Raw genomic sequence first — 143,863 nt, forward strand, 5'->3', positions numbered from 1 at the left:
AACGCGTCGCAAACAACCCGGTTGACTCCATCGTCATTAATCTCACATGGGCTGAGAAACCTTAAAAAGAAGCCATATTTGATTTGAATCTGGGGCGACACGTTATTGCTGCCACATAACCAACCACAGCGAGCACATCACAATAAGAAGTCTGAGTGGGAGATATTTATAGAGAAATACACGCACCAAAAATGATGATAATCTTGCCTCAACTGTTGCAAACATAAGACATCTCGTCTCCACTTCACAGCCCCGGGGCTCTTTTTAAGAGACAGTGTTTGTTTGAGCAATTGCCTTTCAATAATGGTTTTCGAAATGTTTTTGTGTGGGGAGCAAAGAAATGGGACAAGTGGAGTCGTTGTGTAAGTCTTCTCAAGCAATACTCTGTCACCTGCATCATTTCCACATGATCTTCTCAAGAGCTCAAGTAACGGAGTTGCACCTATTACTGTGCATTAGGTTGTAGTAAAAAACTTCAGTTTTATGATTCCTTTTTTTTTAATGAAAGCTTTTTGGTGTAGTATCCAATATTCCAAAATGCAGTTTTTGAAAGATATGAAATAAAGTATCTATTTTTATTAGAAACTTTTCAGAAGGGGTTAAGCTAAACGGTTTAGTTTGTTTCTTGCTTAAATGTATTGTGCACTAGCTGTTGAAAATAATTATCTCTTTTTTGCGCTGGTTATGGATCATTTGAGTTTGCGTCTGTATTCATCATGAGACGCGACCTGAGCAATGACAACTACCAGTGTTGCACAATCGAACCAATACAAATGAAGCACAATCACAGCAACTGGATCTTGGTGTCACTTTTACTGATACACCTGAGGACCAGTTTAGAACACAAATAATCTTAATTTGCTAACAAAAATGAAAAAAATGTGCCATACCCAAGGCCTGCTGGCTGACAGCCTTGTCCCAATTAGTCACAGCTGGAAGGCATCTCTTACCAGAAGCTCAAAGTGGATAAGGGACAGCTGTGATAATGCTGGATTGTTGTAAGTCTTTATGGGTTGTGGCCTGTTGTTGTTTATTGCAGTGCCAATATTTTTGCATGACAGATTGCATTCATTTGCAAACGAGGTTCATCTTACGTTTCCTCAGCAAAGCATCTGCAGCCTTTTTGGTCACTTGTGGTCTGTCCCAAAAAAGGCTCTCCAGCAAATCAGCCTCCTGTTTCTAGGCTCTACCTTGACAGGCAGAAATTTAGATGGGTATCAGGGAAACTCGTCCCTGTGGTACGGACAGATCGTCAAACTGTCCCCCAGCCGTGTGCAGTCGGAAGTCACCGGAAACCGATTAGTCTGATTTGCTTGTAGGTGAGGGACAACTAAATGGGCTGCTGACGTTCCATCTGATGTGAGTGAGGTGGCTGTCAGTTCCAGTCATGATCCAAAGCATGCGACAATGACAAGTTCATGAAAAGTCAACATGCTGAGGGCAGTGCGGATACAGTCTAGCGATGTCATGCTATTGATCCAGTTGAGAATCAACTTGATAAAGATACTTGTGCCATACTTAATTAAATCATTGATTTCCACTAATTTAGACTTAGTGAAATCCTAGCAGGGAAAAAGTCCTATTAGTGGAAGCAAGAGTTACCCATATATGTTGCAAAATCCTTATTTAACATATATGATGGTCCACTCCCCTGACATATATACAAAGTGATCACAGCTTCTCATGTTGCTTGGTGGGTGTGGGGTTCAAGTCCAGTTCATACATACTATATGTATATATATATATATATATATATATATATACACATGTCTGTGTGTATAAATATATACTATATATGTATATTCATTCATCTTCATAACATGTATATATGTATAAACCTTAAGTTACAAGAATATTTAGTCGCATTTAATGGGGCACTTTGTAAACTGTATAGCTTTGTGGGAGTCAAGGAGAAGTTTTGACTACCACTAAATTGCTGTGTATATGTGTTCACAGTCTTCAAAGTCAAATGATGGCTGAAACTTGGTATAGTTATCCCACATATAGGCTTTAGATTTGCACAAAATCTGAAAAATGGACTTTATAATGACATTATAACATGGACATCATATTGGCTTTGCTGAGCTGGCATTTGAGCACTGGTCTCAAGCCCCATGGTCTCTTCCCAATAGCTAACTAACTGCTGAGCTTCCGTTAAGACCAGCAAAGGATTTAGTTAAATTCAAAGACAGAAAGCAGGCCCCCGCACAGCCATCTGGCACAGAAGAATGATCTGGTTCCCCCCATGGATCCGAGTGGTGGTGCCCGGAGAAAAAATGGATGGCGCAGATAAAGCAGGCATTGCGGGGAGCTCAGAGATGTATGGCGGCACACATCGGCAGAGACGGGAAGACAGATGACTGGATTAGCGAGCGGCGCTGGAGCAGCGGCTGTCTGCAGGAGAGCTCGATCTAGGGAGCCCTCGCAGGAGCACCACAGTGACCTCCACCACGTTCCAAGAGCGATGTGTCGGCGGGCGACCGTCCGCAATGCCCAGCCTCAGTGCCTTCACATGCGCTTTTCCAGGGAACATGACGTTTCCTCTGCTTAACATGGCGCTGAACATTTCCTTTAAGCTTTCTTTAATAGGGGAGGATGTCCAGAGAAAACGTGCAACAGTTCTGAGCTCCACAGCTTAAGTTACGAAAGATGGACCAGTATTCTTCCTGGAAGCTTGACAGAATTAAATGAATAAAATGAAGTTTTTAATGAATTTTTTTTACACAACTCTAAGCTGAAACTATTGAAGTTTAATAACACCTCGGCTGTGAAAAATACCGACAGCGTAGACGTAATCCTCTCTTCTTATGAGGCCAGAAGTTAATGCAGATGCACTAGAAATACACCTAGATTACGGAAACCAAATTTCAACATTTAAATGCAAATAAACAAACAAGCCTGAGCTAAATTTTTTAATCCATTGTGTATTCTGTTTATACCTTTCATTTGACCAGTGGATTAAAAAGTCTGAAGTTTGAACACAACTCAAAAAGTGTTTTTTTGTGTGTGTGTGTGTGTGTGTGTGTGTGTGTGTACGCAAGTGATTATGTGTTTGCCAGAATAAATTCTGAGAGATTTCCAAAGGGCTGAAATGTTTTTCGCAACGAACAAATTAATGATCACTCAGCTAGTAGCCAGACTCTCGTGTCCCGCAGGGAGACTTGTGAGACATGACCATACAGAAGAGAGTGAATATATTATTTTTGCATTGTATAACTACCTTATCTGAATAAAATGTGAAGGCTAAAAGCCTAAACTATTGCTTGTGGATACAGCGCCATGTTGGTGTGTATTCTCTGTGTATACATACATACAAACACATGTATATATCAAATCTACTCCATATATGTATGCTCCAAAATCCTTGGAACAGTAACAAAATATTAAAGAAAATATTTGAAAACCACTACAGCAATGGATAACTTTCCAGGAAGAGGATGGGTACATTTTATGTTTGCGCACCATGAGGGAATGGTGTGTGACAAAAAAGAATCCGACAGAGACAGTTGGAGAGATGCACAGTTTCATGCATCTTGCAATTGCCAAGTCTCCACATCAGCAATTATGCCTGGGATGGAAGGGGTTCCAAAAAAAAGCTTTTACTGAGTGTAACGACTTGCCAAACATTATTGGAACTTTGATCAGATTAGGGTGCTCTGGATTTATGGAATCCAAGATGCAATATTTTGGCCAATAATAAATTGGTGTATTTGGCATTACAAGAGGGATGCTGTAGGAAACTGCAAGCTGGCCACCGGTGAAGCTTCCATAATAAAAAAAAACGTTCAAAAACTGCGTAAAGCTTATACTCATCAAAAAATTATTTACCAAATATATGAATAGTTTTAGTCCTACGAGCATCATGAATCCAGAAAGATTCCACTTGAAGGAACTGGTCCAACAGTGTGTCATTCAAAAAGTACTATGACCAGGATGGGAATAACTATGGAATTAATTATTTGTTTTATTTTGGTTTACACTGAATCATTATTAAAGTCTTTCACAGTTACATAGTAAATTTCAATACTGAAATTTGTTTTACATCTGTTTTTTGTTAATTTTCTGTTCGGTTGACTATATTAAGGTAGAGATGGTCAGAATAAGATATATTACACTCAATATCCTGAAATCCTGAGCAATGCTCACCTGACCTAAGGATTTTATAACCTGTGTTATGATAAATTAAATTCACTTCCCTGGCAGACAACCGTATCCAAGGAAACAGACTCCCATTTCAGCTATTTACACACATATATTCACCTAAGTCAAATAGATATATTGGTGTGACAGCAGTATTTCTGGGATTTCACTTTGCATCCTTCCAGTTACAAGCCCCGATTCTGTTGTAAATACACATGTATCTCCCATTTCTTGTACAAACATTTTGCACAAACTGCATTTATCACAGTTTTGTAAACAAGATACTTCAGTACAGCAGAAGTTAACAGCGAGATGTCGCCCATGAAATAAAGATAAAAGAAAAAGAAGTTCTAAAATCAGCTTTAAATCTTTCTGCACCGTCTCATAATCTTAGCGTATGTGTATGTGTGTGTGTATGTGTGTGTGTGCTGCTGAGTCTGAAATGGCACTAAACCTTAAAGATGTTCATGGGATGTGATCAAAAATGTCAGACCTCCAGCTGGTCTTTCAAAAATCGTCGGAAACGCCCGATAAATTTAAAGGGCAAGATTTGAGCCTCGTGATGAGCATAACACACATTGTCTGGGCAAATATATCTCCGTTTGGCACACTGGTATTGTAATAACCACTGTCAGAATATTTAGATGTGCTTTAATGATCTAATAAGAGTCCAGCTTCACTTTGAAAGAGTGATTATCATCAATAATTAAGTAGCTAAAAAGACCACGGCTGGAAACATCGGAGCGTAATACATTCCGTTTGAACTGACAGACCAAAGAATTGGTACAGAGGCCTTCCCTATCCTTTAAAGCTAAGCTGTGGCAAAGCCTTTCATTTATTTGTGTCTGTCTGCTGGATGTAATGCGGAAGAAAAGACCCGTGAAAGATTTTTACAATAACACAAGCACGCTCCATTTGCTTCTTTAACGTCAGGCTCGGAGGCTCCGTCCATGTTGAGATTTGTTGTATTAGAGACGTGGGCCGTGACAGCTGGCCCCAATCCTGGACGGCCAGGGGGACTCCGTGAGATCCTTTCCACCCCACCGATGTCCTGAATGTTGAAAGAGAGAACGGGCGGCTCTTCACTGGAAAGTGCCCCTCCGTGCACCAACGGGCACATGAAAGACCAAGCGCTTAGGGAGAAGACCACACTCCAAATCCGAACCAGGTTCTGGGATTTAAAACACTGGCACATGTTCTTACCTGTTCTGCCCTGAAAGGACCGTGAAGGGGTGTCGGCTCGGAGCCGAGCTATTCTGATCTCGAGAAAAATTTTACTAACACGCTCCGTAATGCGTGCATTTTGTGCTGGAATTTAACTGTCTTTTGTGCCACACAATGCACCTTTTTTCATTCCCCCTCCCCAAATATGAAAAAAAAAAAAAATGGCAAAAATTTAAAAGGAAAGAGTTTTTTTCGTCATTCAAAAGTGTCCACTGGACCATTACCCCGGAATACAAATTGATTGGCTGGAGCCAGAAAAATGTGGCTTGCAGTGATGTTCCATTGTGATTTTTTTTTTAAGACATGGCATTTTTGATAATTATTCTAATCCCACCAAGGACCTCTCAGTCTGAACTCACCCTTATCTCCCCTTCACAGTCATTCTCTCATTAAAAGGCAATCACAGGCCACCAACTCTAATAAACCTGAAAGTGCCCCCATAAAAAAAGAAAAAAGAGATTACAGCGGCACGCCAGCGCCTGCCTAACGTGACATGGGGAATGAAAATGACTTTCTAATCACTACAGAGCAAAACAAGCATTATTTTCATATAGCATTCATTGACTTTCCTCAAATCTCTTCTAAGAAAGCTTGTTTTCACCGACAGTCAAAATTAAGTTAATCTTTCATTTTCTAGCAGTAGGCCGACATTTTTTTGTGATTATTTGAATAATTGAAATAATTGAAAGCTGTTTTATCACCGATTCATTAAATAGTTTGAAGTACTTTGGCGGTTCTTTGTAGAAAGGTTTTGAAAAATATATTTACATGGTTTTACTTTTCAAAAAGGTGTACGTTTACAGCGACTGTCTTTTTTTGTTTCAGTAAATGTGTTTGTCCACGTTTAGTCTTGCAAGGGAATTGAGCAACTAACTTTGGTCTTAACTGTTTCCATTAACTGATTCGTTTCAGTATTTCTGTAACACAACTTCAGCTAGGCGGGATAAAACCTTTAAAAGGGTATATCAGGTAACTTAAATGTATCCAATTGCATAATATGATGAAGGGAATCAAGCTTGGTGATTTGTAAAAGTAGCAACGATGTTGCTTAACAGTAGAAGTACTTAGTAGTAGTACTTATTTGCTTAAATCATAAGTGTGCTGTGCTGGCAAAAATGTAATAATCTGTACAATAAAGAAATGTAAAACATTGATGCACACTGAGGATCAGTCGCTGTACCCTGTGATGGGCGCATGTGTGCTTGCACGGGAATTGCAAGGTAACAACGGTAGTACTGTGACATGCAACAATTAGGGGAGAACTAAAAGCTGGAAACATATAGGGCAATTAAAGGACAATTATAGCTTGTTGGAGGAAATGGGAGATACAAAGAAATGGAATTGGAAATGGACAAGAAAATGAACATGGACAAGGGAAATGCTTCCTGGCCATTATTCTAGTACAAGCAAGAGAGCAGGAATGGGGCGTCAGTCCAGGAGTCAAGAGAGAAACGTTATTTGTTAGCGATGCAGCTTATTTAAGTTATTGTGGGTTCTCATTGTAAAGACTGGAGTTTATCTACAGAAACTGTAGTTTAATTTTTTAATAATAATATCGCTAAGTCCTTCTGTGATGTTTTTAAATTAAATTTATTTTTACATTTATCTAGTCAGCTGACATTTTTCTCCAAAGTGACTTATAACATTACGCTACCTACAATATTTACCCATTTAAACAGCTTGGTTATTTTTACTGAAGCAGTTTTAGGGTAAGTACCTTTCTCAAGGACACTACAGCAACAGGTGGGACTCAAACCTGCGGCTTTCAGTAAACAGGTAGCAGTTGTAACCACTGTGCAACCAGCTGTCTCAATTGAGGTATATTTAAATTTAGACACATTTTCCCACCCATAGGCTACATGTTCCATCAACAGCATCATGAATGTTGAACTCATAGCTCTGTACTGACCCCAAAGCCATCAGACAAGGTGTTTTCATTCATAGTGGTCTTATTTCAGGTCACTTTTAAGTTATATTTGTCTGAAAAACTTCACAGAGTGTCACATACAGCCCCTCTGCAAACTGAAGTTTCCAGTGAAAATTTAATGGGGACATTTTTATACCATCCCAGCTCTAATAATGCTGTGAAACCAGAACATAAAAAGCCCATAAAACCATATGATCCCTTCACAGCTGTTCACAGCATCCCACCTCCACCCCACCTCAACCTCTACTCCCTGAGTGCAATGTCCTAAAAGGGGGATCAGTACCTTCTTCCATACAGCCAGGAGCAATTCCTACAGTGGAGTCCATAAAACATAGCCAAGCATCAAGTAGCCCATCACTCAGCAGCATCCAATTCAGTCCATGGCATCAAAATTCAACAATCTGCTGAATGATGACTCTTATGCATAATCATTTGTTCAAATAGGTTTGTATTTATTATCCTTAACTCAACAAGTGCCAGAAGGAAGAGTGATTTCCTTTGACTTTTTCTAGGATTTTTCTCATTTTTAAAGGGCCTTTTAAATACCATCAACAAACATGATGGTATTTAGAGATATTATGAACAGTACAGCAGAGAACAGTTTCCTCATAAATAGAGGAAGATCTCAAAATTAAGTAGTGTTAATGGCCTCAAAAACTCCCATGTATAACAGATGTAAAGGGACATCTGGGTAATGCAAATCTATCCATCCTCCATTCAGTCTCCTTTTTTAACTGCTGGGTGATAAAAATTGATGAAGACACAATACTTCGAAGGCCCTAAGAGAACGAAAGGAGCTGGCGTCCAGAGCGTCTCTCAGAAAATCATTATTCAGGCATCATCTTTGTGTCTCCGACAAAGCCGTGGAGTGCCTGTCTTACGGCGTGCCGTCAAGAAATTAATCATCCGAGGACCGGCGGTCTTCACACAATGGTGAATCTCGCACCTGTGCCAATTCCCATAAAGCACCCCTTCAGAAGGAAAATCGATCAGCTTTTCACAAACTGTTCCTTCTTATCCCCCCTTTACTGTATTCATATGAATTCACACAATGCAACCTGAAACCATGCAAACGCGTTTGTGCATTTTCTATTTAACTTTTCCTGTTTATATTTTTTTGTGGATCTGCAGCCCTTCCTGCCACCAGGCTAAAAGCCAAGCTTGACAAACACCACACTGCAGGAGCAGGTTTTAAACAAATTAATTCATCAGACAACCCTGAGCCAAGCCCTGGCTATTTTCGTTTATTTAAATACAACTCTCAGCATAGCAAAAATATAAGAAAACCTTTCAATCTGAACCTTAATCAGTCTTAAAATACATGTGGATTTTTTATAAAATTTTCCATTTATGCCTTTTATTCTTTTTATTATTGGCCTATCAGGAATTTATATTTGCCTCATGTATTTATTAATGACTTTACTAACCAAGGACCTGAAAAAGGTGACATTTTAAAGTGGCGCATTTTAATCCTAGTACTACAGATTAATATGATAATGTCAATTTTAGAAAAGAAGAGCAAATTTATGGAAATCATATGCCCTAAAAATACTTCGAACACCTCAAGTGAGAGAAAGCAGCTGTCATTCCTATTCAGATATCCGCAAATTTTTGCTTTGATTCTGAATTATTCATACAAGCTGTTGGCACGGCCATGTAGGAAGGCCCTCTGCTCAGACAACTCCAAGAAGGCTGCCTTGGGTTTCCCGCAATAAGGATGTACAGAGGTATATTTCCCTGACCTGACCCAAAGCATTATCATTTACATTTCCCAGAGTTCCATGTTCTCATCATAGTCCTTGAATGTTGCCCCTCGGTCGTTCTCTCTCTCCTTCTCCAGCCATCTTGCATCAACCTGCCAGCATACCTTTCCGTGTCCCTGTGTGGAACATCTCCTGACAGAGTGATGTAAAATTCATTCATTTCACTAGGAATATAGGCAATGAATTTTCTCACATGTTTTTGAGCATGCATTATTGATGTTGTTCCTTTCACAGTCATGTTGTCTCCTGCGAGCTCCTGGCACCATCTCCACAACCCATCACTTCACATAGAAGCATCTCTATCTCAACATCAACTGTGTCCCGTCTACCTGTTGGGTATCACCAGTTGATATGAGATGTACAAATGAAACTAAAGACCATGTGCTGTGTATGAACGTGTTATGCTGTCATAAATATGTCACTCTTTGTGTCAGTTCTTATAAGGATGTTGTGGTTTAGAATATTAGGGTGGGAATATAAGTAGCTGTTTTCAGGAGGAACAAACCTTACCAATATTCTCCTGTTTCTGCAAGTAAAAACATCTTATAAACATGAATATGTCCTACAACAACATATAATGTGGATATGTTTGTGTCTAAGGAGTGTAAACTAAAGACTGACTAATGTAATACGGTAGTAAATCAGCAGAATGATTGATAACAAGACTGATGTGATTATTGCAGCAACTCAGATACTAGAGATGCAAATGACTGACTAAGAGAAATGTATTTTATTGTTGTTTACATCATTTCAATTTTGCATAGTAACATGATATCAAACATAATTATCTCTTTCTATACCACACCGTGAATGCTGTCTTTCAACAATCTGGACTGAACAGCTAGACAAATACAAAGAACATTTCGTAGCCTCTTTTTTCCAGCTTTACAATGAATAAGGAGGGCATCTCATGCATACGCACGCTGACTAAAGCCGCTTGTCCTGAGCCGGAGCCTAACCCGGCAGCGCAGAGCACAAGACCAGAGGGGGAGGGGACACACACAGGATGGGACGCCAGTCTGTCGCAAGGCACTACCAAGTAGGACTTGAACCCCAGACCCACCGCAGAGTAGGCACAGGCCAAACCCGCTGCATCACCATGTGCCCTCAGGAGGGCACCTCTGAAAGTCTATCCAGTCCAAACACCGAAAGAAAAATCTTGTTTGTGGGGACAAGTCCATGTCCACAACCCCTGCCAAGTCAACAAAACTTGTGACCAAAATAGGTGCCAACTTTCATAGCAGACAATTCTGAGTTGGTGATTGCACCATCAGCGAAATGACCTTCTTTGTAAAGGTGCCCGCTGACACGAGGGACGAGAGCTGTGCCGCACTTTGGGGTTCTTATATATATCATTTACAGTGACTTGTTGGGTTCTCACTTTTGACACTTGGCTTCATTTAGGATGGACGACTGTGATTTTAAACAGTTGTCCCACAATGTATGACATATTACAGAGCGCATGCTTTTTCTACTATGCAACAGTTTTAATTCTCTTTTTTAATGTAATTAATGCATTTTTAACTTTTGTACTCCAAGCAAGAAATTATTTGGACTGTTAAAAGGATTATTGTGGGAGGTGTGTATGCCCTAACTGATAATGCCCCAATTAAATTAATACCTAATTAATTAATCTAATATGAACTAAACAATAAGTAATCTAAATTATGAACTTTCTCTGTTTAACTGTTACACAGTTCTGATTGTATGCAATTTCTATTCTTAAGCCATCATTCCCCTTTCTACCTATGTACAAGATTGGTCAAGATTTTAGTATTCAATGCAGATTTCAAAGGAGATTTTTTTTGTTCAAAAGAATACAAACACTTTTTTGAGAAGGACAGGTTGCATAACCTTATCTTTTTACCTTTTAGCTGAATAGACTTTATCCTTCCATTTCATGCTTGTAAAGAAAGCAGTAAGTGTTAGAAAAAGGAAGAGGAAAATGGGAAATGGCAAATACTATGAGTAAGTGTAGGGTTGGGGAAGACAAAGCTCTGGAAAAAGGTACAGTCAGCGAGAGGAGCTGGATGTAGTAATGATGTCAGCGTCCACAGGGGAGGCGTTAATGAACTAAACTGCACAAATCTTGCACTTCATTCATGACACTATTATTTAGCAACACACTTTTAAGCCCACCGAACCCCACCCTGTTATCTGTCAAGCCCACCTTTTCCACTGGTTCGGTTGAAGCTCAAATGTTGCTCTCAAGCACACTTACCCCTGATCTCCAGGCATATGCTGCATTGGTACGCTGATCCTTGCAGAATTATGCAGGCCATGAGTTCAGAAGGAAAAGCCTGCTATCCTCCGAACATGAAAATTTTTTATTTTTTTTTCCTTTTTTTTGACATGCGCCACTTCTGTGGCGGTACGAGCTTTGTACTCCCGTCTTAAACACTTCCCCCATGCCACCACCTCCCTTGCTGCCTTTGTGCAACAAATCATCAAGTAATTCATGTGATCTGAAGCTCAGCCACAGATCAACTTCAGCTCTAGAAGCAAAGCGGAATAAGACGTGAATAATGTCTTATAACATTGCCTTAAATGTTCCAAAGGCTTCCGCTGGCATTTCCCCACTGAGAAATGTTGAAAAGCCTATAAAGAGGAATTTTGCTGAACCTCTGCACTTATAAATTGGAAAACGCAAAGTCAGGGCAGCACGAGGACGCTTCATACGCGGAGGCTGTTTGTTGGTGTAACTACGAGTTACAAATGCATGATCGCCCTGGTTAACAAATATTTGTGGTAAACCGGGGGTCCAAATCATTTCAGTCTCATGTTTTCCTCTGTGATGACTCAGACTACCTCATCCTATCGTGGTTTTGCAGTTGCTGTGACGCAGGAATTTTTGGTGTTGCCCACATTACACACGCTCTAAGCCTTGTCTGCCTCGAGCGTATGACACCCTCACCCCGCATGTATGATTTTTGAAAATAAGAGCTCCCCTGTCCAGTTGCTAGGTGCTATGGGTCTAGACTGAGCTGTTTACTGTGCTCTCGCTGTCCAGAGATGGCTGTGGCATTCGTCACTCTTTTCCTCCATCTTCCTTCTCTGAGAAATGTTGCCATGCCAACCTTTAGATTCTATTATTCCACTGCGGCTCTTGACTCTGCCTGTCTACTTAACTCCCTTTTAAAAATGGAGCAAATTAAATCGCATTTGATTTCTTTCCCCTCACTCGTTTGTTCGCTTTGAGCAGGGCTTAAAAGCAACTTCAGACGTGCTCCTCTTTTTCACCTGTGGGTCAGAGGTTCAAGGGAGAGACTCAGTCAAGCAGGTGAGCTTGGTTGACGGAGGCAGCGAGGTCGACACCACGTGTCATACATGCAGCCCAAAGAGCGAAGTGCCTCTTATGTGGCCCCAACTGTGGGAAAACTGGCTGACCTTGATTAGAAATTCATGAGCTAGTGATTGAGCCCCACATCTCTCTCCATAGGCATCATATCATATCTTATCATATCAACCAACGTCAGCAACCGCTTGTCCAGAGTGGGGTCGCGGCGAGCCGGAACCTATCCCATAAACGCAGGGTGCAAGGCTAAAGGGGGAGGGGAAACACCCCTGACAGGATGCCAGTCCATTGCAAGGCGACCCAAGCAGGACTTAAACCCCGAACCCGCCACACAGCGGGCACTGGCCAAACCCACTGCACTAATATCATATCATATCATATCATATCATATCATATCACATTTCAACATGGCAAAGTTCCTGGTTTGCCAGGTGAAATGGAGCATACAGAGACTGCTGTTTAAAACGCATCCCATTATTTGTCACGATGTGATGACGTGTTGTCTGATATCTTATGGTTCGTGCACTGCTGACTGGCATTGTCTAAAAAATGTGTGTCTGTATTTGCATCCAAGTCATTAGTGTTGCATCAGGGTCGAGGGGGTGGCTGGGAGGTTGAGGGCGGGAGGGGGGCTGGATTACAAACTCCGACGGGGACCCGGGCGCGGGGCCCCCGCAGCCGAACCCCAGCCGCTCGAGCGCCGCTTCGCGTGCCGCAGCACTGCTGCCTCTCCGTATCTCTAATGACTGCAGCACTCCAGAACCTGGAGCATTAGGCCTGTGATATGTTTGCCTCTCCGGTTCGAGGCGCCATTTGAAGGTTTATCTGTGTATTGACACAGAAGGATTAGAGCGGTGTGAAACAAGCCAGGTTTATCAGCTCCAGACCTCCCCCACAGCCTCCTCTCAGAGGCGCAGTAATCCCTCAAAGAGACGGCGCACCAAACTCTGAAAACACAGGCTTCTCGCGCTCCTCGCCTGCGCCGATCGCTCCTTAAATTACTTCTCCTCTTCATGGCAGGACAATACACATGCAGCTATCGCAGTAAGATGCAAGTTTTTTTCATTGTTTTCAGTAATGAAACTGCCGCACCTCCTTTACTTCATAGCTGGTTACTATGGTAATAAGTTGCACTTGCGAGCACTCGTTTCTCTGCCGTCAGCGCGACACGAAGCGACTTTTTGGGGAAAGGGCAAACGGCGGAAAGTGCGCGATCGTGTCTCTCATCCCCCCGATGGGCACTGTGGAAATCACGCTAATTTTTTCACCCCGTATTAATTGAGCTATCTTTCGAAGCAGCGCTGCCGTCCCGAACTGAAAGGATTTCCCGTCGGCTGTAAACAAGCTGCAGTAGCGTGGCTCAAACACTTGCCACTTCCCCAAACTCCAACGCTCATCTTCTGCGTAATTAAACACAAAATGCCCATTCCCATAGATTATATACTATATAATAAGACAGTGGCACTGTCTACCGCTCGGTTTTTACCTGTATTACTATGAAACTCTACTAAACATCATCTACCCAATTATACAACTGAACAATTTTTATTGTATCACTTGCCTGTGTTTGTTTTTACCACCTTTATACCAATGCATATTAAATTGACCGTTCAAGTTACAAATTACTAACAAATTACCGACTCCGTTCTTTCTTCTTGTTGAGCATTGTCTCCCTACATAAGACTTGAGGAGGCCGGACGGCGGTCACAGATGAAAAGCTGACCGAAGATGATGACCAACTGCCATGATGGGCGGGACATATCATGCTGAGCTGGGAATTCAAGATACCATATAGCAACAATAAAATTATTACTTTTAAACTGGCTTAGAATTGTTACTTAATCTAGAACGCCCAAGAGGGGTGGGCAACCACTGGCCCTCGGCCCCCCAGAGGTTTTTTTTTTCTCCCTCGATTTTCATTTGGGAATTTTATTCCTCTCCTTCGTGGTCAGTAGGCTTACTTATAGCTCTATCAAAGTACTATATTATTCTAGTCGGTAGTCAAGTGCTTTCTTTGTTTCTTTATCTGATGTGTTTGTTTTCTTGCCTTATGCCTGTGTTAAAGTGCTCTGTGTCACTGTGTGAGAAGAGAGCTCTATAAAAATAAATTTAACTGAAGTGAATTGATCTTAAGGGTATGTACAGTGATCATGGGTACTGCACCAGGAAGAGCGATTCAAACCCTGGCCTTCTGAATACAACAACTATAATCACTGTTCTAAGTGTATAAAGTAGCACAGAGACACAGCAAGTAGAGCTGCTGTCTCACAGCGCCTGGGTGGTGCAAGGGGACGTGGGTTCGATCCCTGCTCAGTCTGTGTGGAGTTTGCATGTTCTCCCCGTGGGTTTCCTCTGGGTGCTCTGGTTTCCTCCCACAGTCCAAAGACGTGCTGTTCAGGTTCACCCATAGTGTGTGAGTGACAGAGAGAGAGAGTATGTGTTCCACTGATGTATGGATGAGTGACCCATTGTAAGTAGTGTATCTAACAGTATAAGTCACTGCGGTGAATAAGGTGTGTGGGCTGGTAACACTACATAGAGTTCATTGGAAGTCGCTTTGGAGAAAAGTGTCTGCTAAATAAATAAATGTAAATTATGTGACTTTGGAGCAAAGTCTCAGTTTGATGAATCAATAAAGAAATGCAAATTAAACATTTAAAGCCTAGATTTTCGGTCATAAGAACGTGTGGCTCTTTGCTGCTCGAGAACCGATGTCCACTTCAGCAGGTGCACTGCTCCGCTGGTCGGGTGTCTGCCACGGGGTTAAACCCGGAGGCGCCGTCTCCTCTGGCCCTTGTCGGACCTGGTCCCTGTTTACTCACATTACTTTGCTGGCGGAAGGCCGTTGCGGCACCGCATTCGGTCAACGGCTCTTCCGGAAAAGGCCCGCACCGCCTTGTTCTCGTGCTGAGAAGTGTTTGTAGGGGAAAAACACACGGAGGACTGTCGTTTCCCGCGTGCGCATTATCTGCAGCGGCGCCTGTGCAGAACGGGGATGTGGCGTGGCGGCTATCTCGGGGAAGCCGAAGCCCTGGGCTCGTAATCGGCAGGCGAGAGAGGAGCGGGATGGCGTCCAGCTCAGACCTTTAATCTCTCGCTTTCACACAGTCAGCAGCCTTGGCACTCGCCCCTCCCTTTCCCGGGGCCAAAACTCCTGTCCCTCCGTCCCTCATCGCCACGTCGGTCCAAGCAGCCAGACAGCCGGTGACAGGACTGCAGAGTTGCCGCTGTGGTTTTCCAAGCTGTCCCTCGCCGCTCTCGCGCATCGCCCTCCCGATCGGGCCGGGCGACGCCGCATTGCACGCCTCCTGCCCAGGCACAGAAGAAGCACTTCCGCTTATCCGAAAATTAACACTCCGCTGTTGGGGTTGCTGCTGATAATTTGTTTTTGGTTTTGCAAGCTTCGGGGTCCTATGGGAGGGGAAGAGTCCTGCATTCCTGTAAGCGATTGCTGTAATTACCATTAATAAAGGGAACCTCCAAAACCCGAAAAGTAGCAAGACGACGCCGGTGAGCGCTCTGTGTTTAACCTTGCAACATTGCTCCTGTTAATTACATATCACCGTTTCAAAGGAGATCTTCCAAATGCGGCAGTAGGTACTACATAATCACATGAATTCCTCGGAAGTAATTATCACAACAATTATAATAATGTGATATTGTGTTTCAAAGAAGATGTCGACCCGGGAGCCATTACATGCCCACGTGAACCCAACGGGGTGGGAGAGGACGGCTGCAGCTACTGTACTGTTACATTTAGTGCTTTCATCATTGCGTAAAATGGACCGTGTGGGTGTTCCAGGCCTCTATCCTCTTCATAAGGATTTTGTTATCATGAATTGCCAGATTTAAAGACTGATCTGCGCTCATGAGCTGCGCCAACTAGAACCCCCAGCTGAGTTTCCTGGTGGGCATATTTAGCAACTCAACCCCAAACCTTCTCGACCGGTTGCTGTTGCTCGGGGCCTGGGCCTTCCTGGACCGTCGATCTTCTCGTTCCCCCGACGCACAAGCCCAGTAAATCTGCATTTGGTAATAAGCAACAGACAAAATGTAAATGAGCTAGTAAAACATGGGCTTTGCCTGAATACTCCAACTGCTTCAGTGTTTGCAGGAGCCACAGAAGTGGAACTAATGCGCCTGTTGACCTTTCGCTGCCCTTCCCCCACCTGGCCTATGACCAGTGCCCTGAAGTAGTGTATCTTCACCATGCTGAAGTGAGCCTGGGAGATCTACACTGGTTAAACCGGGAGCAAGACGCGGGAATAGACCTTATAACTCTATACATGGCACTCACGTACGTACTCGGGTCGCACTGGCACTGTACCATCAGGACCATGCGGGCACAAAGGAGCACCACGTGTTCCTCATCTCCCCCGAGACATCTCGGCACGCTTCTGCACCTGCACTCCTCCGCATTGTGCGGATGCAAACTTATGCAGATGCGCCTCTCCCACAATGCCTCGCATAGCTAGACAGAGGACATGCTGGTGTGCTGGATCAGCAAAGGTTTCTCCAAGATCCCCAATGTGATTGACAGAGGCGACAGCGCCGCTATGGCTCCGCTGGGGAGCAAGGTCACTCAAATCCTTATACACCTAAAGGAATCCATTACTGGGCAGGTTTTCCACCAGTGTGCCCACAGGGGCTCGATGACTGACAGTCCACGGAGACTTGAGGAAGCTGCGGGGAACATATCACATCACGGTTCAATGTATGACATTAAACAGCTGGGTAACCCAAGTGCGGATCGAGCCCCATGCTACGCTTTCTGTTGGTCTAGCAAAGAGCAGCAAGTCACTCTAGTATCTGACCTGCCGCTGCTTTACAATCTGTGTTAAAGACCAATTTGAGACAAAATACTGCATACCCCAGTGCCACTGTGTCTCATCTCATCCACTTTTCCTTGTGCTGAGGTTCTGAAGCTGGCTGGTTCAATACCAGGGGCCTCCCAGTTGCATCTCCCTCCTCCAGCCTTCTAGTTATTCACCTCTATTGATTTTACTTTCGATTCTCCGCTGCCGTCACTTCTTCTCGAGAACGGAGGGTTTGTGACGGGGTGATACTTCAAAGGATTGTTAATTCCAATACAAATGCGACTCGTTGTACGCTTGCGGACATTCGGAGCGCTTGAAGCAGGAACGCTGGTCCAACGCGATTTTTCCAGATCGTCAACGAGAAGGCTGGGTTTCTTCCTCTCTGAGCTGGCGGTTTTCCGCGCTCTCACCGAGCAACCCGCACACATACGCGTCAAGCTTGCTACTTCAGTGTTAATAGTATCATCTAAATGACGATCAGGCTTTAACTTCGCTCAGCGAGACGGTTGAGCAACACTCAGTGACTCAAACCCATGACCACACGCAACAAGGAGGCCACAGGAATCTGTAAGATCATATTGCTGCATTTCTCCAGTGCCCTGCTGCAGTCATACATACTGTATCTACTGTGCGTGTGTGGGTCAGACTAATACAGTACAATAGGAATAGCGCTGGTGTCTACCAAGGTGTGGCACGGTAGGCCGATGCTGGAGGCTCATGCAACCAACTTTCAACATTCTTCCAAACCCCCCACTTGTCACTTCTACTTTATCAACAACTTCTGCTTCCGAAAGGCTCTTTTTTTCTCCCAACCATGTGCAGTAAACAGCTTTAGTCGTGGATTAGCGGGCCCACAGCCCCGCCTGGTGGATGCTCCTGTGCTGCATCTCTTTCAAAAACGTAAGCCTGCATCGTCATTCATATTTGTAGGTGGCAAATGAGACACTGACTCCATGTTACCGACTTTAAGGGGCTTAGACCTCCTGGAAACTGAGTTCAAGCGAAAGAGTAAGAGTAACTCCACACCTCTCGGGACTACGGTGCTACATTAATAGTAGCAATAACAATAAGAACCAATTATAATATAAGTAAATGCAGTAGTTATAGCAGCAACAGTAGTTTGCATTAGCACTGCTCCAAAGGACCAGTTGTTCTCCAGGTAGATCTCCACAGACTCCAAGCCAAGCTTTCATCTCTGGATTTTCACACATCACTCGGGTGTTTAATATATTCACAAGTTTAATATAACATGCGGCCTGCGCACATAGAGAAGCAGTGACCGGCCAAGGACTGCTGCATGGAGGTTCAAAGATGAGCCCGGAATCCAGCTGCTATTTCCGCATTCTCATCTTTATATGCGACACAAAATATATTCTTTGTGAACATTTTAAGAAGCATACTGCATATTTTCTCAAAGTAAGGTTAGTAATCACACTTAATGAACGAAAAGCTTCAGAACAAATATTCATGTTTAGAACCTTAGGGATAATTCAGCAACTGACTAGTAATGTTTACATTTCTACCCTGATTATTATTTATTCACTTAGCTGGCTTCTTTATTGAAGGCAATTTACAATGTCTGGTTTGGATTATAAGATACAGTAATTTACCCATTTATACAGCTGGGTAATTTTTACTTTGCCAGTTCAAGGTAAGCGACTTGTTCAGAGGTTCTGCAGACGGAGGGCTGATTCGAACCCCATGCTTAAAGTACAAGGCAATGGCTCCTGCTCCCATTATTACTCCAGAGGCCTGAGCTGAGATGTCAAGAGTGTGTTTAAGAAAAGCACCTCACAGTAGCACTTAAGGAAACATCATCAAGTGTTGTTAGGAGATAATTTATTACATTTCATAACAGTTTGTACAAGGCGTTTGTTGCTCAAGGCATCTGAACTCATCGTAAGAAGCTGCACACCTTTTGAAACCACAGGAAAGTGGGAGAAACCCATCGACACAGCAACCAGTAGTGATTCAACCCATCATGTTTGGCATTAGTGGTTCAACTATGACTTACTGTATAGAACTGATTGGAATTCCCACAGATGGGAAACCTGCATCCCGAAAGCTGCAAGTCGACATCCTGTAGTCGGGAACCTCGAGACACACTTCACACGTGAATGTGAAACTTGCCGGGAGTACGCAACTGCATAAAACCTATTCCTGCATTAACAGAATCCTCTTCGATAAGCAGGAAGGGGAGAAATAATTTGGACTAGTGGGGAGCAAATTAATTCATCAGAGTGAAACAAAAACAAAAAAGAGATATGCAATAAGAAAATATTTCACAGTGATTCCTGATAATTGAAGTACATAAAACATAAGACGTGCAAAAAAAAAAAAAAAGAGTTCTTGTGCGCAAGTATTAACCTTTTTCGAACACGAAGGGGAGACAGGACACCACTGAGTTGGAGTCCCCCTTCCTCGGCATCAAGTATTTCACTGACTTGTAGAGTTCTTGTCCCAATGGAGAATACATTCCCGCACCATTTCACCAGTTTATACATATCGATCCTGTGAACTGGTTGCAAGAGAGGTACTGCTCCACCACACCAGTTTATTAACCCAGTTATGGATAAGGAAGCTGCATGTGCACCTTTCAGACCGCATGCTCACGTATAAACTGGCGAACAGGTTCTCGTGTGCAAAACAGCAATGGGCTCTAAACAAGTGAGAAAAGATTGGGTTAAAGCTCCGATTTTGGTTCGCTGCAGGATGTACAGCGAGCCGCCGTGGACAGGGAGTGGGCCGCACGGGTGGCCGGACGACTACGACGTGCTTCTGAAGGCGCGGACCACCGCTCTCTCCATCTTCTCCTCACCCGCTACGGCCCTGCCTCTGTCTCCCATTAATGAAATCCCATTTTTAAACTTCAAAACCTTTTCAGAACAGTTTGTAAATCAATTCTATATAAGTCGCCAAGCTCATTAACTCACACCCAATGTGTACCTCCGTGTGTGTGTGTGTGTGTGTGTGTGTGTGTGAGTGCGTCAGTGTGTGTGTGTGTTTACTCACTAAACAGCTGAGAGGGTGTTCGGCTAAAGGACAACGCAGTGCACAACCTCGAAAAAATATCTGACCGATTATGATTAGTACTTTTCAGAACTCAATCTATTGTGACTACATATTAATCATAACTATGGCACAATCATCATAATAAAAAAATGTTTCTTGCCCGCTAATAATTTCACCCAGGTCCAAGCGGGAGAGCAGAATAATTCACGGAAAAGACTGTAGCCTCAAAATTTAGACATTGTGTGAGAAGTGGCACTAAAAATAAAAGGAAAAAAAATTTCAGAGAAACAACACGTTCTACAAAGAAAATAAGGCCCAAAGCTCCAAGGCACCAGTGCCAGTGAGGAAAGGACCTAACATTATGGGGTTGTGGGTTCGACTGCAAGGGCAGCACTGGGACTGTGAGCACCCTTCCTGTCCCTTCTTGCCCCGCCCACAGAGGGAGTGACTCCGCACTCGGTGAGCACCCCCACTGCTACACCTGTGGACCGGGGTCACCTTTGCAGATGAGGAAGCTCCAAAAACTGCCCACCCCTCCATGCAATCTTGGATGGCACCAACTTCGAACCATTACCAAACGTCCGTTAGCATCTACCCGGAGAAACCCGACCCCCAGTGCGTCTACATATTAAACTCATTAAAAACGAGGCAGCACTGCATATGCAACTTTTATATAAATTAGGCCACAGCTCCTCGCCGTCCCCATAAATCACTATGAATTCCGTGAGATCCGACTTGTCATATTCTTTTGCAATGAAAATGAAAAATAAAGATGCCATCATTAACAGATTTCGTGCTTACATTTTCAAACAGTAAAACTTGTCAAAAGTAAGGGGAGCTTTGAGGTATCGTGACAAATAATTGTAATTCTGCAATAATGCATAATAAATGTACTAACAGTGAGTCAGAAATAATTTCTTTGTCGCCCTCTAGTGGAGGAGAGAGGCGGCACACGCAGAATTCCTGTTGAGTGGTGTGCGTACGCAGTGTAAAAACCTAAATCATAGTGACCCTTAAAGAAAAGTCGAAGAAAGCTCGCTTTGGGGAACGGCATCATTGCAGCCCACAGAAAGGGGACAGCTAGTTCGGCCAGCATCAAAGAACACAGCCTGGTGCGAGCGTGTGCCTGCGTGCACGTGCATACGTGTGTATTTACACACAGTGACTGCGAGCGTCTGGCACACTGCCAGAACACGTGGCCGTACGTGTCAGATACGCAAGCGGCGACAACTCGTCGCTGAATTCTGAGCGCCAGGTCCTGCTTGCAAGACGAGCCCTCAGGCCCCAGAAGGTTCTAGGCCTGGCAGAAGTACTCCAGCACAATGCGGAGGTGGCTCAGGCGGTCCTTCAGGGACGTGAGGGACAGAACCGTGGTCTGGTAGGTCGGGTCCAGCTGCAAGACTGACAGCAGCCACCAGCACCACACTGGTCCATTAGATGATTCCTGCAGCGGTATGAGAAACACCGGCAGAGGGGTCAGAGCAGCACGGGAGAAAGAGCTCCAGAAAGGAACACGCTGCAGTGTCCCAGAGCGCAGTGGACAGGTGTTGGACGGACGCACCTGGATGTTGTCCTCCTTCTCCGGCATCGGCCCATATCGTCTGCTGATCTGCTCCTGGATGCGCCCGCTGAGTCGGCGGTACCACTCTTGGGCCTGCTGGTACACGCTGTCATGGAGACGCTGCAGCAGCTCCAGCTCGGCGCCTTCCACCTTCCAGGGAGAATGGACACAGACACACACACACACACACACACACACACACACAGCCTTATGCAACTCTGACTTGGCATTCCACAGAAGATTCCAAATACTAAGTGAGTAAATAAATATAAACACACACACATTGACTCAAAGTGCTCGTCCCGAATGGGGTCGCGGTGAACCGGAGTCTAAACCGACAACACAGGGCGCAAGGCTGGAGGGGGACGGGAGACACCCAGGAGGGGACGCCGATCAGCCACAAGACACACCAAGCACGACTCGAACCCCAGACCTGCCAGAGAGCTGGACCCGGCCAAACCACTGTGCCACCGCGCCCCCCAATAAAATATAAACATATAGATACAAAAACAAAGTTTTCTAACACAGCTGGCAGTATGTGTCATACGTCAAGAACAAGCTGTGCTCATTGCTGCATAATTATACTTTCAGTGTAAGATGGAGCCAAAGCCATAATTGTAGGGCAATCGTGGCTGAAAAAGAACACGTTCACAGCACCTTTAACTCCCCGATGACACATTACCTGCTCTGCCATCTCGCCTGCCTTGCACCTTTAATAGCTCTCGAAGTTTCGTGTAATTTACAGCTGGAAAGTGGGAGCGAGCACACGCCAGCGCTTCGGGGCACACCGGTCACGGCAAACGGACTTCCGCAAGATCCGGCGTGAGGTCAGGGGTCCCGCCGATGACGCGAAAGAAAGACGCTTCCCTGGCGTCTACGGCGGAACCGTCTGACCATAACCGCACCGCAAATGTTCACCAGCTCGGGTGTCCTACACACCCCGGAGCACCAGTTCTGAGGAGGAGCCTCACGCAGCTCCATGTAGGGACAACACACATCCAGGAAGTGTAATGTCTCCAAACTGACCCTCAATGTAAAGCTCAAGGACAACAGATTGCAGGGGAAAAAAAAAAAAACTCAAATATATAATATATAGGGTGTAAATACAAAACAAATAAGTTTCACAGACATCTAGGTTATTAATACTCAGAACAAATTATGGTTTATTTCTATCGCTATGTGATATCTGGTATGGAGAACGTTCACGTCTTAAAATGTTAATTGCAATAACGGGCCACTTTAATAACCGCATTTTCGACATTTTTTAAGGTTCAAATTTAAAAAATTGCCTCTGACCAGCAGGATTAAAAAGGAATCGCATGACTTGTGAATTGCTACTTTCAGCCTAAAACTACTGCAGCAATACTGTAGGAAAACTATTTTTTGTTCTTTCCTCAGTGTCAATTAAACAAATCTTTTTCACTAATTAATTTACCATAACAGTCACGCTGCAGTCTTATTCATTCCTCCAGGGCAACTTGCAATTCACAGTTTTCATGAATTTATATAGCTGGGTATTTTCAATGGAGTAATTATGGTAAGTACCTTGTTGAACGGTACTACCAGTGGTGGCAGGATTAGGATCTGAACTGGCAACCTTCAACACTGTTTTACTGTTCTGTCCCACGAATGGCGCAAGGGTGGTGCTCACCCTCTGGTCCTCCAGGAATTCAATGTCAGCCGTGTGGTAGCCATCCCTCTGGCCCCTCTTCAGCACCCGGAATCGACCGCCCCCGATGGTGTCCACGTAGGACCGCCCATCGGGCAGAAGGTCCAGCCCCAGGATCTCCAGCATGCAGCCATAATCCGCAAACCTGCACCGCAGCACATTTTCATTCTTAACACTTCAAATGTGGATGGATACATCTGCTCTCAGAGCAAAGTCGCAAAAAAAAAAAACATAAAGTGCAGATACCGACGGGCCCTGATCATTCCCCACAGTAAGAACACCGTCCTTTTCTACCTCTGGTCACTTGGTGGTTCTCCTCACAAGGGTCCAAAATCAAAAGTCTATTGGTTCTTGGTTTTGACTCTTATGTGGTGTAATAAGCCCCCCCCTCCTTCAGAACTGCTGAATCCCTTTCAGCACCTTTTTCAAACCCACTTCTCTCCACATCTTCTAACTGCTCCACAAATATATGTCACAACATGATGTCATAACCTGCTACCACCATGTATCTCTTACCTATTAGTTCTATAGGCAGCTACTTGGGTATTTAATGTGCGCTGGCAAAAGGGAGGTATCGATAAACAAGCTGTCCTTCAGCAATCGTGTGTTTGCTTCAAAAGCTCTTTGTCTGTAAACGAGCGAAGTGGAAATGTGGTTGTGCACGAACCACAGAGATCAAGCGAAGTGTCGGCATGTACTATACCCTTTGCCGGGCTCATAGGTGCACATTCCAAACTTCTTAGTGCCCGTCTCCATGCAACGGCGCATCATCAGGCGATAGCGGGGCTCAAAGACGTGCAGCGGGCAGGGGACGCCCGGGTAGGCCACCGTGCACACGAAAATCGGGATGTCCTTCGTCAGACTGCGGAACACAAGAGCAGTAACTACAATTATGTATATGGTACGTGTAACTGACAGACAGATCGATAGACAGCGGTAACCAGCAAATTCCAGTTACTAAATGCTAACGAAAAGAAGCTTATACTCTACAAACGGCGATGTGATACAACGAGTGCATCCGTTCAACGTGCCGCCACTCACTTGGAGAGCTCAGCCATCTCTGCATCGTGCACCTGCCTCCTCTCGGCCAGCTGTTGGGGGAACAGCTGGGACATGATCTTCTCCAGGAGCACCGTCGTCTTGTACTTCCTGTTCTTGAGGTACTGCCCGGGAGTAGTGGGGGCACGGCGATAAGGGCAGTGGAAATCATGGTGAATAAGGGTGTACATTTACTCGTTCATTTAGCAAATTAAGACACTGGGTTTGTACACTAAGCTACTAATGGCAATTTACCCAATTATTTGTAGGGTATTCTTACGGTGTCAATGCAGGCAAGTCCTTGGACCAAGGGTACTATAGCAGTAGCAAGAATTCGAGCCCTGATCTTTTGACCGCTAGATGGCAGGTCAAATCATTTCACCACCTGCTATCACACTTAATGCGATCGGTGGGAACATGGTCAACGTTGCTCTGACAGCACCTATAACTAAATAACCGCAGTGTGAAGGTGGTAAACAGTGCTTACCTCATGCAGGGGCTGTTTGCACAGTGGACAGCGGAGGTTGTGGTCCAGGCTTCTCTCGATGCAGTTTTTACAGAAAGTGTGACCACACGGTGTGGTAACCGGCTCATAGAACAGCCTGGTACCAACACATTGACCCAGAGGGACAAAGAAATGAGCAAAAATAGCACAACACCAGTTAAGACTATCACACCGCAATAAGGTATCGCCTCCAAACTGGCAGGGAAACAGAGCGACGGCGCTCACGTCGTGACGTGGAAAACCGCGTGTGTATAAACAGTGTGTTTACTGGAGAAAAACGAGCAGAAGGGCAACCTGGACATACAGAGTGACCGCTGGCGTCCACCCCGAATGACACCTCCGTCACACACGCAGCGCACCTATGAGGACTGCTCGACCAGTGCTTTGCGGACCATACAATACAGTCAAAGTGACGTTTGCACTAACCTGATGCAGAGTGGACATTCGAAGTCCGACACAGTGAGCACATTGAGAAACATCTCCTTCTCCTGACTCGTCTGTCCTGAAGGACCTCAAGGAAACAGAAATACGTCACCAGCCGCGTCGGACCAATAGCTGCATGAATGAGCGACGCTCTTAACAATGACCTACATCACTATGCAAAACAGTTCCGCAAGTCATTTTATTACATTTACATTTATTAATTTGATACATTTATCAAAACTAACTAACAGTATTAAGGTACTGATAGTGATTCAACCATTTGTACGGCTGGGTAATTATTATTATTATTATTATTATTATTATTATTAGTGTGGGCAACTCTTTTGTCCCTTACAGTTTACCTGTGTGTAAGACTGCAACTTGACAACCTAGACAATATATCTTTGTTCAAGAGGGACTTGAACCAACAACATTTGAGGGTACAAGTTACAGGTACTAGAATTGATGACTGGGTTGTCATCAGTCTCAGGGCCTGATGTACCCTTTCTTGTCCTCTCATCTCTCCTCATCATTAACTCTTCATCATCCTCTGCAGTAGGGAGGAAGGACACGGCCTGGCAGAGGCTAAGGCAACACTCGGCACTGGTGTGTGTGGTGTGCTTCACACTGCACGACGTCTGGGGGAGGAAAGTGGACCAGGAGATGGTCAGAGGGATGTGTCCATAAATTCCTTCTCCAAAGATAATACCATTAGCCACAATGTGCAGACAGCAGAGAGAGAGAGAGAGAGAGACAGAGAGAGAGAGAGAGACAACCACACCTTCTTGGAGTCCCTGAGCCCCTCTGGGTCCTGTCCCACATCCAGAGGACATCGCGACCCGTCCCTGATAGTGGGGCTCACGGAGCTGGTGATGGGGCTGGGGTCTCGGAGGCGCTCCGACACCAGCTGCAGGAGCCTGGGGACGTCCTCTGGAACCTGTACTCCCTCTGCCTCCAGAACCTGCGTGCATTCAAACGCAAACCACACCACTGCTGGGGGGGCACTTTGCGACCGATGCCGGAAGAAGGATTTTGGAAGACCGGGTCATCGAAACAGGAAAATATTCATTGAAACACAATCAGATTAATTAATTAAAGTGTGTTCAGTTTTGCTTAAAAACATGTGAACCCTATAGGGGTGGCCATTTTTGTATAAAATAGACATAAAAATGAATAAATGATTGCGATTTACACGCTTGATTCCACTTACCTACTTGGTTTAACCAAAGCACCGTGGGGTTCACTTATTTTTGCACCTGCACTACTTACATTTTTCATCTACGCACAATTTCCTCTAAATCAAAATATGGAATTGGTCATTACACACCTATTATGTCAGATGAGAAAGACTGCTTCTTATTAATTAACTGCTATGTGGTAAAACTAAGGGACGCAAGGGGTTTGCGTACTTTTATTCAGCACTGTATATTATACAGCAGGGTCATTTTTGCAGGAGCATTTCAGGGTACGCAGCTTTGCGAAAGATACAAGACCGGGAAGTGGGATTCAAACCTGGGTCCCTTGAGTGGAAGAGACCACTAACCACTACACCACCTGCTGCCTCATTCCGTTACTGGTAAATGCAGATCATATCAATGTAGCACCAAGTGTCACGAGTGGTGCTGAGCAGTGTGGGAATGCAGCCAGGTTCTCTCAAAACAACACTCATATCCTGTGGTTTGCCCTGAACCCTGCGAACCTGTGAATAGGCCTTTGTACACCAAAGCACCGCATTCGCACGGCTCACCATCGCTGCACCTACAGCCATCGGTAAGAAACTGAGTTGATGCGGGAGGAGGACACGAAACACTCACCTTCTTTATCTGGTTCCTGGCCGGGACGAAATCGGCCTGCAGTTTGAGGCAGCGGTGGTACTGAAATAAAGCATCTGATTGTCTTCCCATTTCCAGCAGCACATTCCCTTTTCGAAAGAAGCCCTGGACCGAAATGGAACAGTTAATCATTTTTTTTTTCTCATCTCATCTCCATTATCCTAGTCTGACTACAATAACGTGACCTTACTGGCCAAACTCCGCACATTCCATGTTACTGCACCTCGGTCCAGGTGGGACACGTGCGACACAGCTCGTCCAAGTCCTGCAGAGCGTCGGAGAAGTGCTGCAGTCCCATATTGGCTTCTGCACGCCATACCTTCAAACCCAGGTCTCCTGGGGCTATTGTGTGTGTGTGTGTGTGTAGGAAGGAGGAGAGACAAAAGGAGAGTGAGAGTAAGACATTTTTTCCCATGCATTTAAATACTAAATACCTACCAGGAACTGCTTCTGACCACATGGGAGTATGAGAACCACATGGACGATTCTGCTGCCCACTGATCATGGCACCTGCTACTGGTGTTGCAGTAGAAAAGAGGACAAACCAGGCACTGCTAGTTCCACATAGAAGGAATGCCTCTGACCTAAGTTACAGCGCCCCCTTTGGGTGTGTCCCTGATAATACCCGCTTCCACCCATTGGTACCTTCCAGAGTCCCGCCATTCCTGATTGACCAGAAAGGATAGTAAAAACATGTGTATGACACAGCGAAACGGCGTGATGCACATTCCAGATATGGGGCACGCCAGCCCAGATCCATCACCCTGTCGGCATGGACCGCGCATCGGCCCTCGGGGGTGTCTCACAGCGAGGCGGAAGGTACTCTCAAACTCAGGGGCTGCAGCAGTCTTGTGCCATGGGCTATAAAAAAAAAAAATAATGAACAAAAAGCCGAACGCCTATAAACAAGGCAGCACACCGAGGGGCCAAAGCGGAGAGCCAGAGGCTAAACTTGGTACAAAACTGATCCATTTCAACCCTGGCTGAAGGCAATATGGTCACTCCCTTGAGAAAAAACATTCAGCCTGAACTTCTTCATAAAGTTCACTGCTGCTCCCACACACGAAAGGTGCAATGTCACAAGTTCTCAGTTTTAACTCCCATTTGGTGCAATGAGCTCTCTCTTTCCCTCACAACTGCTGAATCCCTTCTAGCATTGAAAAAGGGTCTCAAAAATAAACACCTCTTTCAGACCCACTTTAATCCCGATCTCCTATGGGCTACATAGTGTAAATTTGCATTGCACCACCTGTCACAATCACCTCTGTGTTTCCCGAAGGACTCAGTTCTTCAGTCAGTTACTTGTTTCGCATGCTTCAATAATCATGTGCCCTGTCACTATTGCACAACAGCCTGACCTTTGACTGGAACCCTCTTTTTCAGCTCAACAGTGGTTGGCAGGAAAAGACTTAACGAGTCAGAGATTGTCATTTTGCCCTCCAGTTCCCAGTCTATGCTTGAAAACTGTTGACGAACCTGACAGTGAGCAGAACCAGCGCCGGGTTCCAAAAGAGCATCTTCAGAAAATTAATGACACTAAAGCTTGTGCTGTCTGCTCTTTAAAAAATATCCCCCGTGCAATACCATATAAAGTATCCTTTACGCAAAACAAAAACACAGCCGACACAATCCACGGGACACACCACAACGCACAGTTACCTGGGGTCTCACACCTTCCTGGGCCTTGAATATCACCGAAGCCTTATGCTGCCAACTCCTTTGTCTACAGCTACTTAAGGCGATAATCAATTTTACAATCATTTACCAATTTTGCAGCAAGATAATCTTACTATACAAATTCGGTATAAGTACCTTGACCAACGGTACAACAGCAGAAGAGCGATTTGAACCCATTACGTTCAGACCGGACGGTGGTGGCTAATGTACGTTACAGTGAAAGTCAAGTGAAATTAACTACCGGAAATAAAAGTTGATTTCTGGTGAGGAAAACATCACTGGAAGATGTTGAAAGACGCGAAAAGAGACATCGTACGTCTACATTCGCAGCGACCCGAGCCCATCCATCCATTTCTCAAGCGCTTGCGACTCGCTCCAAGACGACTCCTTGCCTGCGCATAACGGCATCGTTCAAGAAAAACATGAGGCTCAATATATTCAAACGAACATCAATTTAAATATTTGCAGGAGCTCTGCGATTTCTTCCTTTCACGGTCAAGAAGGGGAACTTAATTCTGCATCCAAGAGACGAACAACAATACGAATCGTAACTTTGCTTTTGCTGAACTGACGCTTTTGTCCAATCAACTTAACACAATGGACCCAAAGGTTGAAGGTTCGATTCCCCCTCCCCCATCCGGCTGTGGGCTTGAGCAAGGCACTTACCCTAAACTGCTCCAGTAACATTACCCAGCTGTATAAATCATGGGTCAATAATTGAAGGCAGACACATTGTTACAAGTCGCTTTGGAGAAAAACAGCATCAGCTAAATAAATCAGTGTAAATGTTCACCATAGCAGGGTACTCGTACAGCGTCGGCTCAGGGTGAGTACCTTGATGAGGGTCCCGCAGCAAGAGGGACCTTCACAATGATTGCCAGAACACTAGTTGGTGGCCCGCGGTAAAACGTACTCAGCTCTCATCGCCGGTACGGAATCAGACAGTGTGGAAGGAGGAGCGCAGAGACAGTTTAGATCATCTAAGTAACAAGAGGCAGAGGGACCTGAGTGCAGAGATGCCACAGGAAACGGGGAGATCGCTGCGGGGGGAGAGGTGGCAGCGCAGCGGCACGTCGTGGAAGGAAGTTGAAGGTGTGGAGCTGGATGATCCCGGCGGGACACCCAGCAGCAAACACGTTGTGTAATGTCGCGACGCACGTTATACAATGTACGCCTCGCCTGTCGGGGGGGGGGGGTGGTTGGTGTTGCGTGTGGCTTATGCAAGGCAGCGCCTCTCGGGCTCGTTAAATGTTAAATTAATTAATAAAGACATGATCATGATGATCCTTACCCAGCTGTATCCCCTCGCTGGCGATGCGCGCCGCCTGCGCGAACTCGCCGCCTCTGAGGCGCTCCAGCACGCGACCCCGCAGCCGCATCTCCTGCGGCCGGACCTTCTCCAGGAGCCCCGAGAGCAGCACGTTGTTGCCGGAGCCCCGCAGGTCCCGGGGCCGCAGTCTCTCCGCGCACACGGGGCACCTGCAGGGCTGGCTAGTGAGCGCGCAGCGGCGGCACAGCGAGTGGCCGCAGGACACGGTCACGGGCTCGCAGAGCAGGAACGCGCACAGCGGGCACTCCAGCAGGTCCATGGTGTCCCTCCCCGCGCGCTCCCGTCCGTCCGGCGGATCTCGCGTCAGCGCGGCGCGTGCCGAGCCGCGGACTCCCTGAGAGAACCGGAGCAGAACCAAAAGATAAAACAAAACAAAAGCGGCCGCGCTTTTTTTGTTTTCTAAAAGAAACGGCGGGCAGACCGTGTTCGTGCCTCAGTGGCGCGCAGCTCCCTCGCAGACGGCCTTTGTCACGCAGCCTGGAATCTGGATCCCTCCACATTCAGACACGTTCCCCACGGTCAGTCATAATGCACCCCTCGGGCTCATCAGACACCCACACTGGCACTGGCGCCCCAGGTGTGTGACAGTCAGACAGCCCTCGTTCTCGAGCTCCATCAACGCGTGAAACATCTGCTTGCACATCCGATGCAGCGATTATCGTTATTAATAGTGTTGTTATTGTTATTATTATTATTACACATACTCATACAGACCAAAGCTACTCTTGGCCAACCCTTATACAACTGGCGAAGCTGAGGTTCTGTCTCGACACCATTACGTTACATAAATAAAGACCACGTGATGCCCGGAGGCTTCTCCCATTGGCTGCGGTCGATCCTGTTGCGAAACAGCAAGCGGCTTGTTTCATAACGCAGCTACTGCCGTGGCAGAAACGGAGTGTGTGTAAATATTCGTCCGGGGAAAGGCCGAGTGTAGCAGGGGACGAAAATCTACATACCGCTACAGGAGTCAGCAGATAAATTAGACTTTGTGTATTCTAGACACTCCACGCAGTATTGGGATCACTCGCTCGCGACTGTCATGCATTGAGAACAGCGAGCGCTAAGAACAGCAGCATCGTCGCACGTTGCTGCAAAGAACGGTTATCAGATAAAACCATCATTTTTAAGTAAACTGAGTAACACAATAGTTTCCTTTTTTAAGGGTAAGGCGTAGAGTACGTGTCTGTTTGAGTAATAATCGTTCATTTTTTTCATAGAAACAAACAAAATACAAAGAAATGTATTCTTATGTGTTAATTTTGGCCGGAAATAAAATTTGATGAATCAAGCATCATTGAGCAAAAAGTATGGAATGGCTCAATCATTTAAGACACAGGGTGCAGTTTATTCCAGTGAGTTTTAACATATATTCCTAAGAATTCATTTTCTTCTGTGTACCTGGTCTCCATGTTTAAATTATTGTACTTAAATCCCATGTCCTTTAACTCAATTTTTCAGATCTGTGTCTAGTTTAATTTTTAGTACTGATACATGGGACCTGATGATGTGGTGGAAGTAGACACATACGTACGTTCTGGCAAACTGATTGTTTATTAACTAAACAGATACAGTCATCGGAACACCGGCACACAGCGAGAGGCCACTCCCGCGACGACCATGATTGTCGCGACTAAAACGTCCACTCCCGCGACTTTTTTTTATTGAACAAATCACACACTATACAAGAACGTTAACTCAGAACAGTCAACCTAGCCAGGGGGAATAATAATAAAAAAAAAAAAAAAACATCAAGACCTTAAGTCTAATGGCCTTCTTTTTATCACACTCCTCGATAGTGTTTACTTACACACACACACACACACACACAGAGACAGACAGAGTGACTGTCTGAACCGCTTGTCCCATACGGGGTCACACCCAGGACGGGACGCCAGTCCGTCGCAAGGCACCCCAAGCGGGACTCGAACCCCAGCAGACCCACCCGAGAGCAGGACCTGGTCAAACCCACTGCACCCCTGCATCCCCTTTTGATAGTGTTTATGTACTGCTTAATTTCTTTAAGAAAAACAGAAAACATAGGTTTTTTTTTACTAGCAAATTTTGACCTGTGTATATGATATTTAGCCAAAATGATTAATAAATTAATGATAGATGCTTGTTTCTCTGTACGTCTATCAAAACAAAAGAACCCAAACAGTACACATTCATAGTACAAAGAATCCTTACACATTTTATCAATAATAAATTTTAGAGACACCTTTCCATACTTTTTGGTATAAATTATACCAAAAAAAAAAAAAAAATAGAAAATATTATCCTATAAATAATAACGGCAGTGCCAAAAAGTGGTGAGGCACTATATTTTCTGGATGCAGGGTAAGGTTACAAAAAGAACAATTAACGTCAATCCCATCTTTGAATCTTATAAGGAAATGCTTGACAGGGTAGAATTTGTAGGTAATCTTGAAAGAGATTTCCCGAATCTGTTCGTTAAAAAGTATTTGTGAGTATCGCGACAACCCCGGTCTCGCGACTATCGTGATTGCGATCGAATGTCGCGACAGTGGTCGTCGCGGGGGGTTATTGCTATAGTCACGGGAGTGGTCGTGATAGTCGCGGGAGTGGATACACACACACATTTTCAGAACCGCTTGTCCCATACGGGGTCACGGGGAACCGGAGCCTACCCGGCAACACAGGGCATAAGGCCGGAGGGGGAGGGGACACACCCAGGACGGGACGCCAGTCCGTCGCAAGGCACCCCAAGCGGGACTCGAATCCCAGACCCACCGGACAGCAGGACCGTGGTCCAACCCACTGCGCCACCGCACCCCCCTGCGGGAGTGGATATATATGTTTAATAAGAGTCTCCCTTTTTCAGTTCAGTTTCAGCAATACACTGACTGACCCAACAAATATTATTCACATAGTCCCAACGCAACTGGATTAAGTAAACGTAGATGGGTTGTACACAATCAATGAAATTAAGTTGCGACATGGAAAAGTATTGTATTGCATAACTAATTTTAATTAAGTAAATTAAACAAGCAGTAAAAATCATGTTGAGTGAGCACCGTCTGTTAGAAGTCTAAATAAATAGGAACATTTTATTGCAGCGTGATCATCATCACTTTTTGATGACTGTTGACTTTCACTTGGACTTTATCATGCAATATAATTATGTTCTCATCGCAAACATACATGTATTAAATTGATTGTAAATGCATTGTTTTAGTATTTTCAGTAGAGCTACCTTCCAATTTTTTCAGTGTAACTACCTTTTAGTAAACGTAATGGATATATAAGTATGTCTCTTCTGCCTTAAGCCAAGGAGGAAGCTGTTAAAGCAATAAAGGCAAAACGACTGTAAAGCTCATCTAATAAAATCAAAATGGGATTTTCACAACACAGAACTTTTCTTTGCTGTTTAAAAGTTAGATTGCAGAGCTTTACTAATAGTTTTATTTAATCTGTGTTTGCCCTTGTTGTAAACAAATTTAAGCATGTGGCTTTGCTTCTATAGTCATGTAACTGCAAATAACATTCAAAGTATGTGAGCATGGGTAATGTCCAAAATATGGTTTAATTACATCAGTTAAGTCATTATCGTTTATTGTCAGTGCACATACTATTCAAAGTGTCAGGCTTCAGGTCACATGTTCAGTTTTGTAAACATGAAAACAGCTGAGTAATAATCAGTTGTATTGAAAGAACATTTTGAAATGACTCTAGATATGTAATGAAGAAACATTTTAAAGTTACTAAAATTGAGGTTGGAGGCTGAGCATGTCAAAAAAGAAGCAGAATGGGTTTATATGTTTATATTGCATGTTCTCTTTATGTTCATGTGGGTTTCCGCCCACAGTCAAAAGACCTGTGTTTCAGGTAAACTGGTGACTCTAAGGTGTATGAGTGTGTGTCAAATTGCTCTGCTGCCTCAATAGGTAAATAATGTAAGTAGTTTATACTGTAGTTTATCTACCAGTGTGTGGGTTCTTGAGGGGGTTGCTAGAGTAGTGCTTAGTACTTCTACTCTAGCTCCAAAGGTTGCGGGTTCAACTTTCACCTCCAGCTGTGCTATTCCTGAGCAATGTACTTAACCTAAATTTTCCAGCTGTATAAATGGGTAAATCACTCCATATTATGTCACTTTGGAGAAAAGCATCAGCTGAATCGAAAAAGGTTTCAGCTAAATGCTGCACTATTAGTACTTATTGTTTGTCTTGTGGGCAAAAAAGTTTGTTAAGTTTAAAGTTAAATTGCTAAATTAATGTACAGTAGATTAAAACTGTTAACTGTTAAGGTTTTGTCTGAATAAAAATTCACTTACCAGACAATGACTCTGATTATGCTGTGTCCTCACTTTATGTTCTTTTACATTTCAAGTAGTGTCCAGAAGATAACTTGTATGAGTTTGTCAACTCAAAAATGAAAGTGTTTAAGCGAAAAAAATATTGCCGTTGGCTTTCAGTTCGTTATAAATTCATAGATTATCGTTTTACTAAATGGCTTACAGACATAACTTTCAGAATTTACTAAATGACTTACAGGCATAACTTTCAGAATGTCCTCATAGTAACATCGCACTTGTCCAAACTGTTGCGGCCAAATTTTTAAACTGAGCAGTCAGTACCTGTAGCCTCTTGCTCTCTCTCACTCTCTCTCTCTCTATCTCTCTCACACGCACACACACACACACACACACACACACACACACACACACATACACTCACTCAATCATAGTGACAATGAGCACCATGGATACACCTCATTCAAGCCTAGGGATACAAGTGCAGAGCAGAACATTCTGTCCATAGACAGTCCATATATGTGTTGTCAAAGAGCTGTCATTGATTCAATAGCACTTAACAAAAAACAGCGATGTATAGACTTCCTTAAGAAGTGAGGTATAAAATAAATAAATATATAATTACATAAGTAAATAAATAAATAAAGTCAGGACTGGAAGAACAAGAAAGAAAGACAGAATGCATATATATATGCCAGTAGAAGGTGTTCTTTATAGGTGGTACAGTAGTAATGCTGGAGAAAGGGGAAGAGGACTGATTTGTTTTTTTCTATTATTATGGACAACACAGTGATCTTCACCTGGCAGATAAGAATGACTTGATGCCCAGACAAGTGACACAGTGTTACAGAGGTGACAGTGCTTTGTGTCTCAGGGTTTATATTTAATTTATTTGAATCACCTGCCATTCACTGACTGGATTTAAGTATTGTATCAGTGTCACTTACAGTATTGTATTATAATTTATTGACAATGATATTTACATTTTCTCATTTTACTAAAGGGTAAAAATCCTGGAACTCTATTTTGGTTTCCTTCTGGGGCAAGATGCATCGTCTTCTTTTATCTTCAGCTTCTAAAACCGATGGAATAATATTAAACCATTAGTTACAGCTAATGCTCACCAGGGACCAACATAAGAAACACAACATTGTAAGAAAAGAGGGATGTAATTATTTTAATGCTTTAATTTAAACACAAGAAGATTTTACAGATTTATTTTAATGACACTATTGCAGTGCTTGATGCAGTCAGTGACACTTTACTCCAAAGCAACTTAAAGTTATTTACTTATTATACAGCTGGGTACTTTTAATGGTGCAAGCTAGGATAGTCACTTAACCTAACAGCTGGAGATGGGATGCAAACCTGCAGCCATTGGGTCCAAAGGCAGCGACTCTAACCACTATGTTACTAACTACCCTCGATGACTCTGCCACCCTTGGTAGTCAATCTGAGTGTCGGCTGTATAATGCACTGTATTGTGATCTCAGACGCTGAACTCTGTTTCATCAGTTGTACACAAGTAACTGAGAAAAAAAAGCAGATTTCTCTCATTTCACTTTTTCTTTTTGCAGTTTCATCTGGCAGCACCAATGCTGCTGCAAGAGTTGTGTCTGATTTGCCAAAGCGTTCCCATGTATCTCCTCTACTCATTTCTCCACACTGGCTTCCTATAGCTGGCCGGATCAAATTGAAGACCCTGGTTATTGTCTACAAATGCATCAACAGAACTGCTCACAGCTATTTACAGGACTTGATCAACCGCTACACCCCAATCAGACCCCTTCGCTTGTCTGCGTCTGCTCGCTTGGAAGTCCCGTGCGCAAAAGTTAAAGCACGGAGGTTCTCGGTTCTGGCTCCGTTGCGGTGGAACGACCTTCCCCTCTCACTCAGAACTGCGGAAACTCTGTCTACATTCAAGAAGGATCTGAAAACTCATCTTTTCCGGACTCACTTCGCCCAAGATCTCTCCAGCTCATGTGTAACGTCAACGTTCATGCACCATAACTTTATGATCAACCCCAGATAAGCCTTCACACAGTCGCTACTCCTGCATTGTATGTAAATGTTTGTGTACCTTATATAACAAAAAAAAAAAAATTGTAGGAAGGTTATCAGGGTTCATCTATCCTGCGTTTTATCCACCTACTTGAGCGACGAACACCGGTGCACCAGGTGGAAAGTAACAAACTAGGTTTACTTAAGAACCACATGTCTGCAACTATGTCTCTTTCTCCTAATCTAATGTAATGCACAAATTTGTATTTCGCTGAGATATACGTCGCTTTGGAGAAAAGTGTCTGCTAAATGAATAAATGTTAATGTAATGTGTTCACCTGAAAGTGTCCTTACATCACACTGCCAAAGTGCACTTACACAACAGGGTGGCAGGCCCGCCCACGGACCTTGTATAACATCATGTTCACTTCCCCCAAACAACAGTGCTGAGTGCTTCGTAGTAAGTACGAGTACTTTTTTACATGATTCACCACATGCAGATGCTTTTCTCCAAGCAACTCCCAATTGAATTAATTAACACTATGAGTACCAACTTTTCACGGAGAGGCAATGAAACGCAAGAACGACAGTGTACAATACTCCACACAATCCTTCGTACGAATAAGCGCTCCATCACCCGTAAGCCCTTTATTTATAGGGGCAGAATGTCAATATACAATACAAACGCCACAAGGAAGCGGGTATCCAATCCGCACCCTGTCTTAACAGGTGGGAGACCAGGGCGTTAGTGGCTGCGACATCGTGTCGCAACGCGCCCGACCGGCGGTTCGCTGCGAGTCAGTGCCACTCGCTCATTTGTGTAGATCTGGACACAAGTCGAAACTATACAGTCGTTTTTAATTACCGGCACTTATTATGAACATTTTTTAAAAGGCACTTTTATCTTTTTTTTCAGATTTTATCTTTAATATACACCGTTCTCCCCCACACAGGCTTGTTGATTCATGAAAGCTGCGCGTGCCGGTGAAACGTATTACTCGCAGTACGTACACTAATAGTAATAGTACAGTAAATGGCTACTCGCAGTAACACTCGCGCAGCTTCCTGTCTGACAGTGTTAATTACTGGTGTGATGGAGCAGTCTGAGGAGGCGTCGCGCAGGCCTACATAATATTTGAAATGCATCGCACTATGGGTTTTCTCGGGCAATTGTTATTGTTTCAATTTGTAGAAAAATACATAACTGCAGAGGACTACGTCACACACAAGGAAGGGATAGTAGTCCTATAAGAAACTAGAGATAGATAAACATTCCCTTTTGGGTTTTTTTTTCCACATCTAACACTTAGTGAAAAAAACTGAAATATTACAAGATAACAAAATTAATACCATTAAAAGCAAATACCAAAACTCTTTTCGTTATTTTAAAAGGCTTTGGTTTCAGTACGCGAACGTGTGCTGTGATGGCCGAGTGGTTAAGGCGTTGGACTTGAAATCCAATGGGGTCTCCCCGCGCAGGTTCGAACCCTGCTCGCAGCGACATTACTTTTCTTAAACGTTTAAAAAAAATAAATTCTTACACGAGAACATTCCAACAGGTTTAATTCGATGCTAATACTTCTGGAAACCCTGAATGAAACACTTCTCAAGATTAATTTGAGCAGTATACGTCACACAGGAAGTAAACGGTGGACGGAAGCATAAAGGGCAGCACGTGGCACATCGAGTAGCGCTTCTCTCTCACGGCGCCTGCGTGGTGTGAGCAGATTTGGGTTTGAGCCCCGCTCAGTGGGTGTGGAGTGTGCACGTTCTCCGCGTGTCTGCGTGGGGTCCCTCCCACAGGCCAAAGACCTGCTGTTCAGGTCAACTGGTGACACTGAATTGCCTTTAACAAGTGTGTGTGGCTATCCTGCAATGGACTGGTGTGCTGTCCAGGGTGGAGTGAAGGACAACACTTCCCTCAGGACGAATAATTAAAGTTTTTATTCTTCTGATTATTTGTAGTCTGTGAACATTCCTCTGAATTGTAAAATACTACAATTATTATATAATGAGACTGCAATAAGGAAGAAATTTTAAGTATTGTATTGTAGCATATGTTGATAGCAGCATTACAAATTCACAGCTTACTGTTTTACAACATAAAATTTGTAGAATTATAAAAAGCATGATTAAAAGAACATAATATCTTTGAATAAAAAATAAGCTATATTAAAAACATTGAGTGTTAAGGTTTATTTAAATTTCATTTACTACCACCTGATGCTGTATCCTATGCCATTAAGAAATAAAAAACACAGGGGCTTCTGTCATTTTTAACTTTAATTAAGAAGGTTTTGTCTCACTTTGTGTTTCAAAAGAGGTTTTATCTGGACCCCATCCAGGGTGTACTCCTCTCTTCAGACTCTCGTCCAATGATTCTGGGATAGGCTCCGGACTGCCATGACCCTCACCAGGACAAGCAGTTACAGAAAATGGGTATTTTTCATGTCTTTGTCCAAAGCATTGTAAAATAAAGTTACTTACACATTAAGTTAGCTGGGTCATTTTTACCGGTACAAACCAGGCTAAGAACTTTTATCAAGGTTACCACAGGAATATGGACTTAAACCCTGGTCTTCTTTTCTATAACTGTCTTATAATTTGAAAGTATTGGACTGTGTTTGTTTTGTGTAAACTTCCTGCTTTAATCATTAATTTATACATTTATCTAAGGCTTTTCTGCAAAGTGACTTAAATTATTTACCCCTTTATACAACTGGGCAATTTTACTGGAGCAATTTATGGTAAATACTCCACATAAGGGTACAATAGCTGGAGGCAGAATTTGAACCTGTGATCTTTCACCACTATGTTCCCAGCTGCCACTTCTCTTTTAACTCTCTCAAGGCCCAATTAATACTAGCAGTAGGAAAAATCTGTACCAGCTAATGCTAATTTGCAACATTTGCCTGGAGCAAGTTAAAGTGCATCTTTGTTGCTAATACTCATATCAATTGTGGCATGTCTCTGAGCTTCCTGGCCTTAGACTCATTTCTGGTTTGCCCTTTGCAAATAGTAGTCCTTTTAGTAATTAACCATCTTTGTTATTTTCACCAATAAATTTTGACTCTGAAAGACAGCATTTTCAGGAAAATGGTTGCTGAAAGTCTGAAAAGACACTTTGTTAAAATGTATTAAAATTTATACATGCAGTTAAATGTATGGTTATTAAGGGTTGAAACTGGAACAAAAAAGTTACATGCATACAATTAATGAATATTAATATATGGATGTGTTTGTGTCTGACTCCTTTGGCAGCTTTGAGAAAATAACATTTTTAAACTTGGATGTTGTGTTGATAGTTTATTCATATTGAGTCTTCACAACTGTAATACACATTCCTGCAAAACTTCATGTATCCAAAATGTTCCCGCTTTATCTATAGTATTTTTTCACAAGAAAGTTTTAGTTATGACAAAAAAGTAGAAACAAAAATATGTATATTTAATTTTTTTTTTACATTATTACATATCTACTTGCTTTATGTCCCTTTCACATGATTCATAGTTGTGATATTTTCTCAGTTTATCACAAACATTATTTGGGTAACTCAGATACTGAGATTACCGTAAAAAGCCTGAATCAGGTCATCTCATCAATGATACTGCACATGGCAGCATCTTTGTCCCATAGTTTGTCCCTCTTGGTTACAGTTGCATTCCTGTCTAGAGGTACCCCCACACAACTGCTGCTTGCCTCTTCCACATCCATTGACTCCACTTTAAGTCTTGGGGCTCCACTGGCAGCTGTGGCCCCTGAAGGTTCATCATCCTGGGGCAAGTCATCTGGCAGAGAGGCCAGACAGGTCTGGATCATCTCCACCACGCGCTCCAAGTGCTTCTGAAAACGCTCGGCTGTCTCCAGGCGCTGCCGCTTCTGCACCTCCATCATGACGCGCAGCGTTTCTCGTGCCTGGTGCGGCCGATACTCATTTATCAGGTGATGCATGTGCACAAATAGCAGCTTCAGGTCCTCCAGCTTCTCCTCCCTTTTGATGCTGCCTGGGCTTTTGATCAATATATCCAACAGGTCCAGAAAATTGACCAAGATAGACATGTTGAGCTTCTTCAGCTCCTTCTTGTGATCAAACTGCATGGGGTGCAGGCGCTCGATGCCCTGGCTCTCTAAAGGCCGGATGATGAGGTCATCGCACTGAAACTGATTTCCGAACATCATGTAGCTGTCCCGAATCGGGGGCGGCGGTTTGGGTGCCAGACCTTTTCGAACATTTTCATCCGTATATTCCTTGATGTACTGCATGGGTGGCGGTGGCAAGGCGCTCACCTGCTGGGGCTCCCCCATGGTGGATGGCTGAGGACGTAGAATCAATACCAAACTATTATTAGCATACTTAACTTAAGGAAATAAGAAACACTGCTATTCACATGATAGTTAGTTAACTACATACATAGTAAAGAAAGGACTGGCAAATTTCATTTATACAATGATTAAGTCGTATTAATCTCTCAGCATGTCATTTTTAATATTTTATATGATGTCGTTATTATTGATTACCCAGATTTTCGCTTCGATCTTCCACTCGATCATATCATAATGTCAATGTCATATATGTTTGTATTTGGGGTTTGTGAGAAACCTACCATCTACTACCAGTGAACAAGAAAGACATCCGTATTACTAAAAGCGTGGCGTTTGAATAGTACGGTAATGTGAAATTTAATAGCAAAATATTAGTAAATAATACAACTCGGACGACGCGACACGACACACAGCAGCAACAACAATTATTGAATCTTCAGTTTTGCTAAGTCTTGGCTTTGCTACTACTTGTTAAATTATGTAAGCGAGATAGCTTACATTCACATTCCGAAATATTTTAATTTAGCTTACCTTTCAGATCACCTTCTTGCAACAAAATGTAATGTTTTTACACCTTCAATAAACACAAAACAGATTACTGTCTCTATCAGTCACGTAACCTCTACGGGTACATTCATTGGCTGTAGCCGGCAACACTCGTAATAGCCATTGGTTAGTTAGTATGGCCGCGAGAGTATTAAAGACATTGATTGGAGAACTTGAGCCGAAGAAAACGGAAAACTATTGGTTTAGGTTAAAAAAAAAAAAAAAAAAAAAAGGACATTCAAATACAAGGATCCCACAACGGTGCTTTTAAGGAATGTTCTTGAAGCAATCGAAAGCTGTTACTTTTGATACTTTTTTTTTTTTTTGTTGTGTATGTAAAATAATGTTATACAGTTTCTCGTATAAAACCACTCCTCCTTCCTGTTTATATGATGATCCTGCTTAAAAAGACAAGAAGCAGTTCCTCGGCAGATTTACTCCAAACGGCACATTCGACATGTGTAAAAGCAAAAAAAAAGGTGTGAGAAAACTTTTTACTAGTGACATTGGTTTTTAGAACTGAAAGGACGTTATTAAGAAATGCACAGAGAAGGAAAGAGGGCAAAGCAAATTAAGTATAGGGAGAGATCCGAGTTGAAGTGGGTTGGACTGGGTCCTGCTCTCCGGTGGGTCTGAGGTTCGGGTCCCGCTTGGCGTGCCTTGCGAGGGACTGGTGTCCCATCCTGGGTGTGTCCCCTCCAGCCTCACGCCCTGTGCTGCCGGGCTAGGCTCCAGCTCCCCGCGACCCTGTATGGGACAAGCGGTTCAGACAGTGTGAGATCCTAGTGAGCACTCTTGGCTTGTTAACTGAAGATGTAAAACTTATACAAAGAATGCCTCAGACACTAGAAAAGAGGAAGACTCACACCCCATCCGTACAAGAGGACTTGAGAGGATTGCTACCGAGAGGGCAAAGGTTACTCTGAATGAGTTATAATGTCAGTGGCAGAGAGTGGAGTAAAGGCACATACACTACAGCATCTTCATCAAGAGCTCTGCAGAATCCTGGCGTATACAGGCCCTTAACTAACGAAAAACCATGGTGATCCAGCTAAGCTTTGGTCATTTTTTAATTCAGCTGATGCAGCCAGGTAATTTTTGTAAGTATGTTGCCCAAGAGTATTGTATTGTAAGTGTCGTAAAGGGACAGTTTGTAGCGTATTGGTTAAAACTGCTTCCTTTGGACCCAAAGATCACAGATTCAAATCTCACCTCCAGCTGTAGTACTCTTGAGCATGCTCCTTCCACTAAATTGTTCCAGTAAAATTACCCTGCTGTATAAATGTGGAAATAATTGTAAGTAGCTTAGCAGCGTAAGTTGCTCTGGAGAAAAGCATCAGTTAAATGAGTAACTGTAATGCAAATTTCTGGGTCCTTTGGATGTGAAGCAGCAGCTCTAGTTGCAAGATATGAGAAAAGGTATGATGGTCTGATGAGAATAAGAAAGAGCTTTGGGGCACAAAAGTAACACTGTCCATGCCCCAAGAAATGCCATCATCCCAACTGTGAGGTATGACAGCAGCAGGATTATAGTAAGAGATACTTTTCATCAGAAGCAATGGGTTTCTTGTCGGAATGGTGCAAAATACAGGAAAATACTACAAGGCAACTTGTTCTGGTCTGAAAAGGGGAAAAAATGCAGTGAAAGAGCAATGCTGTGGTGACTCAGAAACAACATGGTGAGTGTCCTGGAGTGGTCCAGTCAAAGTCTTGCCCTGAATCATCATCAAAAATGTTTGCAGTACACAGATGTTGTCCAAATAGGCATACAGCAGGTAGTGTGGGATGAGATCTGGGCCGGACGTCCCGCTCACCCAGGGAAAAGTGCACACACAATACATTGCCTCTCCTTCCCGGTATAGTGAGGTCACTGCAAAGAGCCTTTCCTACATTACAGCATCCGTGCGACCAAGTATCCGGCAGTATAACTGGATGGGTAGGCTGGACTGTGAGCCTTGGTTGGCAGCCAGCCTAAGAGAAGGACAACTCTGACTCCAAACCCGAGCAGATGAAGCTTGTTAACCGTCAGGCCATCCATCTAGGAGAAGGACACTCCAACGTAACACCTACGACCCATGGGCCTCACTGTCACCGTCCCAGCTTGCTAGGCCATGGCAGACGAACCCCAGGTGTAAAGCGTAGGACTAGTTCTGTGCACACTGCACTCCACCTAAAAACTCCACTGTGCAGGCTCAAAGGGCACACCCATGTCTATGACCAACATCATCATGAAGCCCTGCAACAATGGGAAAGGGGCAAAACGGCAAGTGGAAGATGACACCGGAAGCCACAGTTTCGATCCTGCATACAGGTGGTCTAGATGTAAGGGTCGTCCGATGTTGACCCCGGAGACGACGACATAATTCGGTAGCACCCTGAATGACCAAGCAGCCTTCTTTAGGGACAGCAGTGCTTGCTCCACACGGAGAGGGGCCTAGAAAAGGTGGCCTAACCGAAGCTCATTGCAGGAATACCTTGGTGCCTGTTACATTGACCACAGCCAGTGGTCTGCTCTAGCCTCTGACCGTGAGGCCTGGAGACATACCATTCACCAGCCTGTTTCTTACTTCGAGAGCACACATGGGGTTGGTCTTGAGGACAAAAGGAGATGGAGGAAGAAATGTGACACTGCAGCACCAAACCCAGGACAGACTTTCCCTTGCAGCTGCTGCGGCCAGACCTGCCTGTCCCGTATTGGCCCCGCCAGCCATCAGCAAACCTGCAGCAGACATGGGCAGCTCCCTTCCTAAATCTTCATTCGCAAAGTCAAGCCAAGATGAGGTAGTATAGTGATGATTTACCATGATCAGGGCAGCTGGGAGCATATTGGTTAGCACTGCTGCCTTTGGACCCAAAGGTTGCAGATTTGAGTCTCACCTCCAGTTGTACCCTTGAGCAAAGTACTTACCCTAAATTGCTGCAGTAAAAAAGAAAAAAAAATTACTGAGCTGTATAAATGGGTAAATAATTGTAAGTAGCTTCACAGTGTAAGTCACTTTGGAGAAAAGGATCAGCTAAATTAATAAACGTAAGTGATCACTGTGTGGGCAGTTGTGAATTCAAGTGCAAAGCTTATTTACTGGTGCTGTATACACAACTGCAACAGGTGATTGGTGCTCATTCTGTGTCATGGAGACTGGAAAATGGACACTTGGGGGACATTACAACGGGGAGAATGAGGAGTCCTGCGAAGGAGGGAGTATATCAGAACACACAGGAGCAGGTATGTAGAACTGGAGACAAGAGCAGCCAGGTACTGTGGTGTGCACTGTTCGAGAATCCACAACCTGACTGTTGCCACGCTCTCACTTTTAAAGACCAGCTTGCTAAACGGGGTGATCTAAAGACTGGGATGCACTTCGGAGGACCTCTGCTGATGCTGCACATGACATTAGAACTTCCTTGAAAAGAAATTGATGGAACAAAGGATGCAGGTTCGAATCCCTGCTTGTGCTGAGTGCAATACTGGTCGGCAAGGTTCCTACTCGGATTAATGAGTTGTATAAATAAACAGCTTAGGAAACAAATGCAAGATAATAGCTTAACATCATACGATAAGCCAAGGTGCTTGAGGAAAATAATTAAACGTGCATCGTATGAAAAACAGGGTCAGTGTTGCCCAATGGAATGGCTGCGCAGGTCAAATAAAATTGCTAACTGAAGAAAAATGTGAGCGTGAGCTGTAACGGAGGAGCCACATTTGGAAAAGTTTGCACGCGGGGTCTTACATCTTGTATGGATCCGAATATTTTCATTGGAGCGTGACATTTTGAACACGTGAGGGGAGGAAGCGGCGCACCTTGTGCCCCGCGCCGGAAACCCGCATGTGAGTCTCTCCACGGCCTCTCACTGCTCAGTGTCGCTTGGTTTCTTCGTGCCTGAGTGAGCCAGTGAGTGAATGTGTGTGTGCGTGTGTGGGGCGAGCGCAGTGCTGGCGGCGCCCCATGTCATGTCTCACGGCCGCGTCCAAGATGAGCGCGCAGATCATCCTGGAGGAGTTCTTCTTTAAGAAGTCCCAGCAGAAGCGCAGGACGTCGCCGTGTAACTACAAGCAGCGCTACTTCGTGCTGAGCACCGAGGACCTCACCTACTTCGAGTACCGGCCCGGGGTACGAGCTCGGCGCGCGCGCGCGCGCGCTCCCCCTCGCACCGTGAGCCCGATCTTTGGGCGCGCGTGCGATTCGCGTCTACGTTCTAAAACATTCATTGCCGAGAGGGACGGGAAGTATATCTAATTGTACTTTGTGCCTGCATGTCTCAGTTTAATTGTTGTTTCTCGAGGAAAATCGATCTCCAGTACATTTTTTTTTTTTTTTTTAAATCAAGATGTAGCCTGTAAAGTTTTTTCTTTTAAAAATTCTATGGTTCGGTAGTGTGAATATCAGTGCTACCCTCCCTCTTATAATTTATATGTGGTGTAAATAAAATATGCATTTAAACAGGTGCTTAACTTTTCAGCGGTGATCCTTAATAGGTTTAATTCAGATTACTCCGGATAATCTTTAAATTAATCTTTAATTAATCTTTATTCCACGAATAAATGAACGAATAGCCTCTTGCACTTGATGTTTGCAAACAGCATCCGTACTAGAACTCTCTTTTTTTTGTAAATCTTAATTCATCACCTGTTGTTGGAACAACCTGTACATCACCTATTTGTAGCTGTTAGCCTGTTTTTTCTTCTGTAGGATCATTATTGTCTGTTATATTACATGAATCTAGACATTTAGCTTGTTTCTCAGTCAACATTTCTGCAGATATGCACACATACTGCTGTTGTTGGAATTTGGACCTGTAATGTGTGTTTGGAAGGGCACTGCAGTTATTTACATCTTTCAAAGCTTTATTTGCATAGATCAGCTGTGTTGCCCATAGTAATTAAAGCATTCAGCTTAAGCAAACGACACAGAAAGTTGGAAGTATGAAATATGACAATAAACTGAAATTGTGGGTATCAGATTTAAATATTTAAAAAAAAAATATTTGTTTGTTATAGACACTATGCCTCATCACGACCCAACATTTCACCTCATTTTTATTCCTGAAGTATTTAAATATAAAAGTTATTTGTCATTAAGCACATAAGCGTGGTCTGTTCTAACTCTGGTTTTAGTGTTTTTATACCTGTGCACTGGCGTAATGAACAAGAAAATACTAATCCATACAAATTCTTTCTATTCTTTTCCTAGAAAAAGCCAATTCTTAAAGGCTGCATTGAACTTTCTCACATAAAATGCGTGGAGATAGTACGCACTGAAATGTCCATACCTTGCAAATATAAATATCCTTTCCAGGTGAGCTCTTTTCCTCTGTTTCCTAGAAGAGTCAACATTTCAGCAGTTTAGTATTTTCTGTTACTAAGCATTTAATTTCATAAATTCATTCATTCATATTTCATTCCAACAAAATACCTTATAAACCTTATTCTTGTATCTGTTATAAGTGTACGCTAAACATTCTTACTATAGAGTTGGGTATATATTACTTTCTAATAAATTGCAAAGGCTTGCTGTTCACAAGTAGACTTCACTTTTTTGCAGTAATTATTTCATATTCTTGCTTTTTGCTTAAGTCATATAGAGTGTGCCGGAATCAAAGAGTAAAAGGAAAGTTTATCACAATTATAATGTATTTTGTTCGGGTTCATGTTTCTGTAACATTTCAGTAATATGATGGCTGCAGCTGACTCATACTGGTGATGTGATCCTCCTACTGTTGAACGTCATCTGGCAGTACAAAAGGACATCTGCCCTATTTATCCCTTAAATATTCATTTAGGAACAAGACTCTTTTTAGGTCATGATGTGCAGAATTAAACATAACACTGGACAAAATATGGAGTAATTTCTCAGTTTTCAACACTAGGAGATTTCTAGAGATCCACGTAATTTTTTAAAACGGAAAACGGTAGAAATGTCCACATAACATACGTAACATAAATATTATTCCCGGTTTTGCTTCCTTGTACCCTTGAGTGTTGGACTTTACATGATTCTCTTGTGCCTTTCTAGATCCTTCATGATAGCTACTACCTGTATGTGTTCGCCCCAGATAACGACTGCCGTCAGAGATGGGTCAGAGCTTTGAAGGAAGGTATACAACACTAGAAGTGTCAAAGAATTGGATTTTTTTTTTTTTTTAAATTTAGCATTATTAGTTATGAGTAGGGGCTTGCTCTCTGATGGGTCTGCGGTTCGAGTCCTGCTTGGCTGCCTTGCGACGGACTGGCGTCCCGTCCTGGGTGTGTCCCCTCCCCTCCAGCCTTGTGCCCTGTGTTGCCGGGTTAGGCTCCTGTTTGCCGTGACCCCACTTGGGATGAGTGGTTTCAGCCGGTGTGTGTGTAGTTTATGAGTAGGTATACAGTACCAATCAAAAATTTGAGCACATTTGCTGCAATCAATTTTTTATGAGGCAGTTGGTTAACAAGTGCAATCGGGTAATGAACCGATGTCTTCCAAGCTGTTCTGAAGCATTTCCTATAGAGGAAGGAAGATAACTACATCTCTATACAATTTATGGCCAGGTGTACTCACATTTCTGACTGGTACAATATCTGTATCTTACCAGAATATATGTTTATACTAGTAATCACTTTGAATATGTTTAAGTCATGTCATTTAAGTTACAGTGACATATGTATAAAACAATTTCATTGGAAATTTTATATGTATTTTCTCTCTTTTGAAGGGACCAAGAACAACACATTAGCCCTTATGTATCATCCAAACTTTTGGGTGGATGGGAAGTGGAAATGTTGTCAGCAGAATGAGAAAATGGCCAGGGGATGTATTGAGTATGACCCAAATGGAAACGGTATGTGTATTTAATTAAGAGGATGGATAAAGGGCAGTTAGAATGACATTGCCAAGGGTCTTTCAAATACTTAAAGAGAGATGCAACAGGTCCACAATATCTGTATAACTAAAACACCATGTTCAAGGAATTTTAATATGGAAAACCACCTGGCTCTTTACCATTACTCACTCGCTGTAAGATGCTGTCCTAGGCCCAAGGAAGTGTGCACTGCTATTTTATACCAATTTTTGAAATCTACACATGATTTCCAATAAACTAGGATTATAATAACACTTTTTCCCTTTTCTGTAGCTTCCAAAAAGCCTCTTCCTCCAACTCCTGATCTGCAGGTAAACACAATTTTCAGATGGCAAACAAACGTCCTTTGTGCTACCAGGGGCAGCTGGTAACGCAGTGGTTAGAACTGCTGCCTTTGGCCCTGAAGGATACAGGTTTGAGTCTAACCTACAACTGTAGTACCCTTGAGCAAGATACTTACCCTAAGTTGCTCTGGTAAAATTACCTAGCTGTACAAATGGGTAAAAAAAAGTGTATGTAGATTAACATTGTAAGTATTAGCGCTGGATAGCATGAGTGCAAGTTTGGGTCTATGACAATTGTCACTGTTGATTTGAAAAAACGTATCCACGAGTGTGACTGTTCATATACTAGGAATGAGTATGAGCTGGCGTATAATTCTTTGTAGAAAAAAGGTTTAACGGAATCCCTCATGTTTGGGTTTCCTAGCGTCGATTCTCAGACCCTGGTGAGATGGTGGTGGTGGCTTTGCATGACTTCATCCCTCAAGGGGCACAAGATATTGCGCTTCACAAGTATGAGGAATACATCGTCACAGACACATCGGACCCCAGCTGGTGGATGGTCCAGGACAAGAACGGGTAAAGTGTGCAGAGGTGCTGACAGCAGTTGAAGAAAAAGGCAGTCACAGGACAGTGTTATAAGATGAATGACACAGAAGCATGCTTATATTCAGCTTAGCTTTCTATATAATCGTTGTATATCATTATAGTGAGAACAGAGACAATTTTATTCCATGCGTTTGCCCGCAGGCAAGTGGGACTCGTACCAAGGTGTTACATTGTTGAGAAGTCTGCAGACAGCTTGGAGATATATGAGTGAGTTGGGTTCTTTTCAAGTTACCATCACATTGTTCTGTTATCTTTTTTAAATTTTAAATATTTAGACATTTGCTCTATATGTTTTTTGAGGTGGCATCAACAACTCTATGTAACTGTAACCCTGCAGGTGGTACAACAAAGACGTTACAAGAGCCAAGGCTGAGCAACTGCTGTTCCAAGAGGTATTTCGTGAGTGAAAAGTTTTGAATGATGTGAGGAGCATGGTCAGTTCATTACTGAATCATTGTCCTTGAGTGCTTTTCTTTTTATATAAGACCTGCTGAAGTGTTTTCTAAGTGTGATCTTCAAGTCAGAGAAGCTGGCTGTTCCAGCACTGTTGCAGAGCCAGTTCTGCAAAGTGTGCAGATGCAGGAAATGTGGAGCAGTGCTTTAGGCTGAACCTTAAAAACCGCACTTCAGCATCAGGATTTCCTGTCTCATTTATGTCAGGCGTTTTTTTTTTTGTTAAATTTCTGAAAGTTTACCTCAACCCCGTGATGCAGTTGCACTGGCAATTTGTTTTATTTAACACATTCTAGTTATTTTTCTTCAACAAGATTTTAGCTTTGTAGCGAGTGTAAAAAAAACATTTCTTTGCCCCGAATGTTCACAAAGAAAAATTTGGTTACTGAAAGGTCAACAGATTTCTTATTCCCTTTCTTCGTGTGGCCTGTTGTACACCACAAACAAAAAAAACAACTTAATTTGTGACATTGCTACTACAGTACTAGCATGTTTACTGGCATAGCCTATGGTACAAGAATCTAATGTTTTTGTGTCCAGGACCGAGAAGGGGCTTTCATGGTTCGGGATTCCAGGCACGCAGGTGTTTACACTGTCTCACTGTTGACTAAAGCCCCAGGGTAAGTTACCTCTATTACTTTCGTACCCACGCACGTTGGCTCGTGCATGCAATGAACTTATTTCATCTACAGTAACGTTTCACCTGTGTCTGTTTCTGCATGATCACACAGCATGTGTTAAATGAGTTGTTCACCTGATGCTTCAACTGTATTGCTTCCAGCATGACAAGCTGAGTGATCTGCAGCAGTTAGCTGGATTGCTTTACTGTTGTGCCCTTTGCATTTTAGCTTTGCTGTATATTTTTTACCAAGGCACCTATCTGTGTTCCTGTCTCATGTTACATGTGGTTGTGAATACCTAATGAAGCAGAGTTTTTTTTTTGAAGCCTTAAGATACTAAGCTCAATATACTCGTCAAGTGTAGAAAACACCGATAAGATCAAGCAGTGTATTGCTTTTTTGGCTTACTTTCAGATTTGAAAAATATTAGTGTCCTGGCACTGTCATCCATTCCTGAGAGACTCTCTTTTGAGCATATCTGTCCCTGTTTTTCCTGGCATGCTTAGTCTACCCCAGTTTAGCAGCTTGGCTTTGTCGCAGTGTTTCTGCACAACCCCCTGTTGTTTAGCCCACCTTCATGGTTTGTCTGCAGATCTAATGGGGAAAACCACCCCCGAGTCAAGCATTACCAGATCAGGGAGACAGGGGCAGAAGAGATCAAGTACTACCTGGCTGAGAAGTACCTGTTCAGCACTATCCCAGAGCTCATCCATTACCACCAACACAATGCTGCAGGTTAACTGGCTTGAGTTGCAGAGTTGACGTGTGTTTATCTGCTGTGTGACTGTGACTGTTGTAGCGGAGCTGTAGAGTTAAACACTAAAACTATACAATGGAAACAGTACAAGCAAGCATCTTGCTATTGATTAAAATATAAACATTTATAAATACAATAGTCTTTTTTTAATGCACAGATGCTGGTAAGGTGGAACATGGTATAATATGGAATGCATCACAAAGCATCAGTAAGGCCCTAGGTTAGATTAAAAAAAAAAAAAATGCCTCTTATCTTTGTAGTATCTGATTGTCCAAGCAATTGACAGAAATGGATATGCCTGTACAAGCATTGTTCTTTCTGATAGACTCACTACTTTCCTTTTCTCCACAGGTCTCATTACCAGACTGAGGCATCCCGTGTCCACAGGCAGAGAGACTGCTCCTATGACGGCTGGGTTCTCCTCAGGTCAGAGACTGAATCCTTTCCATCATCCTGTTCATCACCCAAAGGAACAGTCTTTACCTGTACCTGTCTGGCTTTGCAGCGTTATTAATCCAGAAACAACTGCATATTTACCCTGTTTTCAGTTTCATTCTCTTTTTCAAGCATTACTTTATAAAACATGAATAACACACCTTGCTTATATCCCGGATGGTTCAGTCCCAACCATACATTCTCACTGTCCTCTGTCCTGTTCAGATATGTGGGAGGTGGATCCCACAGAGCTGACGCTGGCTGAGGAGGTGGGCAGCGGACAGTTTGGCGTGGTGATGCTTGGCTACTGGCGACAGGTGAAGGTGGCTGTAAAGATGGTGCGCGAAGGGGCCATGTCTGAAGAAGAATTCAAAGAGGAGGCCCGCGTCATGACGTGAGTAAACTCGTGATCACGTTGATGTGTTTTCTCCTGGAAGGGAGTCGTCTGTAATCCAGAACACTGCTGCATCTTTTCATCGATATTTTTTCTTGTACATTGATGGATTACTATGAGAGCTGGAAACAGATTCCTGGAAATTTAGTTTTTTTTGTCCTTTACTGTTCTTATGTGAAACTCAACCACAGTATAAGAACTGAAGCATGAGTTAAGGGTTAGAAGCCTGCGGGTTCACTGTTAGTTACTTCTCTGAATAATAGGATAAAAACAATTCTGCTCAATACATACAGTACTGTGCAAAAGTCTTAGGCGCTTAGATATTTTACAAAAAAAATTTGTTTTAGATGGTTATTTAATGGGGGGGGTGCAGTGGGTTGGACCGGGTCTTGCTCTTCAGTGGGTCTGGGGTTCGAGTCCCGCTTGGGGTGCCTTGTGATGGACTGGCGTCCCGTCCTGGGTGTGTCCCCTCCCCCTCTGGCCTTACGCCCTGTGTTACCGGGTAGGCTCCGGTTCCCCGCGACCCCGTATAGGACAAGCGGTTCAGAAAATGTGTGTGTGTGTGTGTGTGTGTGTGTGTGGTTATTTAATGTCTTCTGCATTAGTGTCAATGGGAAAGAGCATATTTTAGATTTCCAAGCATTCCTTTTGCAAAAAGTTACAGTATTAAAGTAAGGATTTTGTATGTTGTTAAAGAAAGTAAACACACACACACACAGAGACACGCACACACAGAGAGACACACACTGTCTGAGACCGCTTGTACCGAGCAAGGTTGCGGCGAACAGGAGCCTAACCTAGAAACACGGTGCAAGACTGGAGGGGGAGGGCACACACCCAAGCAGGACTCGACCCCCAGACCCGCTGCGCCACCGTGACCCTGCTTGGGACAAGCGGTTGTTGACGATGGATGGTTACAAAGCTTTGTAGGAATTTTATTAATTAAGAGCATTATTTTTGGAAGCATTCTTACTTTACAGCTTTTTTTCCCAACCGAGTGCCTAAAACTTTTGTACAGTACAATCTGAGTGAAATTCAAATGAAACCTCAGCAGAAAGTGTTTAGATTTATTGCTTGATGGAACTACAAAATTATAAAATTATGACTTTATGATCTTGAAGGAAAAAAATACATTCAGGGATTTTTGTTTTTGTAGCTTGGAAAGGTTTTTTTTTTTTTTTTTTTTTTAATAGATGTTCTTGCATTAAAACTTTCATTCATAACATTGCTGGATAGATTCTCAGGGTGGTACTCATAGTAGGTTGGATCTCTGTTGTCAAAGCAAAATGTATCCAGTTTTTATTACGAGGCAAAGATAATTGCTTTTCCAGAGAGTTTTAAAATAATTCCCCCAAAATGAAGTATTGATCCTCATCCCTTCTTCCCATGATGGCCCTCTCACTCCCCTCCCCAGGAGGCTGTCCCACCCCAAGCTGGTACAGCTGTACGGCGTGTGTACGCAGCAGGCGCCCATGTACCTGCTCTTCGAGTTCATGGAGAATGGCTGCCTGTCTGACTACCTTCGCAGCAAGAAGGGCACCCTGTCACAGGAGACCCTTCTGGGCATGTGCCTGGATGTGTGTGAGGGCATGGCCTACCTGGAGAGCACTAACTTTATCCATCGAGACCTGGTAACACAACATTGCATTGTGTCAGCCACAGTGTAGTTGGAAGAGCATGCTGCAGTTTTTGAGTGTCCTAAGGATACTAAATGCACAGTTTAATAAACCATCAACAAAATACATTTAATGGAAAATTTGAAATCCAAAAAACTAAATCTGTTTGTCCTTCCATCCATCCATCCATCCATCTATACATTCTTCCATCTGTCCACCCTCTTACCCATAGATGTTTAGTAACCATTGATTTAGAAAGCGTAGTGATGACAAACTCAGTTTTCACGTCAAACACAGCCCAGTGTTCAAATATACATAGCTCCATATATTCAGCAATCACGTTAAAATAATGTGACATGTGAATTGTCATTGTTCACATATAAATAGCAATTTCTCCTGCTCCCTGATTCATGTGGTTGGGACAGATAGTAATTGCTTTGTAGACAGATTTGTTTATACTTAATTCAGGGCTTTGTCCCTTTCATTGATACGATTACAGTGGTGAAACACAAAGTGGAATCTAACAATATTGTATTTTTTTATGTTTTTCAGGCAGCAAGGAACTGTTTGGTTTCAGAGAGTCAGGTGGTGAAAGTTTCTGATTTTGGAATGACCAGGTAAGGTGGCAGTAAGGTGGCCAGGAATGTTTTTAGCCTGTCACCTTCTGAAAAATCTGCATTGAACAGAAAACTTTTTTTTAAAATTACAGGTTTGTTCTTGATGACCAGTATACCAGCTCCTTTGGATCCAAGTTCCCGGTGAAATGGTCTGCTCCAGAAGTTATCCATTACTCCAAGTTTAGCAGCAAATCTGATGTGTGGTCTTTTGGTAAGAGTTTTTTTTTTTTTTTTTTTTTTTTAAATAGCTTAATGTCAACAGTTTTGTGATTCCTGTTTAGCCTATGCTGGTTTTGTGTTGTGGGCTGTCTTCCGCGCTGTCAGCTCTGAGCTGCTCTAACGATATACAAATTAGGAGATTGAAATTTTGATTCGTGGAGAGCTCAGTTGGACTCACGGCATACTGTGATGTCACTAACCTGAGCAACAGCGAGGTGTGAGGTGAGAAAATTGCAGTATTTGGAACATGCGGCCCACGACAGACCGCTTTCATGTCTCCCACAGGCGTGCTAATGTGGGAGGTGTACAATGAGGGGCGAATGCCATATGAGAACCGCACTAATGGTGAGGTGGTGGAGGCAATTTCTGCAGGACTCAGGCTCTTGAAGCCCAGGTTGGCCCCAGAGATGGTGTACCAACTCATGGAGTGGTGCTGGAAGGAGGTATGTGAACAGAAACCGAAGGTGTACATTTAGCATCGATCGACACTTTTCCGTAGAGTACTGAAAAATAATAGCAAACCTAAATTTCAAATGGTAAAATAGTAGGTCTAATCATTTTTGTATCGATGTTTTGTTTTTACTGTTATTATCTAGATAATAACAGTACAGTACATACATGTGTCTGTGTGTATATATGTATATATACAGTACAGTACGCTTCATTCATTTAATCATTTGAGAATACACCTTCCTGTTCATTTTTTGTTTAATGAGTATATATGTGAATTACGTTTTCAAAGACACATAGATTATTGGTATGTTTGTATGACAAAATTCAATTTTGTGCTTTTGTGCACCTCAGCTTTTTTGTGCTATTAAGTGCTATTGCCAAAGTAAGGTAACTTTTATTCTATTTCTCTGCAAATATAGATGAACAGAATAGACATGTAACCTGTAAATATTTGTGTAAACGATGTTTAGTGGAGACAGAATCCCCTATGCATTATTCTTTCTGTATGTTTTTTGTAGAAACCAGAGGATCGTCCTTCCTTTGCTCTGCTGTATCATGAGCTTGCCACTCAAGCAGAACTATGAACTTCAGCTGAAATCATTTAGCTCAGAAACAGACTCTATAATTATATTTATACTGTATTTATTGTCTTTGTCTGTCACTGTACAAATTACATGCAATTGTATATGCCTGTTTAATAATGAGTGTGGTAGGATCGCTCGGCGAGGATTCGGCCAGCCTGCCGTGAGCCACTGTCTTAGATTATTTCAATTATCTGTGCAATATTTATTTTTTCAGAAGTATGCCTTATCCTAGGGGAATCAGTCCATATTGTTAAGCATTGTGCCTTTTACTTGTTATTTGTTTACTTTTGTTACTCCCAGCATTTACAACATTGAAATTTTTGAAGTATATATATTATTACCTTTATGGATTTAGGCAGTTCATATAAAAGTCATTTATACCTTGTGTTTTTGAAGTTACTTATGAGAAAATGTAACAGGTCTTTATACAGCCACTGTACTGCATGATGCGACAGATCTTTATGCATTTGCTGTATCTTACGGTGATCCCATAACAATGATATAAATGGAAAAAAAAAATCCAGTGGGTTATAATGAGATTATACATATTTTCTAGGTGCAGCTGAGAGAACTTCTGCTGTATTGTACTGTATCCATGAGTATTTATGTGTGCGCTGTCCTGGCTGTACTGCCTTCTCACACTTGGTCAGCTAAAGAGAGATTTCCCTGATTGATCTCTACAAATCCACCTAACATCCTGCTTCCACCACACAGGACAGTAGCTGCACTTTATCCTATAATATTCAGCAGAAATAAAACACCACACTGCAGCGGGTTTGACGGGGTCCTGCTCTCCGGTGGGTCTGGGGTTCGAGTTCCGCTTGGGGTACCTTGCCATGGACTGGCATTCCGTCCTGGGTGTGTCCCCTCTCCCTCCAGCCTTGCACCCTATGTTGTCAGGTTAGGCTCCGGTTCGCCGCAACCCCACTTGGGACAAGCAGTTTCAGTCAATGTGTGTGTGTGTGTGTGTGTGTGTGTGTAAAACACCACACTGTTCAAGTAAGTCTAATTTGCCCACTAATATTTGAGTGCTATTGCTGCTGTTTCCTTGCAGTACATCACTAATAATTTGCTCCTGGCTATCACTACATTAAGATGAAAGATAACCATAAAAATGCACTGACAACAAGTAAGTGTTATTTTCCATTCTGTAAGTTTTCTTTCTTTACAGAATAATAATGCAGACCTATTAGGTGAAGGAATGATGGAGCTATATGAACTAATCGTTTAAAGGTACGCTTCACACCAGTAGAGGGAGGCTTTCACCCAGATTTGGGCTGATCTATACTGTGTCTGTGTAAATCAATATACAGTATTGTATTACACTACTGTACTAACCCTAACCCACTTGGGTTCCTCAGAAAGAGGGTACCATAGATGTAGGCTACTCAGCTTTTGATGATGACGATGGTGATGAAGAGGATCATCGTGATTACTGAAAGTATGGAACATAAAGTTTCATTTTAAGTGTTTACCAACCTCCTTTACTCAAAGTCCTCTGAACTCGGATCACTGCATAATGCAAAAAAAAAAAAGTCACGATCAGGGGCAGCAGCATGAAATTACAGCAAAACTGAAATGAAATATTTTAAGTTACCGAACAGTTATGAGTTAAATGTGATTATTTATGATGGAGTGTGCGGAGCGTCGACGCGCATGAAGTGCACAAGGGTTTCTTTGCGCTGAGAAGCGCTTACGGTGATTATTAATTTAATGTTGAGATTGAGAGCCGGACGCATTCTTCGCAGGGGTCCGGGTCGGCGAGGTGGAGGGCGCGCGCTGGCTCGTGGCTCGTGGCTCGCGGCACGCGCGGGTCCCTGTCGCTTTAAGGCGATGCACTTGCAGCCATTTTCTGCTCTCTTTTGTGCTGCGGAGGAGAGCGGAGCATCACTGGGACAGCGACAGAGGTAGAGCCCCTCCGAGACGGGTTTCGCTGGACCTGTCTCCAGGTGCACCCTTCCTGGGACATGCGAGTTGCAGGTATGCGCGCAAACCGTGTAAAACGCGTGCGATCAACACTCACTGGCTCTCGAGAGTATGTGCTCGCGCACTTGTTGGCACGCGACGTCGCGGTGACGGCGGAGCGAGCCCGCCGGGTCGGTGGTGTGTTTCTCGTACGCGGCGCACCATCATCACTCACTGTGTGCCACATAACGGACGAACAGCAGGGACCGTTATTTGTCTGCAGTTATTTCTGAGGGAGGGAATTGCACCACCGAGTGTGTTGGATACTGAGCGCGTGCAGCTTTCAGTGTTTTTCATTTATCAAGACAGCAGAGATGAGTATCAGACTCAGAGAGAGCTGCGTCTGGAAGGGTGGGGTGTGTGTTGCTTCCTCCTCTAGACTCTAGACTCTAGCTCTAGGTTGTTAGGAAGGTATTTCTTCATTACTAGTATTATTACGTGTTATTTTTTTTTTCCACCGAAGCTGCACCAAAATACAAATCCAGAAACATTATCTTATATTTGGAAATGATTTAAAATAAACCTACCTACTACCTACCTAGGCTTCGGCGGATAGCGGAATATAGAGCCGCCGCTCAGAACCTTCGCGGTTCATTTGGCTGCTGTGTCTGTGTCCTGTGATGTCGCATTTATTCTGTACAACCTGGCGCTAATTTGGGCGCGTGCCCCCCCCTCCGCGCCCCCTTCTGAACGTTGATACCATAAGTCCGTTGCCTTCGAGCGGCGCGAGCCCCTCTCGCGCGTTGCGCGTTTAGGCCCGTCGTCGTGCCACTCCGCCGGAGCGTTTCAACAGACGAACCGTTGAAGGTACTTCAGTACATCTTTGCTCTTAATTTTATTCATAGTTTTGTCGAGGAAACGGGTCGTTATACTCCGTTTTATTGTAATACGTGAATATAATTCTCATCTGACATTGCGGTCGAGCGAGGTAAGTCTAAGAATACGGACGGGTAAGTACTGACTGAGTGAGTGGCACTCTTGAGTCTTGTGAGAATCAGAATCACAATTCTTAAAATTCAGATTTAAAAATAAAACGTATCTAGACTTTCAGGTGAATTATACCACTTTGCTTCATCCCCTACTTGTTATAGTAATTTATCAAATAATTTAATTTCCTTATGCAGTATCTCAATATGAAAGCAGTAGTAGTACTCATTGGAGTCATTTGATTTGGATCCGACCACCAGTACTCATAACTTGTTATAATTGGGTATTCACAAAGTTTATGGACTGAAACATGGTAACAATGTCTGTATCACTGCTTTCTTACATTAAACTTGTCTTTCTGTGCTCCTTGTGTTACTGGTAAAGTCAGTGCTCTGAAGCAGTCTGCTTTAGACTTTTAGTTTATTCAAGCACAAAATTCATTTGAACACATACATGATTCAAATTGTATGTTTTCGTGGTCACTGTACATCGAATCCCGATGTCATTACAGATTTCCTGTTTCTCTGATAGTAACTGTCTTCATATTTGTGTCCTTTATTGTGTATTCCTGCCATTTTAGATAGCCCTCACTTGTTGCTTTAACTCCCAGAAAGCTGAACACCCCAGAAAACCAGTGGCAGGAAAGGCCTGTGAAATTTTGATATAACTGTCATTTTGATTCCTTTGGTGAGACAGATTCTTTCATAACCCATTGCAGTGTCTCATTTCATAGAATGGGATAACCAGTAAACATCCTCTCTTAGCACATACAGTACAGTCTGATTTTGTGACAAAGCTCTTGGTTATACGCTCATCCCCAGTATTTGATATCTGGTTTTTCACTTATCTGTCTGCGATTATTAACGTCACATATGACTAATCAGTCTGGATTTTCATCTATCTGGTTTGTGACATTTGGTCCAGGCCTGTGACATATGGTCCGGCTCATTGAACTGAAACAGCATTTAAAAATTCGGCTAAAGTGCTGTGTGACAGAGACTGTGATGCACTGCATTGTGGGAACTGCGTACCCACAGTCTCCATTGTGATCTGGCACTGTAGGGTCTCACTTGCATACTCACATGTTTGTGTTTGCATCTTTTGAACCATTGTGCTTTAATTTTATAATCATTCATTTATTTAAATGTGACATATGGTCATCAGCTTCCTCAAGAAAGTCCATGCACACTATCAAAAGAAGTTTATTTTATGAAATAATTATTTTTAAAATTTAATTGATATGAACTAGACCCTTTAATTTATGCATTTATTTATACAGTGAAACAAAAAAAGTGTAAACATAAAATATAATAAAATAACAAAGTGCTTTGTTCTTTATTCCAAATGTAAACTTGAAAAAAACTGATATAGACATAGATATCAGAGATAGAATGGTAAGGATGTTTTTTTACATACAGCCCAATGTTTGCTGCTACAACCACTCATGATTGAAAAAAATGGTTTGTGGACACATGAACTGTTTTAAAAAGCTTTGAAGATGCATGGATGATTAAAAAAGGTTTCGGGATGTGATTGCTTAAAAAAGTTAAATAATTTTAAAGTAGTGTAAAATGTCAATACTTTTTCCTGGTGGTAATAGGCATCATTTTGGGTGATTTGCAGTGAATTTAGGATGAGATTGGAACAAAGTGGAATTTTTTTCCCCCCCATAAGAAAAAGCAGGCGTAAGTAATTTACTGTAATTACCTAGTTTTTAATATTCAGTCTGTTTCAGGAGCAATTTACGGCCAGATACCAGGGACAAGTGTATACATTTCCTTGTATTTAGCTTACATTATTTACATTTTGAGGGGCACGGTGGCATAGTGGGTTGGACCGGGTCCTGCTCTCCGGTGGGTCTGGGGTTCGAGTCCCGCTTGGGGTGCCTTGCGACAGACTGGCATCCCGTCCTGGGTGTGTCCCCTCCTCCTCCGGCCTTACGCCCTGTGTTGCCGGGTAGGCTCCGGTTCCCTGCGACCCCGTATAGAACAAGCGGTTCAGAAAGTGTGTGTGTGTATATTTACATTTTACACTCCATCCTTAGGGGTGTATGTTTTGTTAATTTCTGTTCACCTCTTTTCATTCTGGAAGAAAAGGGCATGAGGCAGGGTACACCCTAGTAGGGATGTCAGTCCGTCACAGAGTAATCACACATACCCTCTTTCAGTGACACATGTGTATAGTTTAAGCAACTTATCGTTTTTAGTTCACCTGAAACACAGGTCTTTGGGACTGCAGTAGGAAACCAGAGCATGAAGAGGAAACTTAAACACAAAGGGAACATGGAGGCTGCACACAGACTGAATCACATTTGAACTCATGTTGACACTGTACAGCCCAGGATCTGTGAGGCACCAGCTCTGCACACTACCACCATGTCAGCTTTTTTCTCTTGTTCTGTGTATGAAGTACTCTTTTTACAGTTTCCAAAATATAGATCTGTTGTCATTATTTTCCATAGTTTATGCTGCATTTTAGAGACATCATTCCTTATTTGTGGCCATCTCTCACTGTAAGAGACTTTTTTTTGTCCCAGAACCATGGCTAGACCTGTCAAGGGATGCACATGTTTTCAAGTGGTACAAAACCAGAAATAGTTTCTATTTTCTTTGTGATGCAGAGTGCATTAGGACTTTGCCCTGAGGGCCTCACCGAATGGTTTGGCGTTGATGAGACACAAATTCAACAGAATCGAAGCTGTGACCTTCCCCCACAGCCATATCAAGTTCCTAAAGCTCCCCTGACTGCCACAGCCTTATAGCTACTTAAGCTCACAAGTGTACCAAGCCATCAGTGTAATAATGTGTGTTTATGTCACTACCCTGTATGTGTATTTATGTGGAAAAGTCTGTAAGAACCTGCATTTTTTAATAAATTTCAAAAGGAAGCTTACTGCTGCTTGCTAAATCCCAAGTAAATGTTGTAAGCAAGGCTTCTATGTGGAATATAGATGACGTACAGCTCCAGGAAGATGACATTAAGGCAGCACAAGGCCTAGAGGTATCACATGAGGTCTTACGAGTCCTCTCTGTTGTCATAATTCAGTTTAATGTAATTTATTTTATAGAGCACTCACACAGTGACTAAGAGTGCTAAACAAAGGATCAGAGGCATAATGCAAGTAAATATTAAATGGCTGATGGTTGGCTAAAGAAATTATTACAGTAGTTATTAAAGCTGTACGTAAGCCAACTGGCCACAGAGGAAAGGAACAAAAATTTCTTAACTGAAAGGCAAGGGAGGAAAAAACCTCTGGTGAGTCAGTGTCAATAACTGTCCATTCCTTCTTGGCGTTCTATATAAAAAGACTTTTAAGTACAATTATTTATAACATTGTAACTAAAAGGGGGGTGCAGTGGCGCAGCTGGTTTGACCGGGTCCTGCTCTCTAAGTGGGTCTCGAGTCCTGCTTGGGGTGCCTTGCGACAGACTGGTGTCCCGTCATGGGTATGTCCCCTCCCCCTCCAGCCTTGTGCCCTGTGTTGCCAGGTTAGGCTCCGGCTCGCTGCGACCCTGCTTGGGACAAGAAGTTTTGGACAATGTGTGTGCGTGTGTGATTGTCACTAAGTGCTAATCTGTTGATGTCTCGGTTCGCATAGGTAGGTCTTGTCCGCCATGCAGTCTTCGACTTCTGCTACAATGGAGTACTGGTATCATAAGCTTTTTTCTTTAATTAGTGTTAATATGTAGTGTGTTGGACCACTGTGCGCTATAGAAGGAAGGAGACACTTGCTTTACAGAACTACTGAAAATGCATTGTCATGAAATTTAATAATTTCAGGAAGGAACACAAAGTGTACAAATAGTCATTGCAGCCTTGAAAGAAGAAGAAAAGCATAATTTTGGTAAGTCTAAACTTTACAGCTTGTTGTTTGACTTTCTTTTCAAGGCTACACTTTTGAGAAGATTATTTTCTGTCTTGCACATTTTTATAAGCAGAAAGGACACTTGAAGACCCTGTGGCTTGGTGGTTAATAGTTGCAACTACTATTGCGGTAAATGAAACTGTCTTGTAACCTAAAGCTTGCAGTTCCTAGTTTCAGTAGGGTCTCTACTGTTGTACCCTTGTATTGGACACTTGGGTTGTCTTCTATTAAAATAACAAACTATATTAGTGGAAGAAGCTTTAAAATCCGTTCTGGATACAGGTATCAGCTGAGAAAGTAAATAAGGATAGGACTTCTATGGTAGTAAATTTGAAAGTGTTAATGTTGAAAAGAGCTGGCCAGCCGTGTCAGAAATGCCAAGGGGAATGCTAAGGGGATTATTCTCAGGTGGTTGAGTCGACTGCCGGTTTGAGGAAGTGTACTCTGTCCCTGTCAATATGGTTTCCACCGCCCTCATGAAGTTATGGCTGCTGCTGTCGTAACCGGGTCTGCACTACACCTACTTATTTCTGTGGCTATTTGTTCTGATGCATTGGTTGGAAATTGAGACTTTGTTGTCAGTACTTCACTCTGTCCTGCTCTTTAATGTGTAGTTGTCACAGTTTGTCTTATCTTTGGAACATTGCTGTGATTAAACTTCACGCCACAAGCTTGAACGCAAATCACTGATGCCTTTATAATGAGGAGCATTAGCTATTTTTCTGGTTAATCTTAATGACTGGCACAATTAGACCAACAGGTCAAAATAGTGTTTTCTGGGATGCTACACATGGGGGGCGCGGTGGCGCAGTGGGTTCTGCTCTCTGGTGGGTCTGGGGTTTGAGTTCCGCTTAGGGTGCCTTGCGACAGACTGGCGTCCTGTCCTGGGTGTGTCCCATCCCCCTCCAGCCTTATGCCCTGTGTTGCCAGGTTAGGCTCTGGCTCCCCGCAACCCCGAATGGGACAAGCAGTTCAGAAACTGTGTGTGTGTGTGTGTGGGATGCTACACAGTACAAGTATCCTTCTATTTACCAATTGTGTTTATTGAAATTTTGTTATAATTGCTTGGAAGGACTTACGCCCTGTGTTGCCGGGTAGGCTCCGGTTCCCCGCGACCTCGTATGGGAAAAGGGGTTCAGAAACTGTGTGTGTGTGTGTGTGTGTGTGTGTGTGTGTGCTTGGAAGGATTAATTTGGTAAATCAAGGGATGCCCGTATTATTACTTTAGTGATACAGTGAAGAGTTGTGGGGACAGCAGGTAGAGGTTAACAGTGTGGCTTTGTGATCTGAAGGTTGCTGGTTTGAGTCCCACTATTACTTATGCTTAGTTACTTCAGTTAAATATACAGTTATCTAAGTAGATCACTACTGTAAGTTGGACAAAGGAATCAGCTGTTAAAAAAAATAATGCAAGTGCTAGGGGGCTGGAATTCTTCCTTTATGTGCTGCTTGGTCATCTGATAGATGGGGCTGGATTTTTTTAAAAATGATTTGACTGACAATTCCATAAAAAATTTCACAATACCTGGGCATTCTGTGTATCTTTTACTTTGGTTGCTCTCTCTGTAGCTGACTTTAGACTGCAGTCAGATCCAGGCTTCTGTGAAGCCCTATTTTTACCAGGAACTTCTATTTAAAACTTGTTTAAAAGTTATGTGATCAAACTAACCCTATGAAGCAGTCAGGAAAGACAGTTATTTATGCACTGAGCAAGATCTTATGTATGCATGCAGGTGCATAAGATAACGTATGCTTGTGTATACATCTGTTTTTTTGAGTTGCTGTTTTATTGTTTCCTCTTAGTGGATACACCCACCTTTATAATGGTACAGAAGCAGCAAATTAATTTTGCATTCAGTGAGCATAAGTACATTATTAATAAGCAATTATTAGCTTTTCCCAGATTTCTGCAGTTGTAAAGTTGCACTTGTCTCTCTAACTAGTCTGTTAGCAGTATTTGAGGAAGCCACACCTCTGTATTGTAGAACTGTGTGCCACCATGGCTTCACAGAGGAAGTCGCTGTTCTTACATCGATGGTCTTATGTCTTGGCTGTGATTGCTTCACTGGATGTAGGTTTTTAAAGCTTCCAGTCAGTTGTCTTGGGTCTTTTGCCTCGGTGTTGCTTGCATGAAGAAAACTTTGATGGCAGTGAGGACCTTCCGAAGCGGTCACAGGGACCCATGGGATAACAAGTAAACCCCCAGCAGGAACCCAGAAGGTGTCAGCTTGCCGTGACTTCCGCCCTCATGGATCTTCTGTAAGCTGTTTAAATAAAGCCGATTTTCAGCTGTGTCAAATGCGGTCAGTCAGATGTTAGCGAAACAGTATGGGGGGTTAGAGAGGAAAGAAGCACATGATGTTTGGGCAGAACTAGACAGGCGCCTAATGAGGCCTCAGTGGAAGCTCACATGAGACTCGTGACTTGAGGGGTGTGGTGGGGACATGGTTTCGAAGCCTGGTTTCTTTCATATGCTTGGCTTTTGCTTTTATATTTGGAGCATCCACTCTCCCTTTTATGTGGCTCTGAAAAGTTCTTTAAATCTGTCATGCTAACTTCGGCTTTTCTTTAGGCAACAGCTGCTGAAGTCATTGTTCAGAAAGACAGTCTCTGAGGTGTTTTGTACACCTAGCAGCTCATAAAGCAAACATGTCCTTTGTGATAACTGTGTTATTTCTCTTTGCTGCTCAGAGTGTGAACTGTACTGCTTACTGCAACAGTGCACATGTGGTTCATTCTGGACTTTAGTAAGGGTAGATTTGAATGAAAATCACTGTCTTATTAAGAAATCAACACCGCATCCGCAAAAATCTTCAAAATAAGCGCAAGTTCCTATTTTTGAGTCTTTCTGCAAAAAAATTAAACCATTAAATGTTTTTCTTTTGTGTGTGGTCAGCAGGGATAAGACTGACAGCATAGAGGTCTATTGTTAGACATGTGCAGTATTTTGAGGTTTTGGGAAACATATTAGAGAAGTATGACTCAGTATCCACTACTTTAAATTGGTAGGAAAAGGGGAAGTGCTGCTGGGAAGAGGAAATCAGCTCAGTATTCAAGGCGCTGCCACCTTGCCAGCATTTCTCCCTTGTGTGGCTAATTTGTAAGTTCTTGTCCTCACTGCTTGTCAATATTTCACAGGGTCCAGAGAAAGAAACTGGAATGCTTTTATGTGTCTGTAACTTTGACTTGGTACTTGGATTAAAGCTCAGTGTTGTCCATTTAACTGAGAAAGACAAACTTCCAGGTCCCTGCTTGAGGATCAGTCTTGTGTGGAATGTGGTGTTAGGACTGAATGACCTTGCACTGTAAACCCCCAGAAGTATAGAAGGTGCAGCTCAGTGGTGGATAACGTCAAATGTATACAAAGAAATCACCCAAGATGGGCACAAGGAGTATGTTCTGCTTTGTTGTTATATTTTCACCCCCTGCCTTGTATCTTTGCTTGTCATGCTCAATTACTACTCTGTATGAAGTCAGTCTACATGTCACCATCTCTTCACAAGAAGTTCAGCATGTCCCTGTGTGGTATGTGTTCTTACATGTGTCCACTGGCAATCTCCTGCAGACCGAGCTGTCCTGAGACTGAACAAGCATTGCCATGACTACTCACGTGACTCTGGAGGATGCCTTGTCCAATGTGGACCTCCTGGAGGAGCTCCCATTGCCAGACCAGCAGCCATGCATCGAACCCCCACCATCTTCTATAATGTATCAGGTACTTTTTTTCTGACTGTCAGAAACACATTTTTTTTTGTTTTGCAGAGCAATCTCATTCAAGCCAGACATGTAACCAGTACCCTGCATAATGCATGCTTTTTTATACTGATTTCATAATTTAATTTTGGGGATTGCAACTTCTTTTCTTGTATTATAAACAAGTATTATATTACTATGCATATTATGTAGAGGTGGCAAGTAGTGTAGTGTCTACAACTGTTGCCTTGCAATCCAAGACTCACGTTTGAACTGCCAGTCCCACTGCAGTTCTTATGATCAGTGCACTTTCCTGGAATTGTTACAGTAAAAATTAACCAGCTGTGTAAGTATTTCACCGTATGTCAGTTAGTATATAACCTAACATTCTAGGTTGCCTTGGACAAAGGTGTCAGCTAAATGCATAAATGTCATGTATATTTTTTAAATTAAAAACACAGGACTAATACGTAACAGGAATTATCACAAGTGATCTTTTTTTTAAATCTGAGAAATTGCATCATCCCACAAAACTGGTAGGAGAATAGTATAATATCCCAGTTAAAGAAGAGGGCTAAATGCATAAAGTTGTTTCGTCTGTCTATTTTAAGACACTTCCAGGTCAGTAACATAAAACAAATGTAAAGCCACTGAAAACTGATATGGCCTTTTGCGCAAAGTGGAATGCATTATTGGTCTAATGTCAAGTAGTGTTTCTATTGCACAGCAGTGTCAAGTAATGTTGTTTCATACCAATGACATAACTTTGTTCCACTTCAATCTCTACTGTGTCCATCTGACATCTGGTGGATATTGTAATAAGAAGTATAAAATGACTATATATGAGAGGTAGCATAGTGGTTACTGACCTAGGTTCAAATACCAGTCTTGCTGTACCCTTGATCATGGTATTTACCCTGAAGTGGTTGGGTAAGAATGCTCTGCTGTATGAATAGGTGAATCATTTTAAGTGGCTTAGTGTACAGGTCTTACATATGTCAGTCACCTTGGACAAAAGAACTAGGTAAATTAACTTAACATGTCACAGCTTATTCACTAGATGCCTTTTCATTTGTGTGTAAGCATGTCAAATGACTGCTTTACGTGTTTGCTTTTGGTCAAAACTCAAGAATGAAAGCATCTTATTTGTATTCTTCAGAAGGACACTGGTTACCCTGTTCTCTGCGTATAGGTTTCCTGAAAGATGATATTGTTTGTTTCCTACAGGCCAATTTTGACACCAACTTTGAGGACAGGAATGCATTCGTCACGGGGATTGCGCGCTACATTGAGCAAGCCACAGATCACTCAAGCATGGTGAGGATCATGCCCTGGTTGGGTAGAGAAGGGGAAGGAGATTAAATGAAACTCATTCAATGCTTGTAAACTTCTGGAGCTGGCAGAACCAGGAAAATGGCTGAAGTGGACAGTGGGCCTCTGTCCGATGTCTTTTGGATAGGCCACTTCTGTACATTTCATCATTTCCTCACTTAGACTTCAGTTTGGTTTAATAGTGGTGCTAACAGAGGTACAGACCCTCAGAAAGCCATCCTAATAAATAGGGGTTTGTTTTTATTTGGGTTTCTGCTTGTCTTTCTTGATGAGTGTTTGTAGAGACCACAGAATGCAAATTTCTGAGTGTGCTTCTGGATTTAAATGGTAGATATGCTCAGAATAAGAAAGAAATAGAAGCTGAGGGCAGTTTTGAATAAATTAGCAATGTTTGTGTTCCCCTATAAAGTAAAGCCAAAATGTAATGTTCCTTTGCATTTCACAAATTAGTTGATCACGTATTTTTTTAATTGCATTGATTTTAAAAACATTTTTAGATCACTTTTTTTCAAGTTTCCTTAAATGGTTGGAATGAATTCATGGTTTGTGAAATAATGGCTTGTTTATACACTTGAGGAGCTAATTGAGTTCACTTTTATAAATCTAATTGTTCTAAATATGTTAGAAATCAGATTGAATAAGTCTGATTGCCATCTGAGTGTACTGGGTTTGAATCTCCACCCTTACTGCAGTAGCCTTGATCAAGCCACTTAACCCTGAATTGCTCTAGTAAATTTATTGCCCTGTTGTATAAAAGTTCGCATCACTGCCATTTTGATAATGAAACACTGTAAATTACTTTAGACAAACACTAATAACTTTTTGATTCCTCATCCTTGTTTAATTTCAGAATGAGATGCTGGAGGAGGGACATGAATATGCTGTTATGCTTTATACATGGCGAAGCTGCTCCAGGGCTATCCCTCAGGTAATAACACAGAAAACACACACTCCTGCTCTGTAGCATATATGGGACTGACATATATCCCCTGAGAAATGAAATATGTTGCTAATGAATGATGGTGCACTTTTCTTGAATGCATACTGTGGACACACAAAGACAATCTATATTATTGTTAGAAAAATTCATACCCACTGCTCTGGGGCCATAAGTGGCATAGAAGTTAGAGCAGTGGCCTTGCAATCACTTGAGTTCAAAACCCCACTTCCACTGCAGTACCCTTGAACAATGTATTTGCCCTGAATTACAGTAAAAATGAGCTAAATGGGTAATGGATTTTAAATATCCTAACATTTTAATTTACTTTGGAGAAATGTGTCAGCTAAATAGGTAAATACTGTACTCCTGTAAAATTCCAAGAATTTTATATATGCCCATTGTTATAAGATAATGTGATTTAAATCAAAAGCATATCCTTAAATACACAAATTAACTGTAGTGTCTCTGTGTGTTTGTCTACCCTATGATGAACTAGCATCTCATCGGGGGTATATCCTAGTGCACTTTGCAGACTCTCAGACCAGGATAGACTCTAGACTTCTGCAACCCTGACACGTACGAGCAGTAAATGTTAGTTAGTTAGTAAGGGATAATAATAATAAGAATAATACCAACCAACGTCAGCAATTGCTTGTCCTGTCCGGGGTCGCAGTGAGCCGGAGCCTACCTGGCAACACAGGGTACAAGGCCAAAGGGGACATACCCAGGATGGGATGCCAGTCTGTCGCAAGGCACTTTCAAGCAGGGCTCAAACCCCAGACCCACCACACAGCGGGCACCAGCCAAACCTGCCGTTCTACCATGCCCCTTTATATTATAATAATAATAATAATAATAAGAAGAAGAAGAAGAATTTTGAAAAAATGTGTCTTGCAGGGGGGTGCGGTGGCGCAGTGGGTTGGACCGCAGTCCTGCTCTCCGGTGGGTCTGGGGTTCGAGTCCCGCTTGGGGTGCCTTGTGATGGACTGGCGTCCCGTCCTGGGTGTGTCCCCTTCCCCCTCCGGCCTTACGCCCTGTGTTGCCGGGTAGGCTCCGGTTCCCCGTGACCCCGTACGGGACAAGCGGTTCTGAAAATGTGTGTGTGTGTGTGTGTGTCTTGCAGGTGAAATGTAATGAACAGCCCAACAGGGTAGAAATCTACGAGAAAACTGTGGAGGTTCTGGAACCTGAGGTCAACAAACTTATGAAATTTATGTACTTCCAGGTAAGGACAAGAGTGCTAATTTTTTCTGTGTTTCAGAATAAAGACTGAAGATAGTAGTCGGTGATCATGCATGTGTGAAACCTAGGGTGGATTTTCTCAGGAAGTGGAACAGGAAGTTCACGTGTATTTTTGTCTGCCCTACCAGCGAAAGGCCATTGAACGTTTCTGCAGTGAGGTTAAACGTCTGTGTCATGCTGAGCGAAGGAAGGACTTTGTGTCAGAGGCATACTTGCTCACGCTGGGAAAATTCATCAACATGTTTGCTGTGCTGGATGAGCTGAAGAACATGAAGTGCAGCGTGAAGAATGACCACTCAGCTTACAAGAGGTGTGTGCAATGGATTGAACACAAACCCAGTTTATATGAATGGAAAACACACCACACAGATCACAAATATAGCTCAAATTAGTAGTTTGGCAGAGTATTATTATCAAGTGCATTTAGACAGCCAGTAGCATAGTGGTTATAGCTGCTGCCTTTGGAACCAGGTTTGATCCCCACCTCTGGCTGTAGTACCCTGGAGCAAGGTGCTTACCCTAAATTGCTCCAGTAAAATTACCCAGCTGCATAAATGGTTAAATAATTGTAACCTTAATACTGCAAGTCGCTTTGGAGAAAAGCGTCAGCTAAATGAATAAATGTTCATATGAGTGCCAGCATGTTCTGGATGTGTGGTTGTCTGCAGGGCTGCCCAGTTCCTGAGAAAGATGGCAGATCCACAGTCTATCCAGGAGTCTCAAAATCTGTCTATGTTCCTGGCCAACCACAACAGGATAACTCAGGTATGCCAGTGTACAGGTTTCAATGTAACCTTTAGCCTCTGTGTGTGTGTGTGTGTGTGTGTGTGTGTGTGTGTGTGAGTGAGTGTGAGAGAGAGACAGTTTGCGCATATGACACTCCCTGAGAATGAAAACACTCAGCACCATGTTTTCTGCAGTGTTTGCATCAGCAGCTCGAGGTTATTCCAGGCTACGAAGAGCTTCTTGCTGACATTGTCAATATCTGCGTGGACTACTATGAGAACAAGATGTACCTGACACCCAGTGAGAAGCACATGCTGCTGAAGGCAGGGTCTCACTCCTCCTCTTTCATTAAGTCCCTCTTACCTTCTTTCTTTTCTTTTTTGCACCTCTTGAGAACCTGTGACCACCTGTTTCTTTGTATATGCGTGTGATTCAGGTGATGGGCTTTGGCCTCTACCTGATGGATGGGAATGTGAGCAACATCTACAAGCTGGATGCCAAGAAGAGGATAAATCTGAGCAAGATTGACAAGTTCTTCAAAGTTAGTGTTTATTCTTTTTTCCATTAAAGGCAAAATAGAAGTGCAGAGCTTTCAGCACAGTGTTTCACTGCATTGTCCAGTTTAGTTCTCTTACTGTTAGGCTTATGGGTTCTTTCCTAAAACAGCAGCTCCAAGTTGTGCCCCTGTTCGGCGACATGCAAATCGAGCTGTCCCGCTACATTGAGACCAGCACACACTACGAGGAGAACAAGTCCAGGTTACAAAGCAAATGACTCAATGCAACTTAACAGAATGAATCATTTACATGGAAGGATGGGAAAGTGAACATCTTGCATCCTTTCCTCTCCACTATCTTGTAGGTGGACATGCACTCAAAGCAGTGTTAGCCCTCAGTACAACCTTTGCGAGCAGATGGTGCAGATCCGGGAGGACCACATCCGTTTCATTTCTGAATTGGCTCGCTATAGCAACAGCGAGGTGGTAACAGGTTCGGGGCTGGACAGTCAGAAGTCAGATGAGGAGTACCGTGAACTGTTTGAGCTGTCGCTCAGGGGCCTGCATCTGTTGTCTAAGTGGAGCTCACATGTAATGGAAGTGGTGAGTAGCCGGATGTCTATTCTAGCTGGAGGTTATTGCAACCAACCTGGTTCTCCTCCTGCTCCTTTTCACAAGATATATTGACATTGGCATTTCTGAATTTATGAGATACATTTCTCCACAACGAATAAAAAACTCAGTATGGAAAAATCTATTCAACAAAGAACTTTAGATTCAAATACATCATGATTAAATCACTGCTTGTTTGGTTCATATATCCATTTAGCTAGTAGTTACTCAAGTAGCTGCCTGTAGAAGTGATTGATGCGTGGTGCATTATTTTATGAAGTTGTCAGGAGATAAGGGTAGATATGGACCCAAAAGAAATTGATTTTGAGAACCTTATTAAATTTTGAGAGAGATTCAATTCTGACAAGAGGGGGAGCCCAATTCACCACACTGAGCCCATAATCAAGAATGTACAGACTTTCAGTTTTGGACCCCTCCTGATTGAGACCTCAGAACAGCTGAAGGTGGAGGAGTATAGCATTCTTGCTGAGTGTACGAATTGATCAGGTTCTGTTGGTCCTGAGGTGTAGGTTCTGTGACTCTTTTGGCTGGAATGTGATTTGGCAAATAGTAACCAGAAATTGCAATTTTCAAGAATGAAAATAACATGAAGCTGACCTTTGCATACTGCACTCTTACCATATCTGACCCTGCTGTGTCCCCAAGAGATTGATCGGGAGAAATATTCATGAAAATTGGTGCCATGCGTGGTTTCAGCATCAGCCTGGCAGTATGGATTGTTTTTTATTGATTTTATTGAAAAAACTGAAAAGACTTTCTCTGTTTTCAATCTCCAGTACTCCTGGAAACTGGTACACCCCACTGACAAGTTCTGCAACAAGGACTGCCCTGGAACTGCGGAGGAGTATGAAAGAGCCACGCGCTACAACTACACGAGTGAGGAGAAATTTGCCCTAGTGGAAGTGATCGCCATGATCAAAGGCCTGCAGGTCTTGATGGGCCGCATGGAAAGTGTGTTCAACCAGGCCATCCGGAACACCATCTATGCCGCACTGCAGGACTTTTCGCAGGTGACACTGCGGGAGCCACTGCGGCAGGCTGTGCGCAAGAAGAAGAATGTGCTGATCAGGTATGGTATGGGGGTGTGTAGCCAAAAAAATAAAGTGGGTTTCTTTATGTAGAGTTGTGTAACATTAATATTTGTTACCACCTTTACCCCAGTGTCCTTCAGGCAACTCGGAAAACCATTTGTGACTGGGAAGGGGGGAGAGAACCATCCAATGACCCTTGCCTCCGAGGGGAAAAGGACCCTAAGGGAGGGTTTGACATTAAAGTGCCTAGGCGTGCTGTAGGTCCCTCTAGCACCCAGGTGAGGGGGTAACAGACTTAGCTGGGTTCTGAAAACTCGGGGTTGCTTCTCCGTGACTATCTTTGCATGGAGTTCTTTGACCTACATGTCTTCTGCTCTCCCTCAGTTGTATATGGTACGCACCATGTTGGAGTCTCTGATTGCTGACAAGAGTGGTTCCAAGAAGACACTGCGCAGCAGCCTGGATGGACCCATTGTCTTGGCCATTGAGGAATTCCACAAGCAGTCCTTTTTCTTTACCCACCTGCTCAACTTTAGTGGTGAGGCTCTGCCTTTAACTCCACAGTGCAGGTAACAGAATCTGCTGCATGATATGTCTGACTGCATTGGTGTGCTCTGTGTTTCTTGTATGCATCTGCACAGACTCTCTGCAGCAGTGCTGTGACCTGTCCCAACTCTGGTTTCGTGAATTCTTTCTGGAGCTCACCATGGGTCGCAGGATCCAGTTCCCCATTGAGATGTCCATGCCGTGGATCCTCACTGACCACATCTTGGAGACCAAAGAGCCCTCCATGATGGAGTAAGAACTCAGGACTTTTTAGACATCATAAATGAGAAATCAGTTTAGCACTGTTTTTAAGCAAAATTTTTGTCCTGCAATTTGTCATGGACCTATTCTCATTTTCTTCAGGTATGTGCTGTATCCATTGGATCTGTACAATGACAGTGGTTACTACGCATTGACCAAATTCAAAAAGCAGTTTCTGTATGATGAAATTGAAGCTGAGGTAAAGTTCCATAGAGTCTCACTTTTCAATATGTTGTTGTTTAAATTGTGATTATGATTGAGTTTCTGTTTTCTATGTTAAAGTAGAGGTGTAAAAATGTCATGAAGTCATATTCATGATTTGGAGCCTATCTCTTAATTAAATGGTTCTATTTTAGGTGAATCTGTGCTTTGACCAGTTTGTCTACAAGTTAGCGGATCAGATATTTGCTTACTACAAAGCCATGGCAGGGAGGTAAGATGCCCCAGTCATTTCCAGTATTTGAAATAGCCATAGAGAATCATGGGAAATTAACTGTGGTTTTAACCCTTTCCAGGCAAACTTGGCAAATTAGCATCAGCTGGTATAGATTTTTCCTACTGCTAGTATTGATTTGGCCCTGAGCGGGTTAAAGGAGTGAACTGGTTAGTTGGGTGTGGTTCTCGTAGCCCATGTTATTCACTTGCTCCCTTCAGTGTACTTCTTGACAAGCGCTTTCGGGCGGAGTGCAAGAACTATGGTGTCATTATCCCTTACCCACCTTCCAACCGCTATGAGACACTGCTGAAACAGAGGCATGTGCAGGTGAGCTTGAGTCTTTATCGTTGTCTCCTCATCTTCATTTTCACATCTCTTAGCAGCAGGACTGGTTTTTCAGTTTGAATAAAATGTATTTATTTTTAGCACTCTTCTAAACAAGGTAACACAGAGTTCTAAACACACATGGTTGACACAGAAGTGACGACAAAAAGAATGCAAAATTAAATTAAACATAGAAGACAGTTTGCTAATGTACTCTTTTGAAATGACTCTTCTGAAAACCATTGAAATGAAAATGTTCAGCTCCCATGCAAATGAATTGAAGGGGATACAAACATCAGTGGCTGTTTATTACAGTGGGTGGGTAAGGGGTGCTTCTAAGGGTAACAAGTTCAGTTTGACATAGTCAGCATGGACAGAAGATAAAGCAGTGTCAGGTAAACTAATTTGGTACAGTCGGGTTAGTTTGTTGCCAAAAGCTTCTCAGATGACATGTTTTTGGCACCTAACAATAAAAGAATCTCGGAAAGGAAAGAAACAGGAAATTGATAACTCTAGTGTTTATGTATATTTCTTGTTTTACTCCATGTGGTGCAGCAGCCTTGTTAACAGACAGAGCAGTATCTCATACATACCCTTTCGTCTCTTCTTAGCTCCTGGGTCGCTCTATTGACTTGAACCGTCTCATCACTCAGAGGATCTCAGCTGCCATGTACAAATCCCTGGATCATGCCATTAGTCGGTTTGAGAGTGAAGATTTAACCTCCATTGTGGTGAGGAAAATTTTTTTCAAGTGACAACCCACCTTAATGTGCTCTGACGATGAGCCGTGAACAAGTCAGGTTATCCCTCTTCAGCACTCCTCTCCTCCTGTCCTATCTAGGAACTGGAGTGGCTCCTAGAGGTAAACCGGCTGACACACCGGCTGCTCTCAAAACACATGACACTGGACAGCTTTGATGCCATGTTCCGTGAGGCTAACCACAACGTCTCGGCACCCTACGGTCGCATCACCCTGCATGTGTTTTGGGAACTGAACTTTGACTTCCTGCCCAACTACTGTTACAACGGCTCCACTAACAGGTGTGTGCGCATGTGCGTGCGTGCGTGTGTGTCAGCTCCCTTGAATTCTCATCTGCTGGTTTGATATACTGAGCATTTTTTTCATATTTTTCTTGATCAACGCAAGTCAGACATGTGCCTTTTCAGATTTGTTCGGACAGCCATTCCCTTCACTCAGGAACCACAGAGGGACAAACCAACCAATGTTCAGCCTTATTACTTGTATGGATCTAAGGTGTGTAGTCCCTCCAGAGAGAAAATAATTGCAATACTTTTTTATCCGTGTGTGTTGATGTATGTATGTGTCTACAGAAGTGTATTAATTTATATGTGTATTTGAATGTGTACATATTAAAATCTATAATAAATATCAAACCTTGTGGGACATTTAAGAATGGAAATGTGATTGTATGATAAGAGAAACTGATGTTCTGTTGTTTTCTATTGCACAGCCTCTGAACATTGCATACTCCCACATCTACAGCTCCTACAGGAACTTTGTTGGCCCCCCACATTTCAAAACCATCTGCCGTCTTCTGGGTTACCAGGGCATTGCCGTGGTGATGGAGGAACTGCTAAAAATAGTGAAAAGCCTGGTATGTAGTCTTACACTGTCTTTGTCCCTTACTGATTAAGTCGAGTTGTATGTAGTCCTATACTGTATTTATATTCTTTAATTTGATTATTTAATTTGACAATTTAATACACAAATTGTATTTTCTATGAGATGTACGTTGCTTTGGAGAAAAGCGTCTGCTAAATGAATAAATATAAATGTAATTTCCATATCTCTCAGCTTCAAGGCACAATCCTGCAATATGTGAAAACTCTCATAGAGGTCATGCCCAAGATTTGTCGACTTCCACGACATGAATATGGGTCCCCAGGTAAGCTTTGTGTGAAACCACTTTCTTTATCAGCCTAATCTATCTAGCTTTTGCATTTACCAGAAATCCACCAATGATACAAAACTTCCCATCCTATTTCCTGTGAGATTTATGTTGCTTTGGAGAAAAGTATCTGCTAAATGAATAAATGTAAATATATGTAAATGTAATCTTATTGACCCACTCTGTTACAGTGAGCTTGGGTTAGAAGACAGCAACGGTAATAGCGTTAGAGTTCTAGTTTTTGTTTGATGCGATGGCTTATGCGAAATTACATATCAGTAAGAAACAGACATGTTCAGAGGGGTGTGTATTAAGAGATGCTGCATCTGTGCAGGCATCCTCGAGTTCTTCCACCACCAGCTGAAGGACATCATTGAGTATGCTGAGCTAAAGACAGATGTTTTCCAGAGCCTGAGGGAAGTGGGAAACACGATTCTCTTCTGCCTGCTCATTGAGCAAGCACTGGTGAGTCAGTGAGCATCCCTCCCTCCTGCATTGTCCTTGTGGGTTGGTAGTAAGGGGTTGATCTGCATACACAGACAGCAACGCAGTCTTTTCTGCGCTGTCCATGGTCCTGCTCTATCACGCACTTCTTCCATCTTCTCCGCATTCCCTGACTTTAGCTGTGTATGAATGGGGACACATTTACAAGTTAATCCAACAAGAATGAGGGGAGTGGCTTCCATTTGAATTTTCTCTTCAGCAACCCAGTGCCTGAAAAACTAGTGTGTTTGCCTTTTCTTCTGTGCTGTGCTTGTAGTTTTTCCATGGGCCAGTGTAAACTTGAATCACTAGTATAGTTACCCTGAATGTAAATATGAAGTATTTCGAACTGCCAGGCAGAGTGCTTTAAAATAATTCCTGGATCATCACAATTTTCACACATCAGTCACTAGCCGCATGTATCCCCTTTCACGTTGCTTGGGTTGCATCCAAGTGTTAATGCAGAATACCAATTTGCAGAATCTTCTCCAGGTGCATTCTTTCAGTCAGTAATGCTTTTTAACGGTGTAATTGTGTATCTCAAATTCAAGTCACATCAGAGGATCGAAATACATAAAAACATGAAGTAAATCTGAGTGTTTACAGAGGTGTGCTTTTTATATGTGTATCAGGGGTATGAGTAACTCACACACACATTGTTAGAAACTTTTTGTCCCAACCGGGGTCGCAGCAAGCCGGAGCCTAACCCAGCAACACAGGGCGCAAGGCCAGAGGGGGAGGGGAAACACCCAGGACGGGATGAGTAACTCTCATTTAGATATTTAAGTTGTGAAACATCTCTGTTTCTCATTACATGCTGGCAACTTCTAAAGGTGGTAAGAGAATAGGTCACTCTCGTGCTGATAAAAACAGTCATTGATTTCAGTTTCTTTTTCTCACTCAGGTCACTTATTTCATTGTTGCATTGTTGTAAGATTGCCATGGAAACAAGGGAACTTTTGACAGTGCCGAAACTTTAACCATGTGTAACATACTGTTTAGACAGATGAAGTCACTATAAAATAAAATTTAAAAAAACAAAAACTAAGTGTGGTGAAAAACAGGAATTGATATCTTCTGTTGTATCACAACAGCAGAACAAAGAAGGTGCGTTGGTTAGTGTGAAAGACACACCCTCAAACTCCTTTGCTTCCATGGTGATAAGGGCCACACTTTTCTGGCCACTTGAGACATGTCACCCTGCAGCACCTTTGTCACTTTTTCCCCACTTATTTTTTTTCTCTATTGATTTGCTCACTCCATCTACATTTTGCAACTTGTGTACCTGTGTTGCCCATTGCATAGCATGCTGGGATGTCTGCACTCTGCTGGATTAAGCCTGTGCTGCTGAGCTTCTGCTGAACTTCTGGATGGCAGCCATAGGTCCAGTCTCTCTGTTGGATGTTTTGTTTTTGTTGTACAATTTTATGTTGTCGGTTTTGTTGTGTTTTTTTTTTCTTCTTTTTGTCACGTGTATGTATTCTGGGTATTTTGTAAGCAAATAAGAACTGAAAACTGGGCAGGGTGACCACCGTTGTCCTGTATGCTGGCTCTGAATGAATGTCTTGGATCCACTCAATGCCTGCCATTCAATCTTGGCAGAGTGCCAAATTACAACTCCATCAGTGTCTTTATTTTCATTTCTCACTCTCTTTATGTTTGTCTCTATTGTTGGATCTGGAAAAGTCTGCTCCCAGCACCTGACTGAAACATCTTTGTTACAGTGGTTCTTTCCCGAGTTATACTACTCCCTCTTTCGTTTCTCCCAGTCCCAGGAAGAAGTATGTGACCTCCTTCATGCAGCTCCTTTCCAAAACATCCTACCCAGGGTGTACATCAAAGGTTATTACCCTCCTTCATTTTTTTTAAATGAATGTCAGCATCTCGTACTTAATTTTACTTATCTGTAAAGTGAGAGTAATGTGGAAAATAAATTATTGTTTTTTTGTTAGTGTTCACTGATGGTGAAGTCACCATGAATTGAAAGTGTGTGATCAGGCACAGATAGGACAGGACAGTGGAGGAATGACAGCAATTGACCAATATCTGATTGACTGACTTCTGTCTACAGAGGGAGAACGTCTCGAGGTGAGGATGAAGAGGTTGGAGGCAAAGTACGCACCTCTTCACTTAGTGCCTTTGATTGAGAGGCTGGGAACCCCACAGGTGAGCCACAGCCAGGATCTGTCTCTCCCAGCCACAGGAATCCATCCTTCCCCTTCACCTCATTCTCATGAGCTCACTCATAATATGCCTGGTTGTGCTGTTGTGGAACAGAATGCAGGAACTTAAGAACTATGTAGTAACTGACTGGAGAAAATTGCAAATTTGTGTTTGGTATCCTGAGTTCAATATTTAATAACCTAATTTAACAGCTTAAATAGTGTACAAACACCTGACAGTTGATGTGTATTTTGTTGCTTGCAAATTTCCCTCTTGGAGTGTTCAGCTTTAACTTACGTTTCGAGACAATATATTTTTAGTTTGTCATTTAAAATTAGTTTTTAATGTAGCTTGAAGTGGGGGGCGCGGTGGCGCAGTGGGTTGGACCAGGTCCTACTCTCCAGTGGGTCTGGGATTCGAGTCCCGCTTGGGGTGCCTTGTGGCGGCCTGGTGTCCCGTCCTGGGTGTGTCCCCTCCCCCTCCGGCCTTACGCCCTGTGTTGCCAGGTAGGCTCCGGTTCCCCGTGATCCCGTATGGAACAAGCGGTTTTGAAAGTGTGTGTGTGTGTGTGTGTGTGTGTGTGTGTGGCTTGAAGTTTTCAAATAATACAATTTAAAATGTTATGGGCAGTATTTATTTTTTCATTACTATATCTAAAAACCTATGTCTATATGGCTCAGAATTTTACAATCGCTGCTTCAGAAAGTACCTCTGCACTGATTCTTTCCCCCATCATACACATCATTGCACATCATTCCCGACAGTGCATTTCTTTAAATTCAGTCTGTAAATGATTATTAATGTTAATAAATAGTATGACATATTTTTAAGTTATTCCTTTTTTTAATACTAAACATTTTGTTTGTGAGAGCCGGTTGTACATGTTAACACTGGAGAGGGCTTGGGAAGCAGCAGTGTTCTGAAATTCCCACCTGGAAATTAACACTCCAGCAGACACAGGCACATTAAAACTGCTTGCTTATTTTTGGTTTCCTTTCCAGCTTCACTGAAACTGAGGTAACAGTATTCTAAATATTTCCATAAACATGTAGAAAGGACCATTTTGCTTCTACACTGCTTGGAAATTCAGCATAATGAAACAATATTTGCTTATTGTGGTTATAACAAATTAGTCTCAGGCTGTTGGTTTACCGCCATTCTTTCAATAGTAGCCATATCCTTTTTTTGTTTAGGGACATGTGTAGAATAATGTTCTCTAATATTTGAATCTCTTCTCTCCCTCCTAGCAAATTGCCATTGCCCGTGAAGGGGACCTGCTCACAAAGGAACGGCTGTGCTGTGGTCTGTCCATGTTTGAGGTGATCCTGACGCGAATCCGAAGCTACCTGCAGGACCCGGTGTGGCGCGGGCCGCCCCCAACCAATGGTGTTATGCATGTGGATGAGTGCATGGAGTTTCACCGCCTCTGGAGTGCCATGCAGTTTGTCTACTGCATTCCTGTGGGCACCAATGAGTTCACCGCAGAGTAGGTGTTGTCTGAGTGCAGCACTGCCAACTCCAAAAAGCCTTTATCCAGATATTTACTGACAGTAGACCACATCCATGTCACTTGTATACTAATGTTAAAAATTCACCAATATCTTACCAGCATTCCTTTTCTGCTCTAACACATTCAGAAACTTAAAAAAAGCTCTGGATTTGTGCCCCGATAGGCAGTGCTTTGGAGACGGGCTAAACTGGGCCGGATGTTCCATTGTGGTTCTGCTGGGCCAGCAGCGCCGATTTGACCTGTTTGACTTCTGCTACCATTTACTGAAGGTGCAGAGGCAGGATGGCAAAGATGAGACCATAAAGAATGTGGTGGGTAGAATGTGTATGCTGTGAACACACAGACGGAAATTAAATTAATGTGGCTATAAGAGCATTAACACACACAGTTGGGAGGTTGGTGTGAATGTGTCTATTTGGCTTCTTTGGAACTCTAGTTAGTTGCCTCATGTAGCTTTGAAAACTCAAATGTCAAAGTGCTAACTGTCAGATCTTTAATAGCTGACACAGACTGCTAACTGACAATTAGCCTGAAATGACTCACTTTTGCAGCTAGGTTTGTAGTTTTAATTTGTTTACTTCAAAGAAACTTTTCATGTAATGTTTCTGTTATTGTGTCCTCCCCCTGTAGGAACATATTCATGTTTACAATGAGATGCATGAAATTATCACTAAATGGGGAAAACTGTACATATATAGACAGACTAAAAATTCCAGACTTTGAATAAAAATATTTGCTGGTATGAGAGCATGTTTCTCCTTCTGTCCTGTCCAGCCCTTGAAGAAGATGGCAGACCGGATCAGGAAGTACCAGATCTTGAACAATGAGATTTTTGCCATCCTCAACAAGTACATGAAGGCAGTTGAGACGGACAGTTCGACAGTAGAACATGTCCGCTGCTTCCAACCCCCAATACACCAATCCCTGGCCACCACCTGTTGAAACCCCTACCCCACAGGCTTTCCTGAAGTCTATTGCTACAAAACCAACCCTCCACTTTAGTTCAGTTCAGACTTTTTTTTTTTTTAAGTTTTATAGGTGAGGGACTGACTTCCTGTAGATTCCTTTTGCTGCTCTGTTCATACGGGAGATAGTAGTAGCCAAGAATGATGCAAAAACGGAACAGTGGAGAAGAGGTCTAACATTTCTTCTGTTCATATGGCAACTGACAGAACCACTTCCCCAGACCTTAAAAAACTGTCTCCCATATGAAGAAGGAATGTTAGAGCCCTTCTTCTCTGTTCTGTTTTTGCATCATTGTTGGCTAGAGGGCATGTTGCCTTTTTTAAAGACAGTAAGAGGAATACACTCCCCCCCCAAAAAAAAAAAAAGTTCTGTTGATCACTGTGGATTCAGCATGCAGAAGTTGAATGACAGGAAGTTTTGTGAAAAGATAAAATGCATCTTTAGACAGCTTCAGGAAATAGATGAATATAAATGGATTTGACAATATGAAGAAAAAAAATAATGTAATATATAAATTTTGGTTTCTTAACTGCATATTTTCTTCATGTTTTAGACACTGTAATGTATATGCCATCTTTGTTTCCTCAGTCAGAATAGCAGCTTCTTGTAAATATTCTATTAAAGTCATTAATGTTACAGTATAATAATGTATTTTATGACTTAGCAGCAGTCTGACAAATTGAAATGAAATTAATTTACCTCAATGGTCTGACTTCAGCAGTGAAATTTGGTACGTTGCCTTGTCAAGATTATTCTTATAAGATTATGATGATTATTGTTATAGCTGCAATGAATCGGTGTCTTGTCCAGGGTGTACTCTTTTTAGCCTTACACCATATGCTTTTGGGGATAGGCTTTGGACTGTTGCAACCCTGACAGAGTGGTTAAGGAGAGTGAGTGAGTGAGTGAGTGACCCCTGTTATAAAATACTTTTCGTTAAAGGTACTCTACTTAGAATTTTTACCCATGTATAAGGGTGGATGCTTCACAAAAGTTAGAGCTAAGTAGCTTGTTCAAAGCATTTTGCTGCAGGACCTGTAGAGTTTTATTGGCAGTCTTCAAGTCAGAAATTATTGTTAAGCCCCATTTCGATAAGCAAAGTGGCAGCTAAATAAATAACAATAATAAAACCCTGCAATACCCATGTGTTCTCTTCAGCTGTTGTGCCAGAGTTCTGAAAAGCTTCAAGTGAGAGCAAACCTGCCTTGAAATAGCAAGAAGGAATTTCAGTAAAATGGCTAGGCTTCTGAACCACTCCTTGTGTGAGTCAGAGACCATGGTCCTTTGGACTGGAATGATGGAACTCTGGAACCTGCTCTAGTATTTAAAAAGACTGGTGCAAGTGTTTTAATTCTGTAATCAAAAATATGTCACCAAAACAAAAAAGGTGCTGTTGACAAAGAACAGCTGCTATACATGGTAACTGGATACAATAGATGCTTCTCTGCAAGAAACTGATGAAATTTTGAACTAGAGTATTTTAAGCATTTGTGTTTAGTTCTCCAATTTCATATATTTTAGGATTTCACTTCAGTCAAATGTGCAAGGAACTGTCAAGCAATGGGAACATTTGAGTGTGTTTTATACTAATTGACTATATCCACTATATCTTGTTCATTTGTGTTTTTTGCGGTTGGATTTTTAATTTAGTTAGCAAAGTTTTATGTTCCATACAAATGCAAAATAGTGGCATTGTTACCCATTTTAAGACTAAAACCATTTTCCTCAGATTAAGATGGAGCCACACTTCCTCACAGTGAAAATTAAAACATATATATTCCATTTCATTTTGTTTGGTTAAGTTGTTATAAAGAGCTGTCTTTGCAGGGATATGAGTAATTCAGAACTATGAAAGACAAATTCCATCATGGGTTCCTCTATTCATGTTATGATATTAACATTACCCCCTTCATTGTCACCCTTTTATTCTGATGGAGGGAAAGTCTTTGAAATGAGCCATGTCAGTATTAAGTATTGTTTACTTTATCAAAACAAAGGTACATTTTTTTAATTTATATTATATTGAAAGACACATTCTAAGAATAAAACATCTTTGCAATAAAAAAAAAATGCATGGCAATTGTGAAGTTATAATTCCAGTTTTTGAATTTGTATTGTTTTTTGTTTGCCTTCTGTTAAGGTATTTACAGATTTTCATTTAGAGTAACTTAATTTTTTTTCCTTAGTTTATTTATTAATAAAATATAAAAAAATTAAAACCATTAGCATGATTTGTGTACTTTATTTTTGCCATGGCTCTTTGTGACATGAATTTTGCTCATGATGTACAAGTCCTCATGTTCTAAAATGTCACTGAAACAAATGGTCGAGCAATGGAACTTAACTATTGTATTTTGATTCAATAAAACTAATTAAACCTGACTGTTTCTTGGTATTTGATGTACTGCAAATATCTTTATGGGCAATGTATGATTCTGTTAAAAGTCAGGAAGCTGGTATCAATGAGTTTCATGAAGCAGGACAGTATTACATTACACTCTTCAGATCAGTTACCTTGGTCTCAATGTTCAAAATATTTAGTTGACACTATTGTCCAATTTTATTTATGGTGTTAAATTGACCTATTTCCACAGTAAGGTATTTGTACAGTCAACTCACGGTAAAATGGGAGCGTGCCACAGCAGGAAAGGTTCTACTAGAATTCCATAGCAGGCCTGAGCTGACCATGCTTCTGTGCTGGGGTGGACAGTTGCAGCCATTTAGCTCCACTGTGTTTTTTTTTTCTTTTTGGAGCTCTTTCACTTCTACTTTAATCAGAGCTTGTTATAGACATCTTTTCCAACTAAACATTACTGTCTATCATTGAACAGGCTTCATGCAAAATAATTTGAAAGTGCTGCATTGATTGATTTCTAGGCAATATCCATTTATGATAAACATGGAAGCTGTATTAATAACAAAGGAAATTGCACAAGCCAGGCTTCAGCAGCACAAATACAGCAGAGCAGTGGCAAAAGACACTGCATTATAAATATCATATTGATATGAAGTGTACAAATAATTCATTATTAAAATATTGTACTGGGAGAAGGATGAGCTATAAAGCCTAATGGCCATTGGGAGGAATGACCTCCAGGAGTGCCCCTTGGGACAGCACAAGTGGACCAGTCTACTGTTGAATGTGTTCTTCTGTTTAGCCTGGGTGATGATCCAGGGTGGCCAGGAGTTTGTACAGACAGAGCCCTTCTCAGTATCACCCCCCTCCAGAGTGCACACCAACTTCCAGAAGAGAGGCAGTCTTGTCGATCAGTTCATTCAGTCTCCTGGCATCACCTGGAAAAAAGTGCCTCTATAGAACACAGACCACCCTCCGTAGACAACAACAAACAGTAATAAGGACGAAACCCGCTTAAACTTTATAAACAACCGCTGCTAAACAATCCATATTCCTCCGAACCACAAGTATCTCTCTTAAAACGAAAGTGGACCTTTAAATACTGGGCGGGTCTTCAGTGATCTCACGTTGCCTCACGATTGGTGGATCCGCATTCAAACCACCCAATTGTTTCAACCATTCGAATCTCCGATTGGCCACAATTTTCGATTTTCGAGGAGGCGGACCGCCGATTGGATGCGACCTTCTGTTTAAAATTTCAGCGGGTTAATTTTGAAAGTTTTTTTTTTTTTTGTCTCGCTTATGTTTTGGTGTATGCGCTGTCTGAATTCCACCACTCACCGCCGTACCAAGCACTGATCTTCTCAAACCCAGTTTTCGCTTTATAACCCTTTCCTTGGCGTGGGCGATGTCGTTTCCAAGAGCTCCGATTAAACGATTCAATGAACACGTCGGTAAGTTATATTATACAGGCAGTGAAATGAATTTAGTTTGTGAGGTACAGATACGATTAGCATAGCTAGTAACGCCGGAGTTAGTACTTCGCGCTTTTCTAAAGACTTTCTAGTTTTCTTTACGCGTGTAATTGCTTAATATTAGAATACTTACTACTGGGCCATGTAGCTGATAGTGGTTTGAATTGTGTTTTAGGCTGCGCCCCGCCGCCGGGCACCTATGAGGTGAAGAATGGCGAGTTGAAGGGGGCAGCGTCCTTCCACAGGGCCGAGCGCTTCAAGGCCACCAAGCCGGGTACCACCGCTTGCTTACTCACTTTTTTAATCACATTTATTCCCTGTCTAGACAGTAGTAAACTAAGTACTTGCTCTTTTCTCCCAATTTTATAGCAGTCTTGTAGTAATTCAAGCTGAGTTTGTGCGAAATGGGCCTCACAGGATGGGATTCGGACCAACAACCTTCACCGTTCACGTCTCGAGTCTTGAACGGCTCTTATTTGAGCTGTAGGTTCAAGTCACTTCAAGTTCAGGTTGTTTTTGTTGTCATTCCTCTAGAGTCTATACATCTTCTTGTATGCAGTGGAACGAAATGTTTTTCATTGCAACGAAATGCAAAACACAGAATGGGGTTACAGGACAAAACAAAAAAGAGGCCTGTACTGAAGGTGGTTTGCAGTGTATGGAGTTATGCTGGGTTAGCTGTTTGAGTGTGCTGGGTGAGTGTTGGGAAGCAGCAGGGTGTTGAGTAATCTAACTGCCTCCTGGAAGAAATTTGCGGCGTCTGCTGGTGGTGGCACGGATACTCCTCTAACCTTCTGCGAGATGGCAAAAGGGCGAAAAGTTTGGTCGGCCACAATGCTGGCGGCTTTGCAGGTGCAGCGGTTGTTGTTGTGTGAGGTCTCGATGGTGGGTAGACAGACTCCGATGATCTTTTCTTCCGTTCTTACAACTCGCTGTAGAATCTTGCGGTCAGCAGGTCAGGCCGCTCTCTATTGTCCCCCTGTAGAAGGTGGTGAGGATGGGAAGGGGAGTATCTGGCTCTCTTCTTCCTCTGTAGGAAGTGGAGGTACTGCTGGGCCTTATTAGCTTGGCAGGTGGTGTTGAGTTCAGGAGAGATTCCCTGTCAGGTGCATACCAAGAAACTTGGCACTTTTGACTCTCTCCACAGTTGTTGTAGCTTTCCCATTGACAGGAGTGAAGAACAACAGATTATGTGGAATGGGAATGTAACAATTTCCATAATTTTTGCAGTAGGCAGACTGTGCAATTGGGTGGTGTACCTGATTAGTATCATTGCCATCCCTCTATAGCACTCTTACTTAAGGATATTTGCTCTCTGTTGCCCCACTGAAAATTGCCCAGCTCCACGAGTGAGTAAATAGTTTTTAAAAAGCTTAATGTACAAATGTAACATTATAAATGGTTAAAGTGTCAGCTAAGTGATGACACACATGCTTGATTTATACATATATTTCAGGTGCTGGGCAATCTATGGCAGATTCCTTAATGTCTCCCATACGTCGGACGATGTCTGCAGATGGCCTGGTCAGTTTACCTGTTTTTAAAGTGCTGCACTCATCATTGGGCAGCATCTTTTGACTGTGCAGTGTGTCCTTGGGTTATGTTACATTTATTCATTTAGCAAGCACTTTTCTCCAATGTGATGTACATATTACAGAAAATACAATATGTGCATTACATCAACAAAGACTTGGATGCAATGCGTGATTCTAAAGCATAGTTTACTTTCCACCATATGACCCAATGTTCTACACACATAGCAGCATAAATGTTTATACAAATGAGATGCGAGATTGCTGTATTGTCTCTTCCGTCAGGTTGATGGATCAAGTGTAAAGAGAGAGAAAAGCAGTTCGAGGGTGACCTTTAAACATCAAAAATTGTTGGAGCAGGAGGTAGGTGTATTTTCACCCCGAGCCCCTGTACAGCTCTAGTTTAATTTGATCGTTCAATATGCTTGTCAGGTGAGTATGCTTTATATTTATCTGTTTTCAGTGAGAGAAATGCAGTGGTGACATTAGAGGAGCCCATGTGTTAGGTGTTCAGATCATTCTCTCTAGAAAAGTTATATGTTGAGGTCAGAAGGGAAGGCTTTAGTTGAGTACATTGTGACATGCTTTAACTTTGGAATACCCCTCACACTTTTGACCTTCCTTCTGCCCTTTAGATCCGCTCCCTGGTTCAGCATCGAGGAGAGCAGGACCGCAGGCTGCAGGCACTGGAAGAGGAAATGAGAAAGATGGAAGCAAAGCTGTTGGCAGCTGTGCGGGAGAAAACAGGCTTGTCTGCCAATGTGGCTTCTTTAGAGAGACAGCTGGGAGAGTTAAAGAAAGTCAACGAATTCTTGAAAAACAAGGTATTGCTTGTGTGTAACAGAAATGTGATTTTGCTCCTGCTTTGAATAGAATTTATCGGAGACATGGTTGCAGCAAAGCCAAAACAAAGAACTGAAAGTTAAGCCATTTGCAATGTTGATTTACAGGTTTCTGCAGATGCCTCAAAAAAGAGGATAAATTCTCTCTCTTTAGAGCTCATTGAAGCAAGAAATAAACTAGATGCCAAGGATAAGGTTGGTAAAAGCATATAGGTGACCTTTAGACTTCTAAAAATGATCCACCCACTGAATGTCATTCTAAAATGTAATTTTACCCAAAGCCACTTTAAGTGTTGTTGCATTTTTGCAGGAGTTGAGCTACCTTCAGATCAGCTCAGAAGGACAGGTGAAAGTCTTACAATCAGATCTGGAGGCCTCCCATGCCAATCTGGGAGCCCTACAGGAGAGAAACAGGGACCTGGGTAAGCAGAACTTGCTGTATATTGGGGGTAAAACTGTAAGTTCTCAGTGATGAGATGTGTGATGTTTAACTTTTTTCCCTCCCCCCCACAGATAACCTGTACCATGAAATTAAAGGTCATAATGAGGAGCTGGAGAATGAAATGGATAAGTTGCATGGTAAGGTGGCATGTATCTGTCTATTTTGCTTATGTTTCTCAACTTCTACAAACTCATTGACACCCAACCCCCCCAGCTGTCATCCAGGAACTGCGAGAAGAGATTAAGGTGCTGCAGGCTTATCTGGATACAGCCAATGAGGAGATACAGGTTTGCTTTGCTCTTTATACCTATTCTTAAATACTAAAATATGTCTTAAAGTGCAAGACAAATTCCTTGTATGTGTGAACATACTTGGCAATAAAGCTCGTTCTGATTCTGAATATCTTACACTGTCACTTTTGTCTTCCATAGTGTCTGCGTTTGAAGTTACAAGAAAAGTCATCTGACACTGACAGTAAAGTTGTGGAATCATTGGTCAGACTTGAGTAAGAACTTGTCTCCTTGGCCTGTAATCCAGTACAACTAGCATTAGTCTTTGGTATCTATAAAAATGTATAAAGGCTTACTCTAAGCTTCTTGAATCTTTTAATATTGTACAGAGAGCTTGAGAAACAGCTAGAGCAGCATGTTCAAGAGCTTTTGGAATGCCAGAATGATCTTGAGGTTAAGAAACAGGAGCTCCAAGACTCCAAGGATGCATGTCAAGAGAAGGAGAAGCAGCTAGAACAGTGTACTCTGGAGCTGCAAATTTCCAAGAGTGCAGTGGGGCAGCAGGAGCAAGAGCTGGCCAGGTTGAGGGATGTACTGCGGCGTACTGAGGAGGAACTGGACCAGAGAGTTGCTCTCCTTGGAGAGAGGTGTGTGGTCCTGGAGCAGGAAAGAGGTACAACTTTATTGCACTTTTTTCTGAAGTTCCAGGATCTTGTCACATAGTACAAATATTTATTCCTAAATATGCAATTGGATTGAATGGTGTAGTATTTATGCAGTTGCATAATGAACTTTTTGAAACATTTTGAGCGCTATACAATTTTTCTACTGTCATCCAGGATGAGCTGAACTAAATCATCCTTCTGTTTAGGAAGGACACAGGAAGAAGGCCTGAGGAGGGTGGAGGAGCTTAAAGCAGAAATATGTTCACTGCAGGAAAAGAGGAGGAGTGACAACGAGGCACACAAGCAACTTCTACAGTCTCACGCAGCCCTGAAAGAACTGTTGGAGGAGGAGAAGGTGACCCCTGATGTTTGTGTTTTGGGCTGCACATCAAAGCCATTTTCAGGCATTTTGGTTTACTGGGTTTAGTGTAGTTCAAGGGGTTTTTGTCTGCTGTACATTGGCATGTTTTAGTGTTGAACTTACCACACCTGTGTGTGTCACACATTCCTGTTGTCCTGCAACAAACCTGCTGTCTGCCCTCCCCAGTTGCGGTCAAGCTCACTGATGGCTTTCACCGAGCGTTTACAGAGTGAGATGGAGACAGAACGTCGTCAGTTAGAGGCGGAGCTGGAGGAGGCACTAGATGAGCTTTCACAGCTGGAGGCTCAGGAGCAGCGTGATGAGGAGGCAATTCAACGCTTGGAGCAGGAAAACCAGGAACTGGTGCAAGAACTGAAGAATGTTCAGGCTACTCTTGAGAGGTCAGCAGCTGGAAAATAGTGGGTTTCTAAAGGATCAGTGTTATGTAGCTGGCCTTATATGAATTTCCTTTAAACTTAAAACTATCAGTCATTTATGCCTGATAGGTGTACAGACTTGGTCCATCAATACATTGTTGCAGCAAGCTGAAGCCTTACCCAGCGTCACAGGGCAGAAATGATATTTGTAGAACCAGTTTACATAATTTTTTGTCAAAGTAGGTTATCCTGACTTTCGAAGTCTAGTTGGTGGAGATTTTTTAATTATTCAGTTAATGATAGATTTTATGGAGGTATTCTTCATAAGGAGCTTTTCAACAGCTGAGGTGGGAATTACCCATGTGCCCCTAACAGAAAGGATACGGAACTGGCAAGTTTGGAAGAGCGTCACCTGCTGGAAATGAGGAAACTGGAAGAGGAGCACAGCGTGTACTTAAGAAAGATTGGTGAACTGGCCTCAGAGCTGGAGAGGTAATGGGTAAAACTTTGTGCTTTACCTACTTTGTGTCACATATAAGGTAAAACCATTTGTTCCCCATGCTGGGGTGCTATGACAAGTGACCATACCCTGCAGCAACAAGAAATCGATGAGTGAGTTGCAAAACTTCAAGGATCGATGCCAGGAGCTAGAAGAAGAGGTGAAGAAGGTGACCCAAGAGTTAGAGAAATGCCATGGGTCACAAGACATGGCCAAAGAGGAGTATACCAAGTAGGTTTATAAAAATCTAATTTGGGATATCATCTCCCTTAGACAGGCTTTACAATGCAAACTAAGTATTTTGTAGTGTAGTTTGTCTGTTTATTTTTGTTTGTTTGTTTATTTTTGTTTGTTGTTATGTTTGTTTATTCCGCTGAATAAATATTAACTTGCCTTGAAGGAACAGCAGTTAAACTAAGACTTTCAAAAGCTAAGCTTTCAACAGCTTGTTTACTGTATTTTAATATTTATTAAAGGGTGCCCTTTTCTTGGTTTGTTATCCGTGTAGTGACCTGGTTATGCTTTCTAGGGTCTTGTTGGATGCTCAAACTAAATTGGATGAAAGGGGTGCAGAGCTGAAGAAAGCTTCCCAGGGTCACAACATGGAGGTGAACCATCTTAAAGATCAGGTGGAACAGGAGAGGAAGGAGAAAAAGGAACTTCAACAATTGCTGGAACAAGAACGATTGGAGCGGCAATTGCAGAAGGATGAATCACTGGACATATGTGTTGAGGAAATAAAAGAGCTCCGTGTCCAGGTAGAGCACTTGGAGCAGGAGAAACAGGACATCAAAAGGCAGATGGAAGAGGAGAAACTGGACCTCCAGAAGCAACATGCAGCAGAGCTCCAGAAGAGGTGAGACCTGATCTGTCATTTGGGGAGTAAATCACAATTTCATTGTATTTAAGATTGTTCCATGTCAAATCTTCATAATCCCAGTTTAACATTCAATTCCTTTCAGTGTTGCATCCATGGCAGAAAATCTTTGGAAAGAAAGATATGAAGAACTCTACGCCAAAGTCAAACCTTTCCAAGTAAGAATTTTGATGATATAGTTGTGTGGGTAGGGTGAAATAAAGTATTCAAACAATTTTTTTTTCTTTTTTTTTCCTTTTCTAATGATATGGTCTCCATTTATGAGGCTGAAATTGTATAGATTCAGCTGGTTCACCTTTAACATTCTCTTTCCTTCAGGAACAGCTAGATAACTTTGCAGCCGAACGGGACGCCCTGATGAATGAAAACGGCGCCACACAGGAAGAGTTGAATCGTCTGGCAGACGCTTATGCCCGTCTCCTCGGTCACCAGAATCAGCGACAGAAGATCAAACATATCGTGAAACTGAAAGAGGAGAACATTTCTCTAAAGCAGGTAATACCTCGTGTCCTACATTTTTGAGCATTTCTCATACAGATGTTATACAATTTATTGCAACTGAAATAATTACACTGGGTCCACAACTTCCATTAGGGATTAAAAATTGTATTGGAACATTTTTTGTTTTAATCAACTACATCGCAATCCATGTAAAATTAATACAGATGTCCCTCACTTTATTCATGACTTAGCTTGTGAAGTTTTTATAGAATCTGTAATCTGTGTATAAAATCTTATCAACTTGCAGGAAGTGTCAAAACAGAAGACTCAAATCACAAAGCAGAAGAAGGAGTTGGACCAGCTAAAGGCACTGGGTGCGCCACGCAAATTTGACCGAAGCAAAGCCTTCAGACATGAGAGCAAGGAGAACCAGCAGCCCTCTGAAGTGCTCAGGGAAGGTGAGAATGGTTTCACATTGATGAATATGATGGGATCACATCATACTTTTATGATAACATGGTCTTTTATTAATCCCAGCAGGAAAATTCAATTCAAATTCTGCAGTTAGCCATCTTTGTGACCTGTTTCATGACCTCCATAAACATGTCCAGAACCATTCTTGTGTGAAATTTCGAAGTTTTCTTCCCCCGCTTCTCCCTTTCCTCCCCTTTCAGGAAACTGAAAAGTACACAAGACTCCTGCAACAACTCTGGAATCCCTTCTGTGGAACTGTGTCCTGGGCTGAATGTTTCAATTGGACAGGCTGGGGCTGAACACTTCAGTGGTGTGGTGGACAGTTGAGTTTAGCGGTTGTGTTTGGAGAAACTGTAGCAATGAATGAGTCACACCTGTCAGGGTGTGTGGATATGAAAGTGCTTGTTTTCATGTTAGTGGTGTTTTGTATAAGGGTGAAATGTTTCCAGAAGTAATGGCAGTGTGCATCTGAAGTCATTGAAGTCTCATGATTATGTATTGAGCCTGGATTTGGAAATCATGTTACATAAGACTTAAATCTCACTAGTTTGTGCAGGCAGGTGGTCACCTGTAAGTTTAGCTTTGATTAGTGTTAATTATGACCATTTCCTTACCAAACATTCACATATTGTGAGAACTATTGTGACATTGTAACCTGAATGTGAAATATACTATTTTCATATGAACACATCCTGTTTTTGTAGTGTCTCTAACCCCTTTTCTGAAAGGTTGTTTTATTGGGGGTGGCATCTACTTTTTTGGTTACCAGGCAACAAATCACTTAATTTTTTTCTGATAGACAAAATGTTTATAAATTGTTTATTTTATTCTTTTGGCAATTACAAAATCAAATTTTAAATTAAACTGATTTAATATATAATTTGTGTTGTCCTCTGTGTGGGGTTTAATTATACAGTTATCATGCAAGTTTATATTGATTCATTTAGGAGGTGGCTAGCCAAAGCACACTAGTCAAATGTTTACTGTACCTTTATGCCTTTATTCATGCATGTTACTTTGGAGAAAAGCATTTGCTACATTTCATAGAAATGCAATGGAACAAGTCAAATGTGAAATGGTGGGGGGGAAACGAAGGTTGGTCTTTCTCAGTTTTATGTTATTTCTATGTGAATAAAAGGGTATGTACCATGAAGCTCCATTGAGGATCCCAAACCAATTCATTACTCTTCATCTGGCATGTTAATGTGGTATGAGTGTGCTACCTCTGGGGTTTTCTGTGTAGCCGTTGGTAATTTGCAATAACCAAAGGTGTTTAGTGAGGGGGTGGGGGGAAGATACTGTACACAATATTTAAAGTATTCTATACTTCAGATGTGCCCCTAACAACAAGCAGTATGTATCTATGCTACACCTGTGCAAAAAAAAAGTGAATGAACCTTCCTGCTGAATCTTCACCAAGGGACTATCATAAAAATACCAATCTCAAAGTAATTGCTGGCCTAAATGTTTTATTTCAGCTTTAATGCATGACTGTTACAGTTCATTATATAATCAAAAAGTCAATCCAAGTTTTCTAGGAAACTTTTTTTTTTTTTTTTTTTTTCCCCTCCCCCTCTTTTAGCTCCATCTAAGCATGTGCACCATATAAATGGGCATCATATAAAGCCTTTGCCAGACCAAATGATAAAGAATGGAGATGGGTGAGTAATACACAAATAACATTCAAATGTTTATGGAAAAAGATGCTGTTAACTGGGAGGTGTGAATGAGTTTCCTAGATACATGTAACTGGCACATCTGCTGTCACACTTTATTCGGAGATTCAGCTCACACAGCTGTAAGATTAGATCCAGGAATTCAAACAGATACAGAAAAGGTGTGTAGTCATGTTTTTCTTACCTATAATGCAGGACTTGAGTGTTAATGTAGTGCAATGCCGTATGTGTAATGTAAGCAGGGTCCAGCAGAGGGCGATGCAGAGCTGTAACAGTTGAACCTCTATTGTTCCCTATGGCAATTCTTGAAACAAGACTAATACTTGTTCTTTGGCCTCCTTCAAAATGACACACTGTAAGTCTTTATTCTAATGGACTTATTGGACCAGCTAAAAGCACTGGGTGCCCTGCCACAGAACAGAAAATATGCATACATGTATTCCTTTCCTGAATTATATTTACATATAGGGGGCGCGGTGGCGCAGTGGGTTGGGCCACAGTCCTGCTCTCGGGTGGGTCTGGGGTTCGAGTCCCGCTTGGGGTGCCTTGCGGCGGACTGGCGTCCCGTCCTGGGTGTGTCCCCCTCCCCTTCCGGCCTTACGCCCTGTGTTGCCGGGTAGGCTCCGGTTCCCCGTGACCCCGTATGGGACAAGCGGTTCTGACAATGTGTGTGTGTGTGTATTTACATTGTCTTATTGCAATTAATGGTCACGTTCCATCTTTGGTGCACAGGCAACGCTTCGAGCTGAATCATCACGTGAGCAATTATCACATAACTAGACCCAATTTTTCCAGTTCCCTGCAGATATTTGACCTGATTCTACATTTGCCAGATTCTGTTTCATCAGTTTCTATGCTATCTGGCGTCCAGCAGACCTACCAGTCCTGTTCTTCACACTTTTGGTCAATTACACACACACGCACATACTAATTAACACAGATGTGAACTGCAGAGGGTCTCCACGGCAGGGTGGTCACATGAATTGTGAGAGCACGTTTCTACCGCACTGTGCATGATGTCCATTATTTTCCAGGTTCCTATGGAGCCCTTACGCTTTCTGTGGAGGGAGGGAGTCGAAAAGGGCAGAACAGCCTGTTGCTGAGTAACCAGCGGTGGTGTGGCCTCCGGTTACTTTCTCCTTGATTTTATGCATTTCAACCAGTGAAATATGTTAATACTGTATAGATTTGGGGGGCGCAGTGGTGTGGCGGGTTCAGCCAGTGCCCGATGTGTGGCGGGTCTGGGGTTTGAGTCCCTCTTGGGGTGCCTTGCGACGGACTGGCATCCCATCCCGGGTGCGTCCCCTCCCCCTTCAGCCTCGCACCCTGTGTTGCCGGGTAAGGCTCTGGCTCGCCATGACCCCGCTCGGGACGAGCGGTTGTTGGTTAGTTGTGTAGATGTGAGAATTTGATGCATGGGCTCCAGAGGCGCTTGGTGACATAGCCGCTTGTAACATGAAGGTTGCTGGTTCCAGCTCTGGGCAGCTTCTCTAATGCCCTACAGCAAGGTGCTGTTGGAGTTTACCTATTTCTCTTATGTAATTATTGCTCTTACTATGATTTACTTTTGATTATTACATTATGATTTATGTTTTACTTTTTGATGTACTTTTTCTTTATTCTTCACATGGTATTCATCTCTGCATATTCATTTGTCTGTGACACGTCCTGGTTTCTGTTCATTGTGAGTTTCTGGGACAGATTGTTTCTGCTGCTGGTGAAATTCCGCTCTACTAGAAGTGGCTGAAGAAGATCCCAGAAGTTCTTTGTGTCTGGTGTAAGGAGATAACATTTATTCATTTAGCTGACACTTTTCTCCAAAGGAACCTACACCGTTCATCTACCTGTAATTACTTGCCCATTTGTACAGCTGGGTAATTTTTACTGGAGCAATTTTTAATGAGAAATATCTTAGTTAAGAGTACTAGAGTCAAAGGAAGCATTCAAACCTGCAGCCTTTGGGTCCAAAAGCAGCAGCTCTAACCTCTATGTTACCAGCTGAGAGACATGCAAGTGTGTGCACCATGATGGGTAACATCTGGTGAGAACTAATAAACTAAGTTTTTAAGCTTATTGTACCTTGTTATTGAAAACTCGAATAAACCAAAAGTGAACAAAGTGAATATGGTCGATTCCAACAGTACGTATCCTTGCTATTACTCTATTAAAATATCCAGCTGGTTAGATTGCCATGGTGTCACACCGGAAGGAAGCCGTTGGACCAAAGTGCAGAGCACTGGAGTTTAATAGGAGAATCCAGGAACCGTAGTCAAGAACCAAGCAAAGGGTCGCTGACGTACAGACGTGATCCTGAGGACAATCCAAAAGCCATAATCCAGGAAACGGGTAGAAGATCGTAGAAACCGTTGAGTTCTTTAAAGACTAGCAGAGGAAACGGGAGAACAGGGTAGAGGACGGGTGGAATGGGAAAGGCAGGCGAGGTAATGAGCAGGGCTGAAGCAAGATTCCGCGTCTTCTTGTGCTTAGAGTCGCCCGTTTATGCACCCATCCCCTGATCCGCAGCAGGTGATCCTCGTTGCACTGAGGGGGGCGTGACATAAATACAGTAAACTGCTTTGAGTGAAGACTTAGTGAAGAGTAGGAATGTTTGATGGTGTAGATTCAACCTAAAGTGCACTGAATATTAGACGGCAGGTCGTGTGGTGGTTAAGGACAGGGCCTTGTCTGGAAAGGGCCCTGATACACTATATTCCTTCTATGAAAGGGGTGAAACCTAAATATATCAAGCTTTTTCAATAAGAATTTTTTTTTTTTTTAAATGCTGTTTTGGATAAGTGTAAACGAACAAAATGAATCAGTTAAGTCTTAAAATGAAAATGAGACTCCTTAAAGTCTCGACATTCATCAGTGTGCGTACCATTAGACACGATCAACACATCAAGCAGGAACAACAGCGAACGTCCTGGGGAATTTGACACAAAAGACATGGAGCGAGAGACTGTCTGGGAATTTGAATGTTTTTTTTTAAAACATTCTTGCCAAGGCTGGCTGTCTGACTTCAACCACCTAGGGAAAACTACACTGGGAAGCGTATAATGTCGAGCACCAAGGAGAACGTACTTCTAAACAGCCGCTTCAATGCAAGGAACATCAAAAAGCGTGTGACATTGAAAATAACTTAGGTTAAAGTGGATGCCTCCCTTGGGCAAGATTACGTAATCGTACCCTCACCCCCTTCCTCGTGACACGTACCATTTTCATTAGAAAAGACTCCTATGTAAAACTCTTGAAAGATAATCAAATTAAATATTCTTTGCTTTGAAAAGTGTCATCATAAAGTCCTTTGTTACATCATAAACCACTTCTAAAACATTTTGAGTAGTATTTATGTAAATGTTTTTTGGGAGGAGGGTTAAAATACATGTATGATTATCACTCACGCCGACTGTTAAAGTCACTGTTTGTCCTATTAATTGTGGCACTAAAAGGCAACGAGAATATAAATAGTCAAGAGTTATTTGCACTGATTTGTTGATAATTGCAAGGGCTGAGTGCCAAATGGATATGGCATTCAAACAGTGTTACATTTTTAATAATGTTGACAGCATAATTCATTTGGGTGACAGATACTTACGATATTTCAAATAACCCAGTAAGACAGTTGAGTCTTAGCAACAATTTAAGGGCATTAAAGGCACCTATATCCTTTTCCTCCTGAGAAATGTATTGTGGTTGTGGTAAAATAGCAGCATTTTGGCCGAAATGGCTCCCAGGACTATAAAGAAGTTGTTACAGATAATGACGCAATTTATAGAGGAGGGTTAGACAAGTTCACCTGAGGAATATTCCAATAACCAGAGCTTTGTACACTTTCAATGAGGACCATGTTCTGAGAATGTCAGAAGTATAATTACCATAGTTATGTCATATCGGTACAGCAACAACTGCAGACGACAGTTACGCTCCCGATCATTTTTGTTCCATATTCCTGTTGCTAACCCTAATTAATTCCAGTGTATCTGTGTACACATATTAATGTTAATATGTGGTGGAGTGCATGGTCCTGTCGCCTTCTTTCTGGCGGGTAATATGGTAATATCGCATAATTAAATTAATAAAAATGAAAATATGGCTAAAAAAATAAACATGTTTTTAAATGTGTTTTTGTTGTATAATAACGTATATTTCATAGTGTATTTCCTAGACAAAGTCTGAATTCATTTGACTAATTTCAAGGACAATGTTACATCACAAATTATACCAGCATCATTATACCAACGGCTACGTCTCTCATTAGTCATGAATTTTGAGTCCCAGCACAACAATAGAATTTCTCCACTTCATAGAAGTTGAGAAACAGCACATTTTTCAGTAATGCCACTGTGTGTCTGTTCTGTTCATTGATGGTGTTCAAACTGATTAAGTATTTAAGCGGAACAAAAAATTAACTGTAAATTAAATCTTAGCGTTTTTCAAAATTATAATTGTGATTCGCTAAGCTGTTATTCGGGCCAGCAGGTACTGTAGTGGTGGAAGAGGTACTTAATCCTGAACTGATGCAGTAAAAATTACCCAGCTGAATAAACAGTCATTTTTTTCTAAGTAGCTTAATATTGTGAGATACTTTGGAGAAAAGTACCAGCTAAATGGGTAAACAGATACTGTACTTGTCTAGAATCCCAAAAAATGTTATATATGCCCTTTGCCACAATATAATGGGATTTAGATTAAATGCATATCCTTAAATACATAAGCATTTTCTTTTCTGCTCTCATTACTCATTGCTTGACAAGGAAGGACAGACATTTTTGCTAAATTACAAAGTGTTACGTGAATTCTAATATTAAAGGGTTGTGTTACATTCATACGCAGTCTGACCTCCGGATGAGTTTTTCCATATTTCCATTTCGTTGAATGAAATCAGCTGAGCATCTCGAGATCCCTGAAGGCCCTCCTTTACGGGCATGCGGGCCGCGGAAACGCCACTAGATGTCAGACGTATTCCAGCGCTGGCGACTCTTCTCCCGCTTGCCGACGCCGTGTAACTCTCTGCCTTCTCATTTCGGGTCACCTTTGGTGAATGAGGGAGATCAATGCCCCGTTAATTAAAAAGATCCCCTTTGAGAGAGTCCTTAAGCTGGCCTTGTTAAGGGAAAAAGTGACAATGCACACTTCCCATGTTTGAGATCAAGGCCCTGAATATGAGCGGGCATGTAAGGTGGGATAATAATGAGCTCCGCTCCGGGAACCTGTACAAGGAGGCTTTATTCTGAGCTGTCCTGCTGCTGGTGATGGGCCAAAGGCGGACAAAAAAAACGACCGCTTCAGATTGTCGTTTGCTGGGCCGAGGACCCCCCCGCGGGCGTGCGTCAGCTGCCACGACGTGCCACTAGCTTGCTTTCAGCCGCGACAGGGTCTCCTGGTGTCGGACCTCTCCTGTCGGAGCAGTGGCAGGCGCTAATCCCGCTGCGACCTCTGCCTTGACCCCCCAAAAGCCCTGTCACCCTGTCTCTTCCGCAAGCACCAGAAATTAAGACACTCCCTGTCTTGTTGTCCCCTTGCAGAGACACACACTGCTCAGGTATAATGAGTAAAGTCCTGTGCAGACTTTCTTGCTGCGAACGATCAGATGTTAGAGCAACTGATTAATTCTGACAATGTTGATTGATTAAGTTGACTTGTATGAGCAGCTATTGTGCTTCTCTTTCGGTCTCTTTGCTCTTTCTCTTATACACTTTGCGTGTGTGTGTGTGTGTGTGTGTGTCTGTGCGCGTGTGTGTGTGTCATTTATTTTGCCGCTTCCAGCTCGGAAGAAAATGCAGAGAGGCCCATCACAATGACAGAGTGTTTAGACAAGACTGGACGACAGCTAGGGAAACATGACAACTGCACAGTGCTGCCAACTGATGTGTGTGTGTGAAAGTCAGAATTTTTGTCTTACTGCCAACTACGTAAAAGTGACATCTTCGAAATTAGCATATCGCTGAACCCAGCTAACCTTTTGTCTCCTCTGTCTCATGTCGAAGTTCTACCTCCGCTAGATGAAGTGGCACACAGTTAGGCTGCGGCCCAGTGATTTCGCGGATGAGCGATGGGGACCCGAGTCTGAGATCAGCCCATGGGGGCAAATTGTTCCATTAAACCTGCTGTCTTTAGTTGCCGATGTGTTCGCTTCTTTCCTTAAATGTATTTCTCATACATGCACGGTATACGGTATGTTCAGGTGGTGAAGTGGTTGGGCTGCTGCCCCTGCACCCTAAAGGTTGCAGGTTCAAATCCCACTTCCTCCTACAGTGCCCTTGCCCAAAGCACTACCCTGAACTACTGCAGTAAAAATGAAGCGGCTGTTTAGATGTCACGTCCACACTCACAACTCAACTGACAACACCTGATTAACCGCTCACCCTTTAAAAGACCCTCCTAGCTCCCATACCTTTTGCAGAATCTCGTCAGGGACAACCGTCCTTCTTCTTACTCCTTGCTCATACGCACCTCCAGTTCTCAGTTCACGTTCTACACTTTTGACCCCTAGCTTTGTTTCTCGACCACATCCACGCGGATCTTCGTTTCAACTCCGATCGCCGTTCGACCGACTCTTCACTTCATCTCCTGACCTCGCCCATGGATACCCGTTCTGACCCCGACCGCCGATCGGCCGACCCTCCGCCTGTCCCCAATACCGAGAACAACTTGCCTGATCCTCTGACTCCAGACGAATGACTCCGCACTTGGGTCTTTCTGTCCCGGTTCTCTCGGCCTGTTGTGACAGTAGACAGGTAAAAAAATTGCAGGTAACTTAACATTGTAAGTTGCTCTGGAGAAACTTGTCAACTAAATAAATAAACTCAACATTCCTTAGAGAGGTAAACATTTCAGTAAACTACACTGAAACGGTTTATTCACGTATGCAAGTTCTTGAGTTCACCTTTTTAAGGAGATGTTGACTGCTCATAAACAGCCGAACAATTTCAAGAAAATGCAGGAGAACCAACCACACAAGAGTTTCCGCAAAGTCACTGCTCCGGACCTCAGTCCTTCATCTGAAATGTAGACGTGTTTGTAAAATATCGGTATGTGTCCTTCTTTAGTCAGTGTCCTTATTGTTTTGCGTTTTCTTGACGTCTTGTTAAATTCCATAGTCTTGCTGAACTCATTAACCTGCTCTGCAGATTTAAACATATAATGAATTTCATTATCTGTCTATTAATTTGCAGCTGTGAAGTAACCATATTAATTAAGATTATACTTGTGTTGAATGGTTATTCCTGGGGAAATAATAAGTATGTCCTTGCTTCTTGGTTCATTGTCTTCGGATCTGCTGTTATGTCACAGTGATGTGCGACCAGCAGAGACCCCCCACGGACCAGTAGCATTGGGATGTATTAGTGTTTGGCGGTGGGGAAAATATTGAGGGCAATAACTGGTGAAGCTTCGAAATATGGATTGTTGGATGGGATATGAATGGGTAGAAGACATCGTGGGCTCAATGGAATGTGCCAGAGCAGTCGCACCAAATGTGGTGAATAGATTTAAAAGGATGAGCAGCAGAGAGGCGCTGATGCTGATTTCCAGCCCCTGAAGCGCACGTCTGGTGTCCGCCCTGCGACAGAAGGAATCCGGGGGTTATTGGAGAACAAATGGAGCGGACTGTAATGAGTTTCATGGCGTGAGGAAAGGGAGCAGGGATCATGGGAGGGTTAATCGATATGTACGCATGCCACCCCCCCCCCAACCCTGCCCACGCTGAGCCCGACGTGCAGGTTAATCGATACGCTTGCATCACACCCACGGGGCCTCGCACGCCTCACTCGCGCTCGGAGGGAGGAACGCCATTCCCTCACTGACAGTAAACCGGGAAAAGCCAGCGTTTGCACTCGACTCTGAAATATATGGAGGATTTACTGAAGACACTGGACTCTTTTATTTGAGGGTGTATATATATAGAGCAGGAGGCTGAGATTTCTCATGGTTTTTATTAGGTTCGGGAACAACTGGAATGCCTTCACTGAGGGCACAGCTGTACGAAAGGTCAGACTGAATCAATTTGCTGGCCTCCCTCGGCTTCATCTCCTTCTCCCTGTCCTCCGCAGGTGTGGAGAGGCTGTGGCACTGGGTAGGCACCAGGCAGGTGCCGCACTCCAGGGAAAAGGTCAGACTCCGGTGCGTTAATGATGCCAGGAGCCGGCCCCTGACTGCGCCACACGTGATGGGGCTGTGGAGGTGAAGACTGGCAGCTTCCCACCACGTGTTCCCACATAACGCACAAGGTGACTCCCACTTTGCGGAGGTACTGAGCAAGGAGAGAACTTAGTTTGAGCGATCCTGTTGATCCAAGCCCCAAAACGGTATTGCACCAGCGCACAGAGAGGCGAATAGCGACGCTTAGAATTCGCTTATTGGTGCAAACTGTACCCCCTGCTGTTGTACTCAGGAGGCAGAATTTGCTTTCCTGCTGCATCTGGCCTTGTGTGGCTGCCCAATGGGTTCCCCTAGGGACCGACAACCGCTTCTGCATCTCCATGTTGCTCACATTTCCCATCCCACAAAAAGTGAAGGCAGAAGGGTCTGTGCACCTCCTCTGAGCCTCATTAGGAAGCAGAGCGGGCGAAATCGTCCATACTTTGGTCATGAAAATGGATAAGTGAAAGAAATCGATGCAGCGGAACCAGGAGTTGTGGGTCAATAATGCAAACGTCCCGTTCTTTGATATGAAATGTACATATCTGAGGTGAGCGCAACTGACTGCGTTGCCATGCGGCTTTAGGTTCATTCCGGCACTGATATGGAAACCCCACGAAAAGGAGGGCAATTGAAATGCCTCTCCATTATAAGTGGTGAGTGGGCAGTGGCCCTTTGAGCTACACCTACACGATTTGATGCACCCGGGCACCTCATACGTCTACGTCTCTGTAGGATTCAGAGCACCCCAGCTTAGTTGCATGACACGTGCATCAGCCCATAGGACGGTGAAACAAGGCCTCAGTGTTTCCAGCCTTCGAGGATCCGCCGGAGGGGTTTTACCGCTGCCGACCGAGCACTTCAGCAACAGAGGTTTGAATGAAAACATGATCGTTTCCCATCCTGCCTTTGCACTTCCCTGTTAAACACACACTTGAGAGACACCACTACTGAAATAATTTTCAGCTTTTGAGATCATCTACACTAAATGGACCACTCTTGACAGAATAATGTCTCTATTTTGCTAATGTTACATGTACTTTGGATTCTCTTGTGCATACAGTTCACAAGTTCACTCTTAATCCCGCTCTGGTTGAGTCTCCTTGAAAAAATCTCCTGGAGGAAAATTAGCAAAAAGGAAACGAATTAAAAAATGTGCAAACCATGCATACAGTGTAACTATATCCTTTGATCGACTTTATGTGTACGTTCAGGTGATTACACACTGGAGCCTACAGGTCATACATTTTGACATATTTCAGATGGCTGACTTAAGAAAGAAAATGACAGAGTTTTCTTGTGAAAATAAATGAAGGTATTATTTTTGAATAGATGAAAATATTTGAAGATGAAAGTAACTTTATGCAGTTACTCATGTAATGTACAGTAAACTGGTTCACATGGTGGAATGTGACAAATGGACTGTACTCTAGAATCACATGTCTGCAGCCAAGTCTCTCCTGCTGATGTAACGCACTTTTGTATTTGTTTTGTATTTGTTTACAGTGAATAAATGTGTATGTAATATTTTATCACAAATTAACATATAGAGGAAAATCTAAGAAATCATGTTCTGTTTGTTACTACTCGCTAAGAGGAACCTCTCTGCAGGTTCTTCCTACCACATGTAACATGTATTCATCTGATGACCTCTGCCTTGTTCACTTGCTAGTTTTTAACCTTTCTTTGCCAATGCCACTCTTTTCATATGTACATAATATTTCCCTTCTCTTGTCACTCATGTCTCTTGTCACAACCATTGGTTTTATTCAGAAACAGCTCACGCTTGTCAAGCTTATACCTACGCTGGCCACTCAGCTTATTAACATAACAGGGACCAGAAGTTTGTTTGTAATTCATTCTGTTTGTAACTCTAAAACCATTCTTCCCACTAAGTCATAATCAATAAAAAATTAATAGTACATGGACTAATAATACATCGCTTGATTCATTCATGGGTTAGGGTCTATAAAAATCTAGTTTGTAGCTAAAGCAACTTAAAAATACCTTCTAAAAAGCTGTTAATATTTTCATTAATTTCAAGCTGCATTAAAATGAAAACGGATTTACCGTGGCCAACAAGGGCCATTTAATAAGAATGTATTCAATAAAGGTAACTCTAAGCATCATTGCTTCAAAGGCAACTCTTAGTGAGCACTTTTATGTTCTCCAGGGTAGGAGAGGGTATGGAAGTTAATGACCTTTGCCTTTTTTCCGCATGTCTTTGGGTTGTTAGAGGAAACACACGTAAACATGGGGAGATCAAGCAAAGAAGCAAATTCTGCACAGGTACAATGACTCAGAAAGAGTTATATTCAAACCCAGGTCCAACTCCACAGCCTGGGAGCTGGAAAATGTACAATATTTATGTCTTTGAAAATTCATATCCGGACTGTGTGTTACACAGGGAGTCAGAATATTTATGTCCGTGGCCAGTGAGAGCAGTTGGGGAATGTTGTAGAAGCTTCTGCCAACTTCAGCGATAATCCTGTGCAGCATCTCTCGTGCTTTAATGTGCTGACGAGTCTTTCTCGCCCATTTCACCGAGCAAAAGAGCCGGGGAAAGAATGGAAGACGAGGGCTCTCCTTTTGTCTGAAAGGCCTCCCCAGGAACAGATACAGCTTTGTGAGCTTAATTTCATTGTTCTCCGATTTTCCCTGGGACACGACTGAATTACCTTCGCGCCGTTTGGATTCTCGCAGTTTGACGTTTTTGTCTGTGCGAGGGAGATTTTGCACGGGCCACCCGAGGAGCCCGCGTGTCCTGCTGTTTTTCTAATTTCTGAAATTAAGTCTTGCTGCAACTTCAATTATGCCTAAGCGAGTTCCAAGGGCAAGGCAGGACGGGGACATGTACCACAGAGTCAAAGTATATTTTTGTCATTAAGTTTATCTGTCGCCAGCCCTCCTGTCGGGTTTTATTGTTCCATATAAACACTTTTTAAGGGACACCCATCATCCATCATACCCTGATACTTTCTCCTGGGTTTGGAGCACACTTTCATTCAAAGCAGCCATTGTGGTGTTTAAACAAAAAATAACATTAAATTAGTGAAGACCATGCAGTTTCCATCAGCTCCTTCAATTAGAGCCACAAGGCATGCTGAAAAGAAAGGTGTCTGAGGAAAAGACTAAAGTGAAGCAGATCTTGTTTTCGAACACCTCCTGCTTGACCATTTCATTGGACGGGCCAACCCGGGTGCGCACGTCCGCAGCGTAGCTTTATATGGGAATTATTCATGTAAATCAGCGTTGTGCTCTGCAGGTGTATTGCCTTTTTCCATTTGGTACGGGGTAATGAGCTCCCAGCTGCTGCTCACGCACAGCACGGACCCTTTGATTTGGAAAACAATAGAAGAATTGCATGGTCTTCACTGCAACTTTAAGTAACCCAATCTCAGAACTTGTAATGTATGCATACTGAAGTTATGGCAGATGAAAGGAGAGATGTAGCCTGTAACTTGTATTACGTGCTTGAATGTGTTTATTAAAATGCGTTATTATGGTGAAGAAGGTAGCAAGTTCTCCCGAGACGTGAGTTTGGATGTGGGTTTGACTCCGATTGAGTTTCTGTGGTTTGCATGGTGCTCTTGTTTCCACCCACGATCCAAAGATGTGTTTCAGGTGAACAGATGACACCAAAGTCAATTAGTGTACTGTATGTGCAGTCAAATGTGTGTGTGCGTGTGTGTGTGTGTGTGTGTGTGTGTGTGTATTTGCCCTGTGATCTGTGACGCACTAGTGTCCCATCTGGGGTGTGTCCTGCCTAACACTGGACTCTAAACCAGTTGCTGAAACCAGGAGAATGTGTGTTTTGTTACACTTATGTGTAACTATGAAGTTGTTTCTTACTTCTTAAATGTCACTGGTTTTGCTGCCACAGGTGACCAGAATCACACTCACCTGCTAAATGCAAAGGGCACCGTTTCTTCATGAGAGCATCCAGGTTCAGTGTAAACTTGTGGGAAGTGAGTGGAGATATGAATTTATCAGCCTTTTAATTGTGTGTCTGCAGTAGGTGTGTGTTTGCATTTCCTCTGTGTGCAAGGGTGGGTTTTTTGTTTTTCTTACCTCGGTTATCAGAGATGACAAGATCACATGTATCTGCTGTGCTGCCCGAAAGCTTAATGTGAGCTCTTCAGACTGAGAATTCAAAACAATAATACAAACAAACAAAAACAAATTAGAAAACAGTTATAAAAACAATAGAATGAGCTCTGCGTGCCTGGAGGAACATCCGTCTGACGCAATGAATACCGGCTGTGAGGGGTTTTGAGTACTGCGTGTTTCTGGGTCAGGTATAGGGTTGCAGTGAAAAAGATTCCTCACCACTAACATGATGATCATGCAACATCCTGGGAACATGACATTCATCTAGGACCCTGTTCAAGGTTCGAGTGACAGGTCTCCTGCACTGATGCTCCATAGTGTGGGTTTATTGAATTTAGCATCATTTTGGCAAGGACAGTTAAGAAGATGGTCTGGAAATATGAAACTGTCTGAGGTGGTCACCTCTTTGAAATCGACATTCTAGTCCCGAAGATTAGCAAACTATGCGTGATGTGTGACAAAGAAGGTGCCCTTATTGAGAACATGTCAATGAATCCCACTAGTGGCTATTTTCAGTGTCCATTCAGCTCAGGCTGATTACTATTTATTTAGCTAATGCGTTTCTCCAAAGCACCTTCCAAAATTTGTAAAATGTTTGTAAGGTTTGTGGTCTAAGCTAATTACAATAATTTAACGTTTGTGCAGAACGTAGATTTTTCCTGGAGCAATTCAGCGGCTTGATCAAGTGTGAGAGAACTGGAAAATATCTATATAGAATGGGATACGTGTGATTTGCTTTGTGTCTTAAAAACCTAGAGCATAACCTGGACCCTCTTTCTAGTGCAGACCCCTCTACGAGGGATGGCGGACACTGATCCACAATGGCACTCAAGAACAATCTGATTACGACAGTATAGTTAATCGGTCTCGTATTCCCTTAACTGCATGAAGCTGTAAACCCAAGAATGACTGGAGATTTATTTCAGCACCTCCAATTTCAGGAACGTTTCAAATGAACCTTACCCTCTTAACCCACATTTTTCTCCAAAGCAGTTTACAGTGATTTACTTATTTTCACAGTTGCATGATGTTTAAGTACCTCGATCAAGGATGTTACGAGAGGTAGGATTTGAGCCAAATTCCCTGGAGTACAAGGGAGTGGCACCAACCACTGCACTGCCTGCCAATACCTACTAACCCAACTAACCTGTTTGACAATATCTATTAACCCCAATTTTAACCAACCTAAATTGTGGATGCCAGGAGAGAGTTGAGAGTAGCCCTCGAAATCTTGACATCTGCTCGCCATTGCATTTTTGTTGATATAACACCATCTGGTCAGCCCGAATAACAGTTTTATCGTCTTAAACTAAACTCGCAGGTTTAGGTGTCACTTCTTCCTTCACTGCTGCTAGACCAGTTCTAGACCTGCTCCCCAACCAAGGTTTTATAGTGGGAGATGGGGTTCAAATTTAGGTCCTTTGATGGCCTCCAGGCTCTGGCAACTTTTCCACCTCCTTGTGCTCATATTCTCTAACTTTTATCGACTCGGGACTGCAGTTTGTATCTCACCAAAACATAACTGTGCTACTTATAGACATAAAATGTTTAAACTTGCTGCCTTTCGGGAATCTCGCGGTTTATTTGTTCTGCGTTCTTGTACTGCTGTATTGTCGCGTTTTTAACACATTAGCCTTATGTTCATTGCAGTTAATCATGTTTATAAAGCTCTCAGTGGGGTTTTGCTTTGTTAACCATATGTGTTGCAGCAGTCTCATTGAGCAGTATTGAGTCCTGTCACCAGTATGGCTAAACAGGCACCAGGCTCATATTTCCTTGTAACATTGTTATTGTTCGGATTCATTTAACACCAGTTCTTTTGACACTAAACCCCATTTCTCAGATGACTGATGTATGAGTAAATCTAGAGACAAGCTTTTAATGTTGTTCAGCTCTTCCCATTTTTTTCGTGCGGCATTTTTCCTGCGCTTTTTTTCAATGACAACCCGATCAGTCTTCTTTTTACCGTTTAGTCAATTATTCATTATTTTGCTGCCGTGACTGTCAGCAGATTTGCTGAGTAGAAGAGCTTTGTTTTTCTGAATAAGGAATTAAAACTGGTGCCTATTAAGTGCTGGGAAGAGATTGACCAACTGGATGGGTTGTGGTGGGGTTTCTCCACTGACGGCAGACCGCGGGGATCAGCAATCAGTGTTCTCTCTGTGATCAATACTTAATGTCAGTGTTTTCCCCTTTAATTGAATCTCTTAATTCAGTCACCTGTTGTGCCCCTCCTTTATTGAACTAACCCCCATCCAGGGAGCAGTCAAGTGCAAGTAAAGGCTGAAGGGAAACCAATCCTATAGCTTTGACTTTTTTTCAGGGATTTAAACTACGTTCAGTTTATTGGGTGCTATGTGGACGTGGACCGCATGAAGCTCATTGGGGTCTGGGAGTTACGGCTGGGCGACAGAGAGAATCTGATCAATGTCCCCTCCACTCACTGGATTCTGGCTCCTCTCAGTAGGACGGGATTCCAAACACCATGTGCAGTATCTCCTGCCCCTTGCCTGCTGTTAATTCCTGAGTTTCCATTTAGGAGGCGATGGAATATTTTCAAAGGCGGGTGATCGGAAGGCTTCTGACTCACTCTTCTCTCTGAACTACCAAGTGAAATGCCAGACAGAGAGCTGGTGGTGTCTCGGCCCAGATGGCCCTCCCCTCGCTCAGCCCGTTTGATGTGAAGCTGGCTGGCGGTCAAGGGTGCGATCCATGTACACAGGCGCTGGAGCTCAGAGGGACCCCATCTGCTGTCACCCTCCTGCAGGGTCTCAGAGAGCATTTCAGGGATTCAGCCTTGATCTGACATCCGCCTGTATCAAGCTCTCTGGGTACTTTCAGCCAGTTCCACACTGGCCCACTTCCCTTGGATTCATTGTCTCATGCTGGAAGGCAGAGGGTGCTACAATGGTTCAGAGTCTGAATTCTCGACTAAAAAGTTGCCCGTCGCAGACCCGGTAGCAACACTATTACGTACAGTTGATCAATTATTGAACTGCTTCTATAAAAAATGGCTGATGGAGCTGCTGTTAATTGCAGTCTGTGCAAGAAGCTTTGGGTAGGAACTCAGAGAACTGTCATGAGGTAAAGGCATCCTCATTTGAAATGTCACCATCAGCAGCTTCCTATAAAGCTGTTTGCTCTTGTTATGTTGCTCTGTTGCAGTTTGTGCCAGGGTCAGTTAGCAACTGTATTTAACGAATTTACAGACTGTTAAAAAAATGTCAAATTAACAATGGAATAAAGCGCACAGTTATTGACTATAATTGCTATCCCAGTGGCAGCATTTTCAGATTAGCCTTTTGCCATTATTTCATAACATTATATCATTAATATCACAGGTACTGAAAAGCTAAATGGATTATGAAAATTGGTCAAATTTAAATAATCTTCTCATATTTACGAAAATGAGCGAGCGCCTACTGCCAAGTCTAACTTCACATATGCCATTCCTTTTAAAGTGTCACTGTGTTTATTGAGATATACTGTACAATAGGGTTTTTAATGTGTTGTATTAATATTTCTTATTTTATTAAATGGGATGAAAGGGGTCATGGCAGCCATTAAGCAGATTACTGCTCAGTGTTGGGTAAAGAAGACGCAATAAAGTTAAAAGTTAATGCTGCCATCTTTGCAGAAAGGGTTGATGGGAAAGGAATCCGAGAAGCAACCAACACACATAATTCAGATAGGTAATGTCTGATAACTGTGGACAAGATAGATCTCTCCTGGCACTATTACACAGTGTCTCGAGGTGTGCGGGCACATTTATGTACATTATTTATACCCTGTAATGAACACCATAATGAAAAGTGGACACAACTATAAATATAAGCCGGCAACATAATGTGCAGGATAATCATCGGGGCAATTAACGTGTCTCGCAGCCGTACGTGGGGAGAGGTTTTTATCCTGCTCAGAAATATATTTTATCCAGCGGCATCATACCTGAGCATACAATAAAATTCAGCAAAATGTCCTGTGGCTTTTGGTAACTATTAAATGTACCATAGTCCTCATATTAGAGTGTAAGCGCTACACTGGCAAAATTACATTTGACTCGTTCAGAAATAAAGATTACATTCTGACATTTGATGTTACATTAATTAACAAGCGTTGAAAGTCAATGAAATATGCAAAACAGTGAAAAGGTTGAAATAAAAAAAAAAAAAAAACATGAAGGTCCATGAAATATGCAGAAAGAGTGAAAAAATTTTATTCAACATGACAATGATATGATGAGGTTACTCCGGCTTTTTTCCAATTTGAGACAAGATTGTTACTGAAGCGATTTCAAGGTTTTTTTTTTTTTTTCCCTTTTAATCTAACCAAGCCTAGTTAACCGTAGTAAAGACATCAGCTGAAAGTAGCGAAGCTGTGCAAGACCGCAGCGGACATTCATTCAGCCAACGCCTTTTTCCAAGGCCAGTTAGAAAGGCATTTTTGTATAATGAGCTACTTGCAATTATGTACCATGTAAAGGGTGCGGGGCTGCAGGGTATCGAATTTGGAGCCTTCAGATGGTAAGGCAAGAGCGGAGGCCCCAGCGCTACCCGCTGTGCCGCTTTGAGGTATACGCATCGGTGGAGTTCTTAAGAGCCGCATTCGTCCCCAGTCTTAGGGAACTTTCAGGAACACCTCCTTTTCTCGCATCTTCTGGATAAACGTCTCCCGCCAACCAGAAGTGTTTAAGGGAAGCCATTTGTTCATTCGCGAGGTGTTTCTCCTTCGAGTGGCGGGGGAGAGATTGTTGTCGGCGCGTGTCTGCACCGAAGCGCCGATCGGGGGATGATGGGAAAACGCGTGTGCTGAAGTGACCTTTTGAGCCACTCACCGATAAACTGCTATTACCGAACAGTGTGGCTGGCAGCGCTAATCTGTCAGAATCGCACCATCTCCCTCCCGCTCGCTCCCTCTCTGTCTCTCTCAATCTCTCATAACTGAGCTCTGTTTCTGCTGCCCTCTCTCTCACACACTCTGTCACGGGCAGACTGGGGCGTGGAACCCGCCTGCTGCTAGTGCAACATTCTGGGAGCGCCCAGGTGAGGATCTTTCATAACATGCCGCCATTCATGCGCACGTGCTCCTGAGGCTGCTGTGTCACGGCCCAGAGCTGCTCACAGAAGTTCTCTCTCATGGAGAAAGTGGCAGCTTTGTGAGAGGGCATTGTTCATAAAGCGGGCGGTACGGTGGCACAGCGAGTAGCGCTGCTGTTTCACAGCGCTTTGGTGGTGCGAGAGGACATGGGTTCAATGTCCACTCAGCTTGTGTGGAGTTTGCATGTCCTCCCTGTGTCTCTGTGGGTTTATTCTGAGTGCTCTGGTTTCCTCCCACAGTCCAAAGATATGGTGTTCAGATTCCCCCATAGTATGTGAGTGACAGAGTGTGTGTTCCATTGATGTATGGATGAGTGACCCAGTATAAGTAGTGTATCTAGCAGTGTAAGTCTTTGGGTGCTCTGGTTTCCTCCCACAGTCCAAAGATATGCTGTTCAGGTTCCCCCATAGTGTGTGAGTGACAGAGAGAATATGTTCCACTGATGTATGGATGAGTGACCCAGTGTAAGTAGTGTATCTAGCAGTGTAAGTCACCTTAGCGAATAAAGGGTGTGGGCTGATAACACTACATAGAGTTTGTTGGAAGTTGCTTTGGAAAAAAAAAAATCTGTAAAGTAAAATGCATTGTTGTTAATACCAGTCAACTGCTTTTCATTAATGGCCATTATTACCCATTAATTTCTGTTTTTGTTTTTTGCATAAAGTAGAAAAAAATAGATATTTAAAAAAACTGCATGCACATTCAGCTGGATTGTTTGTTAAATATCAGTGATTAGTTGCATCAATTATGCTTCTCCCTGCCCCACTGTCTATCCAGCTCTTGGTACTTCTGAACATGCAGTTCTGTATCAGTAAGCACATGTAACTGAATTGTATCTCCTTCTTAGATCCAGATTCTCTCTGATGGGACTGAGGCCTCACCGTGCATTCTGCTTGACAGCTGCAAATCATCTGCTGTCCAGAAAGCCAGGATGCATGTAACAGAGCTACATAAGAAATATTTCTAATAATTTCAAAAGCTGGTCTGCTTTATCCCACAACAGCAGCAAGATGATGCCCTCGCAGCTAAAAGCTTGGAACAAACACTCTGACATCAGCATCAACCCCTGTTCTGACCACCTCACTCATACGATATGAATTATCCCTCAGATAGCTTACAGTCTTCTCATTTAAAGAGCTGGATGTCAAATGAAGTTCCCCGATCAGGGTTCAAAAGTGTAGCCACTCATAGGACTTGTTGCAGTTAATTCTTGGGCTCTTAGTCAAACGTAGCCATTTCACAGCTAAATGTAGCTCTCTGTCTTTTTTTGCTTCGCTTACATCTTTTCAGAGAATTCGCCTCTGGTCAGAAAAACATGTGCGCTGCTCATCTGACGATATTCGCCATTTATCAAACGCTCTGTCCTTATCCTTGGAACTTGACGCCGTTGCTTCTGATTCACTGGCACCAAGCACTCTGCAAGGCCCTCGACCCCTCTTTAAATGCACTTTCTCTCTTGGACTGAAACTCCGAGGATTGATTTGAGGTTGGAGGGGATGAGCTTTTGGCAAGATCCTGCTCTCCTGCTGTGCCCGGGTGTTTGGCGTGCGCTGCAGGACGCTGCCTGGGCCCGGTCGAACCCTGTCGTTTTGCGGGTGTCACCCTCCGCCACGTGTCGCTGCCACTCCCATATCTTCACTTCTGGTCAGACGTAAACGGCGTCTGCGTCTGCGCTCCTGCGTCGATCCGTTATCTCCGTCTCGGTAGCGGGTCTCCGTCGGCCGGGGAGCGCCATTCCGTATTCCGCTTCTCAAACCGCTGTTATCACTCGGAGCCACCGGGGACGGCGCATTTCAATTTAATCAGGGGTTGTTGAGAGACAATATTCAGAGAGGGACAGCAGATAGAGAACTTAAGGATTTTCGTATTTTAATACATCTAAATCCCTTGTGCCTCCGCCCACGCAGGAAAACACAATAATAGATTTGTAAATAAAAGATTTCTTCCCAGCTGCCCAAATGCTAATCTTCTAACTGCTAGATTGAGCTGGTTTCAATGTAATTTTCTTTTTGCGTGATTGGGTTCAGAGAGTCGCAGAATCAAGCAAATTTGTCCAAGATGATGCAGGAGAGGATGAAAAGAAGACGAACTCAAGTGTTTGTACGTATACTGCATTGATGATTGGACAAGAGGCGGAAGAATTCATTACAAATGTTTTCCGTGTGGATGAAAAACCTGAAAAATGTGTGAAGGACATGTAGAGTGGGAAAAATTCAGAGAGAATTCCAACCTCTGCAATTAACCCTATAATTTTCATGATGCTTTTATTTTGTGTCAAAAGTTCCGTTACTGTCAAAAAATATGAAACTTTCAATTATTTCTGTAGCACCTTTCCTTAACAAGGTTGGGTGCTTAATGTAAGAAAAATGCACAACATATATACAAGTGTTATTTTTATTCTCTGTTTAGATAACTGCTTTCTGCAGATAACATTCAGATAACCGACTTTGCAATGATTTACCCATTTACGCAGCGGGTTATTCTTACTCTATCAATGCAAGGAAGCGCCTTGCTCAATGGTACCTTACTGCTGCAGCAGTGGGTCTGGACCAGGAACGGTCAGATTGCGAGACAGCGGCTGTTAACGTTATTCCATAGCATTACTGATGAGAACAGTTAGCATGGTAAAAACAATGACGAATGGTACACAAACAATAATTTATTGTACGGTTTGAAGAACGCGGGAAGAATTAAATAAGGTGCCTTGTGAGAAGCAGGCAGATTGAGCAGACTGGCAAATGGCAGTTCAACAGCACAATGAACAGCAGCACCAACGGTTGAACAGTGAGTCAGACCAACGGCAATGCAAACAGCGGCAGGAAAAATTTCACAGACAGTTAGACAAACAGCAGCACGGACAGCGGCGCCAGCAGCTTTAGTCACGATCGTCTGCAATAAAGTCGTGGGTTTAAGTCTGGAGCGGAGGGCCATCCTAGACACACGCTCATAGGCGCCCCGACAACGGGGGGCCTTATAACTGAAGGCCTTACTGCCAACAGTAGATTTATCCTTTCTCGGAAAATAGCATTGTATATACAGTAATTACACAGACAAGGTTAATATAACGTGAGTATGTTACCCTATGGAAACTGTGATATACATAAATTAATATCAAAAGCATAATGAGCACTGCAATAAGGATGAGAGTCATATTTTTTCACTTATGCAGTCTGTGAGACAGTACCATCCTGGGAACTCGCAGACGGGAAGGAAGGATGTTTCTGGCTCAGGCTTTAATGACTTTAAATCATATCTCAAGATACATGACAATGAATGAAATCATTCAGATGTTCACCTCTTGCTTCTTATATCAGGAGTGGGAATACATCTTCTCTCAGAACTACAGATATAATTTACTGGACAAAACACAAGGAGACCCCCTCTTGAATTTACTTTCTTTTTCTCATTATAATTTTGGTTTAATTCCAAAGAATATCATTTTTATGCGGGGGGTGACACCACTGATAAATTATTTTCATTCGGATTCCATTTTTGTGCTTTTCGGATGGTTTTTACGATCTAACCGATGAAGCAAGAATTTAAATTAAAATGATTGTAGCTCAATAGGGCCATAATGTTCCAAAAAATATTAGGAGAAAAAAGGAGGATTCCAAAAGCTAAGTATAGGGCAGAAAAGCTGCACTAATATAAGAGGTGAAGGACATCTTGCAGCATGTCTCTGCGTCAAGGTGTTAGGAATGGTTGTGCTGCTTCAGGAAGAACAGTGTCCTTTCCCAGCCTCAGGTGATGCAGCAGATCTGCTTCACAAGGATGATTCCTGTCCCGCACCAGCAGGCGCTGAGGTCACAGCCCCCTCAGATCAATGCACACCTCTGCAGCTCTATGTGACACTCCACATTCCACTGGTACCCAGCTCCCGCTTCAAGCGTTTCCCAGGTACTAACAACTCTGTTTGCGCCTGTTTTGCGCTCCTTGGCTATGAGAATGACCTCATCAATAATTTACACTTTTTTTTTTAATGCTAAATCAGGCTGATTTTTTTGTCCACTGGTTGGAGGCGGGTGCAGCGAAGTGCTAGGGGAGAGGGGTGAAATGTGAAATTGCCTATGGCTGTTTAACACCCGCTGGTACATGAAACTGCAGAGTATTTATCGCTGGAGATATTACTGCTGCCAGGGTACACAGAAATAAATTGGTTTTGCATGGATCAGTCAGGACCAAAAAGTGCACAGTGATGAGATCTCATTTGCAAGGTCTTGTGTCCCTCAACACAAACAGGTGTGAGGGACACAACAGCCACATGATGATGTCCCACCTTGGGGCAATAGCTTTTTATTCTCTCGTATCTTCCGCACTTATCGGCTTCTGCACGTGCTTAAGTTCCACCTCTTCCCTTCCGTTTGTGCCTTTCAGTCAGTAACTATCACTAGAGTTTAGAAAGGACGAACAAACAATACGTCGTTTGAGGCCGGGCGTGGAAAAGAGCTCGGGTGATTGATGCACTTATATACACTCCAATAAAGACTTCTGTGACAGAACCATCTACTCCTATCAGCCTGCAGGGCACATTCGCTACATTCTTGCTCCGTTGCTATGTGACGTGTAAAAAATATATTTTTTATAATCTCTTGTTTCAGTTCCAACCGTTACTTTAAAGAGTATCCCGAATTCACTTACATGTACCATTGTACCTCGTGCTGCAAACGTGTCCATTTTCAAAATAAACATTCCTCAGTTTATTAATTGATATTCATTCATTCATTCATTTGCATTTGCATTTGCATGACCATTCTGCTTTCTAAAAATTCTGTTGCGGAGTGAAAAATGGCCTGCGTCCACTTTCAGGCCTCAGATGGCAGCAAAACCTATTCAGAGTTTAAACAGCACACTGGAAGAAGGGGGGGAAGGAATTCGTGGCTTCTCAGATCCTTTGAATTAGTGTATTTGTTATTTTTATAGCTGTATCTGAGACTTTTACAGAAAGTACTCAGCAAACGAAGAGTTTGTGTCCATTTTTATGCTTTCCACTGCAAACTGAAAGTAACCAGATGCTGAGAAACATGTTCATGTGATGAAACGCTTGCTGTATCGTTGCCAACGTTATTGTGCCCTCAGTGGCAAAAAACATGCGCGGTCGACTTCTAAGGTGAAACACTCTTTCATACGCTCTCCCACTTACTCCACCGTTTCGTTCTCCTGCGGCACCTGATCTGCTGGAGGAGCACGGCATGGGACGATCTCGCACGTATAAAGGAGAACCCACTGAACGGGAGGTTGTGGAGATTATGTATTTTTTATTTTAAATTATTTTGAGCGAGACTTAGCTTTAATGTTGCTTCATGTTTATAAAACATAATACAATAAACTGATGTCCTGTCCAAGCTGCATCCTGTCTTGTGCCCAATTATTTCCAGTATAAAATAACACTGAGATTCTGCATTGTAGGACCTGATTATAAAAATAAAATAAATAAATATCTTATAGTGAGCTGTCAGCTCATTTTAGCTTTATCTCGTGTTTTAGCGAACCCAAGTCCGTGAATAAATTGAGTGATTAAGCTGTATTATTAACCTTTTAGAGACTGTGACATAGTAGTAGGACAATTGTGGTTGCGGAATTTATCTTGTGAATGGACTTCTAGGTGTCACGCCCCCAGGAACAAGCAGATCAGCAACACCTGCGTCTACTCGATGAGACCCAGGATAAAAGGAGCTCCAGGACCACGACACAACGTGGATTCTTGCAAATGCCCTTTCGGTTTTGGGGTTTTGGCGGCTTCTCATCTCGTACCTACGACTCTTGTTTCTGGTTCCTGACCTTCGCCTGTTTATCGACCGCTGAGTTTTGTCTTGCCCCTGTTCTGACGTTCGTGCCTCGAAGACCTTCGCCTGTCCCTGACTGTGATCTTGCCCTGCCCTTCGAACCTCTGGCACGAATAAAAACCAACCCGCAGTTGGGTCCACCTCCTACCTGTCTGTCTCCTGTCTGCCTGCCGCCATGACACCAGGCCCAGTTGTGCTCCTAAGTTGAGGTGCCAGTGTATGTCTTTCCTTTCCTCCAAACACATAATCTTTTTCTGAAACCTAACCGTAAGCACAACTGCCCTTTATAGTTCTATGTTTTATTGTCTCTTGTAAGATCAGTTTTAATGAATTGAACCAAAATGACAATTAACAGATTTTTAAAGGCTTCTGACACAGCAGTCCAAATGACAAAAATCACGACTTTATGCCCCGTTATTTGTTCTTGGATTTTTATTTCCTATTATCTAAATTTTCTTGCTTTTCTTCAACGCCGTTTCTGTTGAAGTAGTACCAGGTTGAGACTGCAGTTATGTGTGTTTTCGGTGACAAACTAAAGTGCAAGGGCTTTAGGGGGCAGTGTTGCTCTAGAATAGAGTTTGAGTTTGTCCAGTACATTTAAATGTTTAAAATAAATTTTTTTGTTTTATAGGTTGTTGAATAGAGTTCAGTGCTTTGGCTGTTATATGCCTTAGCCCTAAAGTCTGCTTATATGGACAGAAAGGTAGATCTTTGAACAGTAAAATTATCAGGGCTGCCATTTAACTTCACATTTATTGCCAAATAATAATGTGAAACAAAAAATGGCGAGCCACCTTCCCACGGGGGAAATGGCCAGATGAGCGTTGCCCTTGAGGAAAGTGTGTTTTGATGCCGACGCGGAACGCGGCCGTTCTTTGCCCCGATTGGCTGAGTTTGCTAGTCTGCTCCGCCCCCCGCTGCTCATCTGCTTCCTGCTGATTGGTCATTGCTGAGGCTGTGTTTGTCCCCGCTGTGTTGGTTCATTAGCGTGAAGAAATAAATGTGTCTGCTAATTTAAATTGGCACATTGTAATGACCGACAATGAGTTTTTCCACAAAGCAAAGACATTTGTCATTGGTACATAATGAACGTAATGAAGTTGTTGAGGTTCACGGGGGCCATTTTTAAATATTGTGGATCTGAGAGAAGTTGTGCATTCAATATCCTGTGGTTTCAATGCTGCGGGGTTGACGTACCCAGAATGTCAATGATCTGAGAGACTGACAAGGGAAATATTAAATTTTCAGAAAAAAGTTCCACCCAGAGAGGCTCGTTCTGATTAGGAGCATGGAATAAAATAGGAAATCCAACTGCATACCTTTCGGGGAAAATGATAAGAAGAATGTCTCAGTTTAATGAATCAATTGTGTGGGAGTGGAGAAATTAATTACACTACTAAATATTGCTTATTGAAATGGGCAATGAAATTAAAATGGGGCCAATCAGGTGGAGACAAAAACGGTGCTTAATGTAACATTTAAATTAATTCCTTCAGAAAACTTTGCCCATTATATTGCACAGTAAGAAAATAGTTGTCGAAAGTTAATTTCTTTGTTCCACTCTGTAATTAATAATGAGCGGTTAAAGCTCTGGCACAGGAAGAATGCTGGTGTCAAACAGACCCAAACCCATGGTTACCCAACACACATGCTTTGAACAAGTAAACGTCAATGTAATAGTTAACGCCAGGTCCACATGAGAAGTTTTCTGAAGTTGAACTGCACAGCTGTTGAAGAACAGAACTGAAGTAGGAGCTGAACAGAAATAAATCACACTGCTATACATGTGGGATTTGCCATGTAACACAGAAAAACACAAAACTCATCCTAACCAGACAAGATCTTCTTGCCACCATGAAATATTAAGATGCTGCTTGCTTGTGGTGTTTTTCACATTGCCAGTTTACTAAAGGACTAAAATCCTGGAGGTGGAAATTCACTAAATGTTCAGAAATTATCTGCTGGGCAGCATTTAACATGGCGAGTACGGTGGTTAGAGCCATTGCCTTGCATTTGAAAGGCCAATATCGGCCCCCTCTTGCTGTAGAACCCTTGATCAATGTGGTTACGCCAAATTATTCCAGTAAATATTACACAGCTGCATAAATGGATAAATCACTGTAACACACTTAGTCTACAAACCTAACATTATAAGTCACTTTGGAGAAAAGTGTCAACTAAATAAAGACATCATGATAATAACTACTAGTTATCATATAAAATGAGGACAGCATGTGGCTGGATTATTGCTTGGTATTCTAACAAGTTCAGGCCTCACTGTAGGCGACATATTGGCAAAGTGCTCGGTCTGTCTGGGCAGAAAAGCTTAACTGAAACACTCCGAACCCCAGCCGCAAATAGAACCCTTCCGATAATCGACTGACACGGCAGCAAGGGGGCATGTTAGGACATTTTAAGCTATAACCTTTGTTGAACCCCTCTGTAGATGCGCAGAACACATCCCACAAACCAAAACGATGCCCATCATTCTCCAAGCAAAATTCCAAGCAATCACCCACTTGAAGCACCCAAGAGAAATGGGTTTATTAACATTCATTGTTGCCTACAGCATTGCCCAGAAGACAATCTGCAACAGACTTTGTCTCCTATCTCCTTGTTAGAAATTACAATGAGCACCTAAATTCTAATGTATGCATAATCTGTTAAATAAAAAGGTGATTATTTCAATACAAGCTCAAGTATGTGTGACCTTGGATCCACTGTCTCAGCACGGGGAAGGAGACCATGTGAAGAGGCTTTTTGTGCTGTAATGACTTATTTATGAACATACTGGACATAGAAACAAAATGAAATAATGTCTTTTCTGTCATCCAGAGAAATTTAAAAGGGCCTTGGCGTTGGGGAGAATTCATTCTGCTTTGCATTAATCTATTTTAAGGCATCGTTGCATATGTCTCAGAAAAATACATGATAACAAAGCATCTTTAGCTAGCAGGGACTTTGCTAAAACCTTAATATGTGTCATGATTTCTGAAAAGTCAGAAACAAGGAGAACAGGAGCTGTGAGCCAGACAGAGGGGAGCGGGTCTTGTGTACGTTTGGAAGACCAGCAGCACACTGGCCATCCATTCAGCCACCCCCCCCCCCCCCCCCCCCCACCTGCCATCCACCACTTCACCCCCTCCGGTGATTTAATGTGAATATTTTTGCAATCTTCTCGAGTGAATTAGCAGCCCTGTCACCAGCAGACCATTGAAGACACATTATACCATAAAGCTGGAGCTTCCCATTCCTGGAAGAGGACCAAAGTCATTACTGCTGGGGTGTGAGTGCAAAGACGCCGTCATCGTGGGCAGCCCTCTCTGGCACCTTGGAGACTGGACCCAGACGATGTGGACAGAATGCCAGGGGACCACTTTATAGATGTACTTCACCACACTGAAGATGCGCAAAGTGAGCTTTTGGAGCTAATGTAAAGCAAGCACCCAGACTACTGCCCACAAACTACTTAACTAACTAAAGTAACTAACTTCACTACAGCGTTCACTTTGGTCTGTCTGTTAAATTCCGATTCTGAGGGTGATATGTAGGAGAGGGGAGAAGATCACACTGACAGCTGTTTTCCTGCTCCGTGTCCACCACGATACCGGTATAAGCCGGCTGTAAAAACACCCTCTCAGGAAGGCACGCCATTGGAGTGTTTAATATGTATAGCAGAGCACCTCCGACTAGGAGCAAGGAGAGGACTGCTAGAGAATACAATTATTTCTGAGGCGTGCATGGACTAACAGGTGTGTTGTGTATCCAAGGGCACTTGCTGTCATCATTTTGCCCCCCTGCCAGCTGCTTGTTTTCATCTTAATTTTTTTAAAAATGTCAATTTGCGCCTCACTTGCAATCCCAGTTAAGTGTCTGAGGAGTTCCTGATGTCACTATCCACAGTCATCAAATCACAGCAGCTCAGCGGAGAACAGTCCGGCCCAGTGGATGACCCTACGGGACGGGAGGAGCCGATGCCTGATGTTCACAATTTTTAAATACCCAGGTACCAAAGTTTAGCTATCTATTGCCCAACTTCTGTCTCATTATATTCAAGATGTCTTAGACTCCTGTGGCGAATTCAGTGATCCAGAGAAGCACAGAGGTAGTGCAGAGGTGCCCAGCCATCTTGAATTATTATGTGATGTAAGATTTGTTAACAGCTGTAGTCTACTTTAGCACAAGAAAGACAATTATCGTACCTGAAGTGGTCAACCAAGGTGCCCACTCTTCCCCTTTGGAACTTCACACTGCTCACTTGTACAACAGAGACCGAAGAACATTCTAAGCCCATTACACTAGAATAAGCATTTTCCAAATTGTTTTTATGGAATAGAAATAAGTTATGATAAGAAGTCTAAGAATGAGCTTGATTGAGTGTCTGTTTCATTCCACCGGGATATTTATAGCTACTTGGATCCTGGTTGCTGACATTTGAAGAATAGTAATGAGGCAAGAGGTGAGATAAAAAATGATAATACTGAGAAGAATTTATATTTCCCCTAGCCATAAAAGGATTCTGTTTACATGTGGTTAAATTAACAGAAATGACTTACACAGAAGTTGAAGAAGCAGTAGATGGTGTAGAATTGGTCTGGATTATCCAAGTCTTGAAAGACTGAAGGCTTACAAGAGGTTTTGGGCCAGTTTACTGGCCACAAATTTAACTTAGCGATAGAATAAAAGTTCTATTTGAACAAAAGTCTCCATTGAAGGTATAATTTAGTCTGACATTAGGCTTAATTTGTGTCTGGGAAACCAGACTGCTGTTTTACATATTATTATTATTCTCCATGTTCACTTGGGTTTCTTCTAGGTGCGCTGGTTTCCTGCCAAAGGCCAAAGGCTTATTTCCGTCAAATTCACAATTCTATATTGCCTGTAGTGTACACATGAAAGTGAGTGAATGAATGTGTATGATTTCCCTATGATAGACTGGCGTCCCTTCCAGGATGTACCCTGTCTCATTCCAAGATAGGCTCTTCACCACTACTACCGTGTATTGGTAATGCATTCAAAGTTGGATATTGATAATGAATAGAGTAAATGCCATATTACCAGTCCTTCTTGTATTTGTCTCTTGAATCTGAGAGAGGAGTTTCATTCTTAGTCTGTTTCTCCCGTTCTCTCTGCCTAAAAACTAATGCTGTGTGTGTCAAAGCCCTCAGTCGTTATGCTGAGAGCTGGAGGTTTCCCTTCTAAGATCTAGAAATACAAATTCAAACCTATGTTTCATACCGTACACTGCTTGTCAGTTTTATGCCAAATAAATAACTGGTATACTTTATTTGTGTTGTAAATTGTACCTGAGGGATCAGTCCTCATCTAACTGATCAAATTACAAATAACAACTTCAGATCTTAAACACCAGGTAATCTTGCTATAGGGCCCATATGCTTCCCCACTGCACTAACCCCAGCAGTGCAAACCCTGTTGTCCTCTGCCTGTGTATTTAAGTAGCACTGCGGTGCAGCCAATGAGCTGGCATGACTGTGGTCCTGCGTGCCAAACATGTACACACATGTGTATAAGGCAGTAGGCAGTGTAGTGGTTACAGATGTTACCTTAGGACTAAATTACTGCAGGTTCAATGGACTGTACTTTGTTTCAATCTTGGGTCACGGTGGTTTGGAGCCTGTCCTAAAATCACTGCAGCTTTTGTTCTAGGTTTATTTTCAATAAACATCTAATAAATCTGAAATAATAGTCCATGGAGTATGGAGGCAAGACAAATTTACGCATCATACGGAATGGCTACGTTACTCATTAAATCTTCTTCAGAAACTGAACAGTAGCCCTGGGGGGGGGAGTGTACATTGCCAATTTCATTGTAAGATAGAGTTTTAAATGTTCTTTATATTTAAATTGAATACTTATGAACTTTTCAGTAGTATGCGGAAAGGGACTATGAAATTACATTTAATTCTCGTTGGTTAGTTTCAGTATAACTATCCGAAGGATCCTATTTTTGGCATCTGGAAGTTGGTGTGACGGTCAGTAAATTGTCATTCCATTCGAGAACCTCTCAGAGGGGAGGCTACACTGTATAGTCCAGTGGAATAACTGAGCCAGGGAGACAGTTATGACACTGGTGCTCAACCACCATCTCTCCAGCAACACCCAGTTTTACTCTGCTGCTTCTGTCAGAAGGTACCCTTTTGTAGCCCATCAGAGTGGAACTCACTTTTTTCTATGGAAAAGAGGCGAAAATCATCACCTGGACCGGATACTGAATTGAATTAGTCTTGCAGTACCAGCCTGCAAAGGGTTTTGCTCTGTGACCTTGTTTGAAATTCTGAGCATGATTGCCAATTCAGACTGGAGTATTTTAGGCCTTGCAAGTCAAAGGGATTTTGCTGGACATTGGGTCATCCAGGATGCAGATCAGAGATGTGTGGAGACTGACACGAACCTTGATGAGTCTTACAGTCTATTTGTCTGTATGCTCTGAAGAGCTGAACTCCACAGCCGAAAAGCCCTCCGTTTGTTTCACGTTTTTTTTTTCCTCGCGAGAGGTTTAGCGTTATTGCTGCAAAAGCTCTTCTGTGGCCGCTCAGAGCTGCCCACCGAGCAATGTTCAGCCTGCTTGACTTTCGTGGGGTGAAGGTCATTACATAATTCAGCAGTTTGCGTTTGTAAAAAAAAAAAAAAAAGACAAAAAGCTTCTTCTCCAAAGAGAAACCTAGCCCTATTTAACATGTGTAATACACTTTCTGCATGAAAATGCTAATTGCCATTCTCTTTGAAACTCTGAAAATGGTTATTAAAATTTTATTGTGTGAATTAGAATTTTAATTTTAAAATGCAAGATGAAAAGAATCAATTTATGCAACTTGTCAGCAGTCATTCTTTATGAAAAGCGCCACCATGTCTGAGTCCACTTGTCAACAGCAATGCCATTATTATTATTATTATTATTATTATTATTATTTCCATCCTGTTGTTACCTTTCAGGAACCGTACCGTACCAGGAACTATTATTCCACTTGACTTGCATTGCACATATTTGTATATTTTAATGAATTAATTTGGGTAAAATACCTTTCTATGCCTTTCTAAATGAAACAAAACATCTCTGACTTCTCTCTGAACTCTGGTATTTTTTGGTTAGATGTTTTGTTTTGTAAAAATAAGACAGATCTTCTGTCCATGGTGACACTAGGCCAAAAATATCACTTAAAACTCACTTTCTAGAAGTGGTTGGACGGATGACAACATGATGATGATAAACGATCAGAATCTTAATACTAAGTCCCAAGTTCAGGTCACTCATAATAGGATATGTTTACCCCGTCTCCCAGTATTTGTTATGAGTTTGCATGTGGTACGTTTGGGGCTGAAATTTTAAAGCTACAATCAGTTTTATTGTACTAAATTGTAAAGCCTACAACCTGTTCCTGTTTTTTTGTGTACTGGAAGGCAAGCTTTTACACATTTATTTTATTTATCCTTTTAAGATCACTATCAATGTCCACAGGCAATACGACTAGAATGGCGTTAAATCGGGCATCCTCAAGCGGAATCGCAGAAGACAAAGAATGGAAAGTTTAAGCATCTTCCACAGGAGCCAGAATCCTCAGTTCAGCATTTCGGAAATGCTGGTTGTTCCCGCCCACCCTCCTCCCCGACTGCGGCACATCTGTCCGGTGCAAGAAATAATGGCGTAAGAAAGTGAGATAAAAGGGGACGGCTGGCAAGGATGCGTCAGAGGCAATAAATCCGAAAGGTCATGATCAAAAGAGAAGTTTAATCAGAGCTCGTTGGCTATTTAATTAGTGAGGTATTCCGGAGGGTGCGGCAGCCCTCTTCAAAGGGGGTGAGCAAAGGAGGGCTACAGATGAAAGGACCCCCTGTACACAGTATGTGCCCAACCCAGCGGACCCCACCTATAACACACCTCTCAGGTGCGCGTCCAGCAGGTACCTCCATGTCCCTAAAAATGGGAAAAGCAATAACTGCACTGTATATCAGTGGATGTTTGTGTGGAGTCCAGGGCTTTGTGTGGATGTCTGTGTGGAAGGGAACATGAATTTAAGCCCAAAGAAGTGGAGTCAGCAGCTTCGGATCAATAATGCACAGGTATTCATGCGCATCCTTGCTCACCGTCTCCAATGATGACAATGCCGCTTATTGTAAATGACAGCTTCGCGTCAGCCTCTGGGTTTCTGAACCCTCACAGTTTGCACTGCTGACACTTTCATCGGTGCTCGTGCCATACATAATTTCTGTGCACTTGTGTTATGGGTGCTGCGCTTTTGGGCCTGCCGCCGTGTCCCGCTGTGGGTCATGCCGGATTGGCGCTCCGTCCGAAGCTGCTGATTCCAGGGAGAAGCAGAGCCAACAAGCACCTAGGTTAATGAGATGAGCTAAATTAACACAGTGTAAATCAGCTTTATTGACTGAGTTCCTACCATTACTGAGATTTTGTTTAGCAATAATTTTCCTGTTATGAGACAAATTAATAAAAGCTGGATGCCAAAAAATTGATATTTTCTGCATGCGAAATACATTGCTCGTACTTTTTCTGCCAGAGTAAAGCAAGTTGGTGCATATAAGTACATATACAGTCATTCCCCGAGATACGCCCATATGAGTAACGAGAATTTGACTGTATGAGGATTTAATTTAATACTCATACTTTGACTTACCAGTCATTTATTTGCATTTATGCGAACCAGATTTGGATTCTGTGTGCCTCTTGACATCTGTGTGGTGCAAGACATTCATTTTTACATTTACTCATTTAGCAGGCGTGTTTCTCCAAAGGCTTTTACAATGATTATTGCATGTAGCATTTAGCTAACACCTTTATTAAAGGTGACTTACAATGCTATTACAGTGAATGCCCTATAATTATCTTAATTCCCTATAAGTTTCCTCCCATCTATACAGTACTGCAATGTAACACACATTTACTTATTGAGCCAATGCTTTTCCCCAAAGCAACTTACAATGTTAGTTTACCTACAATTATTGACGCATTTATACAGCTAGGTAATTTTACTGGAGCAATTTAGGATAAGTACCTTGCTCAAGGGTACTACAGCCATAGACAGGGATCAAACCAGCAACCTTTGGATCCCAAAGCAGCAGCTCTAACCACCATACCCCAGCTATCCCCATACACATACTTATACATACATGCCGTTTTGGAACATAAGAATGCATACAAAATTCTTACCATTAGAACTGTGCATTCGAGGTATGACAGTTCACCTTACAGATGGTTTTTCAGGTACCATTTACTTTTGTTACCTTTGGGAGGACTGTACTAATAAAGGATACCTTGCACTGGTATCAGCTCCTACTGGAAATTCTTGCTTCCTGTCAGCATAAACCCCATCATTTATATGACCTTTGTCTGCAACTGCACTTGTTCATATTGCAATTGCACATATGCACGCACACACACACAGAAACTGCTTGTCTCGAGCAGGGCTGCGGTGAGCCGGAGCCTAACCTGGCAGTACAGGGCGCATGGCTGGAGGGGGAGGGGACACACCCAGGACGGGACGCCAGGCCATCGCAGGGCACCCCAAGCAGGATTCGACCCCCAGACCTACCAGAGAGCAGGACCCGGCCAACCCCGCTGCACCACCACGCCCACCCTGACCACTGTAATTGCAACCTTTGCTTAATACACTGACAAACCGTTGAGTCCTGCTCTAAAAATGAAGTTGCAAAAGCTCTTATGATTTTGAAACTCTTGGGAGGAAAATTATTTGCCTCTGGTTTTTACTTGTCGTAAATCTATTTCAGTGTTGATTGCTATGAAGCTTCAAACACTAGATTTGTTAAGACTCAAATATTTTAGAGAGCAGTGATCATCAGATGGCTTACATTGCCGCAGACAGGATGTTTAAGGTGTGTGATCCTAACAGAAATTATTCAGTACCTGATTTTGCATAGGCAGTTATAACAACACAACAGCCCATACTATCACACTTATTTTCTGCCTAACATGAACATCCAAAAACTCAAAGTAAAACACACTGTGTCTTGAAGAACAACAGCATGTTTGCAAGCTCTAAATTTATCTAAGACTGAGTAAAAGCTAGGAATAAAGAAATGCTATTTGTGCTTCTAGCACATTCTGTATATACAATATGAATCCGTAGTGGTAACATCATCTCTGAGCATCAGAGAAAGACTCAATTTGGTTTTGTTATTGATAGAGTTCAGTTTTTTTGCTCTGTTTAAGAGCCCTGCAATAGGGATACACCTGTCACTGTCATTCTAGGTTTGATATTTAAGTAGATGAAATTATAATAGTTAACATAATAAATTTTGTGCTTCGGGCTGTAAAACATACCGTAAAACATCTATACAATTTCACTTTTTTGTATCTATACTGCCAATGACTGTGAAATACTTTATCTGAATGCTCTCTTCACAGCACAATACATGGATTTTCACACACACACACACACACACATTTTCAGAACTGCTTTTTTTAATGTGTTATGTTTCTTTAGTTGACCGTCCAATACATGAATTGGCTAAAAGCCTTCATTGCGCAGAAATACAGAATGCAATTCACAATTCACTTAGTTGAAGCCCTGAATTTTATCCACAAATAACCACACAGCCTTTAATTTAAATCCTTGAATGATGTGTCACTAAGTTCATATTTACACAGCTTCTGAAAAACATTCTGGAACTAGTGGGAGTGCAGGGTCATGCCACAGTTTATTTTTTTCACAAATTAATCAGTCATGAATCAGTCACTCTTTCTCTTATATTATTTTACTATTTGCTATTCCTACTACTAACTACACAGACACCAAACCATAAAAATGTAGATCATTTTGAATCCCATAGATAGTTCAAACAGCACTGACTGTTATTAAAAGGATGTGTTGTTATTTATTACTTATTAACATTTATCTAGCTGACACCATTATCCGGGGTTTCTTACAGTGTTAGATAACTAGCAGTATGATGATTTATCCATTTATAGAGCAGGGTATTCTTACTGTATCAATTCAGGGTAAGTTCCTTGATCAATGGTACTAAAGTAGGAGCTGGATCATATGTGTACCCTTCTTGTACTGTAGTTCCTGTCAACTCCATATCCTGACTGACTTTGTCTGGAGTCTGTGTTGACTGTTCATAAATGTAGCAGTCGGACAGTGGATCCAAACCTTTGCTTTGGGATCCACCATCAGCACGCCACTTTCAGCTAATAAATGATCATCCAGGCCTCAGTGTCCGACACCGTGTGAAATGGAACAGCTAAATGGAATAGGTGGGCTCCTCAAGTCAGACATTTGAAAACCCCTGTGCAATGAAATTTTTCCATAAAATAAATTAAGTAATACAGTTGACCCTCCCACATCGTGGGGGTTAGGGGCTAAAATTTTTGAAAATTATTAAGATTTGACTCGTTTTAGGGCATTTTTAAGGTTATCTGGGATGTGTCATACAGAAGGGGCTGGAGACTGGAGGTAAGGTGATGGACTCAAGTCAGGGTTGGCTTTATTTCAGGATGGGTTTTCTAGGACAGACGAAAACAGTGGTCCGGGGCAAGCGAGCGTTGTACAAGGCTCAGACATCGATACACGGGCGAAGCGAGACTCAGAGTAGTCAGATGAACAGGCGAGGGTCAGAAGCCAGGAGATCAGAACACGGACCATGTACAAGGCAAGGAGTAACGCTGATTCTGCACATCCACACAAGGAGGCGTTTGCAAGAATCCGCGGTGCTGTGCGGTCACTAAGCTCCCTTTATACTGGGTCTCATCAATTAGTCGCAGGTGTTGCCGCTCTGCTTGTTCCCGGGGGCGTGACAGGATGGGTATTTGGTCATATTTTAAGATCAGTGTAAAGTAAAAATATGAGGAAAAAAATGAAAAAATTATGAGAAAGAATTTCACAAAAAACATTAAAAATACAGTTTGTCAGAATACCTGTAAGTAACAATCTACAATACTGTACTGTATCTATGCTAGCCTACATCGAATCGAAACATACCTAATATCATACCTAATATCAAAGCCTAGCCTACCTTACTAATAACAAAAAAATGTTCTATGGGTACTCCCTATTAACATACACGGTTGAAATAACTCTGCTATTGAAGAATTTTCTGTACAGTAATCTTGAACTAAAATTAGGCCTATGTGGGATGAACACAATGATGATTGATGACAAATTAATTTTATGAAAAACTTGAATACACCGAACAAAGCTTATGCAATAATTCAACCTTTTGGTCTAAGTTCATCACTTTCCTCTGTTTCCCGGAATCACTTTCCGTAACACTAAGAGCTTTATGCTTTGGAGCCATGATTACGTAAGGTATAACACATAAAGTTTGCAAGATAAATGCGGGACACAGGATCATTTCGTGGGAGGAGACGTTGTACACTCGTCACTGAGACCATTTTTGGCGTTCCGAAGCGCGGATATCCACAGCTTTTTCTTGGAAAGTCTAACTATTTATAAAATTTAACAATAAAAAAATGTGTCTATTTATGGTATTAAAGGATAAAATACATTAATGTTATACATATATTTTATGCATTTATGACTTACTAAACTTTTTTCGTTTACTTTTTGTCTGGCACGCGAGTCGTCTGCAGTGCTACACGGTTTCCCGCACAAGGCCGCGAAGCTCCCAAAAAATTCCCATTTAATTGTTTGCTCCCGACCCATGAAAAATCGAAGCCGCGATGTGGGAGGGTCAACTATATTTGTTTTACACTACAGATTTTCCACTTGAGGGTACGTATTTACTAAGAGTGTATCACAAACACAAATTAAATGACAGTGAAGTGTTGCAGATCCAAATAAGAGTATTCCTCATGGGGTGGGCTTAGTCCCTCAACTGTCTGATAATTCCACCATAGATAATGCAGTTGTCCATTGGTCTCGTTGTCACTCAGCCACTGTTTAACTCCACGTCCAACTCAGTATGTGCTACCACGCACATAAAGTCACGAATCCTCTTTTAACTGACCCAATGTGGGGCAGCAGTCCATTTCATTCAGACAGGGAAAAAACACGAGTCATACAGATCATTAAAGTACATGAGACTGACGCCAAAGGAACCAGAAAAATGACCAGAAGTTTGATCATGGAAACTTTAATTGTAGCAGTACCTTCAGAAAAAAGTCCTGTGTCCATTCAATTTAGGCAAGTTTTCCTGGCCGCTCTTGTCGAGAAGTAAATATTTGTAGCATTGATTTTCTTTGTAAGAAGCCAGGAAGGAAAGTGAAGAGTGCTTGGTATTCACAAAACGTATTATTCACACATTATTCTAATTCTGTGGTGGAGGATAGAGCCAGGAGAGATAATGAGGAATCAGACATTCAGACCATGCAGGGTTATTTGTGTCAATGGCATCAATAAACGCAGCTCCACTCGTGAATGATCAGGTTCCCCTCACTGGCCAGGCAGCCCCTCTATATAGTACTAAATGAGGAAGTGTGCGGCTAAATGGTTTGTAAATTATGATTCGTCTGTCAGATAATGAGAGAGCTATGCTCTGCATTTCATACAATTACAGCTGATGTGCAGAACTGGAGGAATTGTGTTGACTCATTACAGTAACTTGGCCAACTTAGATTGCAGTGCCTTTGAATAAATCACTCGAAAATTCCCTAAATGTTCCTAATGGCTTTGAACGTGTTGCCATAGCTGCTGTCAACACACAACTGGAGGTCATCTGAAAATGAATTCCATAACTTCCATAGATGTCATTTTTCTTCCCAAGTGATTTTCAAATATGGTACATTGTTTCGTGCCAGGCCCTTACAGAAAGGGAAAGGCTCAAGCAGGTTCTGAGTAGGACCTTTGCACGTGAGCGTCTATCTACACTTTCCCCTCCCTGATCTCTGCCGCTGCCAAGGTTCTATGGAAATGAAGCCTATGACTCATATCTTTGATATCAAACAACAGACACTGTAGAGAAATGAACAGAAGGAGAAAAGGGTAGCTGGAGGAGATAGGATGTTAAATGGAAATCTGACTGTATTGATCGCCAATCATGCTCCTTTTAATGATCCATAGCTGTCCTGTCTGAAAGAAGAAGCCCAGATGACTGAATGAAGGAAGCTTTGTTTCTTGCGATTAAAAGAAAGTGAGCAGGCCCCAGTTCAATTTTGCATGGGCGGAATGTACTTAAAATTGACTCGACACTTAGGCACCAAACGTATGTTTTGATCGCAAGCTGATGGGATGGTTCTTTCAGTGAAGGTTTGGTCCCAGCATGTCCATGTTGAAATGCGGTACTGGGCTTCAGTCCTGGGCCACGCCTACAGTAGGTGCAAGTGCGGGTTGGCATAATGGATAGCTCCACCACCTGCCTGTGACAGCCAGTCATAAATCAGCACACAGGATAAAGCCCAGGGACAGAGTGCACTGGGCAGTTACGTCTGGTTTAATTGTAAAATTTTAATATTAATGTAGGCTGATATCAAAAGGTAAATGTGCTTGACCTGATTTCAGAAAAAATTAAGCGACATACTTGCATTTTACAAACCGTGGTACTCAAGTTTATGGAAATATGAATTTAAATGTGGAGTTTTTGAAATTTTGGTTAAATGTGCTAAAATCCATCTTGCACCTTTAATGTCTATGAATTTTATGAATCCTACAATAATCATTTATTAGACTGGTGAAATGTTAAATTTATATGTCATACATAGTAATGATTACAGCTGCAGAATTCAAAGTTCACTCTCAATATTTATTCAGTTTTGCAGTCAGTTTAAGATCTGATCGTATAAATTGTACCGGATTGTAGTTTGCAAATGACATTGCTGTTCAATACAAACAACAGTCATATTAACTGAGCGTCATTCTCCATCAAGCATCAAGCCCCACCCTGTGCTTTTGCTCCACCTTCCACCACTCGATAGCATTCGTCGTGTTCATAGAAACGGTTGAGCTCAGTGATTGAGTTACAGTTCCTGCAGGCCATAATAGCCACCTGCACATAAAAAATAGAGAGAACTGCTGTGGCTTGCTGTGATTGTTGTGCAGTTAAGCCCATCATTTGTTTGAGGGGGCTAGAGTGATTGACACCGCAATGGAATGTGCACACCACTAGAAGTGTGACTGAGTCAGCTTATTCCAATGCTACAATCACAGGGCTTGAATTAAGTCTAATAACACGATAATGTGACACCAAATGTCAAGCACTAGACTTCCGAGCTAGTAAACCTTATTGGCGATGTAAATTACTCTGCTTTGACCTATGCTTCCTGTCAGTGAAGGTATGAGAGTGAATTAGGTGTGCATGTATTTGAAGTATGGGCTGTCTAAGGTACATTTAACACCGTGAATTAAGATGCTAGTTAAATTCTAAACGTCAAATATTTAGGGCTGTAAAAACATTTACAGAAAAAGTTTTTGAATCGATAGGTAAATATTAACACCAGTTATTATAAATATGTAAAATATATTAAATAGAAGTTAAGTATTGGCAGCACTGTGAGGAAGCGAATAGCGCTGCTGTTTTACAGCACCTGGGTGGTGCGACAGAACGTGGGTTCGATCCCTGCTCTTTCTGTGTGGAATTTGAATGTTCTCCCTTTTGGTGTGTGTTTTTTCCTCCAGATGCCCCGCTTTCCTCCTGCACTCTAAAGACATGCAATTCAGGTGAACTGGCGACACTGAATTTCCCTTAGTATGTGAATGGGTGAAAGACTGTGTGTGGCTACTCTGAAACTGGATGGATAAATTACATACTGTATTATAATTTATTTTCATCCATTGCTAAAGATTTTATTTATTACATTTTTGAAGTATTCTTCTTTAGTATGTCCCAGATATAATGTTAGAGACACTAATAATTTAATTTGGAGAGAAAATTAGCATGTGTATGCAAGTGTTTTTAACCATACTTTGAGTAATTTGCCATCTTAAATGTCTTTTATTGCACTTTTTAATGCGGGTGTTGATCTTGTGGAAAACAATCACTTTCTCCAAGTGGAATAACTGTTGGAGCAGAAGTTAAATCAAACAGTGCCTCTGGTTGACTCACACTGCACTGTCTACTGTAAAGAATAATCAGAGGCAATAAACAGGTCAATTGCAGGCGTTTTTGATCCGCCTAGAATTGATCTCTACATCCACAACTTCTCTCCCTGTTCCTTACTTGAGAATTGGCCACCCGATGCTCTCCTCCCACCCTCAACACCGCCTCTGATACACTGCCAAGACAAGGGTGAGACACAGCGGGGGTGTGAGAGCAGTAGAGATGCCGATAAGTCATTTTATACAATTCAAGTACGAAGCCTTTAAGGAAGAATCAGTCAAATGTTAAATCTTTAGAGAGAAGCTAAAGTCAAGTTTAGTTTCTTATTATTGAGAAGATATTAATATTTATTGAAGCTGAATGTGATCAGAGATAGCACTGATTACCATCTCTGGGGTGACTTTATTCTATAAGATATACTCAGATGAAGGCTTGAATAATATTGTTTAATAAAATTTTATTGCCTTATTTATCTGTACCGTGGACAGTCAGAAATGTATTTCACTGCATGTCGTACTAAGTATGGTTGTGTGACAAATAAAAACTTGAAACTGAATAACAAAGAATGGACTCAATAATCATATGACTATACAAAAGAGTCACCAGAATGGCTCTCTATGCTGTGTAAGTTTTATTTGTTTTGTGCTGATTTGTTTTGCTGAAACCTTCGCACACAAATCTGTCATGTCTCATCAGGTTGAGTCTGGAGTCAACTTTTTTTGGGGCTCATGTGCCACTTGCATCCAAGTCACAGGCTGAAGTTCTGACCTTGCTAAGCAGCTGCAAAATGGCAGTATCTGCTCACTTTCTGGCAGCCAAACCCGAAACCTTTTCCTTCCTGATGCCCTTCCAGAAGCGAGGACAGTCGCGGGATGGAGTTTTCCAATACTGCATTTGGATCCATTGCAGCTGATGGAAGGGGAGCCATCAAATGTAACAACAGAAAAAAAGTGGGTAAATTACAGTCCACTGGGGCTGAGACACTTGAATGTGAATGCTGGGAGTTTGGGTGATCTGGAGTAAAAAAACATACATTTTACAGATGATTGAACTGTTGGTTAACATTACTGTCATAGAAAGATATCAAAGCCAAATTATTAGACCTGAAAAGCAAATAATCTCTTTCACTGCATTTGCATTGTGATTTGGACTTAATCCCACTCGCGAACATGTGTTACAATGAAAGTTGAGGGGTGAACAAGTCTGAGATACTTTATAAACTAAACAACACTCTTGTGGACAGTCTGCTGCATGTATTTGAAAATGACAGAGGAAAATGTTGAGCAAATGCGTTGCGACTGCGAGGAGACGTGGCCTCTCTGCCTGATTGGTTACGTTGTGCTCTTTCGGAGACAAATGCTTGTCTGCGGGGCGAAGCGTCAGTATGAGGAACAGCCGTCACCGACAGATGGGGGTGGGGGCTCCAATTACCACATCCGGGGGCCACGTCGCTCCCTGGTTCTGTGGCTGCCGAGCCCATAGATCCTGGGAGGCAGGGACACAAACAAGCAGTTAGTCTGGACAGAGACGGGGCAGCCCTGAGAGAGAGGGATTTGTCAGAACTGAGCAGGGACGTGATGTGTGAGTGTGTGTTGGTGTAGGGGGGTGGCGGAGAGCGGTGCAGCATGATTTACTGGATTGGGGTCTAATTGAGCTCCTGGTCCTGGATGCTTAACTCCTAATGAGCAGAAGGAAGTGCCCTTGATTAATCTCTCAATGTACACTTTTGATAATGGTGCTAGCTCAGGAGTAATGAGTAGGTTCAGGTGACGTAACCTCCCTCCAGGGAGTCTGTGGGATTGATGCCCTCTCGTTGGGCTCCTGAACCCTTGGGGGACCATATGGTTGAATGGAATGGCTCTGACGAGTTGGGAGTCATGTTTGCTCACTATTTCAGGTTTATATGCTTTACTGAAGTTGGTGATAATCAGCTTTTTCAGATGTGACAGGTTTTGCAAACCATTAGCTTCTATATTTCCTCCACTAGAGCCTAGGCAGAGAACTGATATCTTAGTTCTTAGGGGTATAGCAGCATCATCTGAAACCCTAGATACTTTCACTCACGCTCTCATCCCCCGAAACATTACATGCACTCTTTTCAGTACTTTACACTATGCTTAAGATGGAAAGACCTCTATACATAATGTAAAAATAACCAATGTACACACACACACACACATTTACAGAACCGCTTGTCCCATACGGGGTCACGGGGAACCGGAGCCTACCCGGTAACACAGGGCATAAGGCCAGAGGGGGAGGGGACACACCCAGGACGGGACGCCAGTCCATCGCAAGGCACCCCAAGCGGGACTCGAACCCCAGACCCACTGGAGAGCAGGACCCGGTCCAACATAACCAATGTACTGTATACCTAAATAGGGAGACAATTAATTTCTGGGCATTGCCTCCAATGTTATCCCAATGAACTATTAATTAAATTTTTGTGGAAAAAGAAAGAAGAAAGAAAGACATGTTATTGTTACTGTCAAAAACGTTAACCTGCTATGAGCAGGCTGGAGGCGAACTACAGCATTGTAGGGGCTGAACTTGACGGACGACTCCCCGGTTCTCACCACATGCCAATTCCATTCCTCAGTGAAGACCAGCTGCTGACCTTTAGGAGACCAATCACAGCACTTACAGTATATAAGGCAGCAAATCTGAAGACCCTAGTGACAGTTGAAAGATGGGTATACACAGGATACATGGTTGTACTGGTAGGGAAAGTGGACTTCCTGTGGAAATTGTAAACTTATCACTGTCTTTTGTTGCAGATTTGATTCATTTTAGTGTTTTCAGTTATGTTTAGTCTTTAAAGGGATCACATGACTTTTTAAAGTATTTATAGTAAGCTTTAATATTTTTTTTCCCCACGCTGTTATTGTACTATGCGGCTGTGTTGCTAAATTTGCTAACGTGTTAACAGAGCTTTTTGATTTTTTTTTTTCCTTTTTTTCTGGCTTCCTGAATGAGTTGACAATCCATTAATTCCAACAGCACAGTAGACATTTTCAGAGGTGTGTGTAGGGTTTTCCCTCTGCTCTCCATGTTTTAAGCACTTAATTTGTGCACATCGGTTTTTCAGATCCAGAAAAAGCAAGAAGACTACACCACCTGGACAGCTGTTATCATTTTAGCACTTGACCAGCATTCCATCAATACCCAAAATACACATGTAGCCTTCTCTAGCCTGACTGTTCTCGTTTCTGTTGATTCTTCTCTTTCACCAATGCTTCTCAATGCCTCCATTCCAGTTTATCAGTAAATATTTCTGTTATATATTCCTGAGTTTCAAATGTAAATAATGACTTTAAATTCTCCAAACAGGCCCAAAAACCAAACACGGTGGCTTATTAGTTGGACAGTGGTGTGAGACGTAGGAGGCCATTGAGTAGGCGAATAAATGGGGAAGTCAATCAAACTTGCCCCCATGTGGAGATCTCCACAGACACAGCTCCCAAAATTAAAATGAGGCAAAGTAGCTCTCAACATGCATCTGAGCAGAGCCCCAGTTGAAGCCATGGATAGGAGAAGAAAAACGGGCCTAATCCTGCCCTCTGTACCAGCAGGCATCTTATTGTTTTGACGCTGGCGGGGCGTCTGGGCTGGGATTGATTGCCGCTGCCCGGTAATGGCACAGGAGGGAGACCGTTCCGACTGCGGCTCTGCGAGTCAGCACATACCTGAGTTTATCTCATCGCTAACGTCGAATTTACAGTAGAGTCGACTGCTGCTTCAGCCTCCTCTGTTTTCTCTCTCGTCTGTCGCCTCATCTCATTACATACAGTAGCTAATGTAAGTTAGTTAGTAAGAAGCCTGCGAAGCCGTGGTTGCGTTTAACAGAATGTTGCTTGTAAAGGCCTTTTTGCGTATCCTTAATTTATTGCTGAAATTTCCTGGGGTGGGTGGAGAGGTCCGCTTTGGAGACTGCTTTTGTGCTTTACGTGAAACTGCTGCCGGCCCCTGGATGGCAAGAGAGAGCCCTAAATAGCATTTCACCACAGCAGTGCTTAAATCACGCCCTTTACGAGCAGTTCAGTGCAAAACGCGGAGCAAAATTAGATCGTTTACCTTGTTATTGCCACCTCTGAGAGAAATGCAGCAACTTTGCCACCTTTAAGGGTGATGTAACATGCTGTTGCTCATTGTGCGGCGATTCACAGTCGACGTGCTTATTAAAACAACGTCCCGCCTTTTTACGGCTAACGTTGTTTCGGAGACAGCTTTTTCATTGCCATTACCTCCCCGACGGTGGAATCACTGCACGGATGTAGCAGGGCACGTCCGTTTTGCGCTGACCCTGCTTTGTCATTTATGTGAGCAGTAAAAACACTCATAAAAAGAGAGGGCAACAATGACCTCCAAGGAGTTGTCTGGATTAATCGCTGTAAAATAAACGGGAATGCTTGCGAAGAAAGCACCTGCTGCAGTTGAATCGCTGAGGTACTCTAGTGTTTGCCCCCAGACGCCCGGAGAGTGTGCAATGAATGTTGTCTCCATGGAGAAAGGCGTAAGCGTCTTTCCGTGACCGGACTCCCCGCGCGCGTGAAATAAACGGCCGGGCGATGTAGCTTTCACAGCGTGTGGTGCGCAGAACAGGACACAACCAGCCCTGCTCACACACCATCATAAGTGCTGCCCCCAAGCAGGTGCCATCTATGCACCCGCTCAGGGGTGGTTTCTGCTGTGGGGATTCGGGTCCGATGGAAACACGGGATTCGTTGGCACCTTATTCAGGTGTCTGTCATTTTTGTTTACTTCCTTCATCCTCTTGCTTTATGACCGGCTCTCCCATCCCAGTGGGGGTTTGCGGAAAGTAATATCTTATTTGCTCTGTGACGACACTTGGAAAGGTGGAGAGGGGGGTGGACGGGGGATGAAGAAAAAGTGATGGTGATAACGTTGTGCCGAGACTCAACCACCCTCCCCTCCGGTCTTTTTCCTCCCTCCCGCTGCTCCAGGAACAATCCAAACCTGGTAATTTGGGAGGAAATTGCCAGAAGTGCTGAGAATCCAGGGATGTACAAGGCGAAAGGAATAAAAAATAGAGAGTGCACCGCTTGATGCATGCAGCAGTGGGGGACATTTGCAATTTTTAGGAGCAGAATGATGCAGAACAATGTAGATGGCTTAATTTGTGGCGCCGCGTGTTCGGGCTGAATCGGCCTGCGGGGAGAGAGTTTGTCAGGCAAAACAATAGTGTGGTTACTGGGCACCTGTGCAATGCACACGCTTTCTGCATTGGTAATAATGTTTCTCTCAATAGTGTGGTGTGACATTCATTAAGAGATGAAAGGGTCCCGGGGGTCCATGATTGGACCAGAAAGGGCAGTTCCGCTGTGATGCCAATCTTGATCATTTTTTGTGTGCCATGAAGTAGATTTTCTTGGTCTTATTGACTGAAACAGCAGAAAATGCCTTGTACATTGTTATGTACTGTTTGTATATTTGTCAGTTATTGACTAACTACCATATAGTCAAATTACCACCTGGAGGACTGAATTATGGATCAGACAAATGAGGGAATAAGAGTGTATTAAGCTAATGCACTGTTCTTGAGCTATCACGTTCCTTCCGGCCAGGACATGACAATGTCAGACATGTAGCTCTGATGTCATCACGGCACGGTCTTTAATTCCTGTAATTTACATTTTCCGTTGTACTGTAGAGTTCCAGAGATTAGTTGCTCCAACCAGAGGTTATGCAATTACAGGTCACAAGTCCAAAGCACAACTGGAAAAAGTGACAACCAAGTCATATCCCACCCATACTGATGATCCGACCCATACTGGGGACAGTTGGTAGTGTAATGGTTGGAGCTGCTGCCTTTGTACCCCAAGGTCACAGGTTTGGATCCTGCTTTGAGCAAAGTACTTTCCCTAAATTGCTCCAGTAAAATTACCCAACTGCATAAATGAGTAAATATTTCTAAGTAGATTAATAGAGTAAGTTGCTTTGGAGCAAAACATCATCTGAATGAGTGAATGTGATGACAATGTATGGTTTGACCAAATTTCAAAGGTTATCTCTTTTGGGGCTGATGGGAAAGCAAATGCATTTAGTCCTCAACCATTTACTCTACCTGTACTAACACCTCTAAAAGTACTAAAAGTATGGAAACACAAAATGACTCGCCAGGGCATGTGGAGTTCAGGCCAATCAGATCTGGGAAGTATTAAGAGCATCTTAAAGCTTTCTTCCCCAACACATAAAAAAATCTACTCTCAACAATGAAAGACCTTTGGAGGAACCCGGCCAAACAATTTTTGCCCAGGCCACTAAAATGGAACCAGTGCTTTTCGCTTTTGCTCTCAGCACACTGAGCATCATGCTTTCTTGTGACGGCTTGCACCTGACTACAGTCCTCGGTCCATACATGGATACATCAGCTGGGATCCACAGGAGGGGAGAGGTGTTTCTCTTTGCTTCACAGGATTAAAACTTGGTCCCCTACAATGCTATTGGTATGCAGGTCTTCACTCCTTTTGCTACCATTAATGAAAGATGTATTAGCACCACAGGTAATGAGTACTGTATCTCTCTCTAATAATTTTAGAGCAAAGAATAGATATAAATGTTAAATACCATTAACTATTAATTGTTTCTGATAGATGGATTGGAAAGACAGCCACTACATACATGGCCCAAATGGAACTCCTTGAACATGATCATTTCATTATGAATTACTGAAGGAGGAGAAAACCTAGCAATGAACAAAAGCAATTCTTGTCTTCTGGATTTTGCCAAGTAGGACAGAGAATGCATTACATAATATGCAAGGTGCAAAGGTGCGAGCTGCTCTGAATGGAACAAATACACTAAAGGTTGGAAATCTGATGTACAAAGAGAGGCTTTGAAAATTGTATCTCATTTGTGTTTTTTTTTTTTTTTTTAAATTTCATTTCAAGGTCAAAAATGCTCAAGTGAAATGATGTCAAGTGCAAGTGCATTTTGTCAAATGTAAGTACAGGGCCATACAGCTTCATGTCATAACTGATGTCGTAACATATTTAATCAAACGATTTGCAGGAAAGGATCACGACATTGACGCAATTGCAGTGCGCTGGTTCAAAGTTGGGAAAGTATAAAGGAATGTGGTCTGAGGATATCAGTAGAAAGCAAGATATCCTATTAGAATCTGATTTAAAACAGGCCACAGAGTACTGTGTTAAAAGGGAAGTTCTTCAGGATTACTTCTTGATGCCACTTCTAACTGAATATGAAGAACTGAGAGCGAGTCTAATAGGATTGAATCCTCCCCACCAGTTTTAATTATGTGCTCTTTGTGTTCCCCTTGATAGTCAGTAGTAAAAGCGTTCAGTATAAAGAGCTTTTCAGTGGACGCTCTTGTTCCGTACCTCATACGGTAAAGATAAGGTCAGGAGGGAGTGAGAAAAAGCCTGAATTGATCGGTTTGTTTTTGGGAAACATCGCGTGGAAGTGTGGATTTCCGGGCTAATTAGTCCATAGAAATGACCACTCTCAGCCGGGCATTTAACAGTCTTTGCCGTGAAAGGACTCGAGTGCTCCTGATTTAATTGGTTTTGTAGAGATTCAGCGGCGCTTTCAGCTGTAAAGGTTATAGCTTTGAATTGTCACTTTGTGAATTCATTAATCGAATGATGGTTTTTAATTCATTTTCTCTCTAGTATTTGTATGTTACAAAACAAAACACGCTCATTTAGATCACGCTGAGGCTAGTTAACTTCAGACTTGCTTGAAAAGGCTACACATTTTTTTTTTCCCCCCCCTCAGGAAAAATAGTCATCATATGACCGTGCTTCTACTTTACCAAAGAAACCTCGTTTTTTTTTTTTTCCCATAACATATTCTATATGTGACCCGTTATGATGTTCTTAGTAATTTAAATTTTACTGACAAAATATCATTTCTCGCTGCCCGCTGCTACGTGGGTGTGTGTGTCTGTTTCTGTGTGTGTAGGAACACTGAAACAGCATTAAATGTGAACAGGAGCCACAGTGGCCAGTCCAAGCCTTAGAGGGCTTGTCTGTACACGGACGTTTGTTCCAGCTGAGCACTTAAGCACTTGATTGAACTCATTAATCCACTAATTGAGCTAATGTAGCCTTCCCTCTCAGTACCGGGGTATTTGGCCTGAACAGCTCCTCACTTTGCAGTGCTACACAACCAGGTGTGGCCACTCCCATGGAGATCGAGAGGATGTACATGACTCCCGTAAATTGTTTTATATGGGCCTGAAAAAGCTTAGACTGAGCCCGAGCATTTTTGTCGATTGTAAGTTGTGTTGCTGACAGCATCAAATGACATTGTATGATTTTTTTTTTTCAGATTCCATTTTTACATGAGGAATGGCACGGCGATGCTCGACCACTCTCACTCTGTATTGTAGGCCCATGTCAGATGAGTGCCATGTGCCAATTTGGCAGCTGTTTTCTGCAAGGAATGTACAGCGAGACCAGTGAAGATGAATCCACCCTCTTCATTTTTCCTTTTCTGCAGAAATTCATGGTGCGACTTAGTCGGCTGCCACATTTATTTCTTCTCCTCCCAAATTAATTGGAGAGGAGGAATTAAACTGATCCAAAAAAGGCTAATGATGTCACCTGGCTGCCGTAAACATGGCCCAGCAGCTTCCCTCGTAAAACTGTCACACTTGTCACTCCCCTTCACTGGGGGGGGTGAGAGAGAGAGAGGGAGAGAGACTCATGGGGGGAACCAGAGGGAAGCAAAGTGGTACGTGCACATCAGGTGAAGAGTAACAGCTTAAGAAAAAAAAATCACTCTGGGGGGAAATATAAGTTAAAAGAAAAAAAAAATCAGGAAGCATTTTCCATTAAACTAATTGCAGAGCTGCTACAGATGAGCAAAGATGCTGCATTAATTCTGTTATACAGCTGCATTTAGCACATTCCCATGGTACCATATGTTGAGCTGCTGCTAAAACTAAATCTTCTACGATACCTGCCTTTATTGGCGAGGACCCGAATGCCAGGGCTGCTCTCTCTGCTGTTTTCGGAAAATTAAATAGTCGAAACTCTTAGAAGAAAATTAAAAGAGCACAAAGAAAATGAGCTCATTAGAGAGAGACAGACAAAAATAGAAAGAACAGTTTTCTTGCTTTAAGTTGGAAATTTGAGTTTTTCCATTATTGGTTCAATGAGCATTTGACCCTACTGTATATGTTAAGTACAGCTACTGTATCTTATGAGAATGTTTAATTTTTAATTGTTTTAACTTCGGATTAATACAAAGTGAAAAGTGGGGAGTGTTCAAAGTTAGGTCGTGAGATTTCAGTGGATTATAAAGCAATAGTTCTGCTGCTGGGCTCCTCAGCAGTAGACTATACAGCATTTTTACACCTGTGATGTCTCTGCTGCAGAAAATTGCAGATTTGGATGCTCATTGTACAGCTCAGTGACACCAAACATAGAGTGTGTCACGGGAAGAGATGACAGCATTAATACTCCATGGTGAAGAGTGTAAAACGAGTGAAAACGCCTTTGTATTCCTCAGAGGTCATGAGGGTCTTTTTCTTATCACAGACCACTTCCTGACACAGCATACACTACAACTGCATGTCAAAGCATTTACTGACCGACGTGACTAAATGGACTGACTCCCTCCGTGTGTTTTATTTTAGACTAGAGCTGTGCATGTGTGAAATGCAACTGCCTAGAATTGAGACAAAAGAGTTGCACTGGCAGTGGGTTTCATTTCAAGAAAACTCAGCTTTGCTGGGCTTTGCAAAAAGCTGCATGATTCGTAATCTTCATGCCATCTCATATCAAATATGTACATGTCTGTGTCATGCGACATTGTTTTTGATAAGTGGGAAATATCGTGGAACATCTCTACGATCTCTACATGTCTTGCCATCACATCATTGTGTTGTGTCATGGACAGTGTGAGCACTGTTTATACGGTTTCTCTGTCTTTATTTTGAACAGCCATGGGTGGTCTGAATGGAGCAGATCATCACTTTTGTTCTGTACACTTTGTTCTGTAAACTGCCCATGTTAATTAAAATGAGGTTGGAACGCGCCTAATGGTGAAAGGCCTGTTGTTTGAGGCTGGATGCTGCTTGGTTGAGTTCCTCTCTGATTTAACTGGGCTTAGGTGTGCCTTCAAGTCAAAGGACCTTATCTTCTCCGAGTTTATGGAATTGTGGGACTGGCTGTGCTGTTAAGGTTGGCCCAGATCATGCAGCTGACTCCCGTTGTCCTAGTCTTGGATTGGATGCCAGTCCCAGGTCTGTTTGTGCAGAGTTAACATGTTCCTCCTTTGCTGGCTTTGGTTTTTCCTGGGTGTTTCAGCAGAATTCCCAAAGATCTGGTAAAGACAGTCCTGAAGCTTCTCCTCTCTAAATGTGCATGTAGTTTTGAGAGTCTTTCCACCAGGGGTTTGCTTTTTTCATGCTACACTAAGGATCAGATTGCTATAACCTTTCTTAAAAACATCTGCACTGAATTTTTTTGCAATTTAATGTTCACTGATAAAAACAGGAAGGGGGTGCGGTGGCGCAGTGGGTTGGACCGCAGTCCTGCTCTCCGGTGGGTCTGGGGTTCAAGTCCCGCTTGGGGTGCCTTGCGGCGGACTGGCGTCCCGTCCTGGGTGTGTCCCCTTCCCCCTCTGGCCTTACGCCCTGTGTTGCCGGGTAGGCTCCGGTTCCCCGTGACCCCGTATGGGACAAGCGGCTCTGAAAATGTGTCTGTGTGTGTGTGATAAAAACAGCTGATTTTCTGCTGTCCACCTTTTGTAAGTAGTATCACATTTTTTTTGCATTGTCATTAAGAGAGAATTTTATGGAGAATAATATGTACATTCATTTCCATTCTCCTTCTGGCGGCGAGATCTTTGACACACAAGCATTAATGAATCACAGCAGTGATTAATGAACGAGCAATTTAATGCCTTTCAACCTTCCCCATGTGACCCACTTTCCTGTTTAATTTGACCACTGTGGCTCAGCAATAGTGTGCTTATTGGCACAAATCAAAACAGTTTTACTGAGTCTTATGTGTGCGTGTTTTTAGCTTCCTTTTTTAATTGTTTCATTTTGTTTTTTCTTTTTTTTTTTACATTTGGCACATTGGCATATGTTGCTGTAAACAGCTCCGCCTTCCTCGCTGCTGGTCTGTGCACTGAGTTTTTTAGCGACCCAGATGGTAATTGGTTTCCGAAGAGCCGTGCGAGAAATTTGCATTGCAATTACTGGGGAGCTACGTGAGCTGTGGAGGAGGGCGGTTGGGAGGCGAAATGAGCTCTTTCGACGGGAGGCCAACATGCTTCTCTTGTAGACCAGAGAAGCTTGTTTCCTGTCTTCTGATGGATTTTTTTTTTATTTTGAGTTCCTGTTATGGAAGGGAGGATATGACTGGCTGGATGGGGGGTGGGTGTTCTCTTACAAACCTGGAGTACTTGATAGGGTACCATGGCACTCCATTTAATCTTACCATGCACATTATTGGGTTTGACAAATTATCAGACTCTTAGTTGTCTGGTCTACAACAGTTTTATTCAGTTCAGTGTATGCGGATAATAAGGCAGATGGTTTCCAGGAACCCTCTCTCATCTGATATCTTTTTAAAATGGTTGTGAAAATACTGGCACCACAGATAAGGATAGAATCAAGAGGAGTTCCACACTGTTTTTAATTGATGATTTTATGTCAATAAATGTATAAATGCTGCATTATGAATTCAGCAAGTCCCCAATATTTCTGGTGTATTTTAATTGACTTTTTATATGTAAGTTGACACAATATGAATGAAGTATAGCAACATTTTCAAAAAAAGCCGTTACACACATTTGCATACATTTGGCACCAGTGGCAAAGTAAGA

General features: G+C 42.6%; 5 protein-coding genes and 1 non-coding gene across 12 annotated transcripts; 4 read left to right on the forward strand and 2 right to left on the reverse strand.

Annotated features, from left to right (window-relative positions):
• Window positions 1–19,002: 19,002 nt before the first annotated feature.
• Window positions 19,003–34,557, reverse strand: lonrf4 (LON peptidase N-terminal domain and ring finger 4). 3 transcript variants are annotated; one of them, XM_029257605.1, is made up of 13 exons: window positions 34,508–34,557; window positions 30,175–30,547; window positions 27,430–27,548; window positions 27,189–27,311; window positions 26,156–26,335; window positions 25,877–26,012; window positions 25,378–25,462; window positions 24,934–25,048; window positions 24,450–24,571; window positions 24,112–24,270; window positions 23,391–23,553; window positions 21,740–21,889; window positions 19,003–21,622 (listed from the first exon to the last, which is right to left on the reverse strand). In XM_029257605.1, exons 2-13 carry the CDS (start codon window positions 30,470–30,472, stop codon window positions 21,473–21,475), a joined length of 1,800 nt encoding a protein of 599 aa, XP_029113438.1. In that variant the 5' UTR covers window positions 30,473–30,547; window positions 34,508–34,557; the 3' UTR covers window positions 19,003–21,472. The 3 variants fall into 3 exon arrangements, with proteins under 3 accessions (XP_029113438.1, XP_029113439.1, XP_029113437.1); XM_029257606.1 differs by lacking the exon at window positions 34,508–34,557 and adding an exon at window positions 30,635–30,986 and having other exon boundaries at window positions 25,378–25,453; XM_029257604.1 differs by lacking the exon at window positions 34,508–34,557 and adding an exon at window positions 30,635–30,986.
• Window positions 34,558–37,905: 3,348 nt separating this feature from the next.
• On the forward strand, window positions 37,906–37,987 carry trnas-uga (transfer RNA serine (anticodon UGA)). Its single transcript has one exon. It is a non-coding gene; the product is annotated as a tRNA-Ser (tRNA).
• Window positions 37,988–39,790: 1,803 nt separating this feature from the next.
• med7 (mediator complex subunit 7) lies at window positions 39,791–41,431 on the reverse strand. The gene is made up of 2 exons (XM_018756374.2): window positions 41,342–41,431; window positions 39,791–40,801 (listed from the first exon to the last, which is right to left on the reverse strand). Exon 2 carries the CDS (start codon window positions 40,790–40,792, stop codon window positions 40,073–40,075), a length of 720 nt encoding a protein of 239 aa, XP_018611890.2. The 5' UTR covers window positions 40,793–40,801; window positions 41,342–41,431; the 3' UTR covers window positions 39,791–40,072.
• Window positions 41,432–45,199: 3,768 nt separating this feature from the next.
• Window positions 45,200–55,981, forward strand: itk (IL2 inducible T cell kinase). Its single transcript, XM_018756310.2, has 17 exons — window positions 45,200–45,465; window positions 46,546–46,650; window positions 47,368–47,449; window positions 48,044–48,169; window positions 48,464–48,501; window positions 48,899–49,050; window positions 49,222–49,287; window positions 49,418–49,472; window positions 50,074–50,153; window positions 50,746–50,888; window positions 51,262–51,336; window positions 51,571–51,739; window positions 53,154–53,370; window positions 53,908–53,972; window positions 54,065–54,183; window positions 54,477–54,634; window positions 55,163–55,981. Exons 1-17 carry the CDS (start codon window positions 45,301–45,303, stop codon window positions 55,226–55,228), a joined length of 1,881 nt encoding a protein of 626 aa, XP_018611826.1. The 5' UTR covers window positions 45,200–45,300; the 3' UTR covers window positions 55,229–55,981.
• Window positions 55,982–56,945: 964 nt separating this feature from the next.
• Window positions 56,946–82,749, forward strand: cyfip2 (cytoplasmic FMR1 interacting protein 2). 4 transcript variants are annotated; one of them, XM_029257416.1, is made up of 29 exons: window positions 56,949–57,208; window positions 65,551–65,700; window positions 66,906–66,995; window positions 67,861–67,938; window positions 69,074–69,175; window positions 69,321–69,502; window positions 69,861–69,957; window positions 70,113–70,241; window positions 70,355–70,459; window positions 70,585–70,676; window positions 70,780–71,017; window positions 71,824–72,116; window positions 72,209–72,356; window positions 72,463–72,616; window positions 72,720–72,876; window positions 72,988–73,084; window positions 73,242–73,318; window positions 73,540–73,648; window positions 74,257–74,376; window positions 74,487–74,686; window positions 74,813–74,900; window positions 75,118–75,261; window positions 75,462–75,552; window positions 75,890–76,023; window positions 77,808–77,880; window positions 78,110–78,204; window positions 79,449–79,687; window positions 79,875–80,022; window positions 80,486–82,749. In XM_029257416.1, exons 2-29 carry the CDS (start codon window positions 65,584–65,586, stop codon window positions 80,651–80,653), a joined length of 3,765 nt encoding a protein of 1,254 aa, XP_029113249.1. In that variant the 5' UTR covers window positions 56,949–57,208; window positions 65,551–65,583; the 3' UTR covers window positions 80,654–82,749. The 4 variants fall into 4 exon arrangements, with proteins under 4 accessions (XP_018612002.1, XP_029113249.1, XP_018612001.1 ...); XM_018756485.2 differs by having other exon boundaries at window positions 75,890–76,020; XM_018756484.2 differs by lacking the exon at window positions 56,949–57,208 and adding an exon at window positions 57,902–58,000 and having other exon boundaries at window positions 75,890–76,022; window positions 77,807–77,880.
• A 1,615-nt stretch (window positions 82,750–84,364) lies between these two features.
• hmmr (hyaluronan-mediated motility receptor (RHAMM)) lies at window positions 84,365–92,014 on the forward strand. Of its 2 annotated transcripts, none has more exons than XM_029257581.1 (20): window positions 84,365–84,487; window positions 84,684–84,782; window positions 85,965–86,032; window positions 86,326–86,403; window positions 86,676–86,864; window positions 86,991–87,077; window positions 87,193–87,304; window positions 87,396–87,461; window positions 87,538–87,611; window positions 87,756–87,829; window positions 87,944–88,227; window positions 88,426–88,574; window positions 88,767–88,981; window positions 89,333–89,449; window positions 89,553–89,687; window positions 89,986–90,312; window positions 90,419–90,491; window positions 90,652–90,828; window positions 91,082–91,232; window positions 91,449–92,014. In XM_029257581.1, exons 1-20 carry the CDS (start codon window positions 84,442–84,444, stop codon window positions 91,454–91,456), a joined length of 2,529 nt encoding a protein of 842 aa, XP_029113414.1. In that variant the 5' UTR covers window positions 84,365–84,441; the 3' UTR covers window positions 91,457–92,014. The 2 variants fall into 2 exon arrangements, with proteins under 2 accessions (XP_029113414.1, XP_018611880.2); XM_018756364.2 differs by having other exon boundaries at window positions 88,809–88,981.
• The last annotated feature ends 51,849 nt before the right edge of the window (window positions 92,015–143,863 follow it).

This window comes from Scleropages formosus, chromosome 13, assembly GCF_900964775.1.
Source record: "Scleropages formosus chromosome 13, fSclFor1.1, whole genome shotgun sequence".
Classification (NCBI taxonomy): Eukaryota; Metazoa; Chordata; class Actinopteri; order Osteoglossiformes; family Osteoglossidae; genus Scleropages; species Scleropages formosus.

Coding starts and splice junctions, on each gene's coding strand:
- med7 (XM_018756374.2), bottom strand. CDS start 40,792: ATGGGGGAGCCCCAGCAGGTGAGCGCCTTGCCACCGCCACCCATGCAG.
- itk (XM_018756310.2), top strand. CDS start 45,301: ATGTCATGTCTCACGGCCGCGTCCAAGATGAGCGCGCAGATCATCCTG. Junction 51,740..53,153: donor GAGGAGGCCCGCGTCATGAC/GTGAGTAAACTC, acceptor TCCCCTCCCCAG/GAGGCTGTCCCACCCCAAGC. Junction 53,371..53,907: donor ACTTTATCCATCGAGACCTG/GTAACACAACAT, acceptor TATGTTTTTCAG/GCAGCAAGGAACTGTTTGGT.
- lonrf4 (XM_029257605.1), bottom strand. CDS start 30,472: ATGGACCTGCTGGAGTGCCCGCTGTGCGCGTTCCTGCTCTGCGAGCCC. Junction 26,336..27,188: donor CCAGGAACCAGATAAAGAAG/GTGAGTGTTTCG, acceptor GAATGCACGCAG/GTTCTGGAGGCAGAGGGAGT. Junction 26,013..26,155: donor GGCTCAGGGACTCCAAGAAG/GTGTGGTTGTCT, acceptor TTCCTCCCCCAG/ACGTCGTGCAGTGTGAAGCA.
- cyfip2 (XM_029257416.1), top strand. CDS start 65,584: ATGACTACTCACGTGACTCTGGAGGATGCCTTGTCCAATGTGGACCTC. Junction 67,939..69,073: donor GCTCCAGGGCTATCCCTCAG/GTAATAACACAG, acceptor TGTGTCTTGCAG/GTGAAATGTAATGAACAGCC. Junction 72,117..72,208: donor AAGAAGAATGTGCTGATCAG/GTATGGTATGGG, acceptor CCTTTACCCCAG/TGTCCTTCAGGCAACTCGGA.
- hmmr (XM_029257581.1), top strand. CDS start 84,442: ATGTCGTTTCCAAGAGCTCCGATTAAACGATTCAATGAACACGTCG. Junction 87,078..87,192: donor AACTAGATGCCAAGGATAAG/GTTGGTAAAAGC, acceptor GCATTTTTGCAG/GAGTTGAGCTACCTTCAGAT. Junction 90,313..90,418: donor GCAGCAGAGCTCCAGAAGAG/GTGAGACCTGAT, acceptor AATTCCTTTCAG/TGTTGCATCCATGGCAGAAA.